Raw genomic sequence first — 144,179 nt, forward strand, 5'->3', positions numbered from 1 at the left:
AACTTATCCTATCCTATGTTATTAGCTATAGCTAATTAATGTGTGCTTGAAAAGAATGCATATTCTCCAATTAGTTTTTTGAACTCCGTGTTTTGCCAGTATATGGTGCAGTTCAATTGTTGTCTGAACTACAGAAACCTTCACGGTTCTTTTGCTTATTCATCATCACTGAAAATTATATCTTAAAATCTCCTCCTATGATATTGGAGATATTGATTTGTTCTCAAAATTTTCCACGTTTTTAAACATATTTTTAATTTGTTTTATTTGGTATGTGCAAGTTTTGTATTAGCACAAATTTCTGTTGATTTTTTTTCTCTTTTTCATTTGCAGTATCCATGTTTTACTTAAATACTTCTTTGTATCTTCAAATCCATATTTTGGATTATTTTCCTTTTACTTAGTACTTGCATAATTTTCTTCATCCATCTATTTGCCATCTTTCTGTTTTCTTATGTTTTATGTGTGCATCTTAAACATAGTCATTTAGGGACACAGTATAGCTTCATCTTATTTATTCTTATAGTTACTAAATTTAGCTTATTTATAATGACTGTAATAGCTAATAATTAGAATTTATATCTATCATTTCAAACTATTCATCTGCACTGAATTTTCTCTACTTCTTTGCTCTCTCCTTTGTTCCAACAATAAGAGTACCTCAACTCCATAAAATTGTGAATAAATAGGAATAGTAGGTATTTTATATGGCAATTACACATCAATAAAGTTGTCTTTAAAACATGAATTTAAATAATTTTATTGTTCTCCCTTTGAGAAAACTCATTCTGTCTTAAATTTTAAAATTTTAGTTCTTCTTTATTTTTCTTTCTCAAATTAGTCATAAATTGACTGAATAACTTTATTACTTCTACTTTTAGGTGCTAGGAATCAAGTCTAAAGCCTTTTGTATGCACTTTGCCCTTAAGTTATACCCCTACTCCCCTAGAATATGATTATTATACAATCTTTGTTGAACTGTATACATATATTGACACATTTTCTTATTTACCCTTCTTATGAGGCAAATATGTTTATCTCTGAGCTAACAACTCATGAAGTACTTTCAGCATAAATCTGTTGGCTGTGAATTCTGACATGGTATTGGTCAGACCATGCCTTTTTTTGCACCATTATTCAGGAGTGTTATCAAGGTCATGGATGATTAGGATTTGTTTATGAAATTCCTGTACAATAATGAATCAGATGTCCACATCCCAAAAGGGTTTGTACTTGCTTCTACCTCCTCACTTAGGAGTCCCGGACCCCTTCTTACATAGACTTCATTAACGTATACATACATAAAGAAAATGCAAATCATAAGGACACAACCAAAAGATTTATGGAACAGTTATCACATTTTTATAAACACAATACAGATTAATAAATTAGAAATCATCACAATAGAAGTCCCCCTACATCCCTCCATCCTTTCTTCCTGAAAGTGATTTTCTCCTAACCTCTATTAGTACACACTTCCTGTTTTAGAATTTTGTATAAGTGGGACAGTGGGTTATGGATCCATTTCTACATGATCTATATACCTGCATGTTGTCGGCAAGTGTCATCCACACATTTTTTTTTTTTTTTGGTTTTTGGTTTGTTTGGTTGTTTGTTTTAATCTCTTGCCAATTTACACTAACAAAGCAGTGCGTAAGATTTTTAGGATCTCCATATTTTCACCAACATTTTGGTCTTTCAAAATTTAGACATTCTGATGGGTGAAGTCAATGTTATCACTTGTAGTTCTACATTACCATTTCCTAATTCTAAAAGGAACACCCTTTTACATGTTTGTCAATCATTTGCATGTCTTCTTTATAAATAAAGACAACTTTTTAAAGACTTTAAAATTTTTCAAAATTTTACTGTTAAGTTGCTATTTCTTTAATGATTTATTGCATAAGCCTCTATATATTCTGGATATGAGTCTTCTTAGGGCAATCAGGTTACATTTAACAAATTAGTGGTGTCTTTTGATAAAAATATTTCTTAATTTTTTAGTTAGTCAATTTCATCAAACTTTTTCTCTCATTAGGGAGCATTTTAATGTCCTATTTAAGAACTCTTTGCTTATTTTACAAGCAAGTAATATATTCTGATAAGTTATATTCTTGAACTGTGCTTTACAATATAGCTGTAGCCAATAGCCACATAAGGCTATTAAAGTTCAATTAATTAAATTCAGATTGAAAATTCTATTACTCAGTTACACTAGCCAAACTTTTGAGTCCTTAGGAGCTATGCATGACGAGTGCTTCCATGTTGTAAGGCAGAGAAATACAATACTTTCATCACTGCAGAAAATTATATTCAATAACACTATTCTATAACCTTTCATATTTAGATTTACATATTGGTGTGCTTAATATATGTTAAAGATTAATATTCCTTTTCCACATGTGAGATATCCAATTAAGATTATTTCTTGAAATACTACCTTTCCTCACTGTTCACTGAGGTTACCTTTACCATAAGTAAGGTTAACACATGTGTGATCATTTTGTGAACCTTCTAGCTCTAGTCCATTGTCTGTTTGTCAGAGGATAAAAATCACACTATTTACTTAGTATAGTTTTACTGAAGATCTTGATATGAAAACTCCTTTATTTCCTTTTTCTTCTTCAATATGATATTGGTTATTCTTCACCCCTGCATTTCATACAAGTGTTAAAATCAGCTTGTCAAATTCAAAAATGTATTTTTTAGAATTTTTATTAAAATCTTTTTGATTATACAGATTATACTAATCTCAATAGGGAGAAATAATAGGTTTCATATACAATCCTACCAATCAACATTATCTTTTTAGGCCTCTCCTAATAATAGTTTATAACTTTTAATTCAGAGCTCAAAAGCTAGTCAGCTTCCCATTACTGTAATAAATACCTAAGAGAATTGACTAAATAAGATAAAATGTGTACTTCAGCTCACAGGTTTGGAAGTTTCACTCCACTGCTAGTTGACTCTATAGCTTTTGGTTCTGTAGAGAAGCAGCAAGCCATGGTATATCACCCATTCAATTCATGATGGGGAGGTGCTAAGGAATGAGTGTATGTATATCCCTGGCCTCTGTTCATTTGTTGGAATCTAATACCCAATGTCGTGTATTAGGGTTCTCTAGAGGAACAGAATCAACAGAAAGTATGATTATAAAAAGGGTATGTATTAGGTTGGCTTATGCAACCAGAAGCTGGATAGTCCACAATGGCCTTCTGCAGGCTGGAGAGCTGGAAGAACCAGTAGCTGTACAGTCCAAGAGGCTGAAGCCCCAGAACAAGAGGGATCAACACTGCTGCTCTAGTCTAAGACCAAAGGCTTCTGGAAACTCCCTTGAGAATCACTGGCAGAGTTCACTTTGGAAGAGTGAAGAAGGGAGAGTCCAATATCCTCAGATGATGCCAGCAGCAATCAAGAACCCCTTCAAGAAGAATGGAGCTTGCATCTGCTGTTGCTTCCTTGTTCTTCCAACTTTCATTCCATCTAAGCCATCATTCTATTGGATGGTACTACCCATGCTTAGGGAAGGTCTTCATTTCAGTTGGCTATCCCACATGTCAATCATTGCTAGACACACCCTCAATGACATGCCCATAAGCCTCTTAATCATCCACTCTTAATCCAATCAAATGGACACTTCAAATTAACCATTACACCATGGTATTAATAGATGGGGCTGGTGGGAAGTGATTGTTTGAAGACTTTACTATCATGAATCAAATTAATGTCCTTATAAGAGGTTTGGGGGCACTCCCTTGCCTCTTCTGCCATGTAAAGACACAATAAGAGTCACAACGTCTGAATAGAGAGCAAGCCCTTACCAGACACCAAATCTGTCAATGCCTTGATCCTAGACTTTCCAGCCTTCGGAGCTATAAGAACCAAATTTCTATTATTTATAAATTTTCTAGTCTAAGGTATTTTGTTAAAACAGCTTGCATGGATTAAGACACATGCAAATGAAATTCAGAGGAAAGTAAAGGAAGTGACCTGGGAAATACTTTAACTTGACTAATGCTCTGGAATAATGAAATCATAATATGAAAATGGAATCATCTTGAATTGCAAAAAATGATAAGGGGAAATGATAAGATAAGGAAGGGGAAAATGAAACCTTGATGACCAGCAACTTCTACCCTCCAATGCCTTAAACTATAGCCTCAGCTGCACCATCCAAAATAGTAGCCATTCACCCTCATGTGACTCATTTAGTCTTAATTTTACATTAATTAAAGTTTAATAACAAGTATAAATTTAACCTTCAGCTACATAATAAATTCAAATTGAATTAAAACAAAAAAATCATTTTTGCCGTTATATACATCTATTTTAAATGCTTGAGAGCAACATACTCAAGAACATTTTCATCAGTACAGAATGTCTTACTGAGCAGCACTGGCCTAGAAACTGTAGGTCATCTGCATGGGGCCCTCTTTGTCTCCAGAGGATGTTAAATGCATTCTAGAGAAGACGAGTTCAGAAACCCAGTGCTTACTCTCTTGAGTCAAAAGTATGAAGGGGTTGAAATGAGGGAGAAAGTCAAAAAGGATGCTTTTATTGTGAGGGGTGAAAACAAAGGGAAAGTAGAGACCCTGGCCCCTGTGTGGTTAATCCCTGGTGCAAAGGTGCTGATTGGACAACATGGAGAAGACTCAGAGCCAAAGGAAGCAAGGCTGCAGAGTGTAGAACCTCCCTTTTACATGTGCAGAGGGTGAGTTGTTCATGACTCAGGCAGGAGGAACTGGAAGATTATTAAACTTTTGGTACATGCATCTCATTTTTAGAGTTCTTTATTTATCCTCTGAGGCAGCTACTTTTAGATTATGGAAATTGACATGATGGTATAAGATAGAAACCAAAATGCAAATATAGAACTGCCATTTCAGAGCCCTTTCATGATAGTTAGGTATATTGAGAAAAATTATGACAGATATTGCCAAGCAATGCATGCCAATGATTTTTGCAATTTCCACATCGAAATGAAACTGCTTTCAGTAACATTTCTCTTGTAATTGCATTCTCTCTCTGAAATTCCAACTTGGTTAATATAATTTAAAAATATCTCACCAAACAAAAAGGCTTGAAAAGATGATTTTTTTTTTTTTTTGAGAAGTCATGGTCTAAGGTCCTGGAAGGTCAATGAAGCATCAATTTTTGCCAAAGCCACCAAGAATACTGTTACATTTGGAAGCATCTCTGGCCCTCCTGAGCAGGGAAGCTTGTCTGCACTTCTCTGGAGAGCTGCTTTAAATACCTTAGGTTTTTCTTTTTTGTGAACCCCCTTTCAAAGGTCGGGGGGCGGGAAGTATGATACATTCTGATGATGCCTGCTATCCATTACAATTTATCTGTTTGGGAACTTGTGAGAAGGAAAATTATATAAACAAGCTCATATATGAAGAATATAAACTCAAAGGAATACCAAACTTTTTCAAGAACAATGGGATATTGTGATTGATGCCTTCTAAGAGGATCTTTCTAGATAAACTGACATGACCTTACTATTTCCCTTCAGAAGTGAAAATGCTTTTATCTAATGATACAGTGTGTGTGAGTCATCATTCTGCTACTTAGAGGGGGAAAAAAGCTGAAAACATAATTTAGCGTTAAGAACAAAAGGAGCTTCTATGGCAAGTTGTCAAAGATTTAGATTTTTCCTTCCTTTTCTTTCTTTTATATATATTTAATTCAAGACATCACTAAAGAAAGAAGTTGATAAAGGGGCTTGGGGACTGTGTCAATTCTAGGATGTATGGGGTCCCTGGCAAATATCTGTTTGGGGACCCTTGGCAATTTGAGTTGCCCAATATAAACAAGGAACTAACACTCAAGTGACCCAGTATTACATGGTCCTTGGGGAAAAATAAAGCCCTATGTAATAGGAGAGAGAAATTTGCCTGGCAGCCCTCTGAAACAAAGGTGGCTAATGACTCTGTAGCTGTGACAGTTAGATATCCTTGGGATATCTGGTCAACCACAGGCCTGGAATCAACCTAGAAAAGAACCATAAAGGGGGAAAACTGGCTCTGATGCTGCCATCTCTTCCTCCTGGGTACTAAACTAGGCTCATGTGCCTCCTCATAAAATAGTACTATCACCTTAGTAAGTCCTAGGCACTAGACAGGGATTTAAGATATTTCCCAGAAGGTTCAACAAAGCACTGGGTTTCTCAGGGACAGGGCCATCATAAGAATGCAGACAGGATTCCACTTGCCGAAGGGAGTTACAGCTTATGCAGTATTTGTCTCTCTGTGACTGCTTATTTCACTTAGCATAATGCCTTCAAAGTTCATCCATGTCATTGTATATAGCATGATTTCCTTCTTTTTAAAAGATGAATAATATTCCATTTTATGTCTACACCACATTTTCTTCATCCATTTACCTATGCTTCAATGTTTAGACTATTCCCACATTTTGGTTACTTTACACAGTGCTGGTATGAATGCAGAAATGAAGATATCTCTTTCATACCCTGACTTCAGCCTTTTGCAGATACTCAAAACTGAGATTGCTGAGTCACATGGTGGTTCTGTTTCAATTTTTTTTTTTTTGAGAAAATTTCACATCGTGTGTGTGTGTGTGTGTGTGTGTGTGTGTGTGTGTTACTGGGGCCTTGTAAATGCAAGGCAAGCACTCTACCAACTGAGCTATATCCCCAGCCCTCACATTGTTTTCTACAGTGGATATGGTATATCATTTTGCATTCCCACCAACAGTGTGCAAGGGTTCCAATTTCTTCAAATCCTTGTCAACATTTGTCCTTTGTGTTACTGGTAATAGCCACCCTAGCAGGTGTTAAGTGATATTTATGTTTTCATTTGCATTTCCCTGATAATTAATGATGTTGAACATTTTTTTCATATACCTGCTGGCTCTTTGTAAGACTTCTTTAGAGAAATATCTCTCCAACTCCTTAGCCCATCTTTTAATTGTGTTACTACATTTTTGTATTGAGTTCTTTATATGCTTTGGATATTAATCCTCTATTGGATATATAGGATGCATACCTTTTCTTCCATTCTGTAGGGTTTTTTTTTTTAAACTCTGTTCACTGTTCCCTTTTCTGTGCAGTAGCTTTTTAGTTTGATGTTAATCCCGTTTGTCTATTTTTGCTTTTGTTGTCCATGCTTTTGATATTATATCACTGAATCATTAAAAGACCAAGGTCAGGATTCCTTTTCCCAGAGTGTTCTCTTCTAGGAATTTTATAGCTTCAGTACTTCATCCACTTTGAGTTGACTTTTGTTTATGGTGTAAGAGAGGGCTATAATTTTACCCTTTTTCATATATAAATCCAGTTTTCCCCCAGGCTATTTGTTGACATGATTATCCTTTCACACGTATGTATTCTTAACATCCTTTTCAAAAATCAGTTAACCTTATATACATAGTTTTATTTATACAAATGAGAGATAATTTTGAAAGCAGCAAGAGAAAAGTGACATGTCATGTAGAAAGAAAACTCCATGACAAAACTCGCAACAAATAATGCTATACCTAGAAAAACTGTCCTTCAAAAATGGAGATATAAAGACTTCCCCGAATAAGAAAGGCTGAAGGAGTTTAGCTCCTCTTGGCTTGTATTATAAGAAACAGTGAAAAGAATTCTTCAAGTTGAAATGAAAGGATGTTAAGTGCTGGCGAGGATGTGGGGAAAAGGGTACTCTTATACATTGCTGGTGGGACTGCAAAATGGTGAGGCCAATATGGAAAGCAGTATGGAGATTCCTGGGAAAGTTGGGAATGGAACCACCATTTGACCCAGCTATTGCCCTTCTCGGACTATTCCCTGAAGACCTCAAAAGAGCGTACTACAGGGATACTGCCACATCGATGTTCATAGCAGCACAATTCACAATAGCTAGACTGTGGAACCAACCCCGATGCCCCTCAATAGATGAATGGATAAAAAAAAAATGTGGCATTTATACACCATGGAGTACTACGAAGCACTAAGAAATGACAAAATCATGGAATTTGCAGGGAAATGGATGGCACTAGAGCAGATTATGCTAAGTGAAGCTAGCCAATCCCTAAAAAACAAATGCCAAATGTCTTCTTTGATATAATGAGAGCAACCAAGAACAGAGCAGGGAGGAAGAGCAGGAGGAAAAGATTAACATTAAGCAGAGTCATGAAGTGGGAGGGAAAGGGAGAGAAAAGGGAAATTGCTTGGAAATGGAAGGAGACCCTCATTGTTATACAAAATTACATATAAGAGTTTGTGAGGGGAATGGAAAAAAATAAGGAGAGAAATGAATTACAGTAGATGGGGTAGAGAGAGAAGATGGGAGGGGAGGGGAGGGGGGATAGTAGAGGATAGGAAAGGTAGCAGAATACAACAGTTACTATTATGGTATTATGTAAAAATGTGGATGTGTAACCGATGTGATTCTGCAATCTTTGTAATGTTTTGAATAACCAATAAAAAAAAATAAATAAATAAATTTTTTAAAAAAGAAAGTGGAAAAATAAAAAAAAAGAAATGAAAAGGATGTTAAATAGCAACATAATAACCTAAAAAAGTATGAAACACTAATATAAGTAAGTATACATACAAACATGTAATGCTGTATTACTGTCATGATAGAGAATTGGTTTTTGGCAATACTGGAGATTGAACCCAGGGCCTTACACATACTAGGCAAGTGCTCTGCCACTAAGCTTCATCCCCAGATCTGAAAAAATCACTTTTAATTCTAATACATGATCCAGGACGCTTCTGCTAGGAATTCCTTTGGGATTTCCTAAAGGAAATGAAATCAGCATCTTGTTGAGATATCTGAGCTTCTATTTTCACTATACCATTATTTACCACAGTCAAGTTACAGAAACAATTTAAGTGTCTATCAGTGGATGGATATATAAAGAAAATGTGGTGTATATACACAATGGAATATGATACAACCTTTTAAAATGCATTTGTTATAGAGCCTCCACAGCTTTCACAATGGCTGTACCTCTCTACATTCCCATTAAAAGAGTAAAAGTGTTGCCTTTTCTCCATTCTCTTACCACACTTGCTATCTCCTCTTTTCTTATAATAACCAGCCTACCAAGTGCAAGATGATGTCTCACTGGAGTTTCAGTTTGCATTTTCTTAATGGTTAGTGATCATGAACACTTTCTCAAATTTACCTGTTGGGTATTTTTATGTCCTCTTAGAAATTGCTATTCTTTTGCCTGCTGGTGAAATTCAGGTTTATTGTCTCTCTCCTTTCCATTTTGGGTATTAACCATTATCAGATATTGGATAAGCAGTTACAAAAAATTTGTACCATTTCATAGATGGCCTTTCTGTTTCTGTTTTGTTTTTTTTTGTGATTCCTTTTGCCATGCAAAATCTTTTTAGTGTTGTCCTTCTTCTTTGATGTTACTTTCATTGCTTGAGCATTTTGTATAATATCAAAAACATCATTGTCAAGGCCAATTTTGAAAGGCTTCCCCACTGTATTTTCTTCTAAGAGTTTTATGGTGTCAGATTTTACATTTAAGATTTTAATATATATTTTAATCTATGTTTCTGTAGATGTAAAATACAGGTCCATTTTCACTTTTGGCATGAGGATGTTCAGTTTTCTAAATGTCATTTTTGAAAAGTCAATCTTGCCCACTGTATTTTGTGGCACCTTTGTCAAAGATTAGTTCTTTACATGTGTGGGTTGATTGTGAACTCTCTACTTTCCCACTGGTCTATGTGGTATTCACGTGCTGGTACCATAATGCTTCGATTACTATAAATTTATAATATAATTTGAAATTAGTAAGATGCATTTAATATTTCAATTTTGTTTTTCTTTCTTTTTGTTGTTGTTGTTTTTCTTTCTTAAGATTGCTTTGGCTATTTGTGATCTTTGGAGTTCCACAAACATCTTAGAATCATTTTATTTCTATTTCTGCAAAAGAAAAATGCCTTTAGAATCTTCTTAGAGATTATACTCAATCTGTAGTTCACATTGGTAGAATGGGTATTTGAGTAATATCAGTTCTTCCAATTTTAAGATTTTCAAGATATCAAATAAACCACCTAATTTTGCTTCTTAAGAACCTAAAAAAGAACAAACTAAACCCAAGGGTAGCACAGAATAGGAAATAATAAAGATCACAGGAAAACTTAATGAAATAGAGAAAAAAATTCAACAAAATTAAGAGTTGATTCATTGGAAAGATAAACAAAATTGACAACCACATAATTAGACTAACAAGGGAAACAGAGGGCTCACAATCAGCAATCAAAGAGAATACATTATGAGTGATGCTGCAAAAGTTAAAAAAAGAGTCATAAGAGACTATTATGAACAATTATTCCTCAACTGAATGGCCAAGAAGCAATGTATTAATTTATTTAAAAATATATGATTGTGAAGCTATATTAGCAATATCACTGCATTAAATAAAAGGTAAAATGGAGATTCTGTTTTCTCATGAAGTCCAGAGTTGGTGGTTTCTAACTTGGGATCATCTGCACAAAGACAGTTTCCTTGACCTTTCCCTCTTAGGAGGCACTGAGCTCTAGATCCAGCCACAATATTCTCATTTCAGTAAAGGGCAGGATCAATATTTTTAAAATGCAAAACTTTCCTCAACATCCCTAACAGATTTTCAATTGTATCTAACTGAACATAACTGAATTGCATAATGATCTACATGTGGAAAGGATACAGGCAGGTATATTTAGTTGGGTACTTGAGTATCACCACCACATTTTAATAAATATTGATTCTGTTAGTAATTTAGATGGAAGGAATAAACAGACAACTAACATTGTATTCTAGAGAGTGATATCAATAACTAAATCTGCAGAATATTATAAAATACAAATCTTGAAGCAAAAATTCTAGAATATAAAATAATTTTACTGATATGATCAAATAAATGAATCTGATACTTATTAATTCTTGGTTATGAGAAAGAATTAAACTGTCAGAAAATTTCTTCATCCTTCATTATCTGAAGTCAATATATATTATTTAATTTCTGGACTTTATAAGTAATATAAGTTTATGTATTTTTTTTTGTAAAGTGAAAGTATTATGCACTGGTAAGGCTTTCATTATACTACAAAAGTAGGTAATTCTAAAATAACAGAAATGTAAAGAAAATGGTTCATTCTCTCTACTGTAAATAAAATCCATATTGGGTGTTGAACTGCAGTTGTTTGATGTCAGAGAGAAGAGTCTTTCTATCATCCCATTTCATTAGATTTTAATGTATTCCTGGTCCCAAAAAAAGGCTTCTCAGATGCCAGCCATTTTAGTCACATTCCAGGTGGCAGAAAGAAGAAATAGTAGTTCATGTCCCTTTCTTTTAAAAAATTTTCTGGAAATCCTACACTCATTTCTGTTTATACTTTGTAATAGTTAATTTGAATTTTCAACTTGATTGGATTAAGAGAAGTGGATGATTAAGAGGGTTATGGGTGGGCTGGGTTGGATCCCCAGCACTACATAAAAATAAAATGAATAAATAAAGGTATAAACAAAATCAGGGTTATGGGTGTGTCAATGATGGTATGTCTAGCAATGATTGACATGTGGGATAGCCAACTGAAATGAAGACCTTCCCTAAGCATGGGCAGCACCATCCAATAGGATGATAGCTTGGATGGAATGAAAGTTGGAATAATAAGGAAGCAACAGCAGATGCAAGCTCCATTCTTCTTGAAGGGGTTCTTGATTGCTGCTGGCATCATCTGAGGATATTGGACTCTCCCTTTTTCACTATTCCAAAGTGAATTCTGCCAGTGATTCTCCAGGAAGTTTCCAGAAGCCTTCAGTCTTAGACTAGGGCAGCAGTATTGATCCCTTTGTTCTGGGACTTCAACCTCTTGGACTTTATAGCAACTGGTTCTTCCAGCTCTCCAGCCTGCAGAAGGCCATTGTGGACTATCCAGCTTCTGGTTGCATAAGCCAACCTAACACATACCCTTTTTATAATTATACTTCCTGTTGATTCCGTTCCTCTGGAGACTAATACACACTTCCTCATCCAGACTTATTTATATGATCATATCTATTGGCAAAGTAATTTAGAAAAGCAATGTCTTCACTGTGTGCATTCCCTCTTGAATAAAATAAGTGTATAAAGATGTGAACTGGCAACCAGTAGTCTCTGTCACAAGGGAAACAGAATATGAGTGCCTCAAATCATCAAATCTAACTAAACAAACACAAAGTTAATATAGAAGAAAACAATAAAAAGCAACCAAAAGCAATGTGAAATAAAAACATGTAAAAAATAATCGTAAATGGAAAAAAGTAATTGACCCAAGTTTCAGGTTGAGTCAAAAACAAAAATACAACCTGTGTCATGCATGAAAAATATATATGAAACAACTTAATCCCAAAAGATGTGGGAAATTAAACTAAGAAAATGTAAGCAAAGATAGTTCAAGTAATAATTTCAATATATGAAACCTGAATTACAAGAAACACATAATTGAGAAAATAAAGGTCAATTTATTACTATAACTGGTCTATTAAAATGTGAACATTCAATATCTATGATAAATGCATAAAATAAATAATGTATCACCAAGACTGTTTAAATAGAAATATTGTGGAAAGTGGAGTTAGTACTTTCTCTGTTAGAAAGAAGAGATATAGTGACCAAAATTTTTTTTTAAATGAGAGGAAAAATAAAATAATGATATTTATAAATCTATGTAGACCAATAGGACAAATGAATATGTTTGAGTATTGTGAAAATTTGAAAAACTGACCTGAGAGTTTGTCACAAAGAGTATGTGGACAAGCTCCAAAAAGGAGAAGAGCGTACAACATATTTTCTGACAACTGAGCAATAAAAAACAGGATTACTAAAACCTTCAGAAGTTCCACTTCTGGTAACAGATACAATCCTACTGGACAGGTCTTCCTCCACATACAAGCTACAAATCCTGGAAATTATAAAAAAATTTAAGTGAAGCATGGAACACTTGAGGGGGAGTCCACAAATAAAGAAGAGTTGCATTTTGTATGTTCATATATTTTTTGTATGGAACTAAACACAAAGCAGGGTCTGTGGGCACTGGCTGAAAATCATTCTTCCAAGGGTTCTGGAAAAATAAATAGGAAAACATGGGCACTAGAGAAAAGAGTAACCCCAAAGAGCCAGAAGTCAGCAGTTTATTCTTCCTACATCTGTGGCTAAATCCAGAACTGAAAATATCCAGATGAGAACCACTACCCAAGAAGTAGAGTTTGTAGTTAGGGTCTAGTCTACATTGTTACCTGCTATAAGAAACAAAATAACATGTCACAGAGAAATAACAGAAATTACACTGTTGGTGGGAATGGAAATTAGTACAGCTATTAGAGAAAACATCATGGCTATTCCTCAAAACACTTAAAAATAGAACTACCATATAATCCAGAAATTCTACTCTTAAGTATGTATCCAAAGAAAATGAACTCACTATGTCAAAGTATGTCATGCTCACCACATCACTAGTCACAATGGCCAAGAAATGGAAACAACCTTTGTGTCCATTAACTAGCAAATAGGTTAAAAAAAATACACACAATGGAATACCTTCTGTTATAAGTATGAACAAAACCCAGTTATTTGCCATAAGATGGATGAAACTGGAGGTCATTATGTTAAGTAAAATAAACTAGACACAGAAAGGCAAATACTACATAAGCTCATTCATATACAATCTAAAAAGTCAGATCTCATAGAAGTTGAAAGTAGAATAGTAGCTACAAGAGGCTACAGAAAGAGCTGTGGAGGGGGCGATGTGGAGAGCCAGAGAGAGGATATTCAGTTACAGTTAGACAGGAGAAAGAAGTTCTAGCAGGCTCTTGTACAGTAGGGGACTATAGATAACAACAATGTGCTGTATATTTTGAAATGCTAAACAAAAGGATTTAAAAAGTTTTCAATATAAAGCAGTGAAAAATGTTTGAGGAGACATGTTTTACCTGATTTAAACACTGCACAATGTATGTACACACAAAATGAAACATTACCCCAGAAATATGTATAAATTTTATTTTTTTTTGTATCAGTTAAAAATACATGTAATTTAATTAAAATGTGACAGCTGATGAATCAATAAAATGACATACACTCCCACAAGAAAATATAAATCAATCTGGGACCAGCTCTGAGATAAGCCATATGTGAGAATTAGCGGGACAGAATTTTAATGCAGCTATTGTAACCATTCACAGATATGAGGGGGAAAGCTCCAAACTAGGCTTATAAGGATTCAAAAGAGCGGAAATATCTTCAGTGAAAGAGAAATGATTATTTAAATATTTTAGAAATTAAAATACAATATTTGAAATGAAATATTCACTGGAGGGACTTAACAGCTGACTAGAGAGGGGAAAGAGTAAGTGAATCTGAATATAGATTAATAGAAATCATTGTACAGAAGAGAGAAAAAACAAACAAAATTTATACGATCCTTTGTAGATATGATTAAAGCATGTACTATAAGATTAATTTGAGTTCCATTATCAGATAAAAGATAAAGAATAGACTACAGAAGTTTCATTTGAAACATGGTGGCAAAAAAAACCCTCCCAATTCAGATAAACATATTTCTAAATTTAAGATCTCAATGAATACCAAGCAGGATCAACATGTAGAGGACCATATTGAAACATTATTTTCAAACTAATGAAAGCTCAAGCTAAAAAGCAAATGAGAAATTAGATCAGATCATTTCAAAACTCTATTCCAGAGGAAGTGGTCAGAGCCCACAACTTCACCAACATCTCTCCTTCTTAACGTTTGTTTTTGTTTTTGTTTGTTTTGTTTTGTTTTTGTTTTTTAAAGAATACTGTAAGTGCTCATTTATATGTAGAATCTAAAAACTTTGGGAGCATTTGAGGTTTATAACATGTTTGGGGATATACCAAGATAGTAAAATAGTTACTATGGTGAAGCAGATTAGCAAGTCTATCATCTCCTCTGGTTACATTTTGTGAAAAGAGAAGATAACATCTATATATTTAACAAAAATCCCTAATAAAATACTGATTTGTTAACTTTAGTCCTCATGCTATACACCAGAACTCTAAGATTATTCATTGTATACACTTCCTGTGTATATAGGCATGAGACTGCAGCTATCTTTATAAGGTAGTATTTTCATATCTCTCTCTCTCTCTCTCTCTCTCTCTCTCTCTCTCTCTCTCTCTCTCTCTCTCTCACACACACACACACACACACACACACATAGGATTGCTGGATCATATGGTCATGCTACCTTTAATTTTTTTCAGAAACCTCTTCTCTGTTTTCCACAATGATTGTACTAATTTACATTCCCACCAACAGTGCGCAAGGGTTCCATCTCTCCACATCCTTGCCAATATCTGTTACCTGGCTTTTATTTATAACTGTGAGGTTGTTTCTATAACTATTTTAACTTGTATTTCTCTGATGATTAGTGATCTTAAGCACTTTTTTATATGCCCATTGGCTTTTGGTTTTTTTTTTTTTTTTGCAGGGGGGGTCTTCTTTGGAGAAATGTCTATTCAAGTCCTTTACCCACTCTCTTTTTAATTTTATTTGTTCTTTTTAGATATACATGACAGTAGAATGTACTCTGGCATATTATAAATACATGGAGTATAACTCATTCTAATTAGGATCCCATTCTTGTAGTTGTACATGATGCAGAGTAACCCTGATGGTATTTTCAAATACAAGGCTAGGAAAGTTATGTCCGATTAATTCTACTATCCTTCCTATTCCCCTCCCTCTCCTTTCCCTTTGTTCCCCTTTGTCTAATCCAAAGGACTTTTTTCTTTCCCCTCCCCATCCTCCCTTGTTGTGGGTTAGCATCCACATATCAGAGAGAATATTCAGCCTTTGGGTTTTGGGGACTGGGTTATTTCACTTAGCATGATATTCTCCAGTTCCACCCATTCACCAGCAAATGCTACAATTTCATTCTTCTTTATGGTTAAGTAATATTCTATTATGTATATATACCACATTTTCTTTATCCATTCATTTGTTGAAGGACACCTAGGTTGATCCATAGTTTGGCTATTGTGAATTGAGCTGTTATAAACATTGATGTGGCTGCATCACTTTATCCATTTTTTTTTTGTTGTAGATGGACACAATACCTACCTATTTATTTATTTGTTTGTTTGTTTGTTTATTTATTTATTTATTTATTTATTATATGGTGCTGAGGATCAAACCCAGGGCCTCATACATGCCAGACGAGTGTTCTACCACTGAGCTACAATACCAGCCCACTTTACCCATTTTTTCAGTAAAGGCATTTTTAAGTGCAGTTGCGAAAAAAACTTGATGAGTTTTGGATATTAGCCTTTTATCAGATATATGGTTTGCAAATATATTTTCCCAGTCTATCGGCTGCTTTTTCATTTTATTGTTTCCTTTGTTGTCTGTAAGCTTTTTAGTTTGATATGCTTGCATTTATTTATTTATTTATTTATTTATATTCTTTTATGGCCTGAGCTACTATGTAATATAAACTAAAAAAAAAATTGCAAAGGCCAATATCAAGAGCTTTCCCTGTATTATCTCTTCTAGGATTTTTATGAGTTAAGTCTTAATTCTGTTTTAGCAGATTTTTCCTTTTGGTTCAGAGCTGGAATCAAAAAACTGGATGAGAATACATGAGAGTTACCAAATTATAAATTTTACATTTTGAGATAGACAAACACAATTTTAAAAATTAAACTTGATTTTTAAAAACAATAAAAAATAGTAGTCACCAACAGTTCAGTAAAATAGCCAAGTCATTGCCATAGGAGTTTTTACAAGTGTCTCATCACATGTGATTAGGTAGAGATATCAGAAGTAGAATGGTAAATCTAAGAAAAATGTCAGCAGTCCTACAGTTATCATACCATTTTCCCAAGTTATTATCACAAATCCATTGCACCTTCAACTTTATAATGCCTTTCTGAAGTAGATAATCCAACTCTTTTTATTAAGTCAAAATAAAAGCAGCAAAAATTGATCTTAGTTCCAGTGTATTTTAACAAAACCTATTCCTTTATGCTTTTTGGAATTTGATTTATAGAAACAGCTACCAGAAATTTAAATGTCTCTACTCATCCACAATTTCTTTCTCTTAATATTATTCTAAGATAAAAATGAATGTGAATATAAGTCAGAATAATGTCCCTAAAATATATCTCCTACTCCTTCTATAAAAGATCATCTCTAAGCAGTGTCTACTTTAGAGATGAAGATAAACTCAAGTAGTTTAAAGGCTTCAGCAAGTGTGGCAGTAATATTTATCAATGTACTTTATTTTTTGTCTTTAACAGATGATGCTCTTATTTTCTAATCATTCCTCTGGCCTGACATTTTCTCTGCATCCGTTTTCAGAACTTCTGGACCAAAAATCAATCCATGAGTCAAGTTATAGATGACATCTGTCTATCATACAGAATAGTATTGTGTCAGTTAGATATTACAAAGGCAAAAACAAAAAAAAAAGTTGAAATTGGTTTTTAAGTTGAAAAAATATCAACTGCTTCTTCAAGTTTCCTTTTTTTTCTCTCCCTAGTCTTTTGACTCCACAGTCTCTGTGAAGACTACTTACAGAAAGAGTGATGTCAATGAAATGTGCTTTGTTTTGGTGCCTGCTTCCTGAATCTGCAGTTCTCTTCTTTCCAAAAGAGGGGTATTCTTTTATATAATTATAGTATAATTAGTACAATTATAACTTGTTCAAATGAACATGATACAATACCTTTCCTAATCTACAGCACAAGTTCCAATTTTATCAGCTGCCCTATTATTGCATAAGTGTGCACTCCAACATACGATCTCATGTGGTGTTCAGCTGCCATATATCTTTAGCCCTTCATTAATCAGGAACATTTTAGACTTCTGTAGTCTTCTTCTGTTATATCAACATTTTTTTTGAAAAAATAAAGCTACCATATTTTTGCCATCGAATATTCCTCATTTGTGTTGGCCTGGTATTTCCTTATTATGAAATCGAAGTTATGTACATTCTCATCCAGAACATTTCACAGGTGGTGGTGTTTACTTCCCCAAATTTCATATCTGAAGATCCATGAGGTCCATCTGAGTCTAACATATCATGTTATGGTCCATTGTCTAGTCAAGGTATTGCTCATTTTATCCACTATATAATTACTTAATTTTCCTTTTGTAACTACCAATCTGTGAAGAGACAATCTTAAACAATGAAAATACCCCATTCTTCATCAAAAATTACTCCTGGAGTTAGCATCCATCAGTGATCCTTGCCTGATCCAATCTTCCCATACTATTGCCCAGTGGTGGATTTTCCATCTCTGGCATTCCCTTCACATTTACTAGTTGGCCCTCCTATTAAAGCAACCTTCTACTCTCCCCCATTTATTTATACATCTCTTTACTTTAAATCTGGATTAATTAGTCCTTATTTTTTCAGCAGTTTAGAATTCAGTACTTAAATAGCTCAAAATTTGGCCAGGGAGAACCCCTTCAATCTGAGTCCTATGTCTTTGTAACACACCATATTTTTTTCTTTGAGCAGCTCCTTACTTTCTGATACAATAGGGTGCTCCAGGCCCATCCTGTACTTATCCTATTCCTCCCCAAATCAGTAACGGCTCTGAAGATTTCTGGTTCCATTAAGTGGAGAATGGTTTCACAGACCAAGATCTGGCACTTACTGTCACAGGTAGGTCTTTGTTTTTTGATCCTTCAAGAGGACAGAACTTAAATACACATAGATATGCATGTACACAATAATCATGCATCTATGCATAATACACATATTTCAGGTATCATGAGCCCCCATTGATATCATTCCTCTAGGTCTCTCTCTTTTCTTCTTCCATTCCATTTGTACATCTGTCACTTCCACAGTGAAACCTTGCTTCTCTGTGACTTCAATACATTTAATCACTTAGTCAATCCTATTGTAGATGTATCTAAAATAATTCAATGTATTTCTCATATAATAAACAAACCTTTTAAAAGTAAGTTTAGATTTTTTTCAATTCCTCTCTATACATTACATCTGTGCCCAACAGTTATGGTATATAGTCAAATGTTGGTCATAAACTATCTGAATTATTTCACTCTTTTCTTTCTTTCCCTTCCTTCTTTCCTTATTTCCTTTTTCTCTTTTCCTTTGTGTGGTTATAATATTTATTATAAATATATCTAGGTTCATTTGTTTCACTTTCCTTTTGATTTTCCTGCCTTCCTATCCTTATTGGTTACTTTTCTTTTTCTAATATATAGTATAATATGCTTGATGTGATTCTGCAATTTGTATTTGGGGTAAAAATGGAAAAGCATAACTCACATGAATCAAATGTATGAAAGATAAAAAAATAAATAAAATAAAATAAAATAAAATAAAAAACAATGCAAAAAAAAATTCAAACTTTTATAAGAAGTGTCACTTCTCATATATCTTCCAGTGTGATTGCTCTCCCCAGCTATTTTAAATAATAGACATTTAGTATTTTTTGGTTCATTCTTTCCATGTTTTTGTAGCTATAAGGATATATTCGTGTTTTATTTTTGTTATTCATAACATTTCTTCTTACCAAGGCATACCAAATTAGGGTTTCATGAATGCTCCTTCCTGTTAGCTATTTTCACTTAATTTCTCCTGAAAATCACTCCATATCAGTTCATAGAGATTGTCCTCAATTTGTTAAGAGCTGCCTAGAACTTCATAGTATATGCATATACTGGAGCATGATGTTGTTTACAGTATGTTACAATTTCAAGTAAGGCTGCAGTGAATAACTTTATGTACATATATTTTCTTTCTGTAGGAAATGTATATGCTTGGTATCATTGCTCGAATTGTTTTTCTAGGTCAAGGAGTCAATGCATATGGAGTATAATTAGATATTGCCAAATTCCCTACCTTAGGAATTTGGCAATATCTAATTATATTAGATATTGGATTAGGATTGAAATTTTTTAACTTTCATAAATCTGCTATGTAAGAAATGGTATCTCTGTGCCAGCTTCTTTTCTTGATAAATTATTGAGGTATAATGGGCATATGATAAATTCTTCATATTTAAAATGTACGCTCAATAGGTTACATCTATACCTGTGAAACCATCTCCACAATCAAGATAATGGATATATCCATCACCTCCCCAAGTTTCCTCCTACCTCTGTAATCACTCCCACTTTCTTTTCCCTCCTCCCCATCAATAGGAAACCACTGATCTGTTTCTTGTTTGTCACTAGTTGATTTGCACTTGTGAGAGGTTAAAATAAATGGCATCAGAAACTATTTTCTCAATTTGGCTTCCCTCACTCAGCATATTTTGTAATCCAATCATGTTATGGGTACATTACTCCTTTATATTTCTGAGGATTATTCAATTATATGAATGGTAAATTTTATCTACTGATGGACACTTGAGTTATTTCCAGTTTGTGGCTTTACAAATAAAGGTGTTATGACCATTTGTGGACCACTCCTTGTATAGATACATACTTGCATTACTCTTTGATAAATAACTAGTAGGGGAATGACTAGACCAGCTGGTAGGTATATCTTACCTTATCAGGAACCTGGCAAATTGTCTTCTGAAGAAGTTTTATGGTTGCAGTGTATATAAATGTTTCAGCTCTATCACATCCATGCCAATACTTGGTTTGGTTAGTCTTTTTCATTTAAACCATTCTAATGTGTAAAAACAAACCTCAGCATAGTTTTAATTCGCATTTCTCTTATTATTGGTGAAGGTGAAAATTTCTTCACATGTTTAAAGGTCCTTTATTGGTTGATTTTTATCTGAAGTTAAGGTTCAACTTTTGTAGTAGCTCACTGAATTGTATTTAGTTGTTGTTTGTTTTTCATTTGGATTGTATTTAGTTAAGTAAAGTAGGATAATTTAACCTCTTGAAGATGTTGAACCATCCTGAAGTATAAAGGGTTTATTTTCCTTTACTCAAATCCATGTTTGTGACTTTCAATAATGCTTCGCAATTTTATCCATATACAATTTGAATATTTCTTACCAAACGTATCCCCAGTAGTTTTTATTTTTACAATGTAAAATAAATATCTTACTTATAATATTTCTGAATAGTTGTTATCTGTGCACATGAATGCTATTTTTAATGAATTTCCTATCTTTGCTGAATTCTTTTATTGCTTGATTTTGTTTTATCATTGATTCTCATGGTTATAAAAGTATATTGGATGCCACTTGAAAACAGGTTTACTTTCTTTTTAAAAAAATTTTTATGCCTTTCATTATTTTCTCTTATCTAATTGAATTGGTTATTAACTTAAAACATAATTAAATAGTAACAGAATGAGTGGGCTTCCTTGGCTTGACTCTGAACTTCCAATTACTATTCTCTTACTGTTACCATGTACTTGGTATATTTTTGCCCTTTCCTTTACTATTACCCTCCTTGAATCACTGTGCTTTAAATTTGAGTCTTCTATAAAACACAGAGCTAGATTTTTCTTTATTAGCAAATTTTAGAGTCTCTTTCTTTATTAGGCAAGTTCAGTCCATGAATGACTATTGATCTAAATATGACAATCTTTTCTCATATAAGATATTTCCAGGTCATGAATAGTTCCTAGATTTGCCAAAGGCAGAATGTGGGTATCTGTTTCTCATTCTTCCTATCAGTTTTGAATGATTTCCAAGTGGAAAAAGAGGTAAAGACATCTTTATTCTGTCTTACTAAACCCAAAAAATACCATTTCATTTTTATATTATAGTTTTATGATTTTATGACTTAAAGTAGTACCACTCTAGAATGGTTTTATTTACCCATAGGATAAAATTTTAAAGCAAACAAAACCTTTAATTCTTGTTTTGCCAACAAAACAATTTAATGTCCATGCCCCCATCTGATTCTCTAATATAAGGGCTACTTTAATAGCCAAAGTAAATAAAGATGTATGATGTCAAGCCATTACATACATTCTTCCTGTTTCTCATTTAATTCTGATTTGACAGTGTCTTTGGATTGGATAATAAATTATACAAAATTATTATATATTGTATATTTACATGAAAAAAATAAATCAATAGATATGTAAGTGGCTATTATGAATGCTAGTCAGGAGAGAAAATTCAATAGTTTAGATAAGAAAATATTCATGAAAGAGTTAGAACTCAAGCTAAATGTTATAAGACTAGGAGGAATATGTGTAAATAGGAAGCTGAGAAATTTGCTCACAAAGACTGGCCTACAAAAATGGCCAAGTGTGGAAATTTGTAAATTATTACTATTTCTGTCCACTGAGACAGCATACAAACAATGATATTCTACTAGGAATGAGCAAATCCAGGGCCCTGATCTTTGTTTCTGCAACATTTTTTGGTAAAAGGATCCAGGGATCCTTAGAGAAATAGCTGATTCTAGGAATGAGCAGAGAACATGCAAAAAAGTTTAAAGCATCTTATCATACCAAATAGTAAAGTACACCAAAAAAAGTGCTACCCATGGACATATATGAAACAATTTGAGCAACAGAGTAAGCAACACAGTATTGGACTATAACCCAAAGCACAAAATAATTATACATGTATCCAAACTATATAAATATTGGTATAAATAAATATCTATCAAGTAAAAGCTATAACGGGAAAGAGAAAAATTCCCCATATGGAATAATGTCTAACAACTTTTAAACATTTCCCAACAAGATTATGAAACTTCCTCTCCTATCATGAATGTTGGCTATACCTAACAACTCACAAAAAGTAGAGCTTCAAAATGAGGGGGAAATCTATAATGTAGAAACCTGGCAAACACTACTAAGAGATCCCAGGTGAACCAAGGTAACATAACCATTGATGTAATCAAACATGCAACTTTGATAAGAGGTGGTAAGGAAGGCACTTCATTTCTGTGATCTTCCACACCAAAACCTTCAACACCATCTAGCAAGGAAAATAATCAGATAAATACCACTAGAAGGACATTATATAAACTACTTGACCAGTATTCCTTAAAACTATCAAGATCATCGAAAATAAGGAACATCTAAGAAACTGTTGTAACCCACAGAAGGCTAAGAAGCAAGGTGACTGATTATAATAAGGGACTTGGGGCAATGGATTCAAAATGAAAACAAGACATTTGTTTGCCAGGGACACATACAGACAGACAGACAGACAGACACACACACACACACACACACACACACACACAAGTGAAACCTGAATAGAGATGGAAAAAACAGAAAATAGAATGAATATTTATGCAGAAATATAATATATTTACAGAAATACAATGTATAAATATAATACAGAAATACAATGAATGAAGTCTCCTAACTAGTATCGAACATAGAGCCAAGGAATTCACCTAAACAAAGAGCAATATAGAAATGTTGGTTGATGAGTTAAAGTTAATGAAGGAGACTCATATATAATAAATGCTATGTTGATGTTTGGAAAAGGAGATCTTTCAAATAATGATAACAGGAATTGGAACCTGAGAAGATAGCAACACTAAATTCTGCATTAGTCCCAAAATAACAGAACATATTTTTCTCTACAAACCACTCTGCTGATATTTTCACCTTTTAACAGAACAGTATGTATATGGCATATTTTCAGTAGCACTGAAGTATTAGGTAACTAAATGAAAACACGGTGAAATCAACTGAATTTGAATATAATGCAAATCAAATTTTTTTCTTTTATTTGCAGTATTATCTATATATTCTAAATGCAAGAAAACTATCTTGAAACAGTGAGGATAAAAGAGAAACAATAAAATGAACAAACATTGAGCTTTATTTTCCAAATGTCTGAGCAGTTAAGTTTTTCCATTTTATATAAAAGTGTGTCTTTAAAATGTGACTCCACTATTGTCATGTATGTAAGAAATAATAAAAAAAGAAGAAGAAGGAGGAAAACAAATATAGTTGTCAACCATACATAGCTGCTGTTACCATTTTGATGTCTTTTTATCCACATAAGGGAAAAACGAGAGTATAACAAGTGAAGATTTATACATGAATACTGTTCACATTTAAGTAAATCTGAATCAAAAGTAAAAAAAAAAAAAAAGTGGCTCCTAATTAGCAAGCAATAAAACTATCTTGCCAAGTAATTTTAAAGGTCTAGCTCACTAATAATTTAAGAAGAATTTGTATCAAGCTAGAAGACAATGCTACTTTAGATAAATTGCACATGATCTTATAATTTGAGTTTCATAATTTTAATTGAATGTTTGCACTACTTATAATGTCACAGTCTTTAATATTTAACTTAATAACTGCTATCTGAAATTTCTCATATTATCCTGTTAGTCTTCTTAACAAGGTTCAAGTGTGTGTGTGTGGTGTATGTATGTGTTTCCTAAATTTTCTTTCTTTTTAAATAAAAACTTAAGGTTTTAGAGCAGCAAAACAGAACATTATTTTCTAGTTTTAACTTTCCTCAAATGATATTAATTTTTTATTTCACTCTTACTGAGAACCAGGTACATACCAGACATTATATCTCTCAATAGCAAACTAATATAAATGTCACAATCTTGTACATGTAACACTTACATGCTAACAAAGATAAGCAAACAAATAATAACTTTCTCTGAGTATTTTTTCTAAATTGATTTATGTAACTTAGCTATTAAGCCCAATTTTTACCAGGGTTTTAGCTTTTACAGCCAAATGTGTCCTTCAAACTCATTAAGTCTTATTCTTCAGCTTTTAAATACAAAAATGAGGTTGAAGCAGATTATTTACTGTCTATCTTTTAACCTAAGAATTAGAAATGTATCTTTAAATTCAAGTCTAAAGATTTTTCTACTGGTAAAAAGTCAGAAGCATTCTATCTATGGTAGATCAACAAACACTGAAATCTCTTTGATAAGTAACAAAATGATTTTCCCAGTTTATATAAAATTATTTTAATCAATATGAAATAAATTTATAGTATTAAAGAACTTTGATTTGTCAATAAGTTTTTGTTTTATTCATTATAATTGTTATATTTACCAATTCATGAAACTACATTAAGCTAGTTTTAATTAATTTATATCAATTTCAACTTCTACTTATTTATACTTAATTAATCTCTGCTTTGTAACCCCCCAAATGGTATAAAAGGACACATATTAGGAAATAACTTTACACATTTAGATTAGCTGTAAAACATTTAATTGTGCCTATATTGATAGCAATAATCATAAAAATATTTAACTTAAGACACATAAGTTAAGGATATATTATCTGTCTAAAAGATCAGAGCTTTTAAAACAGGCCAACATCACTATACATATTCCTTTTGTCCCTTCTCTCTATTAAATATTAGCACTAATAATACTTCTTCTTTTTTTCTATGCTACTATGTGATAGAGTATGGGAGAAATAATGGCCAGAAATTGGGAGTCCTGGCCACCAGGAGGTTGTGCTAGGGAACCCATTTGGTCTTGCTTTTTTGCCAAAGAGTTAAAGAGCCAAGAGAAGGACTAAGAAAATAGCTGAATTTATTTGCAATATATTAATAGAGGCCATGGTGAAATGGGTTGATAGACAAAGCAAAAGTTGGAAGATGATGGAAGAGAAGGAAGTGTATGAAATATAAAGATAACTGTAAGTGAATTCATTGTGGAGTTTATTATTGCTAGCATCACACAATGGGAGGAAAAGAATGGGAGCATTTTCTAACCCAATTTGCAGCCCAAACCAATATGGAATTATAGGATTTGAGAAATGGTTTAAATAAAGATAACAGTGACATAGATGTCTACAGAATGTGACTTAAGCCACGCAGATATTTTTCATAGTTATTCACATATAGCTAAATGATACTGATTTAATTATTGATCTAAATGAGATTTAATTATCAAAAGTAAATCATTTATGATTTTAACCTCAAATTCCAGTTGCATGAAACCTTAAAAATTGGCATTTGGATTTTTTTCCCCTTGATTTCTCTTCTTAATTTTAACAGGATCTGTGACTGTTCATGTAGATGGCAGGACTATTATATCTGACTCAGACAATCCTTGCCTTTAGCTACACCTGGGAAGTTGTAGATGCAGACCATCACATCACACTGAAACATAGAGGAGACACTTCAAAACATCAGTATGGGCAATGACGTTTTAGGTAATACCTCAGAAGCATAGGCAACAGAGACAAAAATATACAAATAGAATTATGTCAGACTAAGAAGTTGTTGTACCGCAAGGGAGACATAGAACAGATTGAAAAGAACCTATCAACTGGGAGAAAATATTTGCAAATTACATGTCTAACAAGAGACTGATATATGAAATCTATAAGGAATTTTAAAAAACCACAAAACAACCAAATAATTTGGTTCAAAATATGGGTACATATGAGATGTTATCCAGTTGGATCTCTGAGTTTATTTTCATCAATGTCCTTCCTTTGTCCCTGTCAACTTTCTCAGCTTTCATCCCTAGAATTCACAGTTACCATCCAAGACCCAATTGCTTCCTTTCTCCCCATGCCCCATACACAGGTTATAATCCACACTCATAAGTATATAATATATATATCATCGAGTGGCGTTCAAAGCCTGTCCTTTGGAATCAGACCTGAGTTTAAATTCAATCCCTTTTTCATACTAACTTTGTGCCTGCATCATTAAATCTCTTGGCATCTCAATCTAGAATTTGATGATGATAACCTCATAAATATGTAGATTAAATGTAGTAACCTATGTAAAGTACCGCTAGTATCATTTCTGATACACAATACATACTCAACAAAAACCTTTAATATTATGGAGATCGTTATTAGTTGAATGGTTTACTTAACAAGCATTTGCTAATTATTTCTGATGTGCTGGGTGCTATCCTAGGCATGCAGTAATGAACACAGAGCACGATCACTGCCATCATGGAATTAGTAGTCAGAAAATAAAGGTGAATATTTTTATCAACTAAGAATTGATCTGTTTCCTATTCCTAGCTGGCTTTTTCATACAGAACACTATCGCATATGACTAGGAAGTATTTAGATTTAGTTTTGGACTACCCTCACCTTCAGTAATTCACATTTACCACTACACACAATAGTTTTCTGTGTGTTGTTCTCCCCACCCTGGATTATGGTGTGTCCCAACTCTTTTCTCCTTACCAGATTCTTGCAATAATGAAAAACTATGTTCCTACACTTTATTTAAATCTCCCTGACCAATCAGTAGCCTCTAGAACACGGAGGATATTTTAAAGACACTCCTATATCGCCTCGGTCTTTTCCTGAACCACTTATCTCCTTAATTTTAACTCACCTGATGGCTCTCAGTGTCTCTCCAATCCTCCCAAGTGTAATGACACCATCCCTACCCCAATGCCAGAAAAAGAGATTAGCATCCAATATTAAAAACTTTTCCTCAACAGATTCTCCATCTTGAAGTCCATATTCAGATGTAGGCAACCCTCCTCCTATTCTCAGCATCAATATAAAAAATATTTGAGGTTTTTCTGCAGAGGTTACATTCTTCCTTTTCACTCCACCTCCTAGCCCCACTGTAACTCCACACAACCAGCCACAAGTCTTCCTAACCTCAGAGCGCCTTAATTTCTGCATTTCTTTCAATTTTGCTCCCTTCTACAACTCCCACATGTGGTAACACAATGCTTTTTATTACCAGTAAAACATCTTCATCGTTGAAATCTTAAACTTGAAAATTCCTATATCCAAACAGAGATTTTAGCCTCTTCAATTTCCACAAGATAAACTTGTTCTTTTACCACACCTTGACCTTCAATCCTTGATCTCCTCCTAGTTTCCTAGGTTATCAGATTTCCCCTGGCTTTGCTTTTTCCTCTACATATCCTGGGCTCTGTAACTGATTTTACACACTACGTCACTAACATTGTGCATTTCATAGCTCCCTTTATTGTCAACCAAATTCATCTTACAAAACATTTTACACACTCTTCACTTGTATCCCTAATGAAAAAACAAGCATAGCTATGCTGAAAGTAAAGATACATTATTACATATGATTTGCAATATCATTCATTTTTTAAGTTTGTCAGTCACTTTAATTAACTCCTTCTTTGTTCCCCAAATAACTTATTCTGAAATTTTAATTTTTAATCAAAACTTCAAACCCATTCCTGTCAACTCCTCTCCACTTTGTCTCAGCAATGAAGCAAATGGGCCCATCACCCATAAAGACATAAAAAATATCAGCTGTAGCTGCTCTCATTTTTACTTCCCTATAAATTTAAACTTAATGGCATTTTTATCCAGCCAGTTTTTCTTTCCATCCCAGCTAACAAGGAAAAATCTATGGCTCATATACTTCAAGAAAATGCCTCTTCTAGTTATTTATTGCCACCTAACAAACCCTCCTAAAACTTGGTGACTTAAAAGTATTTATTTTTCTCATGAATTTGTTATTTCTAGAGGGCTTGATTAAGACAGTTTTACTTTACTCCATTTGATCTCAGCTAGGACAGTTTGAAGGCTGGGAATCAGAATCTTCAGAAAGCTCATTCAATTTCATGGCTCTGAGGTATTGCTGGCTACCAGCTTCAGCATTAACTAAAGCTGTGTACCTCTTTTCCATGTGACCTGGGTTTTCTCAAAACATGGTGGCTAGATTCCAAGATCAATAATTCCAAAAGAGAAAGAACTTGATTTATAACTTAGCCTTGGAAGTTACATAGAATCACTCTTCTTCCATCTTTTATTCCTTAGAAAGAATTACAAAGATGTTGTAGGCATGTTTAAAAACATGTCTATGAATCATTAATAACAACAACAAAATAAAATCATGTTTTATAGCATGATTAATTTCTAGCTCTCCACCAATAATTATTTATCTTCTAGAAACATATATCATTTGTTTTAAATTTATAAAGAATAGAAGTTTATTTGGCTCACAGTTGTAAAAGACTGGTAAGTCTAAGAGTCTGGTGTCAGAATCTGGCAAGGGCCTTCTTGCTGCCTTGGAGCACACAGGAGGGTATCACATGGGCAAGACAGAGAAAGTATGTTAACTTGGGTCTCTCTCATTCTTCTCTTTTGTAATTTTTAAAAAAATATTTTCCTTTTATTAAATTATTTATTAACATGTAGTAATTGTGCATATTAGTGGGGTTCAAAGTTATTTTTCAATATATGCATACAATGTGCATTGATCACACCAACCTTTTTCTACCCTTGCCCTCCCCCATGCGTTTCCCAATCTCTAGTTATCACTATTGTGATTATATACATACATGTATATGTACTTCGGTGGTTGATGGTTTTCAGGTTGACACTGTTTAGCATTCACATATGAGAAAGATTATGCAATACTTTTCTTTCTGTGTGGTTTATTTTATTTTACATTATATTTTCCAGTTCTATCCATTTTCCTGCAGGAATCATTCTTTTTATAGTGGAACAATGTACATAGTGCTATACCTTATGGAGTCATTCATTTTCATCAGCTTCACTGGGCAGAGTGGATCTAAAATAATTAAGACTCTGCAGTATATCATGTCAAACACTCCTGTCAAAATTCCAAGTTATCTTGACGCATGTCATTTTTTTCCACTTTCCTACAAGTGTTCATCCTCATATGAACACAAATATTTGTCCTAATATGTACAGCAATTTCCTGAGTAGTTTGGGATAAAAATCAAATAACCACATATGTAAACATACATATATGTATATAAAATCTGTCAACAATTTCAGCTGGATCCTAGAAATAACCTGGCAATCCAACAGTTCCGCAGTCAATTTACGCTTCATATCATTTTTGAATTAATACTGTTCTCAAACTTATAACATTCAAGTTTCTCTCACAAGATAAATTCATCTTCCATATCACAAAATTTATATAAAAACTTTTTCCCTCCTCTACCTTTATAGTTAATCTCAATTCAGCTATCCATTTTCAAAATATACAGATTTCAAAAAAAAAAAAACGTATAAAGCACTTTACTGATTTGAATGGGGCAATCCCAAATTTATACAACTCATTCTGTAATAAAAGTTACCTAAAATATCTTTCTCTCTACAAGTTTGTAGGCCTCTGGCATCTACAAGAAATCACTCTTACCCTGTCCACATTCCAATTCTTCCCATGCTGTTCATTCACCACTCATTTTCCAACATATATTCTGTTTCAGGGAAAGTCTCCCAAGAAGTGTTCTTTATCTCCTGATCTGGCTAGTTTTTATGAGGAGGAGTCTGTCTGAAATTTTAAAGAATACTATCATTTATTTTATCCATTTAGTTGTTTTTCTCCTGAAAAATATATGTAACCCCTTGACAGAACTATTATCGACCTCTCTTTCAGATGAACAGATCAGAGGAGGAAACTCAATATTAATTTGAGTCTTTTCTGACTATTAATCTCCCCATCTCTACATTGCATATCCATTCATACCCTCTCTTATTCCTGTAAATGGTGATACATTCTTCAATCTAGTTAAAATCATAAAAGTTTGTTCTAATAAACATTGCAATTGGGGTATGTGCAAATTCATTATTATCAGAATTCAATTTCAATCCAGCTCCTCCCTGTCTATGCCAACATCATGGGGAATAGATGGAAGAATAGCCTTCTTTTTCCTTGTGAGCCTGGTTGGTCCACAATTATCTTCACCTCACAAGTGCAATGAAGTAAGAATACTTCAACTCTTAATTCACCAATGAGAACAGGGCATGCCAGATGGTCACAGTGACTCCACCTCTCTCCAATCCAGTTATTCTAGAAGTAAATTAAAAGGGGTGATCTTTGATTTCCTGGGATAGCTCTGGTCATCTGATAGGTGACTACTATACCCCAAATTTTTCTCACATATGTCAGAACTCTATTGATCCTTTATTCTTCAGTCTTGACTGGCTTTACTGACTGTAATTTGCAGGGAGGAGGGAAGGGATTGGTGGATGGTTTTGCTTAGTAACTCACACCTAGAGCAAGATATTATGGTTGTTTCTTGCTATTTGTAGTAGTTATGCTAAAAAATGTCATAGCAAATACTCAATTAGCAAATACTGCACTTGCTTCTAGGAGAAATAAGGGGTTAGGATCCTTCAAGATTCCAGTCACAAACCTATTTGTAATCCAATCAATATACACACTTGCATATTTCTGTTTAAAGTCAGTTTATTTAATATATAATTTATTATTAACTTTAAACTGACAAACAATAGCACTATATAATTTATGAAATGAAACTTCTCTAACACTAGTATTTTCTTCATAAGGCACATCATAGTCTTCTTGCATTTAGCAACACTAAACATGACTTTACCCCTATGCATAGAAGTCAGTTTAACAACAAAGTCAGTTGCCAACAACAACAACAACAAAAAAAAAAAACACAAAATATATGAAAAATATGACACTAAGTGGACCATGAAAATGACCCTTATTTACAGTATGAATACTGAAACAAGAAGGCAGACTGTTGCCTTGTTCATCCTCAGCTGGGAAGACATATTTCAGGCAACTAAAACTTTTTCCACTCTATGCACGTTTGACTCTGTGTCACAGTATTGATTTGAGGTTTAAATTCTAGCAAGCAGATGAATTCACCCATATGCAATCTGCAAATAATAATGATTGACTATGTATATTAACAGTGTGCAAAAAATTGGCCTGCAGATGGTCCTAGTAATGATAATACAAAAAGTGGAGAATTTTATATTTTTTAAACGTTGGATTTTAGTTGATCTTTAAAACTTGAAAGATATGGCAATAGTTAGGCTCTAGTATATATGTTAGCAATAATCCACAAGGCCCAAATAGTGGCTGAACTCTTGGAAGGAGCAGGATGTGTGCCTATCGGTTCTGAAAAACAAATTCTTCCAAATATTTTAGTTCTAATCTCAGACGCTCCATCTATAGATTTGGGTTAATTAAAAAACTTGTTATACTTTTTTGTCTTTTGTAACACCCAAACCCTTGCACTGTATTATGATTTGGATATAACTGTCCCCCCAAAGCTCCTGGATTAAAGCAGGAATGTTCAGAGGTAAAATGATTGAATCATGAAATCTCTAATAAAATCAGTCCACCCTAGTTTCAATGAACTAAATGGATGGTAGCTGGAGCAGGTAGGGTATGGCTGAATGAGGTGGGTCACTGGGAGGCATACCCTGGAAGGGGTCATTTCCCCTGAGACCCATTCCCCTTTGCTCTGCTTCCTGGCCACAGTGAAGGGAGCAGTTTCCTTCTACCACTCCTTTCACCATGGTGTTCTGCCTTATCTAAGACCCAGAGCAACGCAGTGAAGCATCCATGGAAGTAACCTCTGAAACTGTGAGCCAAAATAAACTTTTCTTCCTCCAAGTTGTTCTTCAGTTATTTTGGTCACAGCCATGAAGAGTCGCCTAGACCCCTTGTAATTCTAACATGTAGGCAGTCATGACAAAGCTGTGCTTTCAGTTCATTTCTGGGTAATAACTTTTGAGGGGATATGGAGACAGGTATTATGGATTGAACCCAGGGGGCTTCTTTACCACTGAGCTACAAGCCCAGACACCCCCCTCCTTTTTTTTGAGACAGGTTCTAAGTTGCTGAAGGTCTTGGTAGGTTTCTGAGGCTGTCCTCAACCTGATCCTCCTGTTTTAGCCTCCCAAGTCACTGGGATTATAGGCATGCACCACAACAATTGGCCTAGGGTCATAACATTATTTAAAATGCCACCAAATCTTCATCTCATTTGTAAAATCTAGCATGATGTTTCCTTAAAGGTATACCTTATAAAGTTTAGTTTTCAATTTGCATATAGCAAACATTCAAAAGAAATGCAAGTCCAACACAAAATGACCTGAAGAACAATTTAAATATTTATGGTATAATTTTTTTTCAGGGAAAGCATCACAAAGGGACACTTTGCTAAGATCCTCTTCAGATATATCTGCATCTTGCCAGAGATTCATATAGAACATTACTTTTAAAATGTTCTTTTTCTTCAAGCCCAATTATCCCCACCAATGTTCTTTTCTTGACCTCTACCTTTTCACAAAGAGTAAACAGAAAGAATCTGAAAGCTCCTACTATCCAATATGCAAGTGTCCCTCCAGCTCATACTAACGTTAAATTATATTCATGTAATATGGTTAAATGTTGACTTATTTCTCCACTATACTGAGGATTATATTAAGACAGAGACCAAGTCTTGAGTACCTTCTGGGTCCCTAGAGACAAGCTCATAGCAGGCTTTCAATATATGTTGACATTAAACATTCTCTTTCACTAGGATATTTTCAACAGAACACTTGTACGGGCTCCGGGTAGAAGTTTTCAACACTTACATGTTGTTTCAATTTATTAGGCAACGACACAGAATATTGACTAAGTGGTGTCAACTGGAAGACTTGGACTGAAAGAGGTTTAAAACTTGTGCTGTCCAAGTAGTTAATCTTCAAGATTGATGGAATCTTATTTTTAGATCATAAAAAAAAAAAAAATACATGGGCAGTTGCTTCAATAGTTATTGATGGCAGCTGTCAGGCATACAACTATTGACTGAAGATGAGTCAGATGGGCCAAAGTAAGCATTTGGGTCCTGAACACAAATGGAAGAGAAAAGATCTTGTAATGGTTTCTAACTCACCAAAGAGAGCCTGCTAATTAAATACTGAAGTATTTACCTGAAACAGTCATTATTGGAAACTAATGAACTTGTTCAAAGGAGGCAAACAAGCTGTCACCTGCTTTGTCAGTCAATAATACTAGAAAGAAGCAATTTCCATCACTGTAGGGACCCACAAGTTAATTCAGAAGTCACCAGATTTTAATTAGCTTCAACACCTACATAGTGAGTGGTAAAGTTTAGCCATCCACCTTTTTGTCACTTAAAAGTCATTTTTAAATATAAAACATGGTGTAAAATTGTGCCTGTCTCTGTACAGTCACTCATCCTACCTAGAATAGGAAGGGAAATAGGGAAAGACGGTCTGCTATACTAGGACTGGGGCACATTCACCAAAGGGCAGAAGAAAGTGGCTAAAGAATTAACGATTTAATCAAATTCTCACTGTTTTATACATATGTAGCGGTCTCAGAATATACAAAACATGACACAGTAATGAGAACACAGCTAGACAGACTCTTATGTTGTAATTCTTTGAAAAGTATGGATGTTTCTAGAAGGTAATATTAAGTCATGGGATAGAAAACTATAAAATTCTGCTCCAGACAAGCATTCAACACTGACTCTATAAATAGTTGTGATTAGTTTTAAAAATGATGTAAAACAACTTATAGCTAATTATTAATTATTAAGAGTAATGATTTATTTCTATTATTATAAAAAGAAAAGACAAACACAGACATGTGGTAGTTCTGTTTGGATTTAAAAATCTGGAAGCTATGATATTTGTCTTGGGATAGTTTGTCCAAAACAATCTAACATAATGATTCCTAACTAAATTTCTTTCCCATGCATCCAAAAAAGTATCAGTCAGGTCCCTACAAAACAGTCTCAAATTATTAATAAGAATTTTTTAATTGTATTGAGTTTCTGTTTGTAGAAAGTTGATTTTTATACAGGAATTTAAGAAGACTAAGATTCATTGGAAATATTTAAATACTAAGGTATTTATAATTTGAATGAAATAATAACCAAACAACTAAGAGGTGAGCGCTGCATGAGAACACACTGTCCTTCCTTGCTTCCTTCCTTCATTACTTTTTTTTCCTCTTTCTTTTGTATTTTCTTTCACCCTTTATTTTTTCCCAGTTCTTAAACAGTTTTTTAGAGGTACAATGGATGTATAACACATTGCACTTATTCAAAGTATAAAATTTGATGAGGTATAACATACACAGGTAAAGCCACCACCAGTATCAGGGTAACACACATATCCATCACCATCAAGTTTCATCGTGGCCCTTCATGAAGCCTCCTACCTCAATTTACCCTCTTCCCATAAATAGGCAGCCAATGATCTGCTTTCGCTATATTAGTTTGTAATTTCAAGTTATATAAATGATTTGGCGTGAACATACTTTATATACAGAGATGCGAAAATTTGTGCTGTGAGTGGATAATTATGATTGTAATGCATTCCACAATTGTCATTATGTAAGAAATAAAAATAAATAATAAAAATAAAAATAATAAAATCTGAAAAAAAAATAAAAATAAATGACATTAGAAACTACATACTCTTTTCATCTGACTTCTTTTACTTGGCAGAATTATTCTGAGATCCATCTCTGTGGTCATTAAGTATTAAGAATTCACTCCTTTTTATTACTGAGGGGTATTCCACTGTGTGGGGTATCCACAGTTTGTTCAGCCAATCATCTGTTGGTGAGTATTTGACTGGTTTGGGGCCTTTGGCTTTTACAAATAAACATGCTATTGATATTTTTGCATGTGATATGACATTTTGGACCAAACAGTATTATGATGACTTGATCATATGCTATATGCATGCCTAAAATTTTAAGAAATTGCTAAATTATTTTCTGAAGCAGTTGTACTATTGTACATTCCTGCATGCATTACATGAGAGTCTAAATTTCTCTCAATCCTTACTGACACTTGGTATGAAAGTCTTTTAAATTGTGCCGGTCTCATAATTAAATTTTACATTTAATTGGCATTATGATAAAGTTCCATTTCACTTTGGTTTTAGTTTGCATTTCCATAAAAACTAATGATGTGCATTTTTGCTTATTTGCTTATTCCAGTCATCTTCGGGGACTGACTATTCAAATGTTTTGAATAGTCATTTTCTCATTATTTTGTTTTCAGAGTTATTTTTAAGTCAGAGTAAGGCATTTTAACAGATGTATAAATATTTTGTAAATATTTTATTTTAGTCTATTTTTTGAAGAGTAGATCTTTTTTTACCTTTGATGAAGCACGAATTTCCATTACAAATTGTACTTTGGGTTATATACTAAAGAAATCTTTTCCTAATTAAAGGTAATAAAATTTTTCCTTAGATTTTCTCCAGGAAGTTTTATAATTGGAGGTTTTAAACTTAGGTTCATGATTAAGTTTTACATTGTGGTAAAATATACACATGATAAAATTTGATACAATTCATCTTTTCCTCCATTTTTAAGTGCAGCTCAGTGGCATTAAGTCTACTCACACTGTTGTGCAAGCAGTACCATTATCCATCTCAAAGACATTTTGATCATCCTAAACTTAGACACTCTGTAGGCATTAAGCAATAATTCCTCATTATTCCCTCCTGCCTAGTCCTGTTAACAGACCACTATTAAACTTTCTATCTCCCTGAATTCAACGTTTTCCAGGAACCACATATGTCTTAGTCTGTTCATACCATAAACTGAGTAGAAAACAATTTTTCACAGTTCTGGAGGCCGAGAAGACCAAGATTAAGGCCCTGGCCATCCTGACATCTAGTGAGGGTCTATCTCTTCATTTATAGATAATGCCCTTGATCTGTGTCTTCAAATGGTAGAGAGACCAAAGGAGCTCCCTTAGACTTCTTAAGGCCACTAATCCCATTCTTGAGGGTGATCTTGCCTTGGGAGTTAGCATTTCACATAAGGACTGAGGTAAGGGGACCCAAGTATTCGACATCTTATAAATATAATCGCATAGTATTTGTCCTTTTCTGTCTCATTTCACACAAGAGTATGTTTTCAAGATTCATCCATGAAAGAATATATCAGATTGCTATTCCTTTTAAAGGCTGAAGAGTATCCCATGGTATATATACACACCACATTTTACTTATCCATTCATCTATCAGTGGGTATTTGCATTATATCCCCTTTCTGGCTGTTGCACATGATCCTTCTGTAACCATTGTTATACAAATACTGTTTGAATTTTTGTTTTTAATTCTTTGAGGTATATACCTAGAAGTGAAATTCCTAATTAGAAGTCCTTCCATGTTCAGGATACACTGTTGGACTGGGGACATAGCTCAGTGGTAGACTATGCTTGCCTAGTATGCATGCAGCACTGAGTTCAATCCTAGTACACCCACACTCACACCTACACACACACACACACACACACACACACACACACACACACGGACATGCTGCTTTCCACACTATTGTATGATTTTATGTTCCCATCAACCATGCACAAGGATTCCAATTTCTCCATTTCTTTGCCTTATTTTTTATTTTTTGACTTTAAAGAAAAAAGATAAACATCCAAAGATAATCAAAAGAAATAGCTCTTGATTTGTTTTTATGTAATGATTAGTGATGCTGAGCATCTTTTAATGTATTTTTAGCTATATTCTTTGGTGAGATGTCTATTCAAATTGTTTTCTAAATTTTTGTGTTATGAGTTCCAGAAATTTTTTTTATCCGGAGCATTAGCCCCTTATCAGATACATGATTTTTAAATTTTCTCCCATTCTGAGGGTTGTCTTTTCATTCTGATGATAGAACTGTTAGATGCTTAGCTTGTCTACTGATACACTGATTGGAATAGAGACCTAATGATCCAGTCATCTTCCAAAGGTCACACCTTTAAACTATGCAGCCAATGTTTTTAACATGTGAGCTTTGAGGGACATTTTAGATTCAAAACATAACAAACAGATTTGATAGCATCTACCAAAATACCCCCAGGAAGAAAGAATTAATTCTTGTGTTTAAGAGCATAGTAGAATAGAGTTTAAAATAATTTATGATGTATTTCAAAGTAAGCAAGCGTTTAAAACTCCCAAAGATATAGAAATGAAGGGCTGGGGTTGTGGCTCAGCGGTAGAGCACTCGTCTTGCATGTGCAAGGCCCTGGGTTTGATCCTCAGCACCACATAAAAATAAAATATAAAAAGTTATAAAAAAAAGATATAGAAATGATAAATCTTTGAGGATATGGAAAGGCAAATTAGCCTGATTTGATCATTTTACATTGTATAAATGTATGGAATTATGATATTGTATTTCAGAAATATATGTATGGATATATGTATATGTATATATTAGTGTCAATTCATAAAAAGAAATTTTGAACTTAAAAAAAGGAAAAAAATCCCAACTCAAAACAAAACATTATACTCACCCTATCATTTTTTTCATTGTACTTATACTATTTGTACATATTTGAAATAATGCACATTTAAATTTTGCTTTTACTTATAGCATTTCCAAGTATTTTTCTTCTAAATGAAATATAGTTGGATTATTTAACTCACCACACATGTATCAGCCACTCAGTTCTGAGTTGCTGCAACTCTAGTTAGGATCTTAAGTATCTCTAGTTAGGATCTTAAGTATTTTCCATGTGGTAAAGTCTTGGTCCCAAGTCTGGTGCTATTGGGAGATGGTGGCACCATTGGGAAATGGAGCCTATTGGGAGGTCTTCAGGCCATTGCAACTGTGCTCTTAAAAGGGATAGTGGGACACTATCCCCTTCCTCCTCCTTTCTTTTAGTGTCTTGGCTTAACATGAGATACACTCTGCCATAAGCATTGGGAACAATTGTGGACTGAAAGCTCCAAAATTATGAGCCAAACTAGACCTTTCCTTTTTATAAGTTTATTTTTATCCCAGGTATTAATGACAGAGGTCTGACCAGCATGGGGGGCTATATTCCAGTGGAAAACTGACCATGAACAAATAAATGAGGAAATGTAAGAAGTAACAATGGCTGTGATAAAACTTTTCTAGGACTGGAACTGCCTGCTTGGCTACAGTAAGGAAAGCTATCACTCATGAGATGCTGTACACATTCTGAATGCCCCTTGAGCCATCTTTGAGAACATCTGAGAGCCTCCTAGGCAGATGCAGTCGATGCAAGTGCCTCATGACATTAATGGGCTGAGTCTGTTTCAGAAGCCGAGAGGAGAGCATTATGGCCTGTTATGGTTTGGGTGTGAAGTGCTCCCCAAAACTCACATGTGAGACAGTGCAAGAAGCTTCAGAGAAGAAATGATTGGGTTAAAAGAGCCTTAACTCAATATGTGAATTAATCACCTGATGGGATTAGTTGAGTGATAACTGAAGGCAGATTGGGTGCGGCTGGAGGAGGTGGGGCATTGGGGGTATGGCTTTGGGGTATATATTTGTATCTGGTGAGTAGAGTCTCTCTCTGCTTTCTGATCATTCTGGTGAGCTGCTTCCCTCTGCCACACTCTTCCACCATGAGGTTCTGCTTCATCTCAAACCCCAAGGAATGGAGCCAGCTGTCTATGATTGGAGACCTCTGAAACTGTGAGCCCCCAATTAAACTTTTTCTCCTCTACAATTGTTCTGGTCAGGTCTTTCAGTCCCAGTAGCAAAACAGCTGTCTAAAACATGGCTAGACTACAATGACAAAGAGGAAAGGAGGAGTGCTATGTTGTTGGAGAGCCCAGACCCTCAGGACCTTGGAGACAGGATGAAGAGGCTTAGATTTTTATCATAAGTGCCACAGGATGCCCAAAAGGATTTTAAATAGGATTTTGATATATCCTCATTCTTTGTTTAAAACATTACTCTGTTTGCTGTATGAAGAATGAAATACAGAAGGACCATTAGGGAAGGTAAAAAACTAATTTGAAGACAAAAGGAGGAAACTAGCCAAGAACTGATGGGTGTTGGCAACAAGGGTTTAGAAGAAGTAGCCCCACCTAATATATAAAATTGAAGAATTTGCAAAACTCCCAATGCAATGGATTTGGTGGGGGCAGGAAGAATGGAAACTGAAATGAAACAACTAGGTGAGCAAGGTTATTGACTGTATACTTAAATTCTAAATCAGTTTCCTGTATATATTTCTATTTTTTTCTAGAGTTATATGAATAATAAAGTAATATATTTAAGCATCAGTTATCTTTAAGGTTTACATTCTATTGGCATTTTAAAATTAATTCAACTTCAACTGATACATTGAGGGAGACAGGAAAGTTAATGACTTATGGATGAATGAGTTGTCGGGACACTCACTACCACATAATATTAAAATATATTGATTTTTTAAGAGAAAGAGCTTAAACTTGGTAAAAAATGAAAAATCACAAGCTACTAAAGTGATATTCCGATTTTAGTATCATGTGTGAAGAAGATATCAATAGTATTTCTCATTTATTATATAATGACCTCCATTACTTGTATCTTTTGCTAGTTGTTAAAGGTTCATAACCATTAAGTAAGACTTGCAGCATGGTCCAAAGAGACATCATTTTTGCACAGAATACAGTTCAGTTGAATTTCTAATTATTCTTCCCATATAGAATCCCCTATCTAAAGATCTATAATTCAGAAAAGAAGCTCAGAAGTCATTTTACCTAAGACTGGTTAGCACCCTTCTTCACCACTCCCAAGCAATCTGCAATGATTAAAAACTTATTGTGTGTCCTTAGGAACTCATGCAATTGCAAGGAATCATAATAAAAAAGGCAACCTTTATGCATCCCCTTGCAAGAGGCAGCATAAATGGATAACAATTTTACTTGCCTTTCTCAGTAGAAGAAAAGGAGGAATAGCAAATCTACAAAAAAGTTTTAAAACTCTAATGGTAAATCTTACTTAACTTTCATCCTCATTTACATTTGGTGATATATTAATCTCCATTCAAACATGAAAGTCTACTCTACAATTAGCTTCAGGTTTGATGAAGTAAATAACTCATAGATAATCATGTACCAAGGATTATTTTGATTTTTAGAATCTGAATGAAAAAAGGTATTCAGTGAACACCTAAGAAATAGAATTCTGGCTCTGCTAGCAATAACATCATGAACTTGATATTGTTGAGAATCTTTTCTTGCTAAGGATTGCTTTGCCTATTCTGCATTTCTTATGTTTCCAAATGAATTTCATGACTGCTTTTTCTATTTCTGTGATGAATATCATTGGAATTTTGATGGGAATTTCATTGAATCTTTATAGCACTTTTCGTAGTACAACCATTGTGACAATACTAATTCTGCCTATTTCAGGACATGTGAGGTCTTTCCATCTTCTAGCACTCTTAGGTCTTCTTCAATTTCTTTCTTTAGTGTTCTACAGTCTTCAATGTAGAGGTCCTTCACCTCTTTTGTTAGATTGATTCCAAAATAATTATTTTCCAGGTTATTCTGAATGGGATAGTTTTCCTAATTTCTTTTTCAGCAGATTCATCAGTGGAGTATTAGGAATGCAGTTGATTGGTGGGAGTTAATTTCATATCCTACTACTTTGCTAAATTCACTTATGAGTTCTAGAAATCTTCTGGTGGGAACTTTATGGGTCTTCCAAATATAGAATCATGTCATTGGCAAACAGATAATTTAATCTCTTCTGTTCCTATTCACATCCATTTAATTTCTTTTCTTGCCTAATTGCTCTAGCTAGAGTTTCAAGAACCATGTTGAGTAGAAATGGTCAAAGTGGGCATCCTTGTCTTGTTCCTGTTTTTAGACAAAATGCTTTCAGCTTTTCTCCATTCAAAATAATTATGGTTTTGAGCAATCTTAAGTGAGAACAGTGAAGCAGAAGGCATCATAATACTAGACCTCAAATTATACTACAGAGGTATAGTAACAAAAACAGCATCTTGCTGGCAAAAAACAAGCATGAAGACCAATGAAATAGAAGATAAAAAGACAAACCCAAATAAATAGTGGTATCTCATACTAGCTGTACCTTAGAGAAAAGATAGCCTTTTTAATAAATAATGCTGGGAAAATGGGAAATCCCATATCTAGTAGAATGAAATTTAAACTCTCTCTCTCATCTCAACTCAACTCAAAGTGAACCTAGAAATGAGACTAGAAATCCTGAATCTGCTAGAAGAAAGTGTAGGCCCAACAGTCCAACATGTTGGCTCCATAACTGACTTCCTTAAGACTCCCAAAGCACAAGAAGTAAAATAAAAAATCAGCAAATAGGATGGCATTAAATTATAAAGCTTATTCATTGCAAAGGAAACAAAAATGTGAAGAGAGAGCCTAAAGATTGGGAGAAAATCTTTGCCACCTGCACCTCAGATGGGATGTTAATTTCCAGGATATACAAAAAACTCAGAAACACTTAACACCAGAAAAACAAATAATCCAATCAATAAATGGGCAAAGGAACAAGAAGAAATACAACAACAAACACATGAAATATGTTCAACATCTCTAGCAATTACAGACATGCAAATTAAAACTACATTGAGATTTCATCTCTCTCCAGTCAGAATGGCAATTATCAAGAATACAAGTTGGGCTGGGGATGTAGCTCAAGTGATAGTGCGCTCACCTGGCATGCGTGCGAACCGGGTTTGATCCTCAGCACCACATACAAACAAAGATGTTGTGTCCACCGAAAAACTAAGAAATAAATATTTTTAAAAATTCTCTCTCTCTCTCTCTCTCTCTCTCTCTCTCTCTCTCTCTTTAAAAAAAAAAAAGAATACAAGTAATAATAATGTTGGTGAGGATGTCGGGGAAAATGTACATTCATACATTGCAAATTGGTGCAACCAACATGGAAATCAGTATGGAGATTCTGACATTGTTGAGAATATCAGAACTTGATACTGTTGAGAATCTTTTCATGCTAAGGATTGCTTTGTTGTTTCAGACAACTTGAAATGGAACCACTGTTTGTCCCAGGGATCCCACTTCTCATATATACCCAAAGGAATTAATATAAGATCACTACAGTGATGCAGCCACATCAATTTTTTATAACAACACCATTCATAATAGGTAAGGCATGGAACCAACCTAGGTACCCTTCAACAGATGAATGTATAAAGAATATGTGGTAAATTTGTCACAACTGAATATTAGCCATAAAGAAGAATGAAAATATGGAATTTGTTGATAAATGGATAGAACTGGAGACTACCATGCTAAGTGAAATAAGCTAGTCCCCCAAAGCCAAAAGTTGAATGTTTTCTTTGATATTTAGAAGCTAATCCAAAATGAGGTGGGGGTGGGATTAAAAAAATATAAGAAAGATCATTGGAGTAGACAAAGGGCAATAAATGGAAGGGAGGATGGGATAGGGAAGGACAGTGGAATGAATCTGACCTAACTTTCCTAGGTACATACAAGAATATAACACACTGAATCTCACCATCATGTACATCCACAATACATTAATTTAAACAAAAATTACTATAAGTAAGTAGCAGAAAGGTCAGTAGAGCAGAGGGAAGGGAACAGAGGTGGAATAGGAAGTACTGGGGACCAAATCAGAAAATACTATATTCCATGCTTTTATAATCATGTCAAAGTAAATTTGATTATCATGTATAACTAAAAAGAACCAATGGAAAAGTACAATATAAAAAAGAAAATCACAATGCTTGAATTTAAAAAAAAAAAGGAATCTGCTTTATTCCTTGTTAAACTGAGACAATAACACAATCATCCTTATACATGGTTAAGGGCTAATTTAAAGATGTGTTTCATTAGCTTACCCCACACCGTGAGCTCTGCTTTCTTTTATGGGGACACCATTGTCACATACCTTTCTTGCCTCATGATGTCAAAATGACTGCCAGTGGCTGAGGGCTTACATCTCTAGAAGCTGACTGGGCCCGGGGGGGGGGGGGGGATGTGTTCACTAAAGATCCTAGAATGGACCCCCACATGCCTGGATTGAGTCATTGAGACTCAGAGACCCAAGGTTCTGACTGAGCAGGACAGGATGGCATGCCCACCCCTGGATTCCTGAAGGTCACCCAGAGATTCCCAAACCACAATGACTGGGGAGGGTGAGGTGCTGTTTCCTTAGATAATTACAGGTATCAGCCATAGAATTCAGATTCTACAACTTGAATTTTGCATTCCTCAATACGCATATCATCTGGAAGAAGTTTCCAAAGTTCTCTGTGTCTCAGGAGTCTCGAGTATAAATAGGTAAAATCGCTCCCATCTCATAAATTTGCTGTGAAATATTTATGAAGTTATACCCCTATACCTGTAACAAGCCTACCTCAGGCTGGGCACATGGACGGTACTAAGTACACATTCATTGTTTTTAACCCTGATGTCTCTAGATCAATGTGGAATAAAAAGAGCACTTATTAATGCGTGAAGACAGCTATAATGTCTTCACTATTGTTTTTGCTTTTAAATTTCAGGCTCAGAGGCATCCAGTTTTGTACCCTAATTCTTAATTTAGTGCTAGCATGTAATCCTGGTTACTTTAACCTTTTATCTTTCCAATTAAAATATAGTACCCATTTTGGAACACAAAATTATTAGTATTTTGGATATATTGCATGCATCTCATCCCAAACTACCCCAAAACTTCTCCAACCAAAAGATAAGATACAAATACAACCATATTATTAGTTAAGCTGAATAATGTTCTATTATTTGCAATAATATAAGTCCAGCATAAAGTTGACTATAATCTCCTTTGATTTAAAATCACCAACTAGGGGCTGGGGTTGTGGCTTAGAGTACAGCACTCACCTAACATGCATGAGACACTGGATTCGATCCCCGGCACCACATAAAAATAAAATAAAGGTTACTTTGTCCACCTACAACTAAAACAAATATTAAAAAATAAAAAAGATTTTTAAAAAAGTACCAACTAAAGATACCTGAGATTTCTATGACAGGCAGTACAACACTTTACAGATATTTGAACCAATCAATACTCCAGACCTGAAGTAAACCTGTTGTCAAGCTATATCTCTTCTGACCCATATTTGTGAAACTGCCCAGTGAAGCATATGCTAAAAACTTGATTCCTATTCAGTGTTGTGCTAGTAGACTTTTGCCGCAGTCTGGCTGGGCACAAATCACGAGCCACTCACAGCTTTGTAGATTCAAACAGCAATTCTTTATTCCCGATCTCACACCGGCCTTCTAGAAACATGTTCTGGGGAAATCCACGTTCTCTGCCCAAATCCACACCTCCACTGGGCTCTGACTCCCAAAAACACTGTCTGAATCCCGTGAGAACTCAAGGGGAACTCAGGCAGCAGGATACGCCCTATTCCCAGCAGGAATAACCTTCCTAAACTGGGAACGCCCTAAACCCGGATTGTCCTAAACCGGGAACGCCCTAAACCCGGATCCGCCCTGGTCCTTGAGCAAGGTCACCTTACATGCAATGTCACTGCAAAATGTCCTATTTCCACGAGTCCTTCCACTAAGCAACATGGGGTACGCTGGCAAGGAAATTGTCATACCTACTTGGCTAATGGCTCCCAGCAGACTTTGACAGTTATTTGCCCTTTATCGTCACAGTTTCACAGTGTATACGGACTTGATCACTGTTCCTTGTGTCTTCATTTTCAAAAATCAGGACCCAGAGGAGTCCTTCAGCACAACACGCCTTTCCTAAGTGGGTAGTAGTCTCACCAACAGCATCCTAGTTATTCAAGCAGTCCTGAAGCCCATGGGCATAGGATCATCTAGCCTGTGTGTATAGTGTCTTGGAAGTTAAGTCCAGAAAGTTCCACTCAGTTAACATAGTTTTGTTAACTTTATCTTTCAGCTAGCACTGCCTCATGTTTTGTTTCTGTTCATTGCCATCTTAGCATACCGTCTTTACAGCAGGAGCTCCTTTAAAAAAGGAATTCATAATGAACTGCAAAGCGCCTCGCACTGAGCCTGGGGAAACAGAGGCGCACCCAAGACATCAGATGCTGGGAGATGCAGGTTATGATCACTAAGATCATATCAAACAGTTATCAGATGAAATCAGTAAAAATCAAATGTAGACAAGAAGGCCGCAGACCCTGCTAAAGATATTTTGAGTCGGGTGATGAAAATTAATTGATTCTGTTCTGTTCTCAATGAAGCATTCTGTCAGTTTCACTGTCCTAAGGAATGAAAGGTAATTTATCAAACCTACCTTCTCTTTGCTCAAGTACAGGAAATTGACTCACCTGTGTAACCCCGGGACCCAAGCATTCTGTTGCAGGCCTTGCAGGACGATGGGAACTTAAATGGTTAGAACTGCTGAGCTTAATGACCTCGGGCACAGCCCCAAGACCCCCAGAGGTATCTCAGAACAGTGGAGAGAGTGACTCACACTCTCTGGGTGAGCACACACAACCTGATCCCAGCACTCATTTCCCAGAAAACTAGAAAGAGAAGACGAACTGAGCAGAAGGCTTAACCCCTGCAGCTACATGGGTGAGAGGGACGCCTGGAGAACCACTTAATTCACAGTGTGATGACATGCACACCTCTTGGCTGGAGAGGGCTTGGGGAAGTTTGGGATCGATGCACTTACAGTAATGACAGCTGTGGATATTTATGGAAATTGAGATTAAGAACATTGAGTACTTTTACTACTTCATTAATCTATTATCTATACTTTGGAAACGTGTCTCAGGATTTTATAACCACAGAAAATAATCATAAAATTAAATATGTGATTTACAAAACTAAAATAGGATCCCACATGCTTTATTATTTCACATGCTTCATTAGCAATCTGCTTGTTCCACGGGCAAAATTTGTTGTAAGAATTATCCTCAGTGCAAAAGAAAGAACATTTTAAAGGAAAGTGGGAAATAAGGTAGAAGGAAAAAGAAGAAGGAGGAGGAGGAGGAGGAGGAGGAGGAGAGGGAAAGGAAGAGAGAAGGAAGAAAAGGCAGAGGAGGAACTAATACTGACACCAAGACATGGGCCCTGCAGCCAAATGCTTTGTCATCCCCTGTCAAATACCTGCTTGTTGCCATGTGCATGAAGTAACTTTCTAACCATATAACATGAGTCAACTGATATCATATTCATATAGAAACCTGATTTCAAGCAATACAAAGTCCCAAGGGACTTGTAACAACCAAGTCACTCTGGAGTGTTGCCTTAGAAGACTACATGAGGACTAGAGAAGTGATTGCTCAAAAATAATTTCTATCTCTGTGAATGCTATATCCCCAAACTGGTTCTGAATTCTATGCAGAGAAGCTAATTGTAGAACAGCCCAAATAAATAAAGTTCAAAAAGGAAATAAAGAGAATCGCTTAGACAGCTCAGCACATTCCCAAGGCAGCCACAACTGCTGAATGTGTAACACTTGAACTTTAGAGGCAGAGAACTTAGGTTCATTTTGCTTCTCAAACTTATATGGAGAGAATATGGCAACCATAAAAACTCCCCAGACAAAACCTGGCTTAATTAGCAAATGTACCCGGTGCTCTTTTCCAGGGCATCACAACACCATTCCTTACTAAAACCAAAGGTCGCAGCAGGTAAGCAGAAAGCAACACCCTGGGTTCATAACTAACAGGAAGCCAAAGTGTATCCAGGAGATTTCTGAGAGTACAAATGAGTTTACTTAAGCGCTCTATAAGGAGGAGAGTTCCTGGCCAATTCCAAGTTTTTCAGACAAAAAAGAAGAAAGGAAACCCTTAAATGAGGGCCCAAGTGGAAATAAGTGTTTATACAGAAGTACCAGCAAAAAGTAAGTAGTATCAGAGATGTGTGGGTGTTTCAAGTTTTAATTGGAATCCTAGATTGCAACCAGTTACAAAACAAGTGTAGCAACCAAGATAAAGAATGCTAATTCACAGAAATTAAGGGTTTTAAAAATGAGAATACAGCTTTTATGTTTGTCCCTTCTGCATTTGACCTCAGGAGAAGTATGACTCCAGACATTCCAAAATAAGGAGTTACCATTCATTTAAAAAACATTTACTTTCCCCTACATTTATCAAGTTACCTTGATTGACATTGTAGGAGCTTTAGAGAAATAGGAGAGAATTTATATGTGCATAAAAGTTATCATTCAAGATTCATGATGACAAGTAACTTTTTAATAATTCAAAGAACCATAGGTATTTAAAGGTGGAACTGCTATTCATCAAAACACCTTAAGAAAGGTATTATGAAAGAGGTGGCACTGGACCTGGACTTTAAGCTATAGCAAAAACCCAAAGGAAACGGTTCAATTTAGGCAGAATGGTAGGAAACCACACAGTGCTAAGGAAGTGGAGTGAGGAGAGCCACTGTAAAAGTTCATGGGATTATCAACTGTGGAGTAGACAGTTGTAAGTGTGAGGAATTCTGGGCAGAAGTTTAGAAAGCTTGATGTAAACCGATGAGTCTTTTTTCTTAATTTTTAAGGAAAGTAATCTACAATTAAAATATTGATCTAGGGAAGTTAATTGTCAGCATGCTCATGAGGAAGTGGAGAGGACAGAAATTAGAAATAACAGGAGTCCTTAAGAAGATAGTTTAACATTTACAAGAAATTAAGGGGAGTCTTGATTAGAACTGAGTAGCAAGAATGGAGGGGGAAATAGGAGGTATAAGAAATAACTAGCTGTGAGCCGTGGCGCACGCCTGTAATCACAGCGGCTTGGGAGACTGAGGCAGGAAGATTTTGAATACAAAGCCAGTCTCAGCAACAGAGAGGCGCTAAGCAACTCAACGAGACCCTGTCTCTAAATACAATGCAAAAAGGGCTGGGGATGCGGCTCAGGGGTTAAGCATCTTTAGGTTCAATCCCTAGTGGGGGGGGGGGGAGAAATAACTGAAGAGGTTTTACTAAATAGTTTACATGCTGGAAATTCAAAAGTATATGTGTAAGGAGAGAAATCCAAAGGACTGGGTCCCTCAGAGCTCATAAGATAAACAGAGAAAACATGTGGAAAGATGGGAGAAGGGAAGTGAGAGAAGACTTTGAGGGATAGTGCAAAGACTGAGGTCAAATCAACAATGAAGAAGCCAGAAGTAAATAGAAACATCCTAGTCAAGGAGTCCAAGAGAAGGCCAAAGTGAAGAACAAGAAGTCAACATAGCCCAGGGCATAGAGAAGAGGAGCTCAAAGAAATTAGAGCTTACCATGGTGGTTCCCACCCATAATCCCAGCTACTCAGGAGGCTGAGGCAAGACAACCACAAGACAATCTCACCTCATCCGCGATCATTTCGGCAATCTCAGAAAATAAAACGGACTGGGGATATAATAGTAAAATAGTGCTTGCCCAGCATGCAAGGCCCCTGGGTTCAATCCTCAGAACAGAGGGAGAGAGAAAGAAAGGGAGAAGGAGAGAAAGAGCCATTGGATTTCATTAATAGAGACTGCGGTAAATTACTGAGAAAAGAATCTTATCCGATGACGCTCAGGAAGCAAGCCTGCCCTGGACTGAGACTGCTGAAATGATCGCGGATGAGGTGCTGTGGGAAGAAAGGGGAACATACTGAGGAGAACTGGGATTCCAGAGCCAAAGTTCCAGCTTAGCACCGGCAACAACATGACAACAGACCATGGTGGACACACAGAGATTACGGGAGACATCTAGTGGACATCCCGCAGAGATCCAAGCGGGCACTGATGGAGAGAATGTGGGTTTTGCAAAGTTCCGACTCCAGGTGCAGTATTTCTTTTGCCTGCGGTTTGGCACAATCACTCTAGAATGTGTAGGTCTTGACCTGTCAGGCCCGCAGGTGACACATTTGTGTCACTTGGAGAAGTCTGAGGGCTGACTGATGTGGTTGGGGTAGGGCGGAAGGTGAAGGAGCCTAACTAGTGTGCGTGGATTACAGTTTTGTAATGTTTTGAAGTAAAGATGAGAAAAAGAGCCAGCGATAAGCAATGGCCAAGGGATTTCTCTGAGGCATTATTTTATTCTTTTTTTATGATGGTTTTGTTTCATTTTATGTTTGTTTAGGAAAGGTGAGTCAAGACTGTCTATTTTAAAAGAGAGAAGAACTAGTTGGAAAAAAAAACTATTTGTGCAGACAAAAGAAAAAATTAATCTATGAAACAAAATTCCAAAGATATTAAAAATAGATAGGATCTAGTACAGATAGAAGGCTAGATTTGAAAAAGAGAAGAGATTTTCAAATTAAAAACACCAACAGGATGTTCTTAGGGGGGAAGGTGGGTAAAAATTAAAATTTTGAAGCTGAGAAAAAAGAAGTTCAAACAGTCATTTCCAGGCAGCTTTACCCTTCTCAATAAAATTGGATTTTCTGTCTTCTGCTAAGATTAGTAAGACATGCACATGCAACTACTGGCTTGAGGTGAATGCTAAATATGAGGACAATGTGTAAGGCAACAGAAGGATGTGAGATGAATCAACCGAAGTGAAGCACAGCAAGGTGAAGGAGAAAGCATATATTTGAAAGGGTAAAAGAAAGAAACACTGCAGTTTTCCCCTGCAGTGCATGGCAAGCTAGGAATAGAAAATTAGATGGTGCCATGTCTCTGGTCACAGACAACACAGGTTCATTTTGCTCCTGCTACAGTTTGGATCTTGAATGTCCTCCCAAGGTTCAAGTGTCAACAGCTTGGTTCCTAGCTTGCTATTGGGAGATGGTGTAATCTTTGGGATGTGGGGCCTAGTGGAAGATCTTCAGGTCATGGAGGGGATTATTGGACCCTAGTTTCTTCTTCTTTCTCTTTTGCTTCCCAACATTGCTCTCCAGCATCCCCACCCCAGACCCAAATCCAGGGGTTCACCCAAACTTGAACTGAAACCTCTAAAACCATCAGCCCAAATAAACTTTTTTTTTCTTTCTTAATTTTTTCTTTCTTTCTTTCTTTCTTTATTATCTTAATTAATAACTCTACTCGTTCAGTGTTTAATTCTTCTGGATACAGAATTACATTTTAACTTTAATCTGCATAACTGTTATCACTTCATTTTTCTTTTGTGTTTTCTCTTTTATTTCAACATGCTGAGACCTTATTTCTACAAGGAAAAATGTGCTCAAGAAAACATGATTATAGTACAAATAGAATTGCCTTTTATTGAAGTAGGGGCTCTCTTTCTACAGCTAGTAGCTTAAGAGCAGATACAGCCTCAAGGGGCTGAGTAAATCTGATTCTCAGTCACTGGTTCGAACTTTGGAGCACAGCCTCCAGAACTGGGGATAAGACTGTGCAGAGGTGGATTTAACAAGCCAGCTAGCTGTGTGACAGACACTTATTGTTTTTTATTTAGGTGAAGTCAACTTTGAACTTTTCATGGAAGATCTTACAGAATTTCATGCACACTGTTTAATAGGGCTGGGGTTAGACAATCTCATTGGTGTCTGTAAATCTTCACTAGTAGCTTCTTTTGTACTTGGGGGAATGCCCGCTGAGGGTCTTCGGGAGCCCCAAGGTTTCACCAACTGTTTTCTTCTGCGAACAAATGTGAAAACCCATGTGTTGTGGCTCTATTAACTGAGGAAATTAGGTAATCCAGATTGTTAATGACTCATCATCTTCCAGAAACACATGAGGATACAGCCTGAGGCAAATGATTAGCAAATCATTTGCATTTTTGGAGACATTATTAGGAAATTTATAGATAAGAGAAATAAAAATCTCAGAGGAGACAACAGTGAAGCTCAGCAGTAAAGCCCTGGGATTAAGTTTCTGAAATATTAAATATTTTTGTTTTCAAATGAAATTTAGGCTAAACTTCAAATATGACAATAGAAGTATTTTGGGGGGTCCTAGTTACTCCACCAAATAGCAACTTAAAATTGGAATGCACCTAAACCATGAAGCACTCCACAGATAATATTTTTATACTTTCTAAGGAAGGTATTATGTATATTTTAGTGAAAAACTGAAGTATAGGATGGCTAAGTGACTGATGCGTCTTAAGTTGCCAGCATTTGAAAAGGGCATGCTGATTTCCACTTTGGTCCTTTTTCTACCCCACTGTATCACAAAACCAGGACAATTACCATGTTGGCCACTTCCCAATCAGAGCTGGTCCCAGCCCAGAGACCTGGATTCTTGTTCCAGTTATATTCCTAATGAGGTATGTGACATTTGGAAGTCATCATCACCGCTCCCTGGACACCAGCTTCATTTCCAGATGAATATAAGAAAGAAAAGGAGAAGGGAGGAAGGAAAATGAAGGAAGGGAGGGAGGAAGAGAGAGAACAACTAAATTACAAGGTATTTCATGTAAGAACAAAAAAATTAAAAGGGAAAAAAGTTAATTAATTTTCTTTCCCATCACTGAGGAATCTAAGAACCAGAGTAATCTCTGATACCTCCTTCTCTAAAAATGAATTTGAAATTAAAGAAGAATAAAGAGTGAAAATCCAAAGAGCTTTTACTCCTTACTTCCAGGACTTTTCAAATGGAATCTCAGTTCCATGATTGTGCTGGTACAAGTATCCATTGGTTCACAATAAAGATATATACTAACTTTTGGTAACCACTTCTACACTCCCTGACTGTAAACAGTTTCTTTACAGTATGGAGATTCCTTAGAAAACTTGGAGTGAAACCACCATTTGACCCAGCTATCCCACTCCTTGGTCTATACCAAAAGGACTTAAAAACAGCTTGTTATAACGATGCAGCCACATCAATGTTTATAGCAGCTCAATTCACATTAACTGAACTGTGGAACCAAACAAGATGCCCTTCAATAGATGAATGGATAAAGAAACTGTGGTATATATACACAACAGAAATATTACTCAGCATTAAAAGAGAATAAAATTATGGCATTTGCATGTAAATGGATGGAGTTGGAGTAAGCAAATCCCAAAAAGCCAAAGGACGAATGTTTTCTCTAATAAGTAGATGCTGATCCATATGGGGGTTGAGGGGTGGCAGGTGATGAATGGAGGAACTTTGGATGGAGCAAAAGGGAGGATGAGGAGGGGTCATGGGGTAGAAAAGATGGTGAATGAGATGGACATCATTACCCTAGGTACATGTACAATTATACAAATGGTGTGATTCTAGTTTGTGTACAACCAGAAAAGTGAAAAATTGTGCTTCATTTTTGTACAATGAATTGAAGCACATTGTGCTGTCATGTATAACTGATTACAACAACAACAGAAACAGTGGTTTTAGAGAAATAACCTGGGGGTGGGATAGCGTCCTTTGATACAAAGAAAATTCAAAAACCCTTGATGTAATGCTTGAGGATCTCCCATCTCCTGTTCAGGAAGCTGCTGTCCACTGGAAACATGGAAGGAGGAAGTGGGGCAAGAGACTGTCACTCTGAAAAATTTCCCTGGTTGTTAAAAAATTTGGAGGAAGTTGCCCAGAGAAGACAGGTTTTACCAAAGGAAAAGATAAATTGGCATCCAGGAGGGGAAAAAGTAATTCCTATCAACCAACTTTACAGGAGAAATATTAGATGATTTTATCCATGCAGGGTCACTTCCCTATCTCTCTCCCTGAGACAGAGTGATGAGTTCAAGATGATGTAGAACTACTCCATGCCCAGGTATATGGAACCCAGAGTGGGGAGCCCAGACATGGTTCAGGATGACAATATACCTGCTCTGGGAAGGAAATTACAGCAAAGAGGAACAGAAAGACCTGACAGAGTCGTCCTAAGAGCCCCCTCAAGCAAATTTCTTTTGTAAGCTATGTAGTCATATGTTTTAAAATGAGAAACTCTGTGAAGACACTGATGATGTTCTAGCTATTTCATAAAATATAACAATAAAGGGATATGAGAAGTCTTCTCCATGACCAAAGAGGGGACAGAAATAATCAGAGTAACCTCATGATAAGATAGAGAATATGCAGAAGATGAGAAGGACCCAAACTGCAAACCTGTGCATCCTTCCTGTAATAGTAAGATGGCCAGTCAGCACAAAGGCTAGTTCCCAGGAGGAGTGGTGGTCAAGGAAGACAGGTTGACCAAACACCAGCATCTTTACCTTTGCCCAGTCCACCACCCCCAGCATTATTCAAGTATTACAAGAACAATTAAATTTACTATCAATATTGGGATGCTGGGATATCATCCAATCAACCAATAAAATTTTCTTCATCCTATATATTTCTTCCATACATCTTTTTATTTCTTCTACTTTAATCAATTTTCTTGGGAAATCTGAACATACTCTCCACCTGCTAGCACTGCTCTCTGTTGGCTACAAGTTGGCAGACAAAGTGACCAGAGCTGAAAATACAAAGTTTGACTCATTCATTATTTTGTTACTATCCTTTTTTAAAACAATTATATGTCACTATCCAAAAATATTTCGAAATCCTGAAATTAATTCAAACATAGAGGATTTTTTACCCCCTACCTTGTCTCATAATATTCTGCCTTTTCTCATTTTCCTAGCCTCATGCTCTAGCTGCAGGAGCCAATCATGTTCGGCCTCCTTCACACCACTCTTTGGCTAGCTACAGCCAACCCCATGACAAGCTCTACCCCCCCTACCCCCCACACCCCCCACACCCCCCACTCACACCCCCCATTCAGCCTGCAAAATATGTACCTTGCCACCAGGGGAGAGGACTGACAGATGAAGTTAACTTGTTACAACTGCGTTTCTGATTTATTGAGTGTTGTCATCCCAGAGGTGGCTTCCTGCAGAGATTTAGAGAAATCTGCACCTAAATGCTGAAGGTAAGCAGTCTGGGCACACTGCTGAGGTCACAACCACTAGACCTGGATGCAGCAGCTCCTACTTATAGAAAGTTAGAGCTGGTACTTCTCAAGCCATGCAGTTTGAAAGCTCTATCGACCCTGGCCAAGGCCCTCTCCTTTGCAAAGTCTAACATCCTGCCCTACTGGATCTCGTGCACTGCCTAGTTTGTAATGAGCACCCAGTTCTTCCTCACAAGTTCCTCCTAATAAACACTCTTCTGCAAAACCTGGTGTATGCCTACGGGTCATTGACTTCAGATGCCTCAACAAAACCTTCTATGTTTTAATTAGTTTCAAGGATTTTGAAATATTTTTAGATAGTGACATGGAGTCATGAAAACAATGGATAGTAAGAAAATAATTAATGAGGGGTCAGTCTTTAAATCAGTTTAAAAGGGATTGGCTGAACACATGATAAGTTCTTGCTTTTGTTTTCAAGCTATAAAAAACCATTTCTCTTCTAATGATTAAAATGAGCATTCTCACTTGTTACTCTTCCTGTCAAAGGTTTCTCTGATACTTTTCTTTAAAATGAAATGTATCCAAGATTTTAATTTGATTTTAGTCTTATTTCCTTTTTTCTCCCTACATTTAATATTCACAGAGAAGAGAACTGCAACTAATAAATTCATGTTAGGTACCAGGATTCTATGTTGCAATCTCCCTAGTTCTTCCCTGAACCCAGGTTTGACTGAAGGAGGACAGTGGTCAGGAGGTAAAAGGAGTCACAGCCAAGCCCAAGTTCGTAAATATTACATATATTCAGGAATTATGCTTCATCTGAGATCCAGGAGATGATGCTGTCAGTAGAAAATAAACAGATTTTCAAAGTCCAAAAGTAAAGCAAACCTGGAAACAGGTTATCAAGAGGCAACCAATCAGAAAAACAAGAGAGTTGTTGAGGCATGGTCTGCATCATATGCATTTTCAACAGTTTTTTTTTTTTTTCTTTTCTTCATTTTTAACAAAGTGGATTGACCCAAGTATTCCTATAGCAGCATTACCCCTCAATCATTGTTTCTTGATTGTCTCTACCATCTGGCCTCTGGTCAGGGTCAAGAGTACGGTTTGGATGCAGAGATCAGATGAACACAAAATGGTACAATGTTGTACTTGATGTAGATCTCAGAAGAAGCATATATGCAAAACTCTAGTCAAAGAAATAGGGGGCTTCAGAACCAGACTGAAAGCAGGACCTAGGATGTAAATTAAGGGCTCAGGGAGAATTGTGGAAACCAAAGGAAAATGTCCTAAGAAGTCTCCTTTTGTAACTCCTTTCTCTGGGATACTTTGAATTATTAGGTAGGAAATCAGGGCCAATTTAGATAAGGAGGAAAAATAGTGTAGTAGGGAGAATAATTCCTTCTCAAAGATATCTACCTCCTGATCTTCGAATCCGGTAAATATGTTACCATACAAGGCAAAAGGGGCTTCGTAGATGTGACTAAGGAAAGGTTCTGGCGATGAGGAGATTATCCTGGTGAACCCCAAGTCACCACAATGACTGTATATAAGGGAGTAAGGTATGAAGTCAGAGTAAAAGTAACAAAGGAAGCAAATTTAGGGGGAGTGGTTGGGGGGAGGGGGGGAGGGAGAGGTAAATATGTCAGGCTGCCAGTTTTGAAGATGAAGATAAGGGGCCAAAAGCCAAGGGATGCAGGCAACCTCTAGGAATGGGAAAAGATAATGAAACATTGCCTTAGCAGCCTCTAGAAGGAACAGAGTCCTGTGGATACCTAACATCTGGTCCTACTAGAAAGCAGGGCACTTCCTAGATTACAGAGTAAGGGAGTAGCACCCATGTCGTTCCTACTGCTTTTTCCTAATAACACTCCTCTGGAAAGTCTGCTGTATGCTTCCAGATTATAGTTTCAGTGAGAAGAAATTGGGATCTCTACAGAACTATGAAATAATAAATTATATGGCTTTAAGCCACCACATTTGTGGCTATAGCAGCAATGAGAAACCAATACAATTGAGGAGGGGAAACTCATTCTTTTTAAATTTTTTTAGTTCTAATTAGTTATACATAACACTGGAAAGCTCTTCGATTCATTGTACACAAAAGCGGCAGAGTTTTTCATTTTTCTGGTTGTACGTGAAGTAGAGTCACACCATTGGTGCAATCATACATGTACGTAAGATAATGATGTCCATCTCATTCCACCATCTTTCCTACCCCTTTGCTCACTCCCCCTCCTTTGCCCATCCAAAGTTCCTCCACTCATCTCATTCCCTCCCCTCAAACTCATTCTTATAAATGTAATATGGTAGGGTTCGAGGTAGTGGGTGGTCACAAAGGGAAAGTCTAGAAATTTTACACCAATAGTAAAACTGAGAGAGTGCCAAGTAACAGAGCTAGAAAACCAGGACTTTCTATATTTCTTCTACCAAAGGGTTCAATGGTCCTAGAACTAGGTAAGATGCTGAATAAGAAATTTGAGAATTGGTGGAACCATAGAAAAAGAATCAACTCAATCATCTCATGACTTGAGGTATTTCTTTATAGTCATTCATTCATTCATTCACCAAATATTCAGTGAGCCAGAATATTAAATGCTAGGGCCAGTGATCAGAATAAGATAGTTAAAATGCCTGACTTCATGGAGCTGTGAATCAAAAACTGATGTGACACACTTCTAATGGAAGAAATATTCTCCTCACTTTTTTCTTGTTGAGAATGATCACACATACTAAAGCAGTTGCTCAGTAAACACCCAAAACTCCCTTGAGCAATACATATCTAATGATAGTGTTAAAGCAGGATTTCATGAACTAAGTACTAATTCCTGTAATTCTCTCCAGGAAAAAATAATGTAAGAGCTACAGAATGTCATTAATAAAGAACAGAATAATATGGCCATCAGATTTTTGTTTGTTTGTTTGTTTTGTTTTATGGTGCTGGGGATTGAACCCAGGGCCTGTGCATGCAAGGCCAGCACTCCACCAACTAAGCTATGTCCCCAGGCCCAGATTTTTAAAAAATCTTTGCACTTCAGAGGTCCTGCAATCACACAAGAACCCTCAATTGGAAGTCAGAGAAAAAATATAGCTCTGTTTGAAGACTTAGAGAAATGTATCACATTAGGAGCTTTATACCACACAGATTGAAAGAGCGCAACTGCCAATCTTGTATAGAATTGAGTTTCTAAAGATGAGTGAATTACCTAGAAAGAATACTTTATCTCCATCTATGGAATGGATGTTAGAATTTCACATGAAGGAATGAAGAGAAAGAAATAAGAGCAAAGTTTCTTTAAAGAAAAAAACTTTAAAGGAAATGAGAAACAGGGCAGAGCTTGGCCAATGTTTTCTGTAAGAGCTAGATGGTAAATATTTAAGGTTTTGCAGGTCATGTGGTATCTGTCACAATTAGGAACCTCTACCATTGCACTGTGAAAGCAACTATAGATAAATGTAAATTGATGAGTGTGACTGTATAACAATAAAACTTTATTTACAAATGCAGACAAAGGGCCACCTTTGGTCCACTGGCTGTCATTTGCCAGCTCTTATAATTAGGTACAGCTCACTTTTCAATGAATTTAAAACTCAAAGATTAACTCAATTGTGTGACATTTGTAGTAGCCTCCCTCCCTCCCATATCCATGACAAAAATTCTGTATGAAGCTCAGCAAGTTACTTAGCCCTTAGTGAGCCTGATCTCCCATTCTGTAAGCGTCTACCTTATAGGATTGCTGTGGAGGTTAAAGGAAATGAGGTGTTAAAACACATACCATCATACCCAGCCCAAACAGATGGCACTATTATTGCCACTGTCATTTCTAAAAAGTATTTCATCTCTGTAATGAATTACTGTGCTCTTCCCACCCCTACAGGTATAAATGCTGATTGACCTGCTCTATCTGGTACTAAAGTTGAAACTCATCAATCAGTTCTGTTCCTTGTCATTGTTGGAACTTTTCAAAATTCTACAACTCTTCATTTTTGTTTCACACCAGCTTGCTTTCTTGCCTCTGTAGCTAACTTGAAAAGCTTCAGAAAGTCAAAGTTGTATAATAGCTTGAGGGATACAGCAGGCCATAACCAGCATTCCAAGAGTTCATTCTGCTTTTAAAATAAGCCTGAGATTGTGGGGAGGAGGGCACTCAGCAGAAATAGTGTCTGAGAACAGGCAGAAGGTAAGAGAGCTATTTCCAGGAGCTAGAGAGCAAACCAAGAGTTACAGAAAAAGGCCCAAAGACTGGGAGCCTGGGGAACCTCTGACAGTGAGCTCAACATCACAAGAGTATATTTCTCCTTTTATATCTTCTGCAGGTTTCAGGATTCTTCTGTGCAAACCTAGACACCACCAACTACTACATATAGAATATGTGTGGACCGAGAGGCAAATGCTACCTTTTTAAGTTGTCAGTCTTCCCCAAACAGAAAAAGAATGTTACGAACTTGTTTGTGATCACATATTGAAACTCTTCTCTGGCCCCTGCATTCATTTTCTTTCTTTGATTTTTTTTTTAATCTAAGAATGGGTGTAGCTACCCCAAGAATAAGTTTGGATTTGGATAGTCAGTGGTCACCTTTCCTCACTAGTGCCCAGAGGCCCTCCTCCTCAGGGAACTTCATACCCCTATAATTGCTTCCCACTTCACCATCATCTATTTTAGTTCAGAGCTGACTTTGAGTTGGACTGAAAAAAATTCAGCTTTATCTCTGGGGGGTGCATGGATATCTGGTGTTTGACACTTGGTCCAGATGAAGATGGCAAAATTTATAATGTGCCTTCTTAGATCCCAAAGTCTCCCAGAGGATTCTCTATCCCATTAGTTCACTCCAGTTTTCCTAGAACTTATAATGGTATCCATTTATTTTTGTTTTTATTTTTTTATTGGTTTTCAAAACATTACAAAGCTCTTGACATATCATATTTCATACATTAGATTCAAGTGGGTTATGAACTCCCATTTTTACCCCAAATACAGATTGCAGAATCACATCGGTTACACATCCACATTTTTACATAATGCCATATTAGTAACTGTTGTATTCTGCTGCCTTTCCTATCCTCTACTATCCCCCCTCCCCTCCCATCTTCTCTCTCTACCCCATCTACTGTAATTAATTTCTCTCCTTGTTTTTTTCCCATTCCCCTCACAGCCTCTTATATGTAATTTTGTATAACAATGAGGGTCTCCTTCCATTTCCATGCAATTTCCCTTTTCTCTTCCTTTCCCTCCTACCTCATGTCTCTGTTAATGGTATCCATTTTAAACTCAAATACATGCAAGGCACCTGAATATAGAATTCTCAGAGGAACACTTTGTGGAACACTTTGTTGGAACACCACGGGCCAAAGGCGGGGGCAGGGAAAGATGCCTTTCTTTGGAATTTAGCTCCATCCCATGTATCTTAATATGTAATGTTGCTATGGCTGACAGTTCTAATGTTTTCCAGTTTTCAGTGAGATACATAATTTAAGCCATGGATCCTTTCATTTATATATGTAGATGTTCAACACCATAGGAATTCAGGCAGAAGAAAATTAAAAAACAAATGCCTTTCTGAAAAATATTTCTAATTTCTTTCTGAAAAATAGTTTGCATGGGGATGTGAGGATGAAGAAACACACTGCTAATGGAAAGGTAAATTGATGAAGCCATTTTAAAGAACAATTTAGAAGTACCTAGTAAAGCTAGAAATGAAAACAAACCCTATGAGTCTGCAGTTTCATGTCTGAAATGTTCCCTAGAAAACATAGTCAGATGATACACAAAATGTTTACTTCCAGCAATCTTTGTAATCACAAAAAATAGCAAATTCCCTAACAGACACTAGCACTTATTTATATGACAGAGACATCATTTTAAGTGAATAAAAACTATGGTTATGCCTGTCAATATAAGTGAGACTCAAAAGCAATGTGATCCTGCAATCTGTACACGTGGAAAACTGAGAATTCATACCCTATTTGAATCAAATGTATGATATGTCAAGATCATTGTATTGTCTTGAGCAACTAATAAAAAAAAAAGCAAAGGTAAATTGGGAGAGAAAAGGCAGGAACTCTGTTAATACCATTTATGTAATATTTATGGTTCTCAAATGTGTTTTAGTATCATAGCAGTCTATGTTGAAAAATACAGATATATGCATAAGAACAGTATTTAAAAATTCAGTATAGTGACCATTTCAATGTAGAGATATAGAAGAAAAAAAGATGGGAGTGGGACTTTAGACAAATACTACACAATGCTAATATGAACTAAATTGGAGTGAAGGGTATATAGGTGTCAGATATATTTCTGTATTTTTTATTACGCTTGAAAAATTTATAAAACATCAGCATATCGGTTACATGCATTATGCATAAAATGAATTACACACACAGACACACACATGCATGCACACACACACACACGCATGCACACATAAGCACATTCATCCCTCAGTATTCAAGGATTAATGATTCCAGAGTCCTATGGTCACTAAAATCCACAGATGCTCAAGTCCTTCATATAAAATAGTATAGTATTTGCATGTAAGCTGTGCATGTCCTAAATACCTAATGCTGTATAAATTCTATGTTAGCAGTTGTTGTATTGTTTAGAAAATAATGACAAGAAGGAATTTGTACATATTCGGTTCACTATTTTCCCAAATATTTTCATTCTGCAGTTATTTGCTCCAGTTCCTTATGGTCTATTTCTGGTATGTATCCTGAACCAGGATTACAGAAGATATCTCTTACCACTGGAAAATTTCCTCCCTCTCTTTTTATTTATTTTTTTCTTAAATTAGATCAAGTTGAAGTTCCATTGCTCACAACCAAAAAGAGACTTCTAAGTAATCTTGAGAGGCTTGGAAGCTTTAGAGAATTTTGTGTGTTGCTGTTATTTTATTTTAAAAATATTTTCTGGAAAGTAAAATTATACATATTCAAAGAATGCAATACACTTACATGCACACACACGTACACACACAAACATATATACCCTATATATCAATTACCACTAATTAAAACACCCATCACCAACCAAAGTTACCGTGGTGAGAAGGCAGAAATTATAGTTAAAATAATTTTTTAACTATAAAATAATTTTTTTCTACTCCTGGCCAACATTTTTGTTCTTTCATCAAATTTAAAAGAAATATGTAATTATTAAGTATAGTCAACATGCTGTATATCAGAAAAGTTTTCACCCTTTTGATCAATATCTTCCAATTCCCACCTAAACACATCCCACCCCCAGAGCCTGGGAACTACCATTCTATACTCTGCTTCAGAGTTTGCCTTTTTTGATTCCACATATAAGTCAGATAACAGAGTACTTATCTTTCGATATCTGGCTTATGTCATGTAATAAAATGTCCTCCATCCATGCTGTCTCCAATGGCAAGATTTCCTTCTATTTATGGCTGAATAATTTTCCATTATATATAAATATCAGATTTTCTTTATGCATTCATCCATTGATGAATCCTTAGGATAATTATATACCTTGACTACTATGAATAATTCTTAAGTGAGCTTGAGAATACAAATATTTGCACATGATACTCATTTCATTTCCCTTGGGTATATATCTAGTAGCAGGACTGCTAGATCATACAGTAGTTACATTTTTAATTTAAAATTAGCACTAATTCATACAACAGATACTATACATCATTTTAAGTGAATAAACTATGGTTACGCCTGTCAATATAAGTAAAATTCAAAAGCTAAAGTAAATTGGGAGAGAAAAGGCAGGAACTCTATTAATACCATTTATGTAACATTTATGGTCTTCAAATGTGTTGCAGTATCATAGCATATGATAAAAAATATAGATGTGTGCTACATATCTGTGATACACTGTTTACTATACTGAATGTACTTATTTATATTCCTACCAATATTGTAGAAGAATTCCCTTTTTTCTACTCCTGGCCAACATTTTTTGTTTGTTTGTTTGCTTGTTGATAATAGCCATTCATACAAGTGTGCAATGATACCTTACTGGATTTTATTTTGCATTTCTTTGAAGTTTAGTGATGTTGAACACCTCTCCATATACCTGTTGGCCTTTTGTATGTCCTCTCTGTTCAAGTCTTTTGCCCATTTTTAGTTAGGTTGAGTTTATTTTTATTTTTGTTTTTTGTTTTTATTTTTTTATATTGCATTGTATGAGTTCCTTAGATATTATGGATACTAACTTCTTATGAGATGCAAATTTTTCAAATATTTCCCCCTTCCTTTTAATTTGTTGTTTCTTTGCTGTGCAGAATCATTTTAGTTTAATATACTCTCATTTATTTATTTTTGCTTTAGTGTCATATTTAAAATAAAATTATTGCCAAAAAACCAATGTCAAGGTGAAATGTTCCTGTTTTTTTCTAGTACACTGCCCAAGAAAAATGGGAATTAAATAGAGAACATCTTACAAGTTTATTTCTTAATGCATTTGTAAGACAGCTACATTGTCCAAGTCTCTGACTTATTCTTTATGCTTCCTGGAAACCTGCACAGAAAACCTGAGGTGATGTGAGCAACCTCAGAGTTCTAAGAGTTCTGTGGGTTTCAGATTTTACCTTTAAGTCTTTTAATGCATTCTTCAATGCATTTAGTATGTGGTATAAGGTGAGGGTCCAATTTGATTCTTTTGCATACCCAACTTTGCCCCATAATTTATTGCCCACCCTTTCTACACTGTATATTCTTGACATTCTTATCAAAAATTGTTTGACTAAATATGTGTGAGTTTATGCTGGACTATCTTTTCTCTGGATCTACATATCTGTTTTTATGCCTGCTTGATTACGGCATTTTTTTATATGAAATCATGGCATGTGATACCCCTAGTTCTGTTGTTCTTTTTGAGGTTGCTTTCAGGGCATGTGATATCCCCAGTTCCATTGTTCTTTTTCAAGGTTGCTTTCACTCTTTGGGACATTTGCATTCTACACAAATTTTAGAATATTTTTCTTTTCTGTGAAAAATATAACTGGGATTTTGACAAAGATTGCGCTGAATCTGTAGATGACTTTGGGTAATATAGATGTTATGGGCCAAACTATATGTGCCTTGACCAGACAAACTTGTTTTTACCCTGAGACTCCATTTCATATGAGAAATGCTTCTCCCATGAGAAAACTCCATCCCTGCCAGCCCCCTCTAAGCACACCCTATTTGGCAACCCATGGTGGTTAAAAAATGTGTCTGTTATTCTTGTACAATATTCCTATACAGCCTCTGAGGTTGCCCACACACCTCAGGTCTTCTGTGCAGGTTTCCAAGAAGTATAAAGAATAAGTCAGAGACTTGGACATCAAAGCTCTCACCAGGCAAGAGATATAGTAAAAGCAAAAGGAAAAGCAAAAGCAGTTATGTGTCAACTTGTGGAGTCTAGGGACAAAATGGCCTCCCCTCTATAAAGGGAGAATCTAGGGCCACCTATGTCCTCCAGTGACCAAGCCCTTGATGTGATACCTTAAATAGAGGAGAGGTTAAGTCCCTGTTACCTTCTTATGAAACCAAGTCCTGTAAAGCGCTGGATTCTGCTCCAGGTGACTGAGCAGCCTCTCAGTTATTATTATCAATCAGACCTTTATCCAGCGCCATTACCCCAGGTAAAATAAACTTGTCTGAGCTCCAGCTTGTCCACTTCCTCCTCAAATATCCTTTGGCTCAGAATGTCTTCTTAAAACCCCCATCTTGGCCTCCTGGTTTCTGCTGTACAGTAACCTGCCTCCTTATCCTTCCATCACATAATGTCATAAGAACAGACGTGTTTTCAGGTGTGACTGGAATAAAAATTTCTCTTGAGTACAGCATACAAATATCTGATTCCCAAATCAAATCTTAATCCCTCTCTGTATCCAGAATGCTCCAAATTTCACTCCAAATAATTATTCACACAACCTTTGGTTTTAAAAGAAGTAATATTTAAGAAGCTAGCTCTTTTTTTTTCCACAGTTTTCTTATTTGCCGTCCTCTTTGTCTCACTTTTGTGCTCTGTCTATAGCTCAGTTCAAGCAGATTTGACCTATCATCTACACTATTTTAACTTCACATCCCTGTGTTGCCAGTGTTCCCATCATCTTCAGAATATCTGCAGGTTTGACAAATTTTCACAAAAACAATGTGGGGATTTTTTTTAAATTATCATGCAGCTTTTCTCACATATTTTATCTACATTTCATGTAAATTATTTGAAATGACTAGCAAAAGGTGCACTGAATTATTCCTGGAAAACGTTTTTTTTTTTCTAAGTAGGTTCTTTGCAAATTGGAGGATGGGGGGAGTAAAAGTATAAGGATATATTATGGAAATGACAACAGATTAACCCCTATACATCACTTGGGGGGAAATCTTAACCAAAAACCAGAAAATGAGTTAGTTGTTCACCTTAATAATTGATTAATTTTTAAAAGCAGTAAATGAATAAAAGGCTCAAAATCCAAAGGCAAGTCACAAGAATTTCTGAGAAAGCCTTTTTTTCTGTTTTCTCCCCATATTTTTAACTGATGCTTTGTAGCTGTACATACTAATGGAATTGGCTGTTACATATTCATACATGCACACAATACACAATATAACAATAATAATTTGGCCAATATCACTCCCCAGCACTTTCCCACTCCCTCCTCACCTTTCACCCCTTGGTCCTTTTCCTCTACTGATCTCCCTTTGATTTTCATGAGAACCGCCCCATCTTTCTTTTCCTTTTCCTCTCTAGCTTCTGCATGCGAGAAAACATAGAACCCTTACCCTTCTGAGTTTTATTTATTTCACTTAACAGTTATCTCGACTTCCATCCATTTTACTGCAAATGACATAATTTCATTTTTTATGGCCGAATAAAAATCCATTGTGTTTATAGACGACATTTTTTAATACATTCATCCATTGATAGATACCTCTAAGTTGGTTCATAGTTTGATTGTTGCGAATTGTGCTGCTATAAACATGGCTATGCAGGCATCACTGTAGTCTGATGACTTTGATTCTTTAGGATAAATCCTGAGCAGTGGTTCAGCTGAGTCATATGGTGGTTCCATGTCTACTCTTTTATTTTTTTCCTACTCATTTTTTTAAATTTTAATTTGTTCTTTTTAGTTATTTGTGACAGTAGAGTGTATTTTGACATATTATACATACATGGAGTATAACTTATTCCAATTAGGATCCCATTCTTGCAGTAGTACATGATGTGAAGTTTCACTGGTCATGTATTCATTTATGAACATAGGAAAGTTATGTCCAATTTATTCTGTCTTTCCTATTCCTGCCCCTCTCCCTTCTCTTTCTTCCCCTTTGTCTAGTCCAATAAACTATTATTCTTCCCTCCCCACCTTACTGTTTTAGCATCCACATATCAGAGAGAATATTTGGCCTTTGGTTTTGAGGGATTGGCTTATGTCACTTAGCATAATAGTCTCCAGTTCCATCCATTTACTGGCAAATAATATAATTTCATTTTCTTTATGGTTGAGTAGTATTCCATTGTGTGTGTGTGTGTGCACACACCACATTTTCTTAATCCATTCACCTGTTGAAGAACTTCTAGGTTCGTTCCATAGCTTAGCTATTGTGAACTGAGCTGCTTCAAACATTGATATGACTACATCATTGTAGTATGCTGATATTAAGTCCTTTGAGTATATACCAAGGATTAGGATAACTGGGTCAAATGGTAGTTCCATTCCCAGTTTTCTGAAGAATCTCCATACTGCTTTCCAGTTGGTTGCAATAATTTGCAGTCCTACCAGCAATATATGAATGTGCTTTTTCCCTATATCCTCACCAACATTTTATGTTACTTGTGTTCTTGATAATTGCCATTCTTACTGGAGTGACATAGAATCTCAGTGTAGTTTTAATTTGCCTATCTGTAACAGCTAGAGATGTTGAAAATTTTTTCATATATTTGTTGATCAATCATATTTCTTCTGTGAAGTACCTCTTCAGTTCCTTTGCCAATTTATTGACTGGATTATTTGTTTTTCTGGCGTTAAGTTTCTTAAATTCCTTATATATCCTGGAGATTAATGCTCTATCTGAGGTGCATGTGGTAAAAATTTTCTCCCATTCGGTAGCCTCTCTCTTCATGTTATTGATTGTTTCCTTTGCTGTGAAGAAACTTTTTAATTTGATACCATTCTGCTTATTGATTCTTGATTTTATTTCTTGTGCTTTAGGAGCCTTGTTGAGGAAGTCGGTTCCTAAGCCGACATGGTGGAAAGTAGGGTCTACATTTTCTTCTAGTAAGCGCAGGGTCTCTGGTCTAATGCATAGGCCCTTGATCCACTTTCAGTTGATGTTTGTGCAGGGTGAGAGATGGGGTTAAATTTCTTTTTACTATATATGGATTTCCAGTTTTCTCAGCACCTTTTATCACTTCTTTTGATAAAGTCCTTCTTAATTTAAGACAATATTGATAAGAAAATATTAATAACACTGTTTTCTCAACCCTCTACTCATTCAGCTTATTAGCTGAATTGTTCCAAAATCTACACAGAGTTTCAAGCCTCCACACAAAGCAACATATATGTCCTTGATATTAAGAGGGTAGATAGGATAAGGAGAGGTTTGTTTATGATCAATCTCCATTGTCATACTCAGAACACTGGTTCTTCCTTGGAAAGTACCTCTCTATACATTCTCAATAATTCAAAGTGATAACACACAATTATGATTTTTCCTTTCTAATTTGGGCCCTGAAAGACTATCATGGTTCTCTAACAAGAGAGAAAAATCCTACAAAGTAATAAGTATACAAAAAAAACTGTTTATAATATAGTAGGAGTGAAAAGAATGAAGACTATTTCACATTTTTAACTCCTGACTTCATATAAATTATATCTGGGAACTAGAATAACTTAAACCAATCAGGGGAATTTCCTGCCTCCATTAGGAACAATCTGTCAAGTCTGTGTTTTCTTAGATGAAGCCACTTGGCTCTAATCAAGAGTCTTGGCTACCTGAGACGGGAGAGCAGGGACTTCCTGACACACCCCACACCTGAGTCCTTCCCAACAGCTGCACAAGTCATCAGATCATACTAAATGACCTATATTTGACCATAAAGCAGGTTCATATCATTTGGAAAAATCAGAGTCCCAGTAAAATAATGAATTTCAGTTTGAAAATGCACCAGTTTTAGGCATGGGTACATTCAGCCCGATAACTCCGAGAACACCATCCACAAATTACATCTCAAATGGTTACTAAGGAATACAGTATCTTTTGCATGGGGTTAGGCTTAATTTCCAATTCTGCAGACTCTTCATTTTTAATTAACTTTTACTTGTCATTAAAAATAAAAGTTTAATTTTATATTCGCTCAAAACAAAATTATCTAAAATCAATGTGAATCTAAGTTTACCATCATTTATATGATCCAAAAATGATGCTCTTGGCTCTCCTCATTTGGAATCCAAATGCTTAGGAACTGTATCGGATTGTACCTCCTTCTTCAACCAAAAATAAATAAGAACTATTAATTAGGGCCACCCTGTCTTACTAGATGTAAGTGCCCTCAAAAATGCACTGAGAGTGACAACAGTTGTTTTAATTAAATTTGTATACACAGAATTAGATGCATTGTTAGATTTAGCTACCCTCCTTTATCCAGTCAGTGATCCATGAGAAGTTGACTATTATCACAGTCTGCAATGAAAGACACTATAAACTTCATAAAGGAAGTCAGAAGGATCACAAATCAGCTGACACTTCTGACAGTCCCGTCTTGACACTGTGCTTTGCAAGCAGCACATTTCAGCCAACTTCTGTGAATGAGATGATAAATTCAATAGGCAGAATTCTGTTTCCATTTTCTCTTATTTGCTCTCTATTACAAATTTTTCTTCCTCTGTACACTTGAAAATTGAGAGGCTGAATCAGAGAGAAACTTGACTTGGTGACACTTAACACATGGAATATCTTATTGAAAGGGGGCTCATTCTAATATCCCCAAAGTCTTCCCATACTTTTGTCTCAGGAAACTGATAGTCAATTTAGAGCACAAATAGAAAATCAAGGAATTTATTTTTGGATAAACTAGCTGTCCATTCCCCCCCTAAAAAACATATAATACCTGAAGGTATAGACTTCTGCGGGTTTCCTAAAATGGCTAAATATTTGTTTTATAATTTACTGAAGCCAGTCATTCACTAAGTCCTGCTCAAACACAAGTAATTTCTTACTACCTTCAGCACCTTACTTATAAAAATAAGTGGGCAACTAATATTTGGTGAACAACTTTAATATAAAGGCAAATAACTTCTCAGAAGCAAACACAAACAAATCATTTGAGAACAGAGACTGTATCGGGGAACAGAGAATATTATAAAACTATACCACACTCTCAGATATTGAAAATAATCCATTAAATGAATAGACTGCTATGAAAAGATAGACAAAAAAAAAAACAAGAACATTCTTGGGAATTAAAATATTTTTTAAAACATGACTTTAAAAACCAATTAAATATTTAGATAATCAAGTTGAGAAAACATCACAGGAGAAAATACTGAGATACAAAAAAACTGGATAATACAGATTAAAAAAATTGAGGTCTAGCACAAAAGATGAAAGGAAGGATATTTTTCAAATACAATAAAATTCATTAAAACTAAAAAGTGATTTTCTGGATGAAAGAACCCATGGAGCATCTACAAGTCAAATGAGAACACCTACAACAAGATATTATATTATGACATTTCTGAACACTGATTATAAAGAGAAAATCCTAACTAGTTTGGAGGAAAAAAATGCTCTATAGAGCAATCACAAATCTGAAAGACTTTGGACTCCTCTGTGGAGAGCACTGAAAGGTAAAAGACAGAGGAGAAATACTTCCAAATCCATCTCGTCAGGATAGGCTTTGTTATTGCATGACAACAACCAACCTCAAAACCTCAGAGCTAAATATTTAAGTTTACTTCTCACTCATGCACTCCAGGATGAGCTATCCAGAGTAGCATCCTACGAGCAGTGACTCCAAGATTCAAGAATGCTTATGCTTACAGCTCCACCATCTCAGTACTTGGCATCCAAGTGAGCTGTGACAATGGATTAAAGAAAGTTTGTAGACTATACTGACTCTAAAATGCTTTGGTCCAGAATTTACATATGACCTCCACTTACAGCTGATTATCCATATTGATAGAAAGGCCCCATCTGAATACAAATGGGCTGAGATCTATTACCCTAGTGGCATCTTAAGTAACAGAACAGAATTAGCTACAGAAGACCTCCAAAAGTCTCCAGGAACACACTGTCAATCAAATGAGAGAAAAAAAAAAAAGTCAAAGATATTTTCAGAAATGTATGAGAACAGAAAAGGGAAAAAATAAAAACATATCTCTATGAGCTCTTTTTCAGGAAGTTGTTGAAAGATTTGCTCCACGAATTCTGGATTCATGAAACAGAAAAGAAAGGTCAAGGGTATTTAGAAAATGATTGAAAAGGTAGAAAGACCAGGCTAGCAATAGTGAAGCCAGGTAAGAAAACAAAAAGTCCAGAACAGCACAGATAAACAGTCGACATCAAGAAGCATGTTCTAACACTGAAATTAAAGTAGAAAGCCTTCCTAATATGATTGTCACTCTCTAAAAGCAATTGCTATTTTTATGAGATATTGTGAGGGTGAATTAATGTAGTATGTTAAATAACAAACCCTCAAAATATATCCACTTCCTGTTCCTCACAATCTGACTGTTATAAAGCAAATGTAATTTGTGGATGTGACTTAAATTAAAACTCTTGAGATGGGGAGATTATCCTAGAGTATGGGAGAAGGGGGTAGGTCCTAAACATAATCACAAAGGCAGGCATGAAATCACAGTACATTATATGAATTAAAATATTGAAAATATTGATATGTTTCTAATAAAATGTAAGTCTTAACAAAAACTTGTTATGTGCATATTATGACATTACTGGAGTTTGTGTACCTTTACAGGTGGAAAATGTAAGAGATAAATCTTCACGTGAATAACAGGAAAACAGCAGACTACATATATGACTAAAAAAATAGCAACCTCAAGCATGGTACAAATATGAAGGAAATGGATTTAGATGGCACCTAGGTACCAAATTAGTGCTGCTACTGAAAAAAAAAAAAATTAAAGCTATATAATTTTTTTAAAAAAAATCTGTTTGAGGGTATCAGAATGTTAATGAGGTAAGCAGATTTGAGAGTCTGGATAAAAGGAAATTTTCTCAGGCTTTGTTTCATGCATCAACTTTTCTGCTTGGGTCATTTGCCAATTTTTAAAGCAAAGCAAAGAGGACAAAAAGGTCAGATCGAGGGTGGCTGCTGAAATGCAGAGATTTGGGTGGAGTTTGAGGTTCCCAAGACTTTGAGGCTAACTCCTTCAGAAAAGGAAGGAGAGGTCAGGCCCACTCTTGGGACTCAGTTTTTCAGAATAGGCAGGTTGTGATCAAGTGATTTGGGACTGGGGACTGACAAGCCCAGCAGAAAGTAACATGGACTTTTCACATCATTTTACTCTAGGAAGACAGGTGGGTCAGAGCCCACAAGGCAAAGGCTGTGAGAGTGATACAAGTCTCCATCAGGAATCCTGAAGAACTAAACCATAGAAAAATTATTGGTAAACTGAGTCTAACAGTATAAAGAAAAAATGAAAAAGAGAACAGAGCAAAACTATAAAAAAAAAAACTGGTGAATTTATTGGTGAGGGAGAATGTGAGAAGTCCTTGTAGTTCTCTTAATTAATTCTCTAATAACTATACCAAGTTGTTTAAGAGCATATGTGGGTGGAAAAGGGAGTGTGTGTGAAATAAAAAGCAAGAAAAGTAACCAAAATTCAATAAGGTAAATGGAGAAAGAGTGTTTTAATAGCCTGATGTCCACTCTGAATAAAAGTAGGTAACAAATTCCTTTGCCTTTCTGCATGAGAATTTCCCCTTGGTTAACTGTCTGGTTCTGCTCCCCTGGAAACCAGATGTGGCTTATTTGAGTATTATCCATCCAATTTTCAGCTAAACCTAAAGTCTTTTATTTTTCTATAATATTTTTAGTTGTAGATGGACACAATACCTTTATTTTATTTATTTATATGTGATGCTGAGGATCAAACCCAGTGCTTCGCACATGCTAGGCAAGCACTCTACCACTGAGCCACAACCCCAGCCACTAAAATCTTTCTTTGACTGTTCATAAAATATCTAATCAGAATTGACTATCTACTGGATCATAAAGCAAGTATCAAAACATTTCAAAGGATGCAACTCATGTATGTTTTCTGACAACACAGAATTAAATAATATTAAGCTAGAAATCATAAGAAAATATAACCCAAATGCCCAAATATTGAGAACTCAAGTATCATGCTTATAAATAGCCTATGAATCAAAGAAAATAATTGAAAATTAGAAAATATTTTAAACATGATGGCGATACAATTGATACACCAAAAGCTGTGGGATCTGAAGCTGTTAGAAAATTTATGTATGAATGCATCCTATGGGAAAAGAAAGGCTAAAATCAAGGTTTCAGCCCAAGATATTGAAATGTCTACAAAAGAAATTAAATCCATAATTAAATATCTTCTCATAAATACTCCAAGCCCAGGTAAATTTATTAAACTTATATAAAAGAAATAATGCTTATTTTATTAGGCAACATCTGACAAAGTCATCATTAATGGCAAAATCTGACAAAAACATCACAAAAAAGGCAAAACAGGCCATTATAGGCCAGTCTTTCTAATGAATATAAATTCAAAAATCTGAAGCAAAATATTTTTTAATCAAATCTAGTTAATAATCTATAAAAGGAAACTGTATCGGGATAAAAATGAGTTTATTTTTAGGAGAGCATTTACCATTAAAAATCAAGGTAACTTTCCACATCAATATGAAGAAGAAGAAAAAAAACAAATATCTCCTTAGAGGTAGGAAAATATATATATATAATAAATTGACTACCTTCCCATGACTTAAAAAGTTGGGAAATAAGCAACAGTTAATTTTCAGACACTGTATACATGGAGGTATTTATAAAATGCGTGCAGCAAACATTATAATTAAATTTGAAATATTAAAAGCTTGACTTATAAGACCTGGAATGAAAAAAATTTATTCACTCATGCTAATTTGATTGAATATGACACTGAAGATTCTAGAAACAAGGCCAAGAAATTAATACAGGTAAGGTTTGAAAGATATAAAATAGTCATTATTTGTGGATGTCATGATTATGTATATAGGGTAATCCAAAGAACCTCTAGTCAAATGATTAAAATTATTTTAGCAAGGTCTCTGAAAAAAATATTTAGACACAATTGTTAATTTATGTGTTTATATGAACAATAGTAATTAGAAAGTAAGAAAATCTATATTTGCTCTAAAAATATCAAATTCTTAGGAGCAAATCTAATAGAAATACAACTTACCCAAAACTACAAAATATTATTAAGGAACTTAATAAGGCTTAGAGAAATTAATACCATTCTTATGCATGAAAAGTTACAAAAAATTTGTCAGTTTTCTGCAAATTTATCTATAGTTTTGGGAAATTCCAATTTCGATCTCAGAAAATATTTATGGAAATTGACAGGCTGATATTTAAAGTTATATGGGGATGTAAAGGGCCTAAAATTGGTAATGAAATCTTGAAGAAGGAAAGAAATACTGAAGAGCTCATACTGCAAGATATCAAAATCGATTAAAGCTACAGAAATTAAGTAATGATGATTTAGGCAACTATGACACTTATATTTACTAGGGGAAAGAACAGTTAAGTGGTACAGGATCAAGTGGATATCTATATGGGGATTAAATGAATTGACCCTTAAAAAATACACAAAATAAACTTTATATCTAAATATGAATACTAAAACCACAAAGGAAAAAAAAACAGGAAAAATCTTTCATGATCTTAGGTCAGGCAAATATATTGAAAAGTAAATAAAGTGCTAGAGGAAATTTTTAATAAATTTGGCCTCTACTGGGATTTAAAATATTTATCATAATTCAACATTAGGGGCGTAAAACAAGTCACAGACTGAATTCGCATTATCCAACTTTGACAAATGATTCACACTCTCAGATACACAAAATATTCCTATAAATGTATAAGAAATCAACTGTTAATCTAATGTTTTTAAAAGACTAAAATACTTGAAGAAGAATAAAGAAGAATATACAAATAGCCAAAAAGCATATTAAAAGAAAAATACAAATTAAGAACAAGACAACATCACCATACTCCCACCAGTATGACTAAAATTATAAAGAAAGACAGACAATTCCAAGTACTTCTAAGGAAGTGGAGCAAGTGGAACTCTCATAGATTGCTAGTGGAGGTATAAATTGGTACAACCTCTTTGGAAATCTGTTAAGTATTCCTAAAGCACATGTATAACCTATGTTCTATCCTTTCTTCTACTTAGTATATACTATTTGGGTGCTGTGAACCTAAATAAATGGGTGCTTATATTTACCAAAATATATGTACCAAATGTGTATAACAGTTTTGCTCATATGAGACAAAAATTGGAACCAACTTAAATATCCCTTAACAGTAAATGAATGTATACAGCTTATACATTAGAAATTAAAGAAATAGACCCCTACTTCATGAGCTAATATCACAGATAACATAGCTAAGAAAAAAAAAAAGCCAGGTCCTCTACACACAATGGAATTTCATTAAAGAAGAATAAAATTATGTCACTTTCAGAAAAAAAAATGGATGGAACTAGATAGAGAACATTATGCTAAGTGATAAAAACCAGATTCCGAAGTCGAGTAGCATATGTTTTCTCTTATGTGCAGAGACTAGAGAGAAAAAAAAGGAAAGGAAAGGGACCTCCTAAAACACAAGAGAGACCATTGGAGTAAAGGAAAGGAATCAGGAGAAGGAAGAGGGGCAGGAAAAGGAGTTGGATCAGGAAGGAGACAGATCAATTTCTTCTATGTGCATGCACTAATATATCACAATGAAGACCACTATTATGTATAGTTATACTTCACCAACAATTAAAAAAAACAGATACAAAGAATATAAACTGTAGAGTGCAATTTATATAAAGTTTAAAGATAACAATAACAACAACAACAAAAAAAAAAAACACTGTGACTTAGCTCAGGATAGTGGTTACTTTTGGGGAAATTATGAAATCTTTAGGAAATGCCAGAAAAACTCTGTATATGTTGATCTGGGTGGTACTGATAGGAGGTTATACACATGCAAAAATTCACTAAGGTAATTCATCTCAAAAATAAATACATACAGGGCTGGGGTTGTGGCTCAGAGGTAGAGAACTTGCCTACCATGCATGAGGCACTGGGTTTGATCCTCAGCACCACATAAAAATAAAATAAAGATATTGTTATAACTAAAAATAAATATTAAAAATAAATAAATATATACATACATACATATAGCATAATAAGATACACAGCACAATCACAAAACAATGGAATGAAAAATTTAGATATTGCTAAGTTTTTGTAGAAATACTGGGCTACATTAAACTGAGACTATCAACAAGATAGTTATTTAAGGAAAAAAAAATGAGTCTCAGAATCTATTATCTGCTGACATTCAGTTCTGAAACAAGTTGTTGTACTATGAGGATTAACATGAAGACACCAGTTCTTATCTATCTGGAATATTTTTGTTTTAAAATAGGCAGTAAGAAAAAAAAAGTGTAAAGTTTTATATGCATTAAAGAGAGAAGCTGTTGATTACCTGTTCACCTTGCTGGTGTACCTGTCTAAAGAAATGATTTCCTTTTTCTTCTCCATGTATATAAAATACCAGTACCAACTTCTTTCACTTCATTTTTGTATTATATAATGAAATAGCTTCCAGAAGAAAAAATAATCATGATCAGCTATAGGTCATGTATTAAGCATTATTCACCTCTCCACAGAGTGAGGAAATATTGTATCACACTGTAACAGAGAATCCTTTTCTAGTTCCTCAAAATAGTTTTGTATTTTTATGACTTTATCTGCCTATACAACTGGATCAAACCAAAACCATGGATTTCAAATTATTCTGGTTGGTTTTTCCTATCCTATACAATTGAAAAAGCTGAATTTTCTCCAGATCACAAACATAAAATTCCAGAACAAATTGTCACGTCATCACCAGCTTCAAAAGTACTAATATAAGCCACTGAAGAATCTCATGAGATCATGAATGCTCAACTAAAGTTGGATTTTTTTCTGATTTATTACCAATTTTATGGTAAGAACTAGCCAAGAATTAGAAGACAGGCACATCTAACCCTTCTGTCAATAAGTTAACCAGTAAGGTATCTATTATTTCATTTAAAGAGTGTCTAATATTTAAAACCATAACTATATATTACTGTCTTTCAAAGCTCTCAGGAAGTATAGAATTTATATTGCAATACACACACACACTCTTACATACACACACACACACATACAAAATATACATATGCAAAAGGTGGAAATGATCATTTTGTATGTACTTTCTTATATATAACCAAGTTATCAGCTAAGCCTTACTTAAATTGAGCTTCCAATCACACAGCTTGTGAATTGTGTCCCCCTACTTAGAAGCCTTTAATCATAAACCAATGAAGTATTAACATGAGAGTATGCTGTGTTGGTGCACACTTCTTCAAACTCCCTTGAGCTGCTTTTTTATCGTGTCTCCCTGTCACCCAAGCACATGTGTGCCCTCTCAATATTGCCCTTATCAACAAGTGATGGGAACCAGATGTTCACTAATTTCTACCACAAACATAAGTGAATATACATGGATGAAGCATTTTAAGAGTTTGGTAATTTTAGCATTTATTCACATCCATCATTGTAAATAAACATCATATACCACAGAGCTTCCTACCATTTCTCCAACTCTTTCAATCCCTTCTTCAAAGCTCTGATCTCGAGTAATGTTAGATAACAATTTTGATAAAGTGTGGTCCTAAACATGTTTATAACCCTTGACTCCAACTAGTAAACAATAATGTCTATGCATGAAGTTTTTAAGTTCAAAGTGATTATTGAACACATCCAGCAGAAATCATGGGGGCATAGTTAGTGAACTCAAATACACAAAGATGTCAAGCAATGGGGTTCTAGGAAAAGAATTCCAATGTACCCCATAAAAATGACCAGAAGAAAATTTCAACCAGCAACTATTTTACAAAGTGTACTCAAATATCAGGTTATTTGATATTTTCTGTTTTGTTTCATAGGTTTCACTTTGTAGAGCAGTTTTGAGTTCATAATAAAATTGAGCTGAACATACAGTTTCAATACATGCTCTGCATACCCCTCTCACATACACAGCCTACCCACTATCATCACCCCACCACAGAGTGGAACATTCGTTATAATTTATGAAACAACATGGATACATTATCACATAATCACATTAGGGCTCACTTTTGGTGTTATGATTCTATGGGTTTTGACAAATATATAATTTATGTATCTACCATTATATATCATTTGGAGTATTTTCAGTGCCCTAAAAATCCTCTGTTCTCTGCCCCACAACACCTGGCCACCACTGGTCTTTTTACTATAATGTTGCCTTTCCCAGAATGTCAAATATAGTTGGAATCATGTTGGTTTTTTTCAAACATAAGAATCATGTATCTTTTTCAAATTACCTTCTTTCACTTAGTAGCATTCATTGAAAGTTCATCCAAGTTCATCCATAGCTGGCTAGCTCTTATTATTTTTTTTTACTTCTGAATAATACTTCACTGTCAGTATATACCACAGTTTATTTATCCATTTACCTACCAAATGGAAGCAAATTAGTTGCTTCAAAGTTTGGGCAAAAAAAAGCTGCTGTCAACACCCACTTGTGGGTTTTTCTGGGAACGTACGTTTTCAACTTATTTGGGTAAATACCAAGGAGCATGAGGGCTGAACTGTAAGGTATGTTTAGTTTTATAAGAAACTGCCAAACTGTCTTTCAAAGTAGCTGTCCTGTTCTGCAGTCCCACAGAGAATGAGAGCTCCTTTGCTTTACATCCTCCCCATCTTCTAGTGTTGCCACGGCTTTGGGTTCTGCCTACTCCAAGGACTGATACCTCAATCTAATTGGCAATTCCTAATGACAATGATGTTAAGCATCTATTCACATGCTCTTTGGTCTCCTATAAATCTTCTTTGGTGAGGCATATGTTCAGATAACCACCCCCCATACCACCTCTCTGTTTCCTGTTTGAGAGGTTTCTGTTTCCATTTTCAATTTCCCTCTTCTTTCCTGCCTCCATTCATGCGTCCACTGAAGGCATTCTTCATTTCTGTTACAGTGTTTTCCTACCCAGCATTTCATTTTGATGCTTTCTCAGTTTCCATCTCTCCATTTGGTCTTGAAAGCTGTCGGCTTTTTTCCATTGGAGACCTGAACGTTACTAATCACAGTTATTTTGAACTCCAGCACAATGCCTTCTCTGAGTCTATTTCTGGTGATTTCTTTCTCTTCAGACTGTAGTCCGTTTGCCTTTATAATTTTGTGTTGAAACCTGGGCATCTTCTATCTTCAATACGTACTGAGGTTAAAGAGAACTTTGTGAGAGACTTTATATTAATCTACCCAAGAGTTGGGCTGTGTTTGATGTTTGTTATGGCTACAGGCACCAGAGGCTTGAAAATCCTTCTACTGACCTTGTTTTTGTCCCCCCTTGGCTGCAGGGCTTCCCTTTGTTCTTGTCCTCTGAGAAAGTCCTGCATCCCGCAGCTTTTTCAGAGATCATCCCCTATTGTTATATTGCAGGGTGGTAGGGGGTGAAGGAAGCAAAGTTTTCTATAACCTGCTTAAGCCTCAGTGCACTTGTGGCTTGGGGTCAAGCCTTCCCAGGTGTTCTGTCTTTTCTCTAGGAATCCAGTTCTTCCCTGATGACTTTATACTTCATTCCCTGACTCTGATACTCCAAATTTATTATCCTGGAGGCCATCTCCCTAGTTCATTGATGTTTTTGTTTTGTTTTGGTCCCTTTAGATAAAACAGGAAGTTTGGAACCAACTCCAGCTGGAAGGAGCTTTATGCATTATCCTCTGGTGAAATAAGTTTTCCTATAGAATGGGACTTTGTCATGGGAAAGTTACACAATGGCTATGTTTCTTTTTCTCATGCCAAAGCCAAGAGGGACTCTTGTTGGATCCTCAGCCTGAAAACCTAGCAGGGATCTTGCAGGGAAAGCTCATAATTAGTTCCCCCTATGCTGTTCTCAGAAGCACACACCCAGCCTCCAGCACCTCTACAAAGAGCTAGATGTCCTGACACTGACAGCAAGGGTGACCATCTCCTGCTCAAGGAAAGCAGATTCTGCTGTGTCTTACAGGATGCATCTGTCCTTCCAGGCTCCAGGAGGACAGTTTTCTATCTAATGGGATCCCCCCAAAAGTCACTGATCATCAATTTTTCCAACACCTCTTATGGCATGGATAAGGATAATGAATTTCAAGCTCTATACATGTTGGAGTTGAAACTGGAAGTGGGATTACTGGTTTCATACTGTTTTGTGGCTTTGACTTTTCCTAGGATTTCAGTTTTCCACAATCAATAAACTGTCCTAATAATTTTTAAATCGACAACCATCTGGAAATGTAAATGTTCCATAAAACAATTTTAAAACATTTGCTTTTCAAAAAGTTTTAAAACTTGTCCCACACAATTAAACTGTTTTCAATCATCTTTAGAAATGATAAGAAAAAAAGGAACTTTATTTCTCATGTGATATGTATACTAGAATAAATGCTTGAATGCATGGTGTTCATTATAGCACTGTGAATTCCATAAGAGATTGTCAACTTTTTGTTGGAACAGTTAGGTTTCTAGCAGACTGAAATGAGGGCTTGGACTCTGGTTTGGGGTTTTAGTCTTGAATAAGAATGAATCAGCTGGTACTAAATATACCAGATTACATCATGATGCTGAAGTTACCACAATGTAAGAATAGAGAAAAGGCATTTTGCTTTTCCCTCTTAGATCTGAGTTTAATGGGCCCTTGCATTTCAACTAGCTAGTGGAAACACATCTTTTCCTTTTGTACATTCCTGCTTTTCACTTGTGAGCTTTGAATTCATCTCCCACCAGGGCAGGAGAATGTTTTTTCCAACTTGCTATTGGATATTTGCACTCTTATCTCCATCCTGTAGGCTCAATGTACTAGTGGATGATAACTTAGGGTCCATTTCAGGTCTTTTGTTATAACAATACAAAACAGACTGAACAAAACTGCAGGTATTGCTGGGCCCAGTGGCACAGTGGTTGAGGCAGGAGGATCACAAGTTCAAAGTCAGCCTTAGCAAAAGTGATATGATATGCACTCATTAAGACCCTGTTTCTAAATAAAATACAAAATCAAGTTGGGGATATGGCTCAGTGGTTGAGTGCCCTGAGTTCAATCCCCAGTATCCCCCCAAAATGCAGATATTGAAAATAAAATGATTATTTTTCTAGAATCTTAATATGGTCTGTCCCAAAGCTATTTCCAGGCCTAAACCAGTAAAGCTTTAAAAAATCATTGTGTATTTGTTTCAAAAATCAAAGCATTATGGAGAATTTGGTGGTTTGCTTGAATTTTTAAGCCTAAAACACCTTTTATTTTATTCTCACGTTTCTTTACAGATGAGAAACAGAAAAGGCTTTGCAACATTACAAAGAATACACACAACTAGATAGAGACAAAACCAAAACCAAAACCAAAACCCAGGTCTCCTCAAGTTACTTATATTGGAGCAACTTGCTAAAATCCAATAAAATGTTCTAATTATAATTTATTATTTTCTTTTCATGTTAAATCACTCTCTGATTTTCATAAAAAGAAAACTAGTATTTCTAATTGCGGTTTGAATTTCCCATTTCTTCCTGTTTATTCTTATATCCTGATTCATTCTGAAGCTCGGTGTTGAAATGGTTCCATGTGGACAGGACAGGCTCACCTACCTGGGGAAACCTTCTGGGTATGATGGTATCCCTTGCCTGGTTCATCTCAGGTAAGAGCCAGCCTTTCTGGCTATCAAGAATTTACCTGATACCTCTTATCTTCTCAAACATGGGGCTCTGAAGGCTAGTACAAGTCTCCACAGTACTGGTACAGAAGGAAATTTCTGCCCATTGTATTTTATTTCTCCCTTCACTTGAAAGTAGATTACTCCTGCATGCAAGAGAAGCTCCCAAAAGATGCTACCTGCAACTATCCAGATCCTTCTAATGGACCCTAAGTTATCATCCACTAATACATTGAGCTTAGAGGATGGAGATGAGTGCAAATAGCCAATAACAAGTTAGAAAAAAACATTCTACTGCCCTGGTGGGAGATGAGTTTAAAGCTTGCAAGTGAAAAGCAAGAATGTACAAAAGAGAAAGATGTGTCTCCACTAGCTAGTTGAAAGGCAAAGGCCCATAAAACTCAGAGATCTAAGAGGGAAAAGCAAAGTGTCTTTTCTCTATTCTTACATTGTGGCAGATTCAGCATCATCATGTAATCTGGTATGTTTAGTATCAGCTGAATCACTCTCATTGAAACTTCCTCTTCTTGGCTAATTTTAGAGCTTTACTTTTAAATACCACCTCCTCCAATTTCCTAGTAAGAAATATTTTGGTGCATTTAGAGTAAAGTAATCAAGATGGTTAACTTACTAATGAAATAAACCCACAAATGTCAGGAGTTTCTCAGGGCTGTCATTAAAATAATATCCTTGAGGGTTTATGGTACTACAGCTAACTGGACTGTTCTAACAAAACGTGAAATGAAACAAAAGAAGGTATGGCATAAAACGTTCAGATTTAACGGTACAGCAAGACTGCCTGAAGGATTTGCTGGAGTTATAATCACCTTAAACTGGGGAGTAGAACTAAGTGGATGCTGCGGTTTGGTTAATATGTCCTCAGGGTAGTGCTAACATGGAACCCTCAGGAGGTGGGGCTTAGTAGGCAGTCTTTAGGTCATTGGGGGTGTGCCCTTGAAGAGGATCATGGGATTCCCCTCTCATGCTGTTTTCTCTTTACTTCTGGGCTCCAGGTAAACAGTTCTGCTGTACCACAGAGTGGTTTTGCTTTGCCACATGCTCCTGTCATGATGATCTAAACTTGTCAAAATCCCAAAGCAATGGAATTGCTAATCCCGGACTGCAATTTCCAAAACTGAAAGAAAAGAAAAAAAAAAAATAAACCTTTCTCTTCATAAGATCATTGTCTCAGCTGTTTTATTATAGTGATGGAAAGCTAATGCAACGGGTCAAGATCACTTCTGTGTTTTGAGCCAGGATATCTGTGCAGGAAACACATAGAAAAGAAGAGAATACCTTCATATTTAGAGAACCATCCAAATCAGGAAAGATAAAATACAAAGGCTAAAGAACTGTGTCTTTGGTGTAGATGTGGTAAATAAGATGAAGATTCTGAAAATACAGCCTTGTCAGGTGCTATGGCACACGCCTATAATCCTAGTGGCTCAGGAGGCTGAGGCAGGATGATGACAAGTTCAAAGCCACAACACCTTAGTGAGGTCCTCAGCAACGTAGCAAGACCTTGTCTCAAAATAAAAAAATAAAAAGAACCGGGGATGTGGCTTAGTGGTTAAGTACCCCTGCATTCAATCCCCAGTACCAAAAAGAGAGAGAGATGTTATATGTCTCATTGCTCAAGAAACTAATTGCTAAGGCCTTTCTCATTTGTGCCATCTCCTCCCATCATTGGACCACATTTCTGAAATCTGTCTCTCCATACTGTATGAGAACCAGTCAACTGATCTTATGTGAAACTCTGTTTACTTACATAAAATCATGAGGCTACTCATGGCTTTTGCCCTCATGGAACTTTCAATCTAAATATGTGATTCATGACTAATTACCATAATCTCAGTAGCTTAAAACATCACCATTCATTAGCGTCTGTTTTTGCCCGCAGAAGTGTAAGTGGGGTGGCCAGATTGTTTGGTCAATCTATCAGAAGACCAAAATTAAGGTGCCACCTGGGCTGAGGTTTTACCTACAGGCTTTAGGGAAGACTCTACACCCAGGGTCATTTGGCTGATTGAAAAACTTCAGGCCCTTTCAATTTTATGGCTAATGACCCTGTTTCCTTGGTGGCTGCTGGTAGGAATTATTCATGGCTCTTAGGCTATCTTCCGGTCTTTGCAGATGCTGCTTCCCCTTCTACAAGGAGGGACCAGTGAGTCCAAACTTTATTATCCTTCAAGTCCCTCTGACTTCCCTTCTGCCTTCCTCCTTGCTACCAGCCAGAGAAAGCTCTCTACAGTACTCATGTGATTAGATGATGAGGCCACCCAGGAAACCTTGGATACAAAGGAGGTGACAGACAGCATCTCATTGGGGCGTTCTTCTTCCTGCCAAGGAGAATGCGAGCCACCTGAATCATTAGTCTAGAATAATTAGAATAATGAGTGAAGAACAAAAAACAAAAAGTCAGAAATATCTTTTCAAAAGCAAAGCCCCTGATAAATCCAGCCCACATGAGATCTGGAACTGTACTGTCCATGAGTATATAATGCACGTGTACTCCATATACAAGCAACATATATTCCCTCCTCTTCACAAACACCAGATGATTATTTTAGGAAGACTATATACTATAGTTTGGGGGTCGTTTGTTCTCAGAAAGGTTCACATGTTGGAAGCCTGGTCCACAGATTGGTGTTATTGGGGGGTATGGGACCTTTAAGAGGTAAGGCCTAATGACAGGTCCTTAGCTATTGAGAGCACTGCCCTCAGACAGAAATATTGATCTCCTGGAGTGAGTTTTTCCAAGCATTGTTATAAAAGCCTGAACCTGATTCCAGAATCCCTCTCTATCTGGCTTTGTTCCAATATATGATCCTTATTCTATCAAGTTCTTTGCCATGTACCATGGAGTGCTCACAAGAGCTGGTGGTATGATGCTGTTTGAACATTCTGCCTCCAAAACTATGAGTTAAATAAACCTTCTTTTCTTCATAGGTAGTCTTCCTCAGGTATTTTATGACAGTAATGAAAAACTAACACACCATATGTAAAACAGATACATTATCTAAAGGGATATTTACTCCACTACATTCTTCATGTATAAATATATACTTTTTGTTATAGTAACAAGACCAGAGGTGGGAACCTATCCAGGTTCAGGTTAATTGTCATAATTTATTATCTTAGATTTAAGTAAAGAGAAACACAAAACTTTTTCTCTCACATTTGGAGTCTGAAAAGACTTTCTCTTGCTTTTTACAGATTGGAACATGCAAGGTAAGAACATTTTATTGCCAAGAGGGAAGCCTAACTAAAGGTAAAGCCTTCACATGAAGAAAGTAATCAACAAACTATAGCAGAGATATGCAACTGAAGCCCTTATCATACCTGGAGACTGTCATAGCAGTGGAGTGAAAGAAAACATTGCCATATAATTTAAGCAAGTCTGTATTCCATTTTCTCTCCTTTGCAACTGCAAGCATCTTGCCAGATACAATGAGGCATATAAAAATGACAAATAAAAGAATGAAGTTAAAGACACAAGATCTGTTTTTTAGTGTCTCTTTGCATCATGATTATAAAGGAAAGTATTCTGGATTCTAATAGCAATTTCGGTGCAGAACATTACATCTAAGGTGAAAAGAGTATTTTGTTAATGCAGAGAAAACCTGCTATTAAATTAAGTTTGAGAAAGAAATAAGACAGAAAGCAAACTTTCTATTTCGTAACTCACTGCAGGGGAACTAATTTCCATTTTCATTTTCTCAGTTTTTCCTCATTACATTTGATTTGTTAGCAATGGAATAAGCTTCCATTTTTCAACCTTCTCTGTGGGCTTCATGCACCACTACACAGCAACTGTGTAAGTCAGTATATTGGTGCTGGTAATAAAGTGCTTGCAACCCACAAGAACACCTACATAATATTCAAATTGCCCTGCCTCGTGAAAGCTGGTTGCTGCTGGGTGCTAAGTTCAGATATCACATTTGTCAAATGGTATAATCATCTCCTTGCCTGAAGACAAGCGCCTAGGGAACTTCAGGAATGCCAGCCAGCATTTAGCCAAGCAAAACTCCCTGGAGGCAAAGATGGCCAAAAGAGACACCCCATGAAAAACACATAGGCAATCAGTCTTTTCAAAAATTAGCTGAAAAACTCAAGTGTTTTGGCTTGTCAGCACAAAGTGACAGTGGGAGGTATTGCCTAATTTGAAAATTCCCTCAATATGAAGAAAGAAGACAGTCTTAAATGAAATGAGTGAGCCAGAAAGTTATGCCTTCCAAACTCGAGCAAGGAATTCATCTCCTTTAGGAGCCTTGTTTCTCATGTATAAAACTCAACTAATTGTTGCTACAAAATAGAGTCATTACAAAGATAAAATTAAACACTATCACGTTTCTAAAATAAAGAAAGATCTGAACATGAAGACTGTAAATAAACATTGTATTGCATACTGGCAACTTGCTAATAGATTTTAGATATTCTTACCAGACATATACAAAAAGATAACTCTGTAAGATAATATATGTTGGGGCTGGGGTTGTGGCTCCATGGTAGAGCACTCGCCTAGCATGTGCAAGGCCCTGGGTTCTATCCTCAGCACCACATAAAAATAAATAAATTAAATATAGATATGAAAAAAAAATAATATGTTATTTGGCTGACTGTGGTAATCATTTCACTATGTATGGGTATATAAAACATCATCTGTGATAAACTGAGTATATGAAATTTATTTTAAAAAGGAAGCATATAGATGTTGCGATCTATGTCAGCCTGAGTTCCTGAGGAAGTATGTAGAACAGAGCCCTCAACAAACCTACAATGGACATTCAGTGTAAGAAATAAATCACACTATCATGCTAATCCTAGGCTCTTCATTATAAGGTGAGAAACCACTGCATAAGACTTCCCCTTCGTTGTTATTCTCCAAAAGAGTACAAAGGCCATTTTCATTTTAGAGACTGTAATATTTACCACTGTAAACTATAATTAAATATTTAGTTTGATTTGTTTTTTAATTGAGCAAGGTACAGAGACAGAAAAGTACTGGATGAGCACAGATAACCTCAAATAATAAAAAACAAAACCAATGAGGAAAGGAATGAATATGTTTTCTGGATTTCAATGAAGATGACCACAAAAACAGGAAGGAAGTTGGGCTGGAGGAGGTAACTAAAGTAGGACCAGACGGTAAATGGCCTTGAGTGTCAGAACAGCGTTGGCCTTGATAAAGGAAACATATGCATGAATAAGAGCCATCTAACATTAACCAACCGAATACTAAGACTGCAGTGGATTCAGGAAATAGGTACTCCTTTCCTAAAATAAGAATTTTAGGGCTGGGGTTGTGTCTTAGTAATAGAGCACTTTCCTAGCACATGTGAGGCACTGGGTTCGATCCTCAGCACCATGTAAAAGTATATCAATAAAATAAAAGAGGTATCATGCTCATCTACAACTAAAAAAATATTTAAAAAAAAGATTTTAAGTAGTTCATATCTTTTATAGTTAGCTATATAAAGATTTTAGTAAGGATCTTGGTTCCTTTTGTTTTTCTATTACTCCATTCTTGGTATGTGTCTTTTGTCCTCAGGATCTCAAAGATAGCTGCAGGTCTCTGGTCATCAAATCTCAAGCCAAGCCTTAAAAAAGGACCGAGAAAAGGCAAAAGGGGTAACACTGATTATCAGGGGGAAATGTCAAAAATTCTAAACAGATATATACTTTAAACTTCAAGACCACAACTTTTAATTTTAGAGTAAAAGAAATTAGAAGAGAAATATTTTTAGCTAAGTGCATTGGAGTTATTAAAAAATACATTAAAAATGGGAGAATGAATAGTGTATATGCACCTAGCCACTTACTACCCTATCAGCTTAAGGATTTATAATAAAAGGCAAACCCAGGTTCTCACCTCCAAGATCTAGCTCATTTCAGTATTCTTTATATTCTAAATTTACAGATTCTTTTCATAAAAGCTGACTTGTCTGTATTATGATGATCCTAAAATGATATCACTGAGAAGTCAGTCATTTATCAGACAGCTTTCCATGTAAGATCACCAACAGATTGTCATCCTTTTCCTAAAGACCCTGAATTAGAGTGTCCTGGGAACCAGGATCAATTTCCCTATCTGATAAGGTGACCAGGACAAAGGCCAGCCGTCTACCATTACTTTCTCTGTTAGTGACTGCCCTAATCAACCTCTGTCTTTGATTTATAACACTCTAATTTCTAATGTACCACTAGAAATTCGTAAGTTTGCTTCCTTTTACCTATCTGACTTTTGCATTATCATACATTTTTAACCAGACATATTTAAAATTCCACAAGACTCCATTGTTCTATTTTATAAATCAATATTCACTTTACATTGGCCTGTATGCCCTCTCTCTGTTGCTCTCATTCTTTCCTGCATTTCTGTGGTTGCAGCAGCTTCAAATCATTCTGGATGGAAAATTCCTTTTGGAATTTCTTTTAAACTAGATACTCTAACAGTGATTTCTCTCAACTTTGGTTTATCTGAAGACTTCACCTGAAATTTTGAGTGACATTCTTTTCTGAATAGAGAGTATTTGGTTGCCAATAATTTTCTTTTTTTTTTTAATATTTTATTCTACTTCCTCTGGATTGTACTTTCTGGTTAAAAAAAATCAACTATCAATCTAACTTTTGTTTAATAAAACTGCTTGGGTTAACTCATGACTGCCTTGGATGCTCTTCAGATTTTTCTCTTTGTCTCTGGTTTCTGATAGTTGGACTGTGGTACATCTCAGTGTGATAGCTTCTTTCACCCCTCATGCTTGAGGTTTGCAGAACTTCTTGAACATGTAGCTTAATGTCTTTCACCCATTTCTGGAAGGCTTTCAGCCATTTTCTCCTCACATCACTTCTATACTACTTTTCCTACCCTGTCTACTCAGACCTCATTATCATCTGTGTTAGAACTTTTCACTGTGTCCAATAAGACTGACACATTTTCCATATTTTTCTTCCTTTTTTGGCCCTCTGTTTAATGTGCCTTCCAATTCACTCGTCATGTTTTCTTCCTTTGGTATCCAAATCTGCTACTAATACATCTGCTGAATTCTTAAAGTTATAGTGTTATTCATTTCTATCATTTCTTTCCTTTTAAAAATGTGAATTCTCGGGTGCTTTGCTCATCTTGACCTCTCCACATATTAATCACAAGAATTTTAAAGTCCTCTTCCTGTATCTGGTATGTTCCATTATGTGTTGTTTTCTGGTTATGTGACCCTGTCACTCTATACTTGGGAGTGTTTTTTAATTAAATGGAGAACATAATATGTAAACTTGTAGAAGTTTTCGATGGTGCTATCCTCCACTGGACAAGGCTTAACTTTTCCTTTTGTAGTTAATAGAGTGATACGTGATCACCTTAATTCAGCTGGGGACTTAGCCACTACTCACAGAAGGTGGCCCTCCACTCCTTCCCTCTGAAGTACTCACCAGAGATCCTCTGGCAAAATCCAAACTCTAACCTCTGTCTCACACCAGAACTGCTCTCAACTCTGCTGTGCATGTCAAGGGCATTCTGCTGAGCTTCTCACTCTGCTTCTCTACCTACCCATGCAGTTCTAGAAACATGCAGATATTTTGAGGGAAAAATCAGTGCTGTTGGTATCAGTCCTTGATCCATCTTTTCTCATTGAGATTTTGGAATTTTTTTCTCTGTATTTTGACAAAATCTCTTGATTGTTTCTCTGCCTTGTACCAACTATTCTCTGCACAGTCCCTTTCATTGGATTCTTAGACTCTTGGCCTGCACTTAAAATCATTCACACCCTAAAAGAAAAGTGGCTTTGGTTACCACTTCATCTCTCCATGTGGATCCCACTTCCCCAAAGTTTTGTCCTTTTTTTAGTCATGCTATCCTGAAAGCTCTCTGATGTCATCAAAGAAATGCTATATTTTTTTATTTAGCTTTTCTAGTTGATCTTGGCAGGACTTCCACAAATAACTCCATTGGAGCCAGAGTTTCAAATCACTCAATCATTATTCCATCATTGCTTTTCAAGCTTACTGAAGTCTTCTGCATTGCTGATGATGGTCATGAGTTATGAGTATGTTTTTTTTCTTAGCATTAGCATAATTTTTTTCTTTTGGGGTGCTAAATATTTTTTCTAGCTATTCCTTCAAGACAATTGAAGATTATGTCTACATATTACAAATCAACTGTGAGAAAGTAAAATTCAAATAATGCCATTAAAAATATTTTGAATAAAATCATATCAGCAAAAAAAATCAATAAAATTATAGTTTTGTATTAAAATACATAAACAGTTGAGAAACTCCTTTTCTTCTTTGATGTATTGTTCTCAACTAAAATATTTAAACAACTATATGTACTTCAACCTACTATCACGTTTCTACCATGTGGTTAATATGACAGGAGCTGACTTATAGCTAGCACAACCTAAAATGACTTTTCTTAGAAATCAGAAATAATGGGCCATCTTTCTTGGTAATTCCATGATCTTTCCTGGAAATCTCCATTAATAATCCCATATCTAATAGCTTTGCATTCAGTGTTTAATGCTCATTTCTGTCTGGTTCTTTCTTTTCCTTCTTTTTAGAAAGAAAATGACTTTTAGTAAGCCAAAAGAATTTCTGAATCAAAAGTACAGGAATAAAAAATAAGGAGTTTAGAGGATCATTTGACCATCTTTTCTGAAATTATATAAAACTAACAAATGTCAAGGAAGTTAAGCTTTGATCCTTTTGAGACAGACTTTCCACATTTTAACTAAAGCTAAACTGATTGAATGTAATACTATTTTCTCTGTTGTAGTTTTTCAATGTCCTTAACATAATTCTGTGCTTCTGTATTGAAAAAAAGTCTAAATTTTATAAGTAATTTGAGAACAGAAAGAGCACAAACACTAAGAAACAAGGGGGGAAACAGGGTCCAAGTCGAGACTGACTTGGTATTTGTGAATGATCTTTTAGTTTCTTTAGTACCTCTAATCATTTTTAAGATATATTAATAAAGCTGAGTCCGGTTCACACTTAATGGTAATTGAAAATGAATCATCAACTACAATTAGAAGAGCAAAGATTTCCCTTTCCACTGGGACTCCGATGACCTGTTTTCCTATCCATTACTATTCTAGGGAGATCTCCAAGAACTCAGAGAGGTGCTCATCGGGGTCACCAAATAAAAAATGTGCACAGCCAGAATAGTGTGTGCTATCAGTCTAATGTAGCATTCAAGTCTGTCGTCAGAATAGCATAAACAAGTAGCTCTTTCTCGCAGGCAGATTCCCGAGGGCAGTAACATGAAGGCATAGTTCTAAGTCCAAGGGTCCATTAGGTGGTTGACCTATCATCTTCTCTATTGCTTCACCTACAAAAACAGTTGGTCTAACAAGAATAAATGTTTCATATTTACCATGTTTTAAAATTCTCTTAAAAATTGACTGATTCAAATGAACTATGATTTTAAAATATTTCACTTAATTATTTTCAATGTGTTGTTGTCCCTTGAGATGAGTCTGTTATCAGAGGGAAAATTTTGTGCATTAATAGATTACATAAATTGAAAACTACTCACTATAAGAAACTAAAAATTATCACAATACTTCTTATTTTACCTAATGCCTTCCTATGCTCATTCTTAGATTATATTTCTTTATTGTAGTTATAATAGGTTTTACATAGTGGTCTATCATAATTATTTCTACTGTCACGTAATCATTACTCTTAGTGAATGGGTAATTCCATTGGCATATTATTCACAAATTTGTATTAATATTGTTGCAATGGTTATTTACATACATAAAATTTCTCTCAAGACATAAATGTGGAAATCCCAAAGTATTTAGTTCTATTCTCTATTCATATTTACTCCCCAGATAATCTCATTTCAACTATGGCTTTTAATGCCCAAAATGTGCCAAGAACTCCTACATTTGGATCACCAGTCAATGGTCTCTCCCCTACAATCTACACTTTCACACTCAACTACCTACTCAAATATTTAGTTCGTTATCTTTTAAAAATCCAGTTTTTTCCCAAAAATAGCACCTGATTTGTCATTATTCAACTTACCACATTTCCTAACTGGGCCTTCTCCTCACCCACTCCCTCTTTATGGGCTAGTCTCAATACAGCATGAAGAGTGATCTTTTAAAATGTCAGTCAGATTATATCATCTTTTTTTTCTCAGAACTATGCAATGGCTGTTCATTTCACCCAACCTAACAACCAATTCCTTGAAAGGGCAACATGGCCTTATGGGATCTGGGCTCCCATTCCTCTCACACCTCACCTTCTACTTTCTCCTTGGTCACTCCACCCGTCCAGATGGCCTCCTGGCTCTGCCTGGAACATGCCAAGCACTTTCCTACATTTCCTGTGTGTTGCTCTATCATTTTCCTGGAGATATCCACTTGGTAGCCCTTTCTTTTCAAGTTTTTGTTTATATATACCTCTCTAAATGAGGTCTATCCTAAAATCCCAGTTGAAATTGTAACTTCTTTTTTTTAAATTTATTCATTTATTCTAATTTGTTATACATCAAAGAAGAATGCATTTCAATTCATAGTACACATATAAAGCACAATTTTTTAAAAAAATTAGTTGTATATAGACACAATCCCTCTATTTATTCATTCCCATGTGGTGCTGAGAATTGAACCCAGTGTCTCATACATAAAGCAAAATTTTTCATGTCTCTGGTTGTACACAGAGTCACAACATTCGAGTCTTTATACATGTACTTAGGGTAATGATGTCCATCTCATTTCACCATCTTTTTTACCCCGATACTCCCTCCCTTTCCCTCCCTCTCCATTTGTCCTATCTAAAGTCCCTCCAATCCTCCCATGTTCTCCTGCCCACAATCCCATTAAGGATCAGCATCCACATATCAGAGAAAACATTTGGCCTTTGGTTTTTTGGGATTGACTTACTTCACTTAGCATGGTACTCTCCAACTCCACCCATTTACCTGAAATTGTAACTTCTCATCCTACTATTTCCAACTGCCCTTACTCTGCTCTCCTTTTATTCTCAGAGCATTCATCACCACTTAATATCCCATATAGATTACTCTTTCATACTTAATGTGTATTATTTATCTTTCACCCACTATTAAATCACAGATTCCATTTTATTCAATGACATATGCCAAGTGTCTACAAGAGCCCCTAGTCTATATAAGAGATACTCAATTCTTTATTTAATGCATGAATGGCATTTTCTGCTGAGAAATTATTTCCTTTTAATAAAATCTTTATTTATAAAATGGCAGGCCAAAAAGCATAAGTATTTTAAGGGCCCTGAAAAAATATAGCTCTATAGTTCTCCATAATGTTCCTAGCATATTTCCATTAGCAATATGAGTTTACCTGTTCATCATTGTGTCTCTATAACTAGGTTTGTATTTCCTCTCTTTAAAACAAACTGCAAATGCATAGACCCATATGGAGATCTACTTCCAAGAGAGCCTACAAACATATATTAAGCATAAAATAATATGATGGATTATTCTATCTATTCAGGACAAGGTCTTAATTATTCTTAGGGAAATTCCCCAAGGAGCAGCCCTCTGCTCCCTAAGAGTATAATTTAATAACCAAGGGAATTGTGTGCAACTGTATTTTTATTCTAAAAGGAAATATTTCCTTTATTTTATTAATAGAAAAGCCTCATGCATGATGGTCTCCAGGATTTAAACTTAAACCAAATCAAACCCAGAATTGTGATTGCTGCTGGGAGGTTTCCCGGTCAGCCTTGCCCAGTTCTGCCATAGCTCAGCCTTGCCCAGTTCTGCCATAGCTCAGCCTTGCCCAGTTCTGCCATAGCTCAGCCTTGCCCAGTTCTTCCATAGCTCAGCCTTGCCCAGTTCTGCCATAGCTCAGCCTTGCCCAGTTCTGCCATAGCTTCAGAGCCTCCTGAGAGGAAAGCACAGCTATCAGTGAAGTGCTCATGAGGGTGTCGCATCCCTCAAGAATTGAACTAGATCAAGAACATTTGAGGAATAAAAATCAAATACTGCAATAGAAAAAAAAATATCCTAAAGTCATGACATCAGTGACCTCAAGATTAGGGCTTTTGTTCCAGACCATGGCCACGCAAAGGGTGATGATACACTTGATGGCTTCAGACCAGAAAGCAAGTCTGAAGTTGACAGGGGAAATCCTATTTCTAGTGAACTCTTTTATCTAAGATTGTTAAAAAGCCAATTTTGAGATTTTTGCTTTAAAGGAAATAGGACATTTTAAGGCAATTATCTCCTAGCTCTCATTCTACTACATCAATTGCTGAATTTCAGCTATACATAAGAGGGCTAAAAGCACACTTTCATTGTTATTCATCTCTAAAAACCTTCATAACATTTGATTTCGAAGTGAATGTGGTGATTGACAGGTGTGAGTTGCTTGGCCTTTTTGGATCCTTTATTCCTACATTTACTCTGTACTTGGTCATTAACGTTTAACCACTTTATGCTACTTTAATTTACATGACCATTTATAATCCATCAACCCCTAGTGTTTAATCGGATCGGTCAATATTAGAGTCACCAAAATTGATTCCAGAAATATCCAAATGAGTCTTGTGGATAGTTTAACCATGATGTTTCACACTTGGCCCACTTATTCCTGCTACAATAAACTATTTTTCCCATAAAAGCAGAGATTTCATTTTATTTGACTTTGAGTATAGCCTTCAATTTCAAAGGTCCGCATCACGAGAAAATGATTTAGAAAAAGAATGTTGTTACATAATCTCTCAACTGCCTGAAGAAGGTACATGGCAAGGACTCAGTCAGATTCAGATCTAGCTTCCAAGTAATACAAAGGAAATATGTAATACAGCAAGTAATTCTCCTGAACTTATAGTAACATGACTCACAACAAGAAAATCGTTTGATAAAATATGCTGAATGGGAAATGATTCAGTGAAAATATTATTCAGAACAAGCAATTACTGAGTGAAGGTATTACCCACAGTAGACAATTACTCAGTGAAAATATTACAGAGAGCAGGCAAATATTCAATCAAACATTTGACAAGGAGAGCAATTATTCAATAAACAATCATGTAATTGTACCCAATGGGGCATGCTTGCCATACGGCATACAAATCATTTATAGACACTAGGATGATGCTGTGGCTGTTGAAAGGGTGGATAATTTATGGTTCCCATTCCCATTTGTCATTGTTGAGATAATTTCATTTTAGTTTTACTCTCAAGTAAACAGCATTAAAAAAATGTATACAACCATTCTAAAAAATCAATTTTTCAAATAATCCTATTCTAGCTATTTTGTTTGTTTGTTTTTCTCATATTATTCTCTTCCTTTTCCTCTCCCCATCTTTCTCTTATTTCCTGTTTATCTAGCTCCCTCTACCTCTGGTCTCCCTATTTTCCTTTCTCATAATATATTTTAAAGGATAAGCCTGAATATTAAAAAGCGCATGTTTATTATTAAATCTTCTCTCTGTAACTCACTCATGAATATATTTTCTAAGAAAACATCACCAGGTGCTATTTATCACACATGTTGATAGGTGATGGGTATCATTTGTAATGCTAGATCCAATCAGAATGTAACTACGCTTTCAAAAAGTTTATAGGTGAAAATGGAGGCAGCAGATAAATCAATAAATACATAATTCAACCAGCAACATTAACTGACTGTGTACCATCAGTCAATATGCTAGGAGATACATATGACAATTCCTGTTCTCAAGGAGTGTGTAGAATAGTGATAGGGACTGACACAAAAAACAAAAGTATCAACATAATATGGGAACAGCCAAGAGAAGTATGCATAATAGGGTAGAACAAAGAGCGGTGTTCAAGCTACCTTGAGCTACAGAAGAAACATGAGCATTTAACCAGGTAAAGGAAGGTGGGAAAGAGGTCCTTGGAGATGAAAAGGGACAAGAAATAATATAGAGGCATAAACCATGCAATGAGTATAGGAACTACACACTCTTCTGTGTTGCAGCATGTAACAATGATATGGGGACAGCATGGGAGAAGAGGCTGACAGGACAGTTACCATAAGGGAAGATCAATACACAGCAAGCTAGTACTCATCCTTCACTGGTATTTAAAAGATTAATGGTATTGTAGCTTTCTTTTTCTTCATTTTCTAATTTTGGAAAAAAGTTTAAACATGGTTGTTGCTCCTCATCTACATTCAGTCACGGAGGGGATTCAAAGGTGGCAAATATTCAGGAAGGAAAGTGCTTGCTTCAATGCACAAAGAAAATGATTTCAAATATGGTGAACAGCACTGGAAATACACAGAAAGAACATGGAAAGATCATAGGAGAATGGAAGGGGAAATGAAACTTGGCTGCATGACATGTCTCAGGGGGGATATGACTGCAGGTGGCCCCAGGAATCCTGTGACATTCAAGCAACTGCCATAATTGTTTCAAGTCCAATAAAGATGGTTATCACAACGTTGCTTAATGATACAAAAAGTCCCAACAGGAATCTACTGGGTACCAGCTGATTTTGCCATCTAGTACTTATTTACTCCCCTCTTGGTAACTAGACACCCTTCTGACTACTGAGGGACCAACTCTCCCTCAGGTTCTTCCATGTGATTTGAGCAAAATGACCCCTGCCCCCACTTCCATGGGCTTATGACAATCAGGGTTCCTAGTCTACCATGTCTTCAGTGATTTTCCAGCTATGGACAGCACATGATCTTCTCCAAGGTCACAAGGAGCTGTTTCCTGGGGCTCTGGGAAAGGGAGCTTTTGCTCATCTTCCAGATTGGGTGAAGAAGGAGTGAAGCTGGAAGTGCTGAGCTGTCTTCCTAAACTAGGGTGACCAGGCTGAGAAGGCCTACACCAGACTTCCACACCACATCGGAGCACATGGGTGTGAGGCATGGTTAGTGCCTGATCAAGCCACACCTTTATCCCCTGAGCCTTTTAGAGTATTCTAGACAATATATTTTCTTTTTTTCTGCTTAAGTTCCAGTTGGGTTTTATATCTTTATTATTATCATTACTAATAAAAATATTTTTTTTAGTTGTAGATGGAATAGCTTTATTGTGTTTGTTTATTTTATGTGATGCTGAGGATAGAACCCAATGCCTCACATGTGCTAGTCAAGAGCTCTATCACTGAGCTACAACACCAACCCTTGGATTTTATATCTTTTGACACCAGAAGAATCTTGTCACAAAAGTTGAAAATTTGACATAGTTTATTATGTGGCTGCTACACATTTATTTCAGGTATATAATAAAATAAATAATCAAATAAACTATCAGTAATAGTATCTCCTTATTTATGACTGGCCCTTTATAATGCAAAACTATTTTGCTTGATACTACTAATACATGTTAAATTAGAAGCTATTTATACTTTTATTTTTAAGGAATTAAACTATATTCAGGGTTCTACAAATCATGAGTATTGAAGATACAAACTCAAGCATTCTGACTCCACATTTGATATGTTCAAGATATAATATAGGATATAATGCAAAATCACTCAGCATAAAAAGAACCATAAAAACTCAAACAGAATAAAACAACTAGCAATGCCAAAACTAAGATGACATTTTACTACTGGGCATTCACTGAAGTTGGAATTATCTAATAAGAATTTAAGGTGATTACTATTAAAATGCTTGAATGAGAAATCACAAACAAATGTTGAAACATAAGTTTGAAACAAATGTTAAAATAGTAAGTCTCAGCAAATAAATGGAAGATATGAAGAAAAGCCTATGTTCAACACATCATGTTCTCTTTCCCCTTGTCACAATGTTCCAGATCATGTCTAACACATCATCCCAGGTCCCAGTTTAAGAACCACATGGAACAGAACATTTCAGTGAACCTGTTAATAATATATATAACATAAATGTGAAATAAATTTTCTGAAATGTCTGTGTTGTTTCTTACTGCAGCACACCTTAATCTATCCTGACAAAACTAAAAACTCTAAGTTTCATAACACAATTCCACCCTGTAAAAATTTCTATCAAAGAAGTGGAAAATCTGGACTTAAAGCATTTTTACTCCATATGAAATCTCCAGAAAAATCTATAACTCTTTCAAGGTAGCCATCTAATTGCTGGTAAGCCTTTTCTTAAGAGATATCTATGTAAAGATTTCATCTAGCTCTTCTACTTATAAGTATATAGCTGCTTCTTTTATGGTATCTACACTGAAAAGGAATCCAGGAGATGTTTGAATTTCTAGCTTTATTAATAATAATCATATGTTCCAACCAAGATTATTTTGAATCTATAAAAAATTACATAATATTCAAGAGTTAAGTATGGTCAATAAACAACTATTTTCATTTAATACATTCCTTCCTTGCCATGTAAAGTTGAGTTTATCACTTTAGATACCAAATTATATTATATTTTCAAGTTATTAATAAATATTTACTATTGGCCATTCACTCCAAAATTACTTAAAACTGTGATTATCACTGTGAGAAGGCAGTAACAAGGCAGACAACATTAAAAAAATAAATCAACATAGTCTCCATACCATTTTCCAAATTCTAGAAATATGTTGTCTTATAAATTAGATGTTTTACTCAAATTGAATTTATGTCCCTTTAAACAATAAATCAACGCATAATCCTACCCATCTTATCAAGAGTTTCAATTGAGTTTAAAAGGCTTTGGTGTGACATTTAACCCAAATTTCACGTCTGTTTATTATTCAAATATCTTTTCTAAAAATTCTCAAAATGCAATATTCAAGAATTGTTATAACCTAGCCTGTGTAATAGCTGGATTTCTGGGAAACAATGTCTATTTTAAGATCCATAATAACTGGATTGGGATTACATTTTGCAAATTGGTGGCCTAATTATTCATTCCTATATTTATTTTAATTACCTGATTAGCATAATAGTGTTGATTTATGAATTACTTGAATCAAAAGGGTAGAATATAATTGTCATTTAGTGTCAACAAGTTCTATTTTCCCTCCCAGGTAGATCAGGCTCTGTTTATGCATTCTCCCTCTTAAGGGGAAAGATGAATTGTTCTTTCTCCCTACTCCACCTATTCCAGTAGTATTTATGTGGTCACATCAATGACAGGAACTTGTGTGAGTTCCTTAAAAAGTGCTTGGCTCCATTATCATCATAGGAAAATAGAACTGCTTGGGACATTATTCACTAAATTTTTACATTTCCAAATTGTCTAAGCCAGAAGTATATTATCACATCTTCCAATTGTCCTTATTTTAAATCCAAGTACCTTAAATTAAGATCAAACAATTTTCTTTCAAAAAATTTCATATATTAGCAGTAAAAAATGTCATAATTTTTTAAAGAACAGTTTTATCAATGTGAATTATGAAAGTCACATGCTGTTGGGAGTTACAAAGAGAAATCATGATTTGCAAATAGGATATATTCAGATATCAGAAAAAAAGCCACCATGATTCCTGGTCTGCAAATAAGGTATTTATTATTCATGAAGATCTGAGGCAGTTTGACATAATTTAAGGAGTAAATGTAGCAAACTGGGGCAAAAGACATGAAGTTAATCTAAAAGAAGAAAGCTTTCTAGGATTGAAATGAACTACCTCCTGGAAATATGCCCCCAAGTGTAGAGACAAGGTTCTAAGAAGACGAAATCCTTCTATTTCAGATACATGCACAAACTAGTCATAAATAACATGAAAAATTTCAAGCCAATAAAAACATTATAAATACACTATATACCTCATACCTTGAAATGGAGTTTAAGCAGATAAAATTTTTAAAAATTTAAAAAAATAAAAACTAGACTATTGGGAATTTGACCAAGAAGGACAATTCCAACCTGACTTGAAATTCCAGATCCCTGGAATTCTGTTGTTGAGTCTTCCTGAAAGATGAAGATGAAGAGGAATCTAGGAGAAGGACTCTACTAAAACCCCTGGTTATGGAGAAGGAAGGTGTAACAGGTATGTTCATGGAAAGAAAAAGCTTTCTAGCCCATCTACCCAAAACAACCAGTGCATTTATAATGGCTATATTCACTCAGTGATTTCTCATGTCTGGTAGGTCTTTGAATTTAGTTTAGTTTTAAACATTTTTTTTACCTGTTACAATTTTTTTAAAAAAAATTTGCTCTGCTTTTTGACTCTTTGAATACTTGTGTACTTTTCAAACAGTTTTTTAAATTTGTAGTTTTTTTCTCCACCAATTATACATGCCAAGCTCAATTAATGATATCTTTGTGGATTTTATATTTTTTATTCAGATTTTAGTTAAGTTTTTCAATTTCTAATTAGTGCATTAGTAACTTTAATGTGCCCTGAAGTGCTCTTATAATTTATAAAACATTAAGTTTTTTAAATTTCCATTTTCATTTAAAATTTATATCTATGTAGTGATACCAATTTAACTATTTAGCATTTTTTTCCACTTTTAGTATGCTTTATTTATATTTAAGGAGCAGTCCTCATTTTAAAAACATAAGATTCATAATAGGGAATTTGGCTATTTTCAATGGATTTTCCTAAAAGGACAATAAGATTTTAAACACTACTTTTTATATGAAAATGTAAAATAAAATAATGAGAATATATCTAGATCTTTAAATTACTCTCAGAGCCAGGAATATATCTTTCATCTTATTTACATTATATTGCTAGTGCTTTTTCAAAAATCTGATATTCTTTATCAAAGTGAACAAAGGATCATAGGCTGAGAGGATGCAGAATGACTGATTTAAAATACAACCCGCTTGTTGTCTCTGCTGATTCAATTTTTACAAATCTAACCTTTCAGCAATTTTCTTCAGACCACGATTATCTTATAATCAGAAAGGTCCATGAAGGATTCAATGATAAAAATCACAGCGCAGAAGAATCTTACAAGATTGTAGCAATAAAGCCCAAAGAAGAGGTATTAGAGAGACTATTCAGTTTTTGTGTCAGATAGCCTTGGGTTCCGGTATTTGTTCTGTTAATTAATAGATATCTACTCTTATATAAATTTTCTCCTCCAAAATAGAGGAGAAAAGGATCTTTATCAGTATGGAATAGCAAGCAAAAATGAAAATACTAATATACAATATCCTATAAATATTAATTTATTTTCCATCTCTTACTCTCAAGAAATAGAAACTGGCTCCCCTTGATCCACAGTGTGGTTATGCCCCAATAAACCCATCATCATTGAAAATATTCTAAGTTGAAAATACATTTAACACACTAAATGTACCAAACATCAGAGCTTAGCCTCGTCTGCCTTTAAAATACCTTAAATATGTTCAGAAGACTTATGTTAGCCTTCACTTGGGTGAAATTATTTGACAAAAGTCTGTTTTAAAATAAACCATTGAATAACTCCTGTAATTTACTGAATATTATGCTGAAATTGAAAAACACAGTGTCTGTGTGGGTCTGCTTTCTCACCAATGTAAAGCAGAAAAATCAGGAAATCGAACAGTCACGTCACAGATAACTTATCTATAAAATATCATGATAGAATCCAAGCACTGTAGTGGGCACCCTGGGAGAAACAAAGGTAAGTAAGATATAAACTATAAAGAAGTTTACAGACCAGAGGGGAAAGATATACACCATCTTTTAAAAGGCAAACAGACAACAATTTGGTACAGTGATAGGCAATAGATAATTTTTCCCTACTGAATTCATTGATTGGGCCAACAGTGAGCAGACAAGTTTTATGCCCACCTTTCAGGTGAGGAGCAGGCCACTACTGGCCCACAGTTAGGTAGGAATGGCCTGGGCTCAGGGAAGGCGTGAGATCATGCAGGTGAAGGAGATTAGAAAGCTAAGTACCAAGGCCCTGTGAACACGTGCTCAAACAGACCAGACCCTAAAGGAAGGGCTGGTACCAAAACACTGGCCCAAAAGAACTAGTCTCTGGCAAGTGGGGGGTGGTGTTAGAGCCTCTTAAAGTAGATTAATGAGCCCATGGTTCAGGAGTAGATGCTCTTCACATGCAAGGATATTTGGACAAGTTCAAGATCTCTGCAGCAAAGACATTTTCCAAATTAACTATGGGAACACTGGTTTTACTATCACTGTTCAGTCTGTCCCATAATGTGAGAAAATGTACTCTCCAGTTACAATAAGAGGTCCAACAAAAGTGCTAACATGCGTCCCTGTTGATGCCGTCCTTGATGATAATGAGGACGGGTGGGCAATACAACACCCCACACCCTCCCATTTCAAACTACTCATAAGATAGTGCTTGCAATCAGTGTGATATAATTAGGAGAAATCTCTTTTATCCAAACTAAACCCTGTTCCCACCTGAATACTTTTAAGTTTGCTTGTCTTTAATCATAGCTTTAGTCCAGATCGATAGCTGTAGTATTCTGCATAGCTGAAACAGATCAGCCTGTGTCAGCTCTGTGTCTGCCTTTCCTCCAAGATACCACCACAGAGATGGTGGAAGGAGGGATCAAAATACAGATAAGACCCTGACAGAGATTCCACAAAACTCATATTCCAAGGGAGAGGAAATAGTTGTCATTCTAAAATCAAATATGGTTCATATTTTCCATCCATTGTATATTTGACTTCCTAATGAAGACAAAATCTACTGACTACTAGATCGTGCCAATCTGAGATGTGATAAAACCAGAAATGAGCTTCAAGTCCCACATAAAAACAGAGTATGGTTCGAGAGAGCCAAAGCAAACAACATCAGTTCACATAATGATGGTTTCTCCCACTCTTGTTTGCCTTGCATTATTAAAAGGACAGAATCCACAAATTCCTATGTTTCCCTCAAGTGCAGGGCTTCTCAACTTGTATTAGTGGATCTCTTTCCCATTTATATTGACAAGGGAAATGAAGGGGCTTATAGGTTGAATAGTTTCCTCCAAAATTAGAGTTTACACAAAAATAAATCTTATGCTAATACCCCAAGTTGTCTAGCTCCAAAATTTCCACTGTTCATCATTTTTTTTTCAGTCTTTTCTCCCCATTTTCCACTTTCAAGTCATTTGTTCTACCACCTCTTCTATTTCTACACTTGAAGTTACTACTCTTATATTTGTCAGAGATTCCACAAGCGTGTCACACATCTACAGAAGTATCCAGAGGTTACAAAAGATATGTGTATTAGTTAGCTTTTTCACTGCTGTAACTAAAAGACCTGACAAGAACAATTTTAAAAAGGAAAATTTATTTGGGGCCTCACAGTTTCAGAGGACTCAATCCAGAGACAAGTGGCCCATTCCTCAGGGCTTAAGATAAGGCAGAATATGGTGGAAGAGTGTGGCAGAGGGAAGTGGCTCACAAGATGATCAGAAAGCAGGGAGAGATATCTCCACTTTCCAGATACAATATAGATGCCCCAAAGGCACGTCACCAATGATCCTACTCCTCTAGCCACACCCCACCACTTAGTTTGTCCCATCACATGGTTAATTCACCATTTGGGTTAAGGCTCTCACAACCCAATTATTTCTCCTCTAAACCTTCTTGCCTTGTCTCACACATGAGCTTTTGGGGGACACCTCACATCCAAACTATAACAATATGCTACAAACTTAAAACATTTAAAACCACAAAAATCAGCTCACAAATATGGAGACGTTTCTGTATCATAATTTCTCAGTTATTTAACTACCTAATACCTATGATGGAGTTATGCCCTAATAAAACTGTTATAATTTGTAAGTATCATAAGTTGAAACTGTATTTAATGCACCTAATCTACTGAACATCATGGCTTGGTAACACAATATATCACAAAATATTGGTCGTTTCCCCTCATGATTGCATGGTTGCTGGGAACTGCAATTCACTGCCACTGTCATTGCCCAGCCTCACCAAAGTATTGTTCCACATATCACTACCCTGGGAAAAGACCAAAACCCAAAACTGAATACAGTTTCTACCGAATACATACCATTTTTGCACCATTGCAAAGTCAAAAAATTGTAAATCAAACCATTATGAGTTAGGGACTACTTGTACTTAATTTTTTTAGTAGATGATGAACCACTAGCTTTTAAGTGGATAGAAGACAGGAATGGGAGCAGTGATTACACCAGGATCCCCTAAGGTGTACAGTGAAGTGGTTCAAAATCTATGTTCCTAGGCCAAGTCACCAGGGACAAGACTGGGCAGTGACCACATTCCTCAGAATCACTTTAAGAGCTCCTGTATTAGTTATATATTACTGAGTAGCACATTACATCCAAACTTAAACACTTAAAAGAATATGTATTTATTTTACCGTGATTATGTGAGTTACGAATGCGGATACAGCTTAGCTGATGTCTCTGTTATAGACTTTCTTAAGACTGTAATTAAGGTACCCGCCAGGACTCAAGTCTCACCCAATGGCGCATCTGGGGATACTGATCCCGAGGTCACTCGCAGGGTCTTTGGCAGGAATCAGTTTTTTGAGTGTTCTTGGACTGAAGAATCTGTTATTCTGGAGATGTTGGTGGGAGGATTTCCTTGCTTCTTTGTTGCAGAAACCTCTCCAGAGAGCACCTCATGACATGGCGGTAATTGAAAAGGCAGAGTTCAGTGAGAGTGCTCATGATGGAAGGAATCACCTTTTACAACTCAGTTATGAAAGTGGCATCCCATCTCTTCTGCCCCCATTCTATTTTTGTCAAGTATGTCACAAACTCCAGACTACACTCAAGAAGATGGACCTAGAGATATGTGTCATGGGAGGCAAGGATTCCTGGGTGCCTTGCCAGAAGCTGCCTACCACAGCCCCCCAGGGAAGCCCCTCCTTCTGACCCCTTCCCTGATCCATAGTTTTTTGTTGTTGTTGTTTCTAAAGGACAAACTCATGCCTTGTCTGCGTAAGCCTTCGCCAAAAACAGTTGGGACTAACCGGAAAGCCCGAACCAATCAGTCTAGACTGAGTGTGTGGAAAAGGCAAAGGGTTAGGGTTTTCACTCCTGTTATTTGTTTTGAAGATGAAAAGAGCTAACAAGAGTTAAGAGAATACAATCTTATAGTGAAAATGTAATTTTATTTCATGTATCCATGCCATTCCACTTCTCTAACGACAGAACTTATTGAGAGCTGGTCATATATTAAATACATCTAAATCTACCCGGTCATTAACAAAAATTCATAGTCATTCCATTCAGTTAATCTTTCATCAGGGACCATAAAGAGCTATTCAGTGTCCAGGCCAGTTAGATGGTATGTGCAAATCACCTGAAGACAATATGATTAATACCAGGATTACTTGTTTTAAAAGCTCACTAATTATTTCTGTACTTTTGTTTCCATAGTTACAAATCTTTAATGAGCCCTTCACAATAAACTGATGCACAAGAGAGTATTTGCGCTGGCTTATGCATTGTAAGCAATTACAGAATCTGGATAATTATGAGCACCTAAAAATAATATCTCTTCAGGGTTGGCGTGTCCTGGTTGCTGCCATAATTCTCAAACCATTTTTAAGATTTGAGGAAATCTCATTTAAAATCTCACCCAAAATTTTGTGGCAATCAGATATTAACAGAGGAAAACTATTTCCAACAGACACCAGAATAATTTTTAACTCCATTTGAGAGCAAGAGGTGATCCCCACCTCCATACACACAGTAATGTGATATTGCTTTCTTATGGCAACACTATGATTTTTTTTCTTTCTGAAGTAGAAATTCTACAAGGTAGTTTATTTTTTTAAACTTTGCATATGTTTGGACTTGCTCCTGAGCTAGATCTCTGCTCTGAGTATCCCAAATAGAATCAAAATGAAGGAAGTTTGTTCCTTGATCTCTCTGACCAGCCGGAGTAGCAGGGCCACTGGATTCAAATTCACAGTGATCTGTACACCCACTCTGCCTGGGTACCCTTGTTAAAATGTCTGAAAGCTCTAAAAGCCTCCTAAATTTGTGGAGTACTTTGTCTAGCCCAGTGCCCATTTCCTGGAATTCACTGGGCCTTTGGAAGCTGACCTCATGGTATAATCAATAAACACCATAATGCTTGACGTTCTACAAATCCTTCAGTGGATTCCAACAGTGCTTACAATTCCAATGTCTAATTCCAGCTCATCAGTTCTCAACAGCCCCTTCTCCAGTCACCCCACTAAGTGCCTGACATTCTAGTTTCTTTATCTGGCATGCCAAGGCCTTCTCTGAGTCTTACATTCACTGTTCTCTGTCTAGACTCTTTTGCTCTGACTCTCTGACATTTCTTTTAGACTTCAGCTCTGCTGATATCTAATTAAAGACAAGTTTTCTGGCTACCTGGTATTAAACTCTTCATTTTCTATTATAGAAATCTGTTTATTGTACTGCTGGAATTAAAACTATTTATTTATTTGTTTTTTCTTCTGCTACTTTACTTCCCCTGCAGAGTTCAAATTCTGAATTAGAGGTCCTGAGGCTGTGGCTCAGTGGCAGAGCACTTGCCTAGTATTTGTGAGGCACTGGGTTTGATCCTTAGCACCGCATAAAAAAATAAATAAAATAAAGTCATGCTGCCCATCTACAACTCAAAAAAAAAAAAATTTAAAGAAAAAAATTCTGACTTAGCCACTTACTAACCACATGATGTTGGACAAATCAATTTACTAGGTCTGTTGCCCATTTGCAAAAGGTATCAGTAAAACGTAAAGAATGTAAAGAGTTTTGTAAATTACCAAAGAGTGGGAAAAAGTAAGATCTATAGTTCTTTAGGGACAACGGAAGAAAATCTACTATTCTTAAAATTCTTGCCTAAACTTTTCAATTTTTGGACCTTTTTAGATATAACAAATTAGATATAAGAAATCCAATGTGGATTTCTTCTTTCCCCACAGGATTTATAAGTTTAGATAGATCATTTCCATCTTGGTTCATCCTATAATCCTCCTGATTTGCTTTATGTAGGTGAGCTTATATTAATTTTTGGCTTTGTATTAATATTATTTAAAATATTATTTGTTGACCCTTAATGTTTTCTGGGTCAACAAATAATATTCCCCCCCCCCAACTTGATCCGGTCTCTATTTATTCTTTTATTACTAAGCTGTTGTTGGTTAAGGCCTTTTATATAGCACATAAAATAAGAGATAACGGGTATACTTCATTTCTCAGAATTTTACTTCTCATTTCTAGAATGCATAATACTTTTTAAAGTCTCCGTGAAGAGATTCTTCTGAAAGAAGAGAAGACATACAAAAACTCTAATAACTTAACCACCAATTCCTTTCAAGTCTTCATAATGCTACTCAGATATACTGCTCTGGAACTACCTGCCTGGGGAGTTGGATTTTTGGAACCCTCTTAGATCAATATCCCATCAAGTTTCCTACTGCTATTTTCTTGACCTTCTCTGTCTACTCATTTTTTAGTAGAGAAGTCCATCAAGACGCCTCTCAGGCATACAACTTTTACTGCCCTTGGCAAGAGGAAGCTGACCAAGAAACCCAATTACCAGTACCACAGCTATCAGAGCCAATGATGGCATCTAACCTGAGGGAAACAGGTCATGGGCTTGTCACTGGCCCACTCAGTGTATGAGTCAGCCGTGCCAAACTGCTCTAATACCCGACTACCCTGCCAACTGGAGCAGTGTGACTGTGAGACATGCAGAAGGCACTCAGGATCAGGGGCGAGAAACAGCAGCTGAGAGACTCAGAGACAGGAAACAAACATAACCACAAGTCAGCACAAGGCTTAGAGGTATACACCAGTGATCTGCAGTAACAGCAGGAGGAAAAAAGAGAGAGGCAAAGAATTGTCAAGTTCTCCTGCTCCGTAATAACTAATCCTGAGGTCCTCATTAGATGTCTAGCGTTGCTGTCAGAAAAGCAAAACTGAGGATAGGTCCCAAAGGGCTTTCTAAGCTCTCAGGGACATTTTGATTCTTTTACTCTTCTAGTATCCTTAAAGGAAGGTTCACCTTGCCAGAAGTTACCAAGTGTGCCTCTGTCCTTGCAATGCCTAAGAACAGGCTTATACATTTAATGCCACACATTACTAAGATCAGCTACACCTCGTCCACCAGTTTTAGAAATTGGCTCTATCTTGGCACTTCACTGGTGTTAGAGGCCCAAGGTGATACATCCCTTTCATATTCTCTCTGCTATTCCAAAGGACTGGATTCTATTTCCTAAACTCTGATGTTATGCTTAGCTCTCATGTTACCTCTTCTGGATTGTTCTACTGCCAGCTGGCTTGCTGGACTCTACCTAACACCTGCTGCCAAGTTCTCTGTATTCTTGTTCCACCCACCTGGAAGCAGACCTTCCAGATGGAGAAGCGTAGGATCATCTGTTGGTGTCTCGCCAAGAGATGACGCAGCCTTCTTCCTGTCACCTGTTCTCTACCTTCCCACACTGCCTGCTGCATCCTGCTGTGCAGGATGACCTGTCCTGGACTGACCGACCTGGTGATCAGTGCACCCCTCCACTACCCATCTGTTATAATGTCTATCACACTGCAAGGTGAGTTTTCTTCTGCTATATGTAAGGTAACTACAATAACTGCCTAACTGGTCTGACATCTCAGATCACTTAGCACTTCCGTACACCCAATGAGTCACCTTATTAATTTTTAAAGGAGACTTCAGGGATATGCCTTTTTTGGAAAGCCATTAACTAAAGTACCTAAGAATTTCTTAACCAGGTGCTCAGAGTTCTCTCAGTCTGACATGCACGTGCCCACATGAGACCTCTGCCCAAGCTAAGGAGGTCTTGCTAATGAATTTATTAAAATTATTTTGTGTATTCCTTTTTCTCTGCCTTTGTGTGACATGTTCTGCTAGAATATAGAAACCTCTCCCCGATCCTCTCCAACCACTGGAATCCTACACAAGCATGTAACTCATTAACTGAACCCATAAACAATTTTGAGTAACTACTACTTGCCAGACACAATATCAGTTGGTAGTTATTCAAAGAAATATAAGACTTCCTGATCTCTTCTTGAGCTCTTATATTAGACATATTAGAGACAACATATATACCTCGTTTATATTAGAACACATACAGGAGAATGCAAATTCTACTTAGCACCAGAAGGAGAACAAACAGAAAGAGCTGAAGGAAAAATGGACTCTCTATCTGAATCTTTATTTAAAGATAAATAAATGTTTGTCAAGTTGTAGGGATGGAAAAGACATTGTAGGCAAAGGAAATAAGAGGAGAAAATGGGGAAATGCATGTTGTATATATGTAAAATAGCAAGTGGTAGAAAGGAGGTCATGGTTCAAGATGGAGAAAGAAAGTCAAAAATATTATCATATCATGTAAGTGGACAATGGCATAGTCAGTCTTGAGGATTAGGAAAGTTTGCCAAGTTCCCCCTGCTACTAGAAGTCTCACTTCTTTTGCTGTCAATCACAGAACTATCACAAAATTCAAAGCCCTACGAGCTACTTTTCATCCCCCATTCTTCCTTTCCAACCATATTTTTTGTTTAGTATTTAATCCTTTCTTACACCTCCTCAATAATATTGGCAGCACTTAACCTTCAGAAGCTATAACAGCTAATTCATTCAACAAATGTGTATTTGAAGTGCATGCTGTTATGTGCCATCATATCTCCCTCTAGCACCCACACATTCTCCTGTCTTCAACAAATGTTGGCAGCTGATAACTCACAGTTATGACCTATCTAAAAGCAGAACTCTGTAGAAGAAAGCCGTTTTTCCCAACATTTGCTCCCTTTCCAGGAATAGTTAGCATCCAATAATTAGTACATGATTAAGTACAAAGGCTGATCCCTTTGTCTTCATTTAGTACAACACTGAAGGTCCCTTCCAACTCCATAGCAACCTTAGAATCAGTTAAAATTCCATTTGCAACTGAATTGCTTGTTCACTTCCTCCTTCTTTCCAGTCTGGCTTTCCTAATCCCTCACAAGGATTATCCCTCATTAACAAACTCCCCACTAAACTGCCTGCATGTAAATCTCAGAGTCTGGAAGGCTATTTCCCAAGGAATCCAACCTACATATTTAATGCCAACCATGTGTCTTTCCAAGAAGGAAAGCTATGAAGTGCATTTTATTTATTTAATAAGAACTATTAAGGACATCTGACAGGCTAATAGCTGTAGTATGTCTGGGGAAGATGCACAGAACAGGAAATGAAATTGGTAATAGCAGTGCATTCCCCAGCTCTGGAAACGGAAGAGCTTGCCGAGGGAGGGGGCAGCGACAGGGGGTACAGGGGTATGGAGGGGAGTCCTGCTAGATCCCATCCTGGAGGTTGCAATAACAGAATTAATTTCCTGGTACCAAAGTGGTGATCATGGTCTTTTTTCAAAATAAGGGAACAGGCTAGATAATGTCTCAAAATTCTTTTCAGGCAAAAACTCATGTTGATTCTAAAAACGATGCACAATTTGAAATAAATCTATTTTAGTCTTGATAAAGAATGTATTAAGGAAGGCCCTGGAGAAATTTGCTTGAGGTTTTTCCTGACATGAGGACTATTTACTGAGGATAGACACTGTCTCCCACATATCTTCTAGCTACATCTTGGTACTATTTTCAACCCAGCATTCTATCTAATAAGACTGTTAAATAATGATAATCAATTATAACCCTGTGTAGAGGCTACAGATTTTTTACTTAAGAAGGATTACTGAACAGTGGCCATCAGCACTTTTATTAAAAGAGATGATAATGATTTTTCTCCTGGCACACAACAAGCCTACTATATCATCCCAGGCTGCTTTTAAATGGATGTAGATTTGCAGTTCTGAAGGATAAAATTAAAACCTGCACATTCTCTCACACCAGCATTATTTATCAAAATGTAAGTGTCACCACTTTTCTTATAGCTTAAAATGGCACAGTGACGATAATTACTTTAATCTATTTTTTAGCACACCATAATAAGATGCTTGAATTGCTGATGCAATTTTGAAGTTGATCTTTATTTATAGTCATAAGTCTCCTGTGGTGTCAGGATTGGTCATTCATAAAAAGCTAACTAAAATATCTATTCATAGACTATGTCAGTGACGTGTAGATCCTCAATTTAAAAAAAAAAAAAAAAGAAGTGAAATAGGAAATAGAATTTGTTAATTTAACCTCAAACTTTTCATGCTCCTTCTTAGAGTAACCTTCATGTACATAAAGTTTATTCTTCCTTTTAGTAGCAAAAAATAGAAGATCCCCTGACTTCCTCAGTGTAAGACAACCTCCTTCGTTTACCATTTATTCAAGGTGGATCTTTTTTGTACGTTCTATGAGTCCCCAAAATGTGGAAACTGCTAGTATAAAGAACACTAGGATATAGACTTCATTTCTATAGAAACTTTGGTTGGTTTCCTCATTGCTGTATCCCAAAGACAAAAAGTAGCCACTCCATAATTATATACTTGAAGAATAAGCAAGACATGATCTCTATTATGAAGTAAGACATGATCTCTATTATGAACTAATAGGAAAGTCATGACCTAAAAATATACATGATGTGTATATATACACATACACACTAAATATGGCTAGAAAATTTGTTGTCACATAATAGGCACTCTAGTCATTCATTCAATAAATATTATTACTGCTAGAATGTATTTCAAGTACTAAAGATGCAGAGGTGCAGAGAAAAAAAAAAAATCTCACTTTCCCCAGTGGATTCTCCCATTGTGGTTCTGTTAATACTCAGAATACAAATACTTGGCATGCAGAGGCAGAAAGTGTTAGGGTTGGGAGAAGCACCATACTGAAAAGATGGTTCGAGGAGCTTTCTTGGTAAGGTGACATTTGAGCAAATGAAGGAGTAGTTATGTGCCCCTATGGAGAGACAGCATTTTATGTATGGGAGGAAAAGTCCAAAGCCCCAGAGACATGAACATTATGTACAGGAGATCAGCCACCAAGACAGCAAGACTAAGAAAGCACAAAGCAGGTCAGAAAGACAGTGACTGCAAACCATGGAATTTTGTAGATGATCTAAATGTTTATTTTTTTCCCCTCTCAAAAGATGGGAAAAAAAACAGTGGAGGGTTGTAGGGAAAGGAATGACATGGTTTTTAAAAAGAATCCCTGGCTGCTTTGTAAAGAACTAGGAAAATGTGATGAAGATATGAATGCAGTTTGCCAATAGCTAGTAAGTAGCATTTTAATGAAAATAATTTCAGGAAGCCTAATGAGAAGCATTAGGCTCCAGGCTAGTTTTGCCTTTCCATATTGGCTGCTCCTCAGAAAAAGGTCATCCACTCTTGTCCTCTTATTGCCCCACATTGGCCAAATTCTGATCTGCTCACTATCTCTGTGTAGACTCTTTCTAGACTGAATTTTCAATATAGAAGATACTTAAGGACTGTAATAGACCACATCATACTCTATAGTGGTCAAACAACTTCAGGAAAACAACTTCATTGACTCTGAAGGGACACACAGGGAATTAAGACCCAATGTGATTAAAACTGATGGAGTCCCTCTTGTTTCAAACTCAAGATATAATATGAACATATAGTATTTTACCCCTTACAGAGTTGTTTAAACGCGTGAAAGGACCCGCATTCTCAAACTGCCACTCAGGAAGTGACACAAGACTGTCTCATATTAGCTCAATAAACTTATCTATAGTTTCTCTCTTTTTCTACTCACCACGTAGGAGCCATACTCCCTTCTCCAGGACATTGACCCTTGTGTCACTTCAGTGTCTATCTCTCTGACCTCTGCTTGCCTCTGCTTCCCCCAGATTCTAGGATAATAAGAGACAATATTAGCTCAGAGAATTTCAAATGCATTGTAAGTATAAGGATGATCACCTTCATTAGGTATTCTTTCTCTCTCTCTCTCTCTCCCTCTCCCTCTCCCTCTCCCTCTCCCTCTCCCTCTCCCTCTCAACCATTTTGCTCCTACAACCCTTTTCTGAGTCATTGGAAGCCCAACATCTAAAAGGAAGAATGATGAGATGAAAAGGGGGCTGGGGGGTTACAGAAAAAAAAGAAACAAAATAAATATTATTTTAAATAACAGTGCAGAGACTCTACCATTTCCATCTAACAGACATGCACACTGAATCCTAGAGAAAGAGAGAGACTAAACAACTTGCTCATATTTAGATGACTTACTGATAGCAGATTCAGCACTCAAATTAAAGTGTAGCTTCCCCAAATTCATGTTCTTAATTACCACATGACCAGTATTATCCCCATTTTTAGGAAAGAGTAAACAAAGCTTAGAAGGGTTCAATGATTTATTCAAGATCATACCATTAGCATAGAGAAGAACCAAAAGGAGAGCCCCGATTGTTTGTGTCTTATTACGTATTGTTTCTATGCTACCCATCCAGTTTCTCTTGGCTAAGTTTTTCCATTCACCTACTCCTGCAGGTGATAGTAATCCTAGAATTGTCATAGAATTAATGGAGTTCATATTTCCAACTGGCAGAACGTCTTTGTTACTTTACATTATCATTAAATAGAAATTGCATTCAGTCAGTATCCTACCCATAATTTTATCCTAACATTTTCAAAAAAGACTTCACGGCTATACACACTAATAATACAATAACAATGATGATCATATAATATAATCTCAAAAATACCACATGTAGATTTAAAGGTTAATAATTAATTATATGACTATGACAATAGGGAAACAAAAACAATGTTTTCAGTGTAGAAAATGCCCTTAACCATTACTTGGCTACTATGAAAGAGCTAGCATACCTGCCTAAGTGCTTTCTGGTTTTCTGGGAATATTTCCACAACCCAGTCTAACACCCAGAGCCGCAAGAGATCTATTGTAGATTCTCTGTATGAAAATAATTAATCTAAGGAGGGCAAACAAGGACAAGAAAGATTTCCCATGGTAGACACAAACATTAACATTTGACTCATGGTAATGAGGCAGCAGTGACAGTCGAACTCCATTTCAAGATCATCTTTTATATTTGCAGTTCATAAGCACAGGCTGCTTATTTTCTCTCCCCATTCAAAATTCACTGGTTTTTGTTTTGTAAACAACTCAGAAATATCAACCGCAAGGACCACAGTACCAACAACCACCATATCCAAATGGCTTTTTAAGTTTGAGTTTGGGAATTTGGTGAAATCTCAAGATTTTGGGGGGCCACAACATCGTGTGAAAAGGAAAGATTGAAATTATGTGCACGTACAAATATGTCACAATGAATCCCACTATTATGTATAATCATAACGCACCCATAGAAATAAAATGAAAAGATGAGAAGACAGATTTCAAATAGTACATTCCTACATCCTACAGAAATTCATTCTTGCAAAACAAATCTTGAAATCAAAAACATAAAGGAAAGATTGTCCAGGGACTTAATGTTCGATGTTACATAAACAGTTTCAACTGAAAATTACATGTCAAATCTTTGTTCTGATAAGTGAAAAATAAATGTGTATTCAAAGACTATGTTAACTCATAATTTCTCATGCAAAAATAAAACTAAAAGCAGCCAAATGAACACTTTCACAAACCAGATTAAGCAACTTGAATTGAGGCTATGATCTCATTTTTAGTATTTACATCTCACTCCTGCAATCTTTAAATGTCCTCCATGTGTTTATTTTTGCTCTAATTTAATAAAAATCCATAACATTACCCAACTGATTTTCAAGAATAACAATACTGTTTTTTCTTTGCCATCACACAGTACGTCAGAGTGGTCCCTAAGGTAATTCCTCGTAGCACTGCCTCTCCCAAAGATCTCAAAAGAAATTTCAATGACAGTGGTAAACAGTTCATATACCTTCAAAACCAAAAATAACTCAAAATTCTTAATGCTGTACTGAAAGCATCTTTTAAACATTTTCTAAGAGAGCAAGAAGGCAAAGAGTGCTCTGAAATCGAAAACAAGAGAAAAAAGAAAAAAAACTGGGAAATAAAGAAGGCCAGAAGCCAGCTTTTCTCCAGGAAGCATCTGCTCAACCAAGGTAATTTTCAGCTTCTGTTTCATTAGCAGTGCAGAACACAGAAAACAGGTAATGAAATTGAGGAACGACTGGAAAGATCAGAAAAATGGACAAGTAACTTTGAGGCAGTTAAGGCCCTTCATCGGGACAAATGATGAAAAAAAACAAGAATGTAGCCCCTGCTGACCTGTCACCAATTAAATGAATGAGACGGGGAAAGGACACAGAAAAACACACAAGCTCTTAAGGCCCTAACCTGTCATTCCTTAAAATCGGCATGCATATTTTTTTTTCTCTTCACCACTCTCCCATATTTTTAAACAATCTTATTGCAAGGACTAGATGCATCACTAAAGTTGGAATATTGGTCCATAACATCTCCAAGAACAAACTAAATGATCCATAGCTTTCACAAGGAAGAAATTCCTTGAGAAAATATGACACTTGTGACCCATGAGAAATACCAGACCCTAGACACCCCAGCAACCCAATTAAAAGGTATCCCCTTCCTTTGTTCAGGGAGCAGCCTGGTCCTCTTTTCATCAGTGATGTCTCCCTTCAGTTGAAGCCCCAATCAAAGCCTAGCCTATTTATGCTTGCAACACTCCACTGGATCTTGTTTCTATTTTATTTTATTTATTTATTTATTTTTGCCAAAAGGACCCATCTTCAGTAACAAACTCACATCTCTAAGGCTCTCTGACTAGTAAGCACAATTGTGTTCTTATATTTCCTACCTATGTGGTCAAAAAAGATTTTTTAAATTGTACCAAATTGACAATATCATCAAGTTACTAAAGGAAGCCAAAAAAGGGGGAAAAAAATGCTTTCCAGGAGCATATAATCCTACCCAAGCCTTATAGAATTATCACAGCTAAAGTTCTAAGAAAACTGAGTTTAAATTCTAGTAAAAAAAATCATGAAATGTGTGAGCAAATAGGGTGAAGTCACTTAAAAACCAACAAAAGCAAGACACCAGCAATGATTTCAGGTATTGGAACTTATCAGAAAGAGAATATGGAATGATACTTTTCCACATTCAATAAATAACTTGTAGATATTATGAGCAAAGCACAAGACAGTATAAAAGCTAATAAATTTTAAGTAAGTGAAAATACTTTATAGAAATGGCAAATAAGATACTTAAAATGTGAAACTTAGTTATTATATTAAAGGGAAAAATTAGATATAGCTAAAGAAAAATTTAATGAACTAGAACACAGATACAAAGAAATTATCCTGAAAGCAATCCAAAGATATAAATAGGTGAAAAATAGGAGAAAGTTTCGGATGGAGTAAGGAATTCAAACATGTGCCCAGAAACCAAATAGACTTGGTAGAAAATAATCACAACAGGGAAATAATGAAGGAATAAAACAATTAGTTTTTTAAGCTATGGACTGACATCATACCACAGATCACAGAAACCCACTGATTTTGCTACCAAAAAATACATGTATAATTTGTATCTATGTAATTAGTCATTGAACATTCTTAGTGAAATTGTAGAGCAAAAAACACAAGTGGGATATCTAAAGAAGCCTGAGATAAAGAATGATTTTAAATCTTATATTTCCAATAGAAAACAGAACCAGTAGAAGAGTGTTTAGTTTATATAGAAAAAATGAATATCAATCTACAATCACATATAACAAAGCCAACTTTCAAAAATAATAAAATTTCCGCAAAAATTGAAAGTTTACCACTAGTGCTCATTAAAGAAAACTCTAAATGTCTCCTTTACTCAAAGAGAAACTTATCATAAAAGTTCTAAGAGGCAAAAAGGAAATGGTGGTTAGTGATTTTGGTAAATATATAAAAATTATTTTTAAAATAATAATTAGGTAGAAGTTATAGCATTAAAATACAAATTAGGAATAAACACTATACAGAAAAATATACAATTTGGTAGGGGAACATTTTTACCAACGTTAAAGCGTTGTAATAACCCCACATATTTAAAATAGTAGGTAAAGACACAAACCAATTTCAGACACTGTTCAGCTTAATATGCCTGTGAGACTATCTGGGATAATCATTAAAAAAGAGAAACATACATCACAATTTCATAATTTCCAAAATAGTAAATTATGATTATGCAGAGCAAATGAGAAACACACACACACACACACACACACACACAAAGAAAAGAAATAATACAATCTAAATGAAGGAAAGAAAAATACAAGTCTTCTTAAAAATCAAAAATAGAAAGTAAAAATTAAGAAGTAGAATAAATCCAAAAATATAAGCAATTATAAAAAGAGATAAGATATTCTGTTAAAAAAAAGAGCTATTTTGCCAAGTTCTTTAAAAACTCTGCTAAAAGCCATTTACAAGACACTGTCTTAAATACGTACAGACACAGAAAGTCTATATTAAATAGTAGCAAAATGATATATCTGGCAAATACAAACCAAAAGAAAACTGGTGTTTCATTATAAATATTGCATAAAATGGATTTTAAGACAAAGCATTATTATATCTAAGAAAAATAACTACTCAATTGCTAAAGATCAGCTCATTAAAAACAAAAATAATTCTAAATCTTTATGCATTTAATTATATCATCCAAAAATTGGAGGGAAGGACAAATTCCAACAACATAATGGAAAATGATAAGACTTGTCTTATTACTGATGGATTAAGCAGCCAAGAATATCAGTAAACTCTGTAAGATTTAAATACTGCAATCAACAAGCTTATCTAAGGAGCATGTAAAGCATTATATCCAATAATTACAGACTACAATTTTTTCTAAGCACCCATCAAATATTTGCCAAAATTTACCAAATGCTAGGCCATAAAGCAAGCTTCAACAAATTAATGACAGGCATCATAGACTACATTCACTGATCCAAATGCAATTAAATTGAACTGAAAAAGAAAAAAAAAATTGAAAATATCTTTTCATATGATTTTTCAAAACATGCTTTTACAAATTTATGGGTAAAAAACATACCATACCTTCAATCACTCATGCAATTGAATCTAGCAATGTGTAAAAAATATCCAACAAGGTGCATACCTTAAGTTTATGCTAGAAATGCAAAGTTGGTTTAACACGTGAAAATCAGTTAACAATTATTATCACTGTAATAATCAATTAGATATTAAAAAGTTGATCATAGTCACAATGCAAAGAAAGAATCCTAAAAATTCAACATCAACTCATTATTAAAGAATTAGTAAATTAGTATAGAATTCTTCCCTAAGACAACAAACTTCTCAGGAATCATTCAAAGCATTTCTTAACATCTAGAACCCGTAACGATGCATACCATCAGCACTTAATGTTCAATAGTTAACTAGAGATCCTATACTGTGCAGTAGATAAAGAAAATAAATAAAAAATGCAAGGATTGAAAAGGAAGAAGCCAGACGATGATTTTAGCAGATAATTAAGAGTATCTGCTTATCCAATATTCTGCAGATTATAATTACAGCTACTATGCACATACTTTTATGTTACGACGTATTTGGTATTATAGAGAGTACTACATGATGAAAAAAAAAGGTCATTTAATCAAATCAAAAAGAGCAGAAGGACACTAGGGACATTAGTTAGGTTCACCATTTTTAGTGAACTAGTCCCCAAATGTAATACATTCTTCCATAAAAACAATCTTCATAGAACATTGCTTTTGTTGGCATAGACCCTATTCTCTCCTCCTAAAATCTACCAGAAATATTGATAATCTCCTACTCAACCCCACTATTATCCTTTCAGTTATTCATGCAAACATTATGTTAGTACCATTTTGTGCCTTGCCCCTGGAAAGCATCAATGAATAAGATGAAGCCCTGCCTTCACAAGATTCACAGGCTAATGCGACAGACATAAATGGAGCAATAAAACAATAAAGACGTGTCTGCATATCCCAAGGTCTTTGGTCTAGATGTATTACTGATGAGAAAGGATGAGAGGTATATCACACATGCTGTGAATACATGCTTATAAAACAATTTCCCAATGCCTCTAGAATCCCAGCCATTTAATAACATAAAAACATTGGCTGGGGTTGTGGCTCAGTGGTAGAGCGCTTGCCTAGCATGTGTGAGGCACTGGGTTTGATTCTCAGCAGTGTGTATAAATAAATGAATAAAACAAAGGTTCACCAACATCTAAAAAAAATTTTTTAAAAACCATTCATTAAAATATTGCCTAAAATCTTATTCTTAATTAAATGTGGAGTTTAATAATTTCTAGGAAAATTAATCCTATTTTTTTAAAAATCCAACTATTTTTAAGAGATAAGAGAGGAGGTATGCCCTTTTAATAACCTCCCTGTGAGCCAACAGGAGCATGACTTTTTCTAAGCATGTACCAGTCCCTGTTGAGATTTCATTCCCAACCCAGCTGTTCACACCAAATACTTAATTTTCTGCAGGCTTTCTTCTGGGACCAGAGAAAAGTCTTCAGGCAGTATATTCCAGATCAAAATGGATTAAAAGTAATCATTTTACTGATCAATAACTTAACGATGTCAAGCATTTCCAAAGCACCATTGGGTGGCATATCTGCTTTCCAAATTTCCTTTTAAAGGAATAAGGCTATTGTATTTATTACCTTCTTTAAAGGATCCTCCTCAGACCTCTATCCCACCACATCTTTCAGGAAGGTTGGTACCTATTTATACCAGACAGGAACACCTCTCTGCAACCAGTCAACTGAAAATGGCCTGCCCCCATGCTTTATGTAAAACACCAAGTTTGTTGCCCTTCTCAATTTAAGGTCACCGTTTGGATCTCCTTTTCTTCCCTTCTCATCTTTCCCTTCCCCACCCCATTAACTTTCATTTGCACTTGTGAAATAAATCATCAGTGTCAGGATGTTGGCTTTTATGGAACCCAAGAGGTCTTTTCTAGAAGACTCTCCCCACAATGCAGGCAGGGCACCATTAAGTTTTTCTAGACTACAGAACCTGAACACCTAATATGGCCAGACTCTCTCAACTGAGTTACCAAGGCTGTGGTTCCCACAGCTATTTTGCCTGCTATTTCTGAATCGCAGCTCAGCTAGATTTCCCTCAGGTAACACATTAATCTCTCTCCTTTGTCTCTTTGTAGACAGAATAGCTCCAAGTACACCCCAATTGGCATCTTGGCATCTTGGATAACCCCAAGTACATATTAATGCCATGTATTTCAAAATAAGACAAAGGAGAAATAGATTTCTTCATGGTCTGGTGAACAGTCGGTGCAAGAACTAGAATAATTAGCCCTGCTGTCATCATTCTTCACCTGAACCATTCAAAAATGGGGAAATCAGAAAAGTCAGCCACAGTGAAATTAAAAGCACTAGAGCTTAGTGGTAAGAGGTTGGCCACCAAAAACACACTGCCTGAGTTCCGAATCCTGGACTTGTCAGTTAATAGCCCTGTGACCTTTGACAAGTCAAATGTCCTTTCAAGGCTTTGGCATCATCATCTGTCAAGAGGGAAGAATCTAACCTTAGAGGGTGGTTGTGAAATTACCGTGCTCAAGGAAGTGGTAAGAGCTCAATAAATATTATCTCATTTCTAGATTTTCTGAAGATTTTGAATTTTCAAGAATTTCCTCCATAATTATACATTTTTGAAAGAAAAAGTTTCAACATTCCACATAATACAAAGAGTTTAAATATTCTAAGTGCTGTCAACCAACTATTTTAATAGCATGTTTATCAACTGCTTTGCATTTTCAGGGAAATTTCCAGGACCAACTTGAATGTGACTATTTTGTCATGAGACAATTAAGTCTTGGACACAAAAATATAGACACATAATAATTGTACATGCTTATGAAGTACTGTGTAATGATCAGATAAGGGTAAATGGCATATCCATCACTTCAAATATTTATTATTTCCTCATGTTGTGATCAAAATACTCGCTACTATTATTATGAAATATATATTTATATATATTATGAAATATAGTGTTTATTATGGTTTGGATATGCTGTGTCTCCAAAAGCTCTTGTTAATGCAGGAATATTCAGAATTAAAATGATTAGTCAAGAGAGCTATATTCTACATAGGTCCATCCTAGTTTGAATGAACTAACTGGGTGGTAACTGTAGGCACATGGGGTGTGGCTAGAGGAGTCACTGGGGTCATGTCCTGGAAGGTGCATTTTCTCTGTAGCCCCTTCAGCCTCTCCTTGCCTCTCTGCTTCCTGACTCTACCATGAAATGAGCAGCTTTCCTCTGCTGGGTACTTCTCCCATGATGTGTTCCCTCACCTTGGACCAAGAGCAAGGGACTCAACTGTTTATGGACTGAGACCTCTGAAACCATGAGCCCCCAAATAAATTTTTCCTCCTCTAAATTGTTCTTGAGGAATATTTTGATTACAGCAACGCAACACCTGACTAAAACAGTTTATTTTAAGGATTATTATTCATAATTGTTATTCATATTATCCACAGGCTTATCTGCACAATAAAGTAATGAATTATCATCTCCATTTGAAACCAAAGCATAGTTTAAAAACAGATTTGGAATGAGCATCTGTCAATCACTACACTGTCCAATACAGTAGCCTGTGGGCTCTCTAAATTTGGCTATGTACATTTAAAAATATTAAAATTAAATAAAATTTAAAATTCAGTTCCTGAGTCACAAAAAGCCATATATTAAGTGCCTGAGAGCCACATGTGGCTAGTGAACACAGAATACTCCCATCACCCCAGAATTTCCTGTTAGGTAACACTGTAGACTATAAACTCAAGTGTCTATATATCAATTCTTCACTAATTTTATCTAATTAGTAAAGACCATTATAAAGCCACTGGTGAAATCGATCTTCAATTTAGAGTCTAATGCAATAATTAAGAAATCTTTATTTTATATTTATTTGTATTCATTATTCCTAGGCACATTTTATAGACTATGACATCTGTAATTTTCAGTTCTAACAACAGGAAATTACATAGTGCCATATGTTTTAAGGACAGCTGGTAATTTCAAACACACATAAGAGATTCCCCAAACTATCATTTCTTAGCATAATTATATACAAATTATGCAAATCTCGTTGTCCAGACTCCTCAAGTAAAGCCTACATGGCAAAATGACACTTAAGTGTCACTGAGGAAATTTGTGCTGTACAAGGCAGCTAATCTAAAATGTTAAAATTATAAAAATGAATCCTTAGACTAGAATATTCAGAGTACCTTTTTATATTTAAATTTACAAATTTAATATATAACTCTTCCCTTAACTTCAGTTCATTGCACCTAAATCATCTGCTCTTTCAGTGTCTTCATTTCATTACCAATGTCCTCATGGACCACTGGTCCAACTTTTCCAGACTGCAAATCAGACTGCTGCAGATGACACGTAAGTCCCTTTCTCTGGCCCTCCCAGGCCCTGGTCCTCTTTAGGACTTGCTAGGTTAACACATTAACTTTCAATCCTACCTGTTCCCAAAATCTGCTCTAACATCATTTAAATCTCATAATCTCATTGTGACCTCCTTGAAGGTGAGGAAGTAGTCACAGGAATTACAATGAGTCCTAGGTAGGGACTAGAAATATCATCAAAGGAATATAAATGTTCCCTATTAAAAAGAAAAATTAGTGGTAGAGGGACAGTTTGGAAGACAGTGGTCATTTCCAGGACTGGATATCTAGGGGCTGTTGTGGAGTAGTGGTGGGAAAAAGGAAGGAACTTTAGAATCAGAATTAAGAGTTTGAAAGGAAGAAGTCATTTAGAGTGTCTACCAACTTCCTACTTTAACAGGTAAATAAACTAAAGCTCAGAGAATGCAAGGGTGTGTTGACTTAGCATACTGATGAAAAGCATGAACTTCTGAGTCAAATAATCAAATTCTGTATCTATTACTTACTGGTTTCAGAAAGTCAGGAAAGTTATTTAAACTCAATATTTTTACTTGTAATAGAGATTTTAATACCCAAATGACCACTGGAGTCATTTACAAGAAATAAAAGGGATAATATGTGTCAAGTGTTAGCACAGAGCCTGACAAACCTAATTTTCAATGCTTGGGGATGATGATAACAGGGGTGGTGGTGATGGTAAAGACAGGACATTGAGGGTGATAGCAGAGACAATGAGGCACCCAAGCCCACCTGAAAGCTGGTGGAAAAAATAAAACTGCAAGCCCCATTTGTGAGTCCTAGTCTGAGGCGCTGATCCCTGCATCAGCTGCCTACACTAGCCCAAGGATAAACACAATGGCTCCTACTTTACTTTAAATATCTATGGCCATGAATGTCACCCCAAACTCCAGAACTGACCTTTGGCATTGTCAGAAAGTACAAAGGATGAAGCCACCCAGTTTCATAATTTCTTCCGGAAACAGGTCTATTATGTGCTAATTTATCAACAACTTGTTTTCAAGGTGAGGTTATGAAGAATTTGGTTCTTTGTTGCAGATGAAGCCAAGGCCCTTGAAAGCCACCTGGCTTATGCCAAAGGCACACAGCTTGTTTTTCCGTTAGAAGCCACTACTTCCCAGTCTTGCTTTGTCCTGAATGATGCTGCACAGGGTTCATATGTTGTTTCCCAATTCTAGATCACCAGACCACAGCTGCATACATCTCCTATGGACCTCTGTTCCTCATATGTGCCCAAACTAGTGCCCTAGCAACCTGATTCCATGTAGAAAACTGGCTACTTTCCATGGCTTCAATGTTGTTTCAGAGTCCTTACAAGTCTGGCCTTTCTATTTCTATAGATTCCAGTTTCAATTCAAAAGCTGGAAAATTTGTATTGAGCCCTTTGAAATACCAGGTAAAGACCCCCCCCCCACCTCCATATGCATTCCAGATTTAAGCTCATCGTTCTAATGTATCCACTAAAATGGAACTTGTACTCCCATCCAAATACATGTGTAACTTTATACTTTTCTTGAATTTTGAGATATTAGCTTTGAAATCCTTCATCTTATAAGAATCTATTTACTGGGCTGGGGATGTGGCTCAAGCAGTAGCACGCTTGTCTGGCATGCGTGCGGCCCTGGTTCGATCCTCAGCACCACATACAAAGATGTTGTGTCCGCCGAAAACTAAAATATAAATATTAAAATTCTCTCTCTCTCTCTCTCTCTCTCTCTCTCTCTCTCTCTCTCTCTTAAAAAAATAAAAGAATCTATTTACTTCTCAATTCTCCATTCTTATTCAAGAATCAAGATATACAAGGCCACATGCAATATTAGAAAAGTATTCTACAAACTGATCATATGCCATATGCTTATGAATACTAATCAGCAACCCCCTCTTCCACCCCAAAAACATCTGTCTCCGTTTACTGCCAGCCTATTTAGAGCCACAGAATCATTGTTACCTGGATCTTGATTCCCTTTTTTTCTATAATAACATGCTTTTTTAGATGTTATTTAAAAAGTATAAATCTCTGAACATTTCTGGATGTGTCACCCAGAAGGAAAGTCAAGATGTTAATGTTAATTTTAGGCTCTTTTCCTGGTCAGTCTACCTAATGTCAAATTGCTAGCTTTTCACCCTGTCACTCCGGTGGCAACTCAATTAGCAAAACGCTCCCAGCTTGCAGGGAAAGTTTTTCATGTGTGTCTTTTAAAAATTATACTCTTTATTCAAGGGAGAGTGAGTAAAGAAAGAGCAGAGATTTTTTAAAATTTTTTTTTGGTTTTGTTTTTGCAAGTATATCTTTCTGTCCTTTATGTTCAAGGAGGAATATCCAGTTTCCATAGAAATCCTGGGGCAGGTCTTATCACGATTCTTGTAAAGGGAAGAAGGCCATTTGAAGCAGTAGAGACCATTTTTTATCTGGGTGTTACACAAACCATTTGTTGCACTTTTCAGATTATAAAGCCCTCAACAAATTTAAGGGATACACATAGACCCAGTACAGAAAAGGAAAAAGTCTACAGAAATCAAAAAAACATTATTTCTCAAACCATAAACCTGATAGAAATTGTCACTTGCAAAAAAAAAAAAAGAGAGAAAGAAAGAAAAAACCAAGTTGCTTCAAGGAAGACAATCATACATAGGCAAATAGCTAAATTGAGCACAACTGTGAGCAAGATAAAGACACAGTTTGTTGTTCCTATCAATGAAAATGTTTCCATGAGTTTTCCTGCTTTCTGTAATACCTCTACATCTTATGCCTTTACTCATGCACCTATTATTTAGAATACTCTGCTCATTGCCATGTATCTATCACCACAGATTTTTTTAAAAATTACTTAAGTAACTGTATAACTGTATCGCATTCCTCACTGCTATTTGCCATGGCTATGACAATTCAAAGTCAATTATTATTAGAATTATTTTTCCTGAGAGCTCCATGGAAGCTTTGAAATTACTATAACACTTATAAATAAAGAAAGTAAAACTCATTTGTGAGGCCTTTCATATTACATTATTCTTAATGAAGGCTTTGGCATAATTTTACCATTAGAGTATAAGGATTGTTTTCCAAGATACATCATAAATAAAGTGCTTTCTTTTACAGTGTTCATTGTACGGTAATTTCACATGCAAAACTATATAAAATACACACAGAACACAAGAATGAAAGATACGAAATAACCACAAGTAAGGGGACATCAAGATGACACAAGGCTATCCCATTGCCAGCATCCTTAACTTCATTGTTTATTACCCCTACAACGTCCTGCAGTTTTCAAACCAAGACTTGCTGTGGTATTTGAGAACAGAAGAATTAATCATGCGCTTTTCTGATATTTTATTCGTAAGACAGAAAAACATCACTGAGATATTCTTTCCTAACTAGAGCCCAAGCTTTCACAAACTATTAAACACAATGTTTATCTGGGCTGCTAGGCTGAGAAATTTCCCAACTAAAGCTCCCTCTTATCAAACAAATGGGTAAAATTAAGAGTGTCAACAGCTCAGTTACTTGCTCTTAAAAGCTTTTAATTTAATCCATAACCCTCAAAAAAATTGATGTCTGTCTTCTTCAAAATTAAGTCAACTCCTTTGATTTCTAAATTGTTTTCCAAAATATTAATCAAGTTAAAAATAAGAACATAAAGGCAACTGGAAATATAAAACAACAAAATGTCCAGCAATCAATGCCTCCAAATCATAAGACTAGAAAAGATCATATAATTCAATGGTTTTCCAGTTTGAGTCCTTGGTGTAATAGGGATTCTGCAGAAGTGTCTTCAGGGCTGCTTTTGCTATGTGGAGTAGCAGGTGGAATCCTCCAACAGGATTCGGTGACAATAATTCAGTTCAACTCTGTTCTACAAATTAGGGTAAAATGCATTACTTAAAGTTTTGTAGATGTATCATTTGGGACCCATGTTCTGCATAGATTTAGACTAGTCAGAGCTTCAGCCAAAAGTTTTATTTTGTCATTTAAGCTCGTGGATATTAAAATGTGTGACTTAAGGGTCATCTCAGGGAACTATCATCCTTTAGATTGGCATGTCTGCTAAGCATTTAAACCATTTCCTTGCAAAAATCAGAGCAAGGCCAGCTCTAGGGTCCTATTTAGGATAAGGAAGGCTAACAGCACTACAGATAATAACTACAAATGGGAGTGATTGGGGGTATAGTATCTGATAGGAACTGAACTGTAAGAACTTCTTAAATGTATGTGTATCCCTTTTAATTGTATTTGATAGGAACTATAAGATATGACCCTTTATTCATGTTTGTCCAATTATATAAGGTAAGAACCTTTTAATTTTATTTGTCTCTGTAAGAACCTTTTAATTTTATTTGTCTCTGTCATTAAAAGGATAAGACCCTTTAAATAGATTTGTCTCTTTGAATTGATTAATCACACTCAATCCCATTGCAATTAATGGGTATGAAAATAAGTTCTAGCTAAAACAAGGAATTGGAAGGTGTTAGACTCAAGAATTGCCAAATCCTAAAATATTATTGGCTATCAAGTTAACCTTCTGTGACATATATAATATGTATTTGTGTGTGTGTGTGTGTGTGTGTGTGTGTGTGTGTGTGTGTGTTTCATGTAACATATACAAATATATTTGCTATATGCTTCATGGAACAGAATGTGTATATAGTATTTGGCTCTCACTTATGAAGATAAACTATGGCCTAATCAGACAAGGATTTTTCCTCCATTTGTTCCTACAAAGGTTTTTTTCACTTACTTAGAAAATAATTTCCTGACACTTAAATAATACAATGATACCACAGGTTAGCATTCTCTCAAAGACCAAAAGGAAATCCACTTCTTGCATTAACTGACTTGAATTACTGGAAGAATGGTGTCTTCTCAGACATCATACCATTCAATCTATTCATAATGTCTAAGGCGGTCACTTCTTCAAACAAAACATTGCTGAATGTCTTCTGAATAGCCCCTGTGCCACAAGATATGGGTTCTTTCAAAGATTTGATTCCAATAATTATTCATGAACCTTCCAAATCTCTCCATGGGAGTTCTTGGGAAACACAACAAGTCATCCTAATTCAGGCAAATGAAATCTATTTTCTGATCCTATTCTTCAAAAGTGACCCTTTTAACATAAATATATGATTTTATGGGTCTTCTATTTAGAATACAGTCTTTTTGTCTCTCTTCTTAAATTATAAGCCAGAGAGCTGCATATGACTGAGCTCACCTTAAGTATGAGTTTTAGACTAAAATCCACTCTTCTTTCGTTGAATGGCAGACTCCCTGCTAGGCAGGTCTTATCTAATATTTAAGAGCTCCTATTGAAAAAAAAGAAAAAAGAAAGAAAGCAGAATCACCAGCCTCATTCTCAGATTTTACAGAGAGAAATCCCATCAAGAAATATTCTAGTGGACTGATGATGGCTAATTTCTGCTGCCCTGTTCCCTTGTGGAGGAATCTAATTTAACCATGAAGGAGGTAGCTCAATAATACGCTGAAGACAGGATTCCTGGCCTAGGCAAACCCTTTTCCAGACAGAGTCCCAGAAAGATGGCTTCTGCTCTGTTTTGACAGCCTTCTTCCAACTTTCAGTCTAGGTGCCTGGTAATGACTTCTGATGACCTGAATGCCTAGTGTGGTAATGGTCTCGTCACAGATTTAGTCATAGACAAGGTAGTGGGAAGAATTCTTTCCCTGTAGACCAATTTTCTAGGATATGCTGTATGAAACCAAGAAGAAAACACCTTGTCAAATTTATGTGCAGACATAATCAAAAGAATGGAAGCCCAGGGGACTAGAACCAATTTATAAATACCTGGAATATTTCCATTAAACCTGGGTCTGGCATTGAATTTATAATGAAAACCCAAATTATATGCTCTAAAGAATTCTGTTTTATATCCTGGATTTAAAGACACAAAACAGATTTGTGTTATTTTATTTCATTGTCCTTAAACTGATCCAAATACATATTTTCAATGTACTCTTTATGAAAGAGTACACATTATACTTTCCAAGATGAGGACACTGATATTCATCTCGTTTTCATTTTATCATCTTAATAAATATCTTTATCATTCTAATAAAAATAAAATATAGCAATAGCATATATTTAAATGTAAATAAAATTTTAGGAACAAATAAATTCATTTCATACTTCATATAGCCCAGCTACATAACTCAAGACACTTGGAAGATATAAAAAAAAACTAAAAATAAGAATTCTCTTTCCCTTCTAAGTGACACCGAGTTAATTTAGAAGAGAAAATTAATTTTTTTTTTTTACCCCTATAGGCAGCTTCAATTTAACTAAATTTCAGAGGAAGCCTAAAGAAAACAGCACTTTTTAGCCATTATATAGAAGATAATAAACTTGGATGAATAGAAATATTTGGTCCTGAAGATATAAAGATTTTGGTCCCTAAGTTATAAAAGATACAGCCTATACTTGGTTATTCTTCACTTCCCCCTTCCTCAAAGGACAGAAATTATCTGTAGGTTTTAAGCTCTCCTTTTTTCCCAGAAATATGGTAAACATATTTGCTGAGAGCCATAGCCAGTCTGAATGACTCACGGCATTTTTGCCAGAACGGAGTGGTTGAGAGGTGAAGCCAGCAAGCCTTTGAGATGATAATGGTTATGTTAAGCTGTGTATATTAGACCCCTGCTGTCCACCTCCCCCTGATACTTGCCTGATACTTTGCAGTTCTCCTGTTACTCTGGAGTTCTCACGGGGATTCCCGGAGAGTTCCCATTGGTTGGGGAAGTGCTGGAGGAGGGATTTCCGGTTGGGGGTTCCTGGAGGGGCTGTGTGGCATTCGGGGAGAGTTCCCAGGGAGCGTGTGTGGAGTGTGCTGGTGGAGTTCAGAAATAAAGTTTGTTCCTGCTTCAGTGGCTCGTGATTTGTGCCCAGCCAGACTGCGGCACATATTTATTAATATGTGCCTCATTGAAAGCCTACTCTTTCCCAGTTTGTTAATTCCAAAGCTCTTGCCAATGATTTGTTCAAGAATGGGTATGAGGCTTATATTAAGCAAGTGTGCTTGAGGAGTGCTTTACCAAGCACTTCTAGGAAAGGTCTTTCTGATTCTTTTGAGAAATTATCTAAAATAACCTCCTGCACTTTTCCTGAACCTTGCTATACCAGAACGAAAAGCCATACTGTGTACAAACATCCTACCAGCCTGAGGATGAAGCCCACATATGGAGACACAAAGATGCAAGGAACTCCTGCGAAACAGGCCAAAACTGTGGGAATCCTGACCAGTGCCTTATAGATAAACATCCATTAAGTTAATTAAATAAATTATTATTTGAGTTGTGTTTCTGTTCCTTAATACTGTCAGACACGAAGATTTAAGACAAGACCCAATTTCTCACAATTAGTAAAAAATATGTATTATTAACATCATTGCTTTTTGTTAAAATATTGACTTCAAAAAGCTCATGATTAAATGGACTCTTTAGGTATATTAAGGTATATCTCTGGACTAAATCTCAGGATGCTATCCTTAGCAACTACTAGCAAGAATTTACTTGTCAAATTAGTTGCTTATCACCTACAGGCCAGAATCATTTCATTCACGCAACATATGTTTACTGGGAATCTACTATGTGCCCAAGACGACTGAAACAGATAACAGTAATGAAAAGAATGGACAGAAATCTTTGTCCTCATGAAGCTTATTATATTCTGGAAGGGGAAACAGACTACGAAGAATTTATACAACCTACAGGATTCCATGTTGTGATAAATGTGAAGCAGCACAGATACAGAGAATCCAAAGATGAAAAAAAAAAAAAGGGAACTTCAAAGAGAGTCAGAGAATACCTCACTTCTCACTAACACTTGAGCAAAGACCTGCAGGAAATTAAGGCAGCAAGAAAGATCATGGCTGGGGGGTGGAGGGGAAGGGGGAGGTGAGCAGCATCAGGTACAGGAAAATAGCAAGTGTAAAATGCTTGAAGGTGGAGGCAGAAGCCTTCCTGCTTGTTCTAGTCCTAGGAATAGCCAGGAATGCTACAAGGTTGGGCTACAGTGAACACGGGGAGGACGGGAAAGATGCAATGAGAGAGGGAATGTGGACCAATTTGCACTTATGAGAGGGAGGAGGCCTAGGCTGATTGTCAACGTGCAACCAGAAAAGTCTGGTTATAGGTATATCTTGAAGATAAAACCAACAGTAAATGTCGATGGATAAATGTCAAAGATGGTCCAGAGTCTTTTGGCCTGAGACCAACTGAAGGACAATGTTACCAATAACTGAGAAGAATGTGAATGGTTGAACAAATTTCTTATAAGGGGTGAAGGTGTAGCTCAGTACACACAAAGTCCTGATTTCAAACACTAGCACCAAAGGGGAAACAAATGAATAAGGAAGAGATCCAAAGAGAGAGCTTTGAGAGGACATGACACAGAAGAAGCATAACTATTTGGAGGGGAGGGGCTCAGAAAAAGCTGTTGCAACAGAGTGAAGAGCTTATTTCCAAAGACGGAGAAACGGGCTTAAAGGAGATGGGACTCACTCCTGCCTAAGCGATTATCTTTCTACCTTTCATTCTCCTATCTATATAGCATATTAACAAGGTGTTTCCTTTTCGATGAGGGTTTCTATTTGCAAATAGATCCTTTAGTTGCAAGTAACCGTCCAGATTCAAGCTGGAATAAATGAAAAGGTAACTATTTATTTCCTACAACTATGACACTAAAGGAAAGCAGACTCAGTGATTCTCTTGTCCTTGCTCTCTGCCCTTCACTGACTTAGGCTTCAGAAAATTACCAAGATGGTCACTGCTGCTCCTGGTCTCACAGCAAGAGCAGGAAAAACAGATGATGCCTTCTTATATCTCAGAGTATGAAAGAACAGGCAGGAATGGTGAGGAACTAGAGACGTTTGGTTCAATAAATAAATGGGTCACATGGAAGCTGACAAGACAATCAAGAAGGAAGTGATCCAAAAGTGATATCCCGTGATGCTCTGGAACTCTTTAAACACAACACATTTTTCAAGTACTTTCTAATCACCTTTTTTTGCTTCAGTTATGAGCTTTCATTCCACCAATCTTTCAAAGACATTAATCCAAATTCCTCCAAACCCTTTTTCTTAATTTCCTCTCCTATTAATCTCCATCTGGCTGGTTCAAATTTAAACCAATTGCTTTCTGGGCCAACTGCACAGCTCCTATCATGGGAATGTGTTTTATTACACATACACACATAGAATTCTTGGATCCCATAAGGAAACCTTTCCTAGAAGATTCTAATAGGATATTCATTCATACTTTATTGGCCAATCTAAATCCTTTAACCACTGACACCAACCAATGTCAAGAAGATGGGATAATCATGGCTAGACCAAAAAGGTCACCTTTGACCTAGAAAGAGGATTCTACATTGAAGAGCAGATGTACAAGGAAATCAGGTTTGGGTTATCCAAAATACAGAAGGAATTTTATGCTGCCAACATATGTGCAATCACAGGGTCAGGGGGAGCTCTGTTTAAGGCAAAGGAAAGAAACAGTGAATAATAGAAAAAAAGAAAATACAATTGCAAAAATTAAATGGGAATTTTATTTTATGAGTTCTAGGCTTATGAAATATGAAGCAATAGGAAGCCGAGCACGGTGGCACATGCCTGTGTTTTCAGTGACTTGGGAGGCTAGGGCAGGAGGATTGCTAATTTGAGGACAGCCTCAACAACTTAGTGAGACCCTAGCCAACTTGGCAAGACACTGTATCAAAATAAAAAATAAAAAGAGCTGAGATTTAGCTCCGTGGTAAAGCACCACTGGGTTCAATCCCTAATACCAAAAAATAAAAAGAAATATTAAAGAAGATGCATTAGAAACTTTAAATCACATTTAGTACTAATATTTAGATTCAAATATTCTTTTGATAAAACATGTGAATTGCTAAAAAAAAAACAAAATATCACTGCCTTATTATGATAAATCTTAATATGTAAATGGTCCACATTTGAAGACATAAATTGGTTGTTATAATTTATAATACTTTAAATATATGGCTGATGTCAGGTAAATGTAAAACAAATTCCATTTGATGGTAATTTAATAGAATTAATTTATAAGAATATAAATTACTTAAATTTAAAAAATAGTTACCATTTCATTCTTAAAATGTAATTTAATGGAGCTACTATTGAAGTAAAAGTATGACCAAAGCCAGATTAATTATAGATTAGGTAAATGTTGATGATGTCAGTCTCAAAGGAATGCAGCACAGGTCGATTTTTCTTTCTTTAAATGAGAAAACTCTAAATTAATGCTTATAAAAGCCCTAAGTCATCCCTCCAAACCTCTTCTATCTCATCAACTATGTCTTCTAGGTCCTACAGAACCTGACCTTTACTTCATTTGCCTCTAACTCTCTGTTACATTAATTGCCTTTGAGAAGCTTATTTTAAGAAGGTGGAAAAACACACCATGATACGAATGTGCAGAACTGTCATTTAAATAAGAAAACTTTTCTCTCATACAAAACTCAGGTGTCTAAAGCCGACATATAGAAATGTATGGTCCAATTTACTCTCTTTTTCCCTAGCTAAGTGATGACTAAATGTGATCACCCAGCCCTTTATAATTGATGGCTCACAAGCCCAAGAAATATCACCACAATTGATTTTCTGTTGGACAAGGTTAATAGCATATCTGTTCTTGTGGGCTTTCAATTTATATGTGGCATTTATTTCTCTGATTTTTATTACTGTTGTTTTGCTAATAAAAAATCATTTAGTAAATAAGATTATCATTACTTATGGCAATGATTGGGTTTCTCTAATAATGAGTCTATCAGGTTATATACCAGAGTCCTTTTTCTCAGAGAAAAATCTCTTATTCATTTTAACTTAAATTTGAAGCATTCATCTCTCTTCAATTCTTTAAAGATAATTCCAAATTAATTATCAGGCTGTACCAAGCGGAAGTAATGAAAATCCTTTCAAGGTAAAAAAAAAATGGGTAAATAAATTGATTCTTTATGAACTAGTCACCTGAAGATTTGTTTTCATATTTTAAATAGCCATCTCAAGGTCACAGTTGGTATAATTCATATTATTACTTCATTTTCCTTTGAAAGTCTGAAATAAAGAATTGAAGCCAGTTTCTTAGAGAAGCTATTGTCACCTGATAAAATAACTCATGGAACAATGATAAGGAAAACATTAATTAAAAGTCCCAAACAATGCATAGGTAACCATCTTTCCTGAACCTTCCTGATTCATACAGATCTTAGAGCACTGGTAATGGATGAGTCACCATCAAAACTCAAGATGGTTCAATGTGGAGAGTGCCACTTCTTGCATCCTATATTGAACCTGTTCTTTTACATAATGACTCATTTTCTATTTATGAAGAAATAACTTTATCATTATTTAGAGCCCAAATACATTGGCACACGTGGTCCAAATCTCTGAACTTAAAAGAAAATTTAACCAAACGACAACTTTAAAATGATGCAAATGCTAATGAGATCTCAGCGTGAAAAATAGAAGAGTACATCAGGCAGAGCATCCTATCCAGAGCACAGCACATGGAAAAGCAGGTATCTAAAAGAGAAACCTCGATTCATTGTGACGGCAGACCTCAGTTCACTGTGATTGCCCTTTGCAACCAAAGAAGTTGTCTGGTGTGCATTAGAAAAGTTGCTTCCTTCTGAACCACAGTTAGTCATCCTGCTGACAGGCAATTCTCTGCACCATCTCATCAGTCTTGCTTGGTGTCATCTCGCTGGCTCTTAGGGGACTCTGCCGCTGGATTCTGATGGAAGTCCATCTCAGTTTGAGTGAGAGTCAATGCAACTCACCACTCTAGTCTTAAAGAAGGAAAATATGAACAGTTCATTTCCATGACACTCCCAGTGCAGTGAGGAGCCAGAGCAGTGATTTCAGTGAATGTACTATACAGATGTTGATAATATAATTGAGACAAGTGAGCGGAAATAAAAAGAGTCTATGTTGCCTTTGGCTTGACCGAAGACTGAACATGTTTTTCAATTTTCTTCCTAATTGTCAGGCCTTTTTCCTAAGACAGTTTGCCTCAATCCATCCAGTTTCTCAATAACATTGCCAAGTTTCTTTGAACTATTTTTCTCAGTTTCCTCCCTTCCACGCTATTCTCTTTCCTCAAGCCTGAGCCAGTGGCACTTGGGACCATCACAGGAATATGCTTAAATCCTCTCCTGCCATATGTTGTCTTTGCTCAGTTTCCTCTTTGCTTTGCTCCAGATCATCTTTAAGCAACTTCCTGCATAAGACTCAGGACTTAGGCAGTATGATAGGTAAACTTTCTGAGGCTTTGAATCTCTAAGAACGTCACTACCCGAACACTTAATTAAAAGATTGGCCAGGGTTAAAATCGCTTTCTGCCATCAGACTTTTGAAACTATGGCCTGACCTCTACCCAAGGTCTGTCAAGGAAGTAGATGCAGCTCCAACAAAACTCTCGTATTCTCTTTCTCTAAAATAGTTTGAAATATAGTCTTTGCTCTTGCTAGAACTCAAAGTTCTAGTCCAGTCAACTTCCTCCCTGACTAAAGAATTAAGATGAGCTGAGATGGGAAACCAACTTCAAACAAACTCGGAGGTATCTAATCCTTCCAAAATTGTGTTAGAATGAATAAGTGTCCGTTTAACACAACATACCACCACAGAAACTTATGAGGGCATTTTCTGACACTAAACAAAAGGAAAAAAAAGGAAGGAGGAGGAGGAGGAGGTGGGGAGGAAGAAATTGCTGGATTGGATTTTCAAAATTATATGTTGTAGGTAGAGTTACTGTTTACCCAAGTATTCATCCTTGGATGGTAAGTTTTTCCTAAAACAACCACCAAACACTCATATAGCATGTACAGATTATAAAGCACTGTACTCTGAAAAAAAAAAAAAAAGTTTTTTAAAGCTTTACAACTTGCTATTAGCTCATATAATCCTAATCCTATAACACCCTATGAGAAAGGTACTATTATTACCTTCATTTTAACAATGAAGAATCTGAGACATGGAGGGGTTAAATTATTGAAAAGAACTCACAGTTGTAAATGACTGTTTCAGGATTTGCAACCAGGAAATCTTACTGTAAGAATTAAGCTATATTGCCTCTCAAGATCCAAATATATCAGACTCTTTAAACATTATATTATAGTTATACAGTGAACATTTGAACATTACAAATGAATAAAAAGCCTTACATGAAAATGTGATGCTTATTTATATTCTCATCTTGTTCAAAGAATTCCATCCTAAATCATCTAAATTCTTCATCTATGGGGCATTCCCTACATTTGGAGCCTTCAGTGAGTATTACATTGATGCTTGTAGCTACCACAGTTCTAACCTTTCAAATCTAATGAGGTCTTCAGAAGAAAACTATTATTTCATTACATAAGTCAAAACATCTTTCCTTTATTTTGCATTTAGATCAACTCAAGATACATGCTGAAAGACTATGAAATTTCTAGAAATGCAAATATTAGGCATACCTTATTTAGGTCATCATAGTTGGTATTGAACTAATATTTAATTCTGAAACCTTCACTTTTTTATTGGCTTTGTTTAAATTAAGAATTTAAAAAAGAAAAACAGGTAACAACTTGAAGTATAACTGTTTTATTTTCACATTGACTTTTCACAGTCATTCATTTTTTGTCTGCTCCTTTCCAAATGAAATGCCTCTTCCTTAGCAAACCAAATTGGTGCCTTTGGCCCCAGGTGGCTAAGCTTTGGGTCCTACCTCTGACAACTGAAAAGTTACGAGACCTAAAGCAAAATTGCAAACCTCCCAGAAACTCCTAAGAGCTCTTTCCTTGCTGGCTTGTGACAATTAGAAACAATGTGCAAGAAGGATTTGATTCAGAATAAGCATTAAATAGACATTACTTTTTCTACATCTGTGTCTTAAGAAAAAATAGGGTGCAATGTATCTTTAAATGCAAATGGCCTAATTAGAAGTTGTACCATCAACTAATTCTTCCAAGTTTGAAAACAATCAAGGGATGATTCCTGGAGTCAAGTCTCTATACTCCAAGTCATGAAAATGAATTTAACTTCTCAAAGAATGAGATTTGTTAAATTGATCATTTGGGATGGAATAAAGCAAAATGAATACTAAGCAAATTTTAAAGATTTCTTCCTAAACACAGATCTCTAATTATAATAATTGAACGGATTCTTTTTCATCCTTGCCCATATTAACAACCGCATCTTAAAAAAAAATCTTTCAAACCCTTGCTAGTCAAATAGAAATGTTTAGCATTCTCCTTTTAAAAAGACCTATTGAAAGAAGCTTTGGTCCTTCTATGAACAATTAAGCTACTCTGAAGCCCCCTCAGTGATTAGATTTCTTCAAATTGTTAATTAAGAAGATCTATCAGATATGCCAAGAACCAAATTTTAAGCAGCCTATTTGAAACACACCACTTAGAATTCTAAGTTCAGGTTTGCTTTAAAGAGTCTTGGGACAGTCTGAATGTTAAAAATGAAGCATTCTGGTCTTTGACATTCCCCACTCCATCACCGTAAAGCAAATGGCACTACTGGGCTGAATTCAAGACAGAAAAATTGTGTCTTCTCCCATGATAAGAACAATGTTCAGCCCAGAGTCTTTTTCCCCGAAGAAGTCATACATTTGTGTCACATGCTCTCTGCTGAATTCCTGATAAAGTGACAATCCCTGTAAGGTCAGTGAGACCAAAGATTCATGGATGTGTTCAAGGCTTCCTCCAATAAGGCCTCCTGACTCCTGCTTCACAACATAAACAAATCAACATTTACTTAGGTATGCAAGAACAATGTTCTGTTCAATGCCAACATTGAAAACAGAAAGCATAAAGATGGGATTTGTACCTTACATTTTACAAAAGGTAGTGATGCTATACAAGTTTGCTCATATCTTTTTTTTTTTTAATGTGTGTGTTTTGGTATTATTGTTTTTGAAAACTTACAGACATCAAAACTCTAGAGTAGCTTTAAGAAACTGCCTATATAGGGGCTGGGGATGTGGCTCAAGTGGTAGCACGCTCGCCTGGCATATGTGTGGCCTGGGTTCGATCCTCAGCACCACATACAAAGATGTTGTGCCCGCCAAAAACTAAAAAATAAATATTAAAAAAATTCTCTCTCTGTCTCTCACTCTCTCTTTAAAAAAAAAAGAAACTGCCTATATAATAAATTCCTTTAGTTTCATGAGGTGTTGTTTAATATGAATTTGGAGTTAGATTTAGTTTTACAAAACAACTATAAAATTACCCAAATTTTAATATTGAATTTTCAAAGTATAAAATCTTTGTCCTAAGAGTTTGATTTATACTAATTTATAGCAAATAATTAATCTAATTAATCTAAGTGGACCCAAACATATAAAGACACAGTGTTCATCATCCCATTAGGTATAATATTGAAAATTAAGGTATAACTTATTTACAGAATATCTGGAATTAAGAGAACACTCTGATATGATAAAACACCATATGACAATATGTATACAAATAGTATTTTGTGGATAGTATTTATGTAGCACCAATCAAAAAATAAATAAGTAAATAAATGAGAGGAAGATTGAATTATATAATAAATAAATAAGTTAATAAAGACATGTATAAAACAGCATATAGTACAGTCTAAATTAAATACATGTTTTATTGTTATATATGTTTGTAAATACGTACAACATTTAACATATCTAGATATTTATTCATTTATGTAAATGGATATATAGGTTCATAAATACATGAATACATATGAAATATTAAAATGATATAAAAATTTCTAAATAGAAAATAAATTCTCTCCATGTTGCGGTATGCTCCGTGTGCTATATAATGAATATGTATGTTTTTATTAAAAATATTCTTTCAATTTAGGAATAAATTTCAAAGGGACATTGAATCAGTACTTAAATCAGTAATGGGACATGAATCAGTAGGTCTTATGACAAAGATAGCTAATTGCCTTCTAAAATCTATTCTGTCTTTGGTAGTAGCAGATTAGTAGAGAATTCTACCTGCTGCCTGGAATTAAGCTCTGCCTTTCTCAGCTTCCCTTGCAGACAGGTGTGGCCATGTATCTAAGGCTCACCCAGTTAAATGTAGGTAGAAGGCTGTATGGAGATCTCCATGGCAAATCTCTAACAGAAGTTGATAGAATGAGAGAAACACAATTTGCTCTTCGATGTCTCTCCTCTTGTTATGGTGTACAATAAAAGAGATGATCCTAAAGAGGAAAATCAGTGGCTAGAATGGCAGAGCTTAGCCCCAGAAGAAACCTGTGTCTCTGACCATGAAGCCACTGTACCAGCCCTAAACTGTATTTTTGAGAGAAATAGGTTTATATCCTCTTTAGCTATGTTATTTGAGGATTCTTCTCTTCTGTACATTCTCTACAAATATTCATCCCACCAAAACTGGTCCCTGGCCAACCTAAGCAGTAATATTATTGGGTAGGAGACAAAAAAGAATTATTATCAACTTTAGAACAATCATTTTCATATTCAGCCACATACAACTAAAGCAGAAAGGAAAATAAAAAAGTCATGGAGGTGAGATCTGGAGCGATTTCTAAGAAATGTTTATGGAGGCAGGCACATTTTTCCCTAAAATATTCTTGCTATAGCTTTCTTAATCTCTAAATGAAAGTTTTATTCCATCAGTTTATTCTTCCTGACATACAAGTAAAAAATCCCCAAGTATTCCTTTTATTCAAAGTTTCTGCATAGCTATAATATAAGAAGGATTAAATCCTCTTTTGAGCTATTCTATTTCATGTCTAATTACTTAATTACAGATTTCTTAAGTTACTATAATTTTATGAGGCCCTAATGAAATTGCAGAAGTGAAATGCATACTAGACTAAGCTAATTTTATGAGTCCTTCCTCAGTCACTTTGGGTTTCATTTGTCTAATGTTTTGAGTCTAGAGCTTTTAAAAACACAATGGAATACTTTTACTATCTTATTCCAAATAATGTACAATTTGGCATTTCCATTCTATCAAACTCTGTTACAATCTTACCATAATTACATAGATTCAATACTGAACTTCTGTCTTCCTTTTTCTGAAATCTATTCTGGTTCACTTTCTGGGGCCTAACTTCTCCACTGAACCCCTTTCTATATGTGTTGAATCTTGCTTGTCTGTCTTTCCTGGAAATTTGGATCACTTTATACCATTACTGATTATACAGCATCCTTTCCAAAACTGGGATGGTGGCTTTTTCTAACCTACCTCTCTTATCTCTGCTACTCTCTGATATCAGAAAACATTAAAAATAGTATTATTAATTCACTGTAGCTAATAAAGTACTAATAACAAAATATTAATAATTGCTAACACTTATTGAGCATTTATGTGTGCCTTATGTATCAGACACTGTGCTGAGCACTTTACATAAATATCTTATTAAATCCTCAAAACTATGCTATGCACAACACACACACACACACACACACACACAACAGATAAAATGGAAGCACAAAGAAGTAAGCAATTTGACAGTTTGACCCAGGTCACACAGTCACACAGCTGGTAAGTGGCAGTTCCAGAATTTTATCCAGATCCATACAAATCTAAAGACTTTGAAATTAGTATGACTAAAGTTTGATGGACATAAGTCTGAAAGTAACAGCGTGTGCATATTCAAAATCCTAGTAGACAGGATTTCTCTGTGTCTAACTTGGTCTCTGCTCTTTCCAGCTCCCATATGTCCCCAAGGATTAGTCTTTGATCAACTGCTTTTGTGTGCATATTACAACTCACCTCACGCTCTCTCTCAATCCTTGACCCTAGATTTGAGTGCCCTTATTTATGTATGTCCAGCATGCCTAATAGAAACAGGTTTGCCTCTGTGTGTGGAACTTCCAGGAGAGGTCTCTGGTTCCTACTTAAAAAAAGCCAAGCTGGGCTCATACAAACCAAGACCCTTTACAGGAGCACTTGGCCCCAATGCTTTTGCCTAGTTAAAGAAATATCCGCAGCAACAGACTCTCCCCATCCTGGCTGCCACTTACTATTGACACTGCCATTTACTGGGAAGATAGCTAAAAAGAGTGACCTAACCTTGCTGTTTTCAACTCCACTTCTCCCTTCTTTTTCTCTAGAGTTCATTCCCAAATTAAGCTTTGGCCACCACCATTCTAATTAAATGGTACATCTCAAGTTACCAATGACCTCCATGTCACTTCCCCTAATAAGGAAATTCTATAGGATTTCTTTCTTCTGCAATTGTATGGAAAAGTAGGCCACATTTGAAAGGAATAGACCAAAATCACATGTGGAAAGTCACAATCAAGCAGGACCTGCACACTCACCACCAGGAAAAGCCAGGCAATCTACACACAGGGAATCCCAGAGTCAAAGCCCCTGTGAGGAGAGATGAGATATATAATTTCTGCACACAAGAGGAGGCTGGGGGTGTGGCAGCAGAGGGTGAGGCAAGAGGCTGCAAGTTCAAGGCCAGCCTGGGCAACTTGTGGAGACCCTCAAAAACTTACCAAACATACATCTATCACACAAGGAAAATGCCATTATAAAACTGGGTGAGAAGAAAACAGCTAATATTTTAAGAAATTCTTTTTTTCCCTCAGTCTGTGACATTCTCATTCACTTTCTTTTTTAAAATTTACTTTTAACTGACACACACACAAAAAAAAATTGTAAATATTAATGAGGTAGCTTATAAGGTATTGATATATTATGTAATGTTTACATCAAGGAAAGCATATGTGTCTCCTTAAGCACTTATCATATATATATATATTATTTGTAGTTGGACACAATACCTTTTTTTTTTCATTCATTTTTATGTGGTGCTGAGGATACAACCCAGGGCCTCACACGAGCTAGGTGAGCACTCTACTGCTGAGACACAATCCGAGCCAAGCATTTTCTATTTCTTTATGATGAAGACCTTTAAAATTCTTTCTTCTTACTTTATGAGATATATAGTACACTACTATTATCTATGGTCATTCTCCTATGCAATAGCACACCAGAACTTCTTGTTCCTATGGAACTGTAATTTAGTACCTAGTAATCAACTTTTCCTCAGCTCACCTCTACCCTGTCCTACCCAGCTCTGGTAACCACCATTCTACTCTCAACTAGTACTACCCTTGACTGGCTCTGGCACAGTCACCATGGATGGACAGCCCAAGCATTCTGTGTCTCACCTGCAGCTAGCTACCAGTGCCACCAAACTGTCATACATTAAGCCCACAGCCTGACAGCACAATACTGGGGAAGGACCAAGACCCACGGTGCATGGACTGCCTATTGCTGAGGTGGACCAAGCAATAGGTTCAAGACTACTGTAACCAGCCACAGCTGATGCTAGCTGAAATAGATGTCCTATGAAATGGGACCATGTGTCTTCCCCTGGCACAGGAGCTATTCCAGAGTCTCCACCTACAGGCAGGCCTGGTGATGGGAGCCATTACAAACTGCCCAGTGCCAGCCCCAATTCGAAGTTTCAGAGAAGTCTTGTGCATACTACCCTGTCCTACCCCCAATAAATGTGATCTTATACCACCTTATACTGCTGCTGCCTGAGGCTGGAACAGTGCTGGTAAAAAGCCAGCCAGGCTGATTCTAAGCTGGCTCACACCTGAATCTTACAGAGGCAGAGACCTGCACCCACCGTCTCAGCAGGAGGTCAGGTGTGCTCCAAGCTCACTCCAAGGCTGGAAAGGATGCAGGCCAAAAGTCAAATCTGACCCCTGGGTAAGGGAGAACTGGGGAAAGGTGAATTAATGGGTACTAAATTACGGTAACATAGGAACAAGAAGTTATGGTGTGCTGTCTATAGGAGAATGACCATAGATAATGGTAACGTACTATATATTTCATAAAGTAAAAAGAAAGAATTTTAAAATTTTTCATTATAAATAATAAGTGCTTAGGCGGGGATTGTGGCTCAGTGGAGGGAGGCTGAGGCAGGAGGATTGCAAATTCAAGGTCAACCTGAGCACTTTAATAAGATCCTTTCTCAAAATAAAATTCTCCACCTGATGCATGTCCGTCTAGAGATTCTGTCTGTGAGCTCTGGTCTGCACATCGGGGCCTTCACTTCTAAGAGGTGCTGGGTCTCACCCCCTGCAGGCTTGGCACTGGACTCTAAGACATGGCCCTGAGGGTGGAGTCTCCTTCTGGCTCTGCAGCCTGAGGCTGGGGAAGGCATGGTGACCTGGTCAGCCACCTGGCCAAAGGCAACTCCAGCAGCTTACTCCTTTAGTATCAGCCTGGCCTAAGGTTGTGGGGCTCTGCCCACCCCACACTTATGTGTAATTCCCTGTCTCCCCCCAAGCAAGAGGCATCTCCCTCCACACTGGGCTATAGGGCATGGGGGAGAGGTGACCAGGCAACTGTTTTCTTCCTGCCTTCTTCAACATGCATTTTCGTCTTCTTAAACTAAAAGCAGGCACTACTGTCTCTCACCTGATTTCCTTAGCTCTGGTGAGGGAGGTTTGGTGCATGAATACCATCTCAGCTGGGTGGGTCTGTGGAGAGAAGAACACGAGAAGCTCTCCCAACCGCCATCTTGCTCCGTCTCCAACAAATTGTTAAAGTGGAAGTATGGGCCAACGTCCCAAATAACACTGTAGACAAAACGCAAATTAAAGGGATCATGAGGGAGCCATTAATAATTTCTTGCCAATAAATCTAACAATATAGATCATATAGATAGATTCCCTGAAAGATACAAACTTCTAAAGCTCAACAAGAAACAATATCCTGCTGGGTGCAGTGGTGCATGGTTGCAGTCCCACTGAATGGTGAGGCTGAGGCAGGAGGATTGAAAATTCAAGGTCAACCTGATCGACTTAATAAGACCCTGTCTCAAAATAAAAAAAATAAAACTGGCTGGGGATGTAACAGTGGACAAGTACCCTGAGTTCAATTCCTAGCACATCCCCCCCAAAAAAATTAATTCGCAGTTTGAATCATCCCCCACAAAGGAAAGACAAATGTGGCTTCACTGGTGTGTTATCCTAAACATTTAAAGATAACAAAGTATGAATTTATATATATATATATATCTCTTTATTTTGTTTATTTATCTTTTATGTGGTGATGAGGATTGAACCCAGTGCCTCATACCTTTGTGGCTGAGCCACAACCTCAGCCCTAAAGTATGAATTTTCCACAGTTTCAGAACATAGAAGAAGGCAACATAGTTCCCAGCTTATCTCCTATGCCAAGCATTAAACTGATATCAAATCAAGACAAAGACAAGAAAAGAAAAGAAAAGAAAGAAAGAAATATGCAGACCATCCCTCTCATGAAAATAAATGCAAATGACCAATTGTCAAACCCAATCCAACAATATACAAGAAGTAAAGCACATCATGACCAGGTAATTTTATTCCAGGATGCAAGATTGGTTCTACATTTAAAAATCAATCAATGTGGGATGTCAACAGTATGAAAGAGAAAAATCCTTAGCATCATCACACTAGATATAAAAAGAACATTGGAGAAAGTATAACATCCCTACATAATCAAATCTCTCAACCAAAGAGAAATGAATACTGATTTGACCTGATAAAGATATATTTGAAAGAACAACATTAATATAATATCCAATGATATAACTGAATTCTTTTCCCCACCACCACCACCCCACAATTAGGAATAAGACAAGGCTATTCCATCCAACCATTTCCATTTAACACAGGAGAGGAGGTTATAACCAGAGAAATAAGAAAGAAAGAGACATAAAAGACAAAAATGAGGAAGGGTTAAAAAAACATATTTATTCATAGAAAACAATATTACGGACTTAGAAAATCCCAGAGACAGGATGGGGATGTGGCTCAAGCAGTAGCACGCTCACCTGGCATGCGTGTGGCCCGGGTTCGATTCTCAGCACCACATACAAACAAAAATGTTGTGTCCTCCGAAAACTAAAAAATAAATATTAAAAAAAAAAATTCTTAAGAAAAAAGAAAGAAAAGAAAATCCCAGAGACTAGCAAAAAATATAATACATAGAAATAAATTAGAAATTGAATACATAGCTTCAAAAAATGAGATAATTATGTATAAAGCTAACAAAACACATGTTCAGTTTATATTATAAATGCTATAAAACATTGATGAAAAATCAAAACAAATCTAAATAGTGAGGTATAACATATTTGTGAAAGGTAGACTCAGTATAATTAAGAAGTCGATTCTCCTTCAACTTAGATAAAAATCCAAATCTGAGAAGAATTTTCTAAGTAAAATTAAAAGCTGATCATAAAACATATACGAAAGGCAAAAGAATTGGAAGAGTTAAACCATTTAAAAAAGAAGACAAAGTCAGACAAAAGAGTCATCAGGATTAATTAATAATTAGTATTAGAAAAAACAATAGACATATATGTTTATTCAACAGAAAAGAGAGTAAAACAATAGATACTGTATCTGCCTTTTGTCCTATCTTACTGACTCAGTCTTTGCTGATTCTATCTTCAACCTCCATTGTATTGAATTTCCATCTAAGTTCTATCCTGGGTCTTTCCTATTGATAACCACTTTTTTAGAGACCTCAAATTATCTCATGTCACATACATGCTTCTGATTCTTGAATTCTTATCTCAATCTTGTATCTATCCCCTGAAATTCAGAATTCCATATCCAATGATCTATTCAATATCTCTGTTTAGCTGTCTAATAGACTCTCCTAAATCAAACTACTGATCTTCTCCCCAAATCCTGAATTTCAGAGATTTCCATTTTGATCCACTGAAGTTCCTTCCTTGTACTTGCCTAGTTCAATTAATTTAAAATAAACTATCACAGGCCAATCCATTCTGTCAGCCTGTTCTGTTGTTTCTACCTTGAAAATATCCACAATCATCCAATCCGTCTCTTAACTTCTACTACTACTACCTGTCAAAGCCTCATTATCATACTGCTCTCCCTTTTATTGTCTTATTTCAACCCAACAGATATGTTCCTCACACAACTCTAGAGGGATCCTGTTAAAACACAATTCAGGACACTTATTTCTTCTCATAACCCTCCAATGACCATTCACCTCATTCAGAGCAAAAGACAAGGTCCTTGAAATAGCCTTCTGTTTTCTACCCAAGCCAGGCCTCTATTACCTCCTTGATCTTTTTATTTTGCTGGGTCTTGTTGATCCAGTCTCTCATTGTTCTGGATAACAGGTACCTTCCCTCCCCAGGGCCTTTATATTTCAGTTCCCTGTGCATCTAACACTCCACCCCAACATATTGTTATGCTCGAATTCGGGACCCCCAAAGACCACCAGAGACCCAAGATCCATGCAAGCAGCAAAGAGGTGTTTATTGTGAGCTAGCTCGGTCCTCCGCATGCACACACAGCAACTGGTGATGCTGAGAGGCCCCGAGCCCAGGGATTGCAGCAGTTTTATACATTCTTTGGAGAGGGCAGGGACTTCACATACATCATAGCAAATCATCACACACCTCAGGAAAATCAAATAACAACTCTAAAACATGATTAGCACATTCACTGGCGGGAACAAGTTGGGTAGGGGTGATTGGTCAGTACAAAAGTGGTATTCATTTGAACTGATTGGTTTAAGCCAAGAGGGGTGGGTATACATGCTGAACTACATGGTTTCAATTAATTTAAAATAAACTATCACAGGCCAATCCAACTTGTTGTCAACCACCATAAACCACTGGGAGGGTTATCTGGCATCCCAGGTATTTCCCTGTCTCATGCTGATTGGTGGCTGCTAGGGGGCTGCTATGGATCCCCACCTAGCCTGAGTCAGGGACACCTGGCGCAGCAGATCTCTCCTGTTATTTGTAGATAAACAACTTAGCAGGGTGGGAATGTGCTTAGGAGTGCTCTGTGGGTTTTTCCAAGGACTAAGGTCATGTCCCTTCCTTGAACCGGCTTTGCTCTGAGGTAGAGGCTGGTTTTTCAGTATGAGGCTCACTCCCTCAACTCCTTAAGTCTGTTCAAATGTTATCTTTCCAGTGAAGTCTTCCCAATTAATACCCATAACACTTCCCACTCCTGTTTTTTTCTTTTTTATGCTCATAATACATAATGAACTAAATTTCATTTATAAGTAGTTATACATGGGTATACAGAGACATAGACATCTATATTTTTCTTTTATTGC

The sequence above is a fragment of the Callospermophilus lateralis genome, chromosome 17 (assembly GCF_048772815.1).
Source record: "Callospermophilus lateralis isolate mCalLat2 chromosome 17, mCalLat2.hap1, whole genome shotgun sequence".
NCBI classification, from domain to species: Eukaryota; Metazoa; Chordata; class Mammalia; order Rodentia; family Sciuridae; genus Callospermophilus; species Callospermophilus lateralis.